The 144,179-nt window shown below is 38.5% G+C and overlaps 2 protein-coding genes and 1 non-coding gene across 4 annotated transcripts; 1 reads left to right on the top strand and 2 right to left on the bottom strand.

The window, feature by feature from the left end:
- Nucleotides 1–35,683: 35,683 nt before the first annotated feature.
- On the bottom strand, nucleotides 35,684–35,745 carry LOC119528327. Its single transcript, XR_005215635.1, has one exon. It is a non-coding gene; the product is annotated as a U7 small nuclear RNA (small nuclear RNA).
- Nucleotides 35,746–49,459: 13,714 nt separating this feature from the next.
- Nucleotides 49,460–133,876, top strand: SMAP2 (small ArfGAP2). 2 transcript variants are annotated; one of them, XM_037827581.1, is made up of 10 exons: nucleotides 49,460–49,981; nucleotides 105,800–105,933; nucleotides 107,154–107,239; nucleotides 108,232–108,310; nucleotides 122,686–122,772; nucleotides 123,835–123,916; nucleotides 124,507–124,616; nucleotides 125,359–125,452; nucleotides 125,969–126,285; nucleotides 132,493–132,628. In XM_037827581.1, exons 1-10 carry the CDS (start codon nucleotides 49,879–49,881, stop codon nucleotides 132,616–132,618), a joined length of 1,218 nt encoding a protein of 405 aa, XP_037683509.1. In that variant the 5' UTR covers nucleotides 49,460–49,878; the 3' UTR covers nucleotides 132,619–132,628. The 2 variants fall into 2 exon arrangements, with proteins under 2 accessions (XP_037683509.1, XP_037683508.1); XM_037827580.1 differs by having other exon boundaries at nucleotides 49,464–49,981; nucleotides 125,359–125,524; nucleotides 132,493–133,876.
- LOC119528192 (cerebellin-2) lies at nucleotides 83,329–87,354 on the bottom strand. The gene is made up of 2 exons (XM_037828843.1): nucleotides 87,327–87,354; nucleotides 83,329–85,355 (listed from the first exon to the last, which is right to left on the bottom strand). The coding sequence occupies exons 1-2, from the start codon at nucleotides 87,352–87,354 to the stop codon at nucleotides 84,811–84,813; spliced, it is 573 nt and encodes a 190-aa protein (XP_037684771.1). The 3' UTR covers nucleotides 83,329–84,810.
- Nucleotides 133,877–144,179: the final 10,303 nt, after the last annotated feature.

Genomic DNA, 144,179 nt, shown 5'->3' with positions numbered 1-144,179 from the left:
TATATTCTATTGAATTGTCATTGTCTCTTTAGTCTCTCTCTATTTTTAAAAAATTGTGGTAACCTATACACAACATAAAATATCCTACCTCAACCACTGCCAAGTATTCAGTTCAGTGGTATTAATTACATTCACAGTGTTGTTTTACCCTCACCACCATCCATTACCAAAACTTTTCCATCATCCCAAGCATAAACCTTATACCCATTAAGAATTAACACCCCGTTCCCACTCCCCCTCTCTCCCTGGGAGCCTGTACTCTACTTTCCATCTCTATGAATTTGCATATTCTAGTTATTTCATATAAGTGGAATTATACAATAGCTATCCTTTTATGTCTGTCTTATTTCACTCAACATGATGTCTTCAAGGTTCACCCATGTAGTAGCATATGTCAGAACTTCATCCCTTTCTACAGCTGAGTAATATTCCATTGTATGTGTATACCTCATTTTATAATTCCATTCATCTGCTGATGGACATTTGGATTGCTTCCACTTTTTGGTTATTGTAAATAATCCTGCCATGAACACAGTTGTGCAGATATCTGTTTGAGTCCCTGCTTTCAGTTCTTTTGGCTATCTACCTAGAAATGGAATTGCTGAGACATATGGTAATTCTATGTTTTAACTTTCTGAGGAAATGCCAACTTGTTTTCCACAGTGGCTGCACCATTTTATATCCCCACCAACAATGTACGAAGGTTCCTACTTCCCCTCATCCTTGCCATCACTTGTTATTTTCTGTTTTTTTAAATTTGTTTGTGTGTCCTTAACAAGTATATTATTTGTAACTATTTTCTTCCATTCTGTAGGTTTTCTTTTCACTTTCTTGGTAATGTCTTTGATGCACATGGTTTTTTAATTTGATGAAATCTAATTAATCTAATTTTTGTTTTGATGTTCCTGCATTTGGTGTAGAATAGAAGAATCCATTGCCTAATGTAAGGTCCTGAAGTATAAGAGCTTTATAGTTTTCACTCTTGTATTTAGATCTTTGATTCATTCTGAGTTAACTTTTGTATATGATATGAGGTAGAGACCCACTTTCATTCTTTTTCATGTGAATATCCAGTTGAAGAGACTATTCTTTCCCTGTTAAGTGGACTAGGCACCCTTTTCAAAAACCAACTGGCATTAGATATGTAGGTTTATTTTTGAACTCTCAATTCCACTCCATTGGTCTGTATGTTTGTCCTTATGTCAGTACCACATTGCTTTAATCCCCTTCATTCTTGAAGGATATTTTGTTGAATATAGGATTCTGATTTGACAGTTCTTTTCTTTCAGCACTTGAAAAATGTTGCGCTACTTCCTGCTGGCCTTCATGGTTTCTGATGAGAAATCAGCTGTCATTTGAAAATTTTCCCCTAAATATAAAGTGGTAGTTTTTCTTGCTGCTTTCAAGGTTTTTTCTTTGTCTTTGATTTTCAGATGTGTGACTATGATGTGTCTTGGTATGGATTTCTTTGGGTTTATATGTTTTGGGTTTGCTCAGCGTCTTAAATCTGTACTTTTAGTCAAATTTGGGATGTTTTCAACCATTATTTCTTTGAGTACATTTTCAGCCTTACCTTCTTCTTCTTTCCTTCCAGGACTGTAATAACACAAATTTTAGACCTTTTGTTATACTCCCACAGTTTTTCAAGGCTATGTTAAATTTTTTTCCATTTGTTGCTCTCTCTTGTTTGATTGGGTAATTTATATTCTTCTATATTCAAGCTCACCGATTCTTTCCTTTGTATGTTCAGCTCTTACTGCTGTTGAGCCATCCATTGAATTTTTTTTGTTGTATTTTTCAGTTTTTAAATTTCAATTTGGTTCTTTATAACTTCCATTTCTTTGCTAAGACTTTCTGTTTTCTCATTTGTTTCAAGTGTGTTCATAATTTCTGATTTTGCCAATTTAAAATCTTTGTCAGATAAATCTAGCTTCTCGGTCATCTTGGTGTTGGCATGTATTGATTGTCCTTTTTATTCATTTTGAGATCTTCCTGGTTCTTGGTATGGCACATGATTTTCAATTGAAACTGGACATTTTGAGTGTTGTGTCCTGAGTCTCTGGATCTCATCTAAACCTCCTACTTTAGCTGGCTTCTCTGGCACTACTTTAGTAGGGGGATCTGTGACCTTGCCTTTAACAAGGAGATAGAAATCAAGTTTCCCCCTCCTTACTGTTTTTTGTTTGTTTGTTTGTTTCTTCTATCAATTATTTAAATAGAGGTATTAAAGTCTCCAAATATGATTGCAGATTTTTCTACTTTTTCATTCCATTTTGCTAATTTTTGATTCATGTATTTTGAAAGCTCTGATTCTAGGTGCATAAACATTTAGAATTGCTATGTCTTCTTGATGAGGTAGCCCATTTATCATTACAAAATGACCCTCTTTATCTTTGGTGATATTTCTTGCCTTGAAGTGTATTTTGCTTTATGTTTAGTGTTTGCAAGGTGTATTTTCTTTCATCATTTTACTGTTAACTTATTTTGACTTTATAAAGTTCAACTCTTATTCACAGCATTGAGTTGAGTCTTTTTTTTTCAGTTCAGCTTTACTGAGATATATTTACATACCCTATGCTACCATTAGAAAACATAGTCCTAAATAGTCAGGCCTGCCTGATCCCACATCAAAGAGAGAGACAAGTCTCTTTGTTTTGGTGAGAAAGTGAGTTTATAAAAGATGCATCAACAAGGAACTGGAGGAAAACAAAACTTTCCAAGACCAGTTCAGAGTGAGAAGAGTGGTTTGGGCTTTCATTACTTGAACAGACAAAGAAATGGCTATGATTCAGAAGAAAGCAGATGGGAATAAAAATAGAAGAGGAAAAGCTGTTTGGTCATATCTCCTGTTATCTTGGAGTCCTCCCCTCATTTAGGGTTGCTTTTTAAGGAGAAGAAGGCACCAGTTATCAGACTTTATGGTGATATGCCTTGCATTCTCCTGCAGGCAATGCTGGGAGACTTCCTGGGAACAGAGAGTAAGTTTTTTGTTGTTGTTGTTGAGATTAGAGCAAGAGTAAGTTATTCTAACAAGGGCTTTTTATGCTTAGAATAACCCAAGGCTGCTTGAATGAAAAGTGATAGCTTTTATTTTAATCTTTTTTATTGTAGAATATAACATATATACATAGAAGTGATAACTTTCCAAGTGCAATTTAACAAGTAGTTAGAGAGCAAATTTCAAAGAAAGTTATGTGCCACAATTCCAAAGTTTCAGTTATTTCCTTATTGTGAAATATAACATATATGCAAAAAGGTAAAATCTTTCAAAGTATGATTTAACAAGTAGTTATATAGAAAATTTCCAAAAATGTTATGAGTTACAATACCATAGTTTCAGTTATTTCCTTATTGTGAAGTGTAACATATATACAAAAAGTTGATGACTTTCAAATTACAATTTAACAAGTAGCTATAGAACAAATTTCAAAGGATGCTACTGAAGACTATACAAAGCATTTTCCAGCTAAAGAATTATATTATTTTTTCTACTTATCCACCTATTACCTATGGTCATCCACAGTGTACAATCAATTGTTCACAGTACCATCATATAGTTGTATATTCATCACCCAAATCAATTTCTGAACATTTTTATTACTCCAAAAAATAAAAATAAAAATAAAACCAAGAATAAAAATACAAGTAAATAAAAGCACCCAAAACATACCACCCCTCTATTATTCATTTAATTTTTGTTCCCATTTTTCTACTCATCTGTCCATACATTGAAGAGAGGAAGTGTGAGCCACAAGGTTTTCACAATCACACAGTCACATCGTGCTAGCTACATAGTTATACAGTCATTTTCAAGAATCAAGGCTATTGGGTTGATTCCTTCTAGCTATTCCAATACATGAAAAAATAATAATTAAAAACTAATTCTATATAATGCATAAGAATAACCTCCAGAATGACCTCTTGACTTCATTTGAAATCTCTCAGTCACTAATACTTTATTTTATTTCATTTTGCTTCCCCCTTTTGGTCAAGAAAATTTTCTCAATCCCACAATGCTGGGTCCAGGCTCATCCCCAGGAGTCATGTCCCAAGCTGCTAGGGAGATTTACACCCCCTGGGGTCATGTCCCACATAGAGGAAAGGACAGTGAGTCCACCTGCCAAGTTGGCTTAGAGAGAGAGGGGCCACATCTGAGCAAAAACCGAGATTCTCTGGGGGGTATTCTTAGCCTCTCCTTTGAAGTAACAAGCTTCATAAGGACAAGCTCCAAGATCAAGGTCTCAGCCTTCTAAACTGGTAGTCTCCAATGCTTGTGAGAATATCAATAATTCCCAAGGTGGGGAAGTTTAATATTTCTGCATTTTCCCCCAGTCCCTTATGTGGGCCTTGCAAATACATTTTTATTCCCTGCCCAAATTACTTTGGGATGCATTGGGGTTTCACACTAACCTGTACAAACCAACTAGATCTCACTTCCTATTCAAATTTCTATGTAATTATGGTGTTTGAATAAACTGACCATAAAAGATCCAAAGTGCACAATCAATTGCTCATGGTACCATCATACAGCTGTGCATCCATTACCACAATAATTTTTTTTTTCAATTTTTAGAACACTTTCATTACTCCAGAAAAGAAGTAAAGACAAAAAAGAAAACACAAATCCTTCCTTACCCCTAACCAGCCACCCTCCATTATTGACTCATAGTATTGGTATAGTACATATGGTACTGTTGATGAAAGAATGTTAAAATACTACTAACTGTAGTACATAGTTTGCAATAGGTATATTTTCCCCTATATACCCCTCTATTATTAACTTCTAGTTACAGTGCCATACATTTGTTTTGGTTCATGAAAGAGATTTCTAATATTTGTACAGTTAATCACAGACATTGTCCACCACAAGATTCACTGTTTTATACATTCCCATCTTTTAACCTCCAACTTTTCTTCTGGTGACATACATGACTCTAAGCATCCCCCTTCCACCACATTCACACATCATTCTGCACTGTTAGTTATTCTCACAATAATGTGCTACTGTCACCTCTGTCCATTTCCAAACACTTAAATTCAACCTAGTTAAACATTCTGCTCACAATAAGCAACCACTTCCCAGTCTTCAGCCCTGTTCTATATCCTGATAAACTATATTTCATGTCTATGAGTTTACATATTATAATTAGTTCATATCAGTGAGACCATACAATATTTGTCCCTATGTGTCTGACTTATTTCACTCAGTATAGTGCCCTCAAGCTTTCTTCATCAGCCACCCTTTTTTTAAAGATGGTTTCGTTCACCCACCATACATTCCATCGTAAGTAAACAATCAATGGTTCCCTGTATAGTCATACATTTATGTATTCACCACCATCACCACTATCTATATAAGGACATCTGCATTTCTTCTACAAAGAAGGAGGAAGAATCAAAGAAGGTAAAGAGACAAAAGTAAAAGAAAAAGAAAAAGAAAGAAAACATGACAGCTAAAAAGCAACAAAAGGAAACATAGAATTAAACCAGAGTACAGTAAAAGAGTCAGCCAACATTACCAATGCCAAGAGTCCCATACCCCTCCCTTATGTCCCCCTCTTATAGGCATTTAGCTTTGGTATATTGCCTTTGTTACATTAGAGGAAGCATAATACAATGTTTCTGTTAACTTTAGTTGCTAATTTGCATTGGTTGTGTTTTTTCCCTCAATACTATCCCATTTTTAACACCTTGCAAGGTTGACATTCATTTGTTCTCCCTCATGTAAAAACATATTTGTTCCTTTTATCACAGTTGTTGAGCACTCCAGGTTTCATTGAGTTATACAGTCCCAGTCTTTGTTTTTCCTCTTTCCTTCTGGCATTCCACATGCCCCTCACCTCTCTCTTTCAACCATACTCAGTCATCTTTGTTCAGTGTACTTACATTGCTGTGCTGCCATCACCCAAAATTGTGTTCCAAACCTCTCACTCCTGTCTTTTCCTATCTGTCTGTAGTGCTCCCTTTAGTATTCCCTATAGAGCAGGTATCTTGTTCACAAGCTCTCTCATTGTCTGTTTGTCAGAGAATATTTTAAACTCTCCCTCATTTTGAAGGACAGTGTTGCCGGATATAGGATTTTTGGTTGGCAGTTTTTCTCTTTCAGTATCTTAAATATATCACCCACTTCCTTCTTGCCTCCATGGTTTCTACTGAGAAATTCACACATAGTCTTATCAAGCTTCCTTTGTATGTGATGGATCGCTTTTCTCTTGCAGCTTTCAGGATTCTCTCTTTATCTTTGATGTTTGATACTCTGATTATTAAGTGTCTTGACATAGATCTATTCAGATCTATTCTGTTTGGGGTATGCTGCACTTCTTGGATCTGTAATTTTATGTCTTTCATTGATTTTTTTCCTCCTTATTGCTTCTGCCCTTTTTCCCTTCTCTTCTTCTGGGGCACCCATGATGCAAACATTCATGCACTTCATGTTGTCATTCAATTTCCTGAAATGTTGCTCATATTTTTCCATTCTTTTCCCTATCTGTTTTTTTTTTTTGTGTGTGTAGGATTTCAGGTGTCTCATTCTCCAGTTCCTGAGTGTTTTCTTCTGCTTCTTCAGATCTGCTGTTTTAGGTCTCCATTGTGTTTTTCATCTCTTGTGTTGTGCCTTTCATTTCCATAGATTCTGCCAGTAGTTTCTTCAAACTTTCGATTTCTACCTTATGTTTGCCCAGTGATTTCTTTATATCCTTCATCTCTTTTGCTATATCTTCATGAACTTGTTGATTTGGTTTTTGATATGTTTTAGCATATTTCTTTGAAAATCTTTCATTCATTGTTTCATTAAAGTGAAACAATATCTCAATTGTATCTTAATTGAGGTATAAGTTTGTTTCTTTTACTGGACCATATTTTCATTTTTCCCTGCACAATTTGTATTTTTCTGTTGTCTAGACATCTGTTTCCTTGGTTAACCAAATCAGATTTTCCCAGACCAGAACAAGTTCAGGTCTCAGAATGGGGTTATATTCAGTTTCGAGTTTCCCTGAGGGTGTGTCTTAGAAGAATGGCAGACTTTCCTGTGAGGCCTCTAGCCACTGTGCTTTTCCTAACCTGCCCAGCAGGTGGTGCCTGGCAGCCTGTTGCTCCTGACTGGTGTAAGGAGGTGTGGCCCCTTTAGTTTCTGTTTTGGCTGTTTCCCCCCAGGCTCTGGGGTCTGAATTCTGAAGGGAGAGTGGCACTAGAGCTGGTCCCCACCACCTTCCCCTTAGGGAAGATAGACCCTCTAGGGAGTTATCTTCTGCATTTGAATTGCTTCTTTGTCTGACTCTGTTATCTCCATCCTGTCTGGGTCAGAGTGCTGTGAACTGAAGATGGCTCAGGCTCTCTCCACTGAGCCACTCAGGTTGAGATAAAGGAAAAGGGAAAGAAAGCCCTTTTTCAGAGCCAGTCCATGCCCCCCCCCCCACCCGGTCTTCTGGGTTCCCTTTCCCAGGGCACAGGAGTTTTCTGTCTCTTTAAGGTCAGTCATATCTAAAAGTCTCTGCTTATTAGGGGTTAGTCTATGTTTGTAGCTTGTATTCAGCAGTACACATTTGTTAATTGAAACCCCAGTTGGAGCTGAGCTGAGCTTTATTTGCTTCCTCCAAGAATGCTGCTTTCTCCCACAGTGAGGTCCTGCAACTCAGCCTGCCATGGGGGGAGGGGGGTCCTGGTGGGGTCTGCAGTTTTTACTTACAGATTTTATGCTGCAATCTCAGCCATTCCACCGAATCCAGGTTGGTGTACTATGTGTGGACTGTCATGGCTGTCCCTCAGCAGTTGCTCCAGATTATTTACCAGTTGTTCCTGGTTGTCTATTAGTTGCTCCAGGGGACTAATTAAATTCCACACCTCTCTATGCTGCCTTCTTGCCCCTCCTCAGAAGTTGAAATTTTAAAACACAGTCAATATAGTCCTTTATTTTAAAATTCAGTTTTATTGAGGTATATTCACATACCATACAATCATCCATGGTGTGCAATCACCTGTTCACAGTACCATCTTAGTGTTGTGTATTCATCACCCCCATCTAATTTTTAACATTTTCCTTACACCAGAAAGAATCAGAATAAGAATAAAAAACAAAAATAAAAAAAGAACAACCAAATCACCCCCCCATCTCACCCTATTTTTCATTTAGGTTTTATTCCCATTTTTCTACTCATCCATCCATACACTGGATAAAGGGAGTGCGAGCCACAGGGTTTTCACAATCACACTGTCACCCCTTGTAAGCTACATTGTTATACAGTTGTCTTCAAGAGTCAAGGCTACTGGGTTGGAGTTTGGTAGTTTCAGGTATTTACTTCTAGCTATTCCAATATATTAAAACCTAAAAAGTGTTATCTATATAGTGCATAAGAATGTCCACCAGAGTGACCTCTTGACTTCATTTGAAATCTCTCAGTCACTGAAGTTTTATTTCATTTCATTTTGCATCCCTCTTTTGGTCAAGAAGATGTTTTCAAGCCCATGATGCCAGGACCAGATTCATCCCTGGGAGTCATCTTCTGCACTGCCAGGGATATTTACACCGCTGGGAGTCAGGTTCTATGTAGGGGGGAGGGCAGTGAGATCATCTGCCAAGGTGGCTTAGTTAGAGAGAGAGGGCCACATCTGAGCAACACAGAGGTACTCAGGGGGAGACTCTTAGGCACAATTATAAGCAGGCTTAGCCTCTCCTTTGCAGTAACAAGCTTCATAGGTGCAAGCCCCAAGACAGAAGGCTCAGCATGTCAAGCTGTCAGTCCCCAATATTTGTGAGAACATCAGCAACAATCCAGGTGAGGAAGTCCAACACCTCCACATCCTCCTCCAACTCCTCAGGGGGGCCCCCGAGTATATATTTTTATTCTCTGCCCAAATTACTTTGGGATGTGTTGCTATTTCACTCTAACCTATACAGATCTACCATAAAATTCCATGTAATTTTGGTGTTTGAACAAACTGATTGTAGAAGTTATATTGTTTAGAAAATATAGATCCTACACCAAATAAACATTTCTTCCCTTGGTCTCACATGGAAGTTGAAGTTTTAATACACAGTCAGTTTCAACCTTTACCTTTGGCTTGATTTGCCCTAGTTTTAAACAGATCTGCTTCATTCATATCTCTAATTGAAGTCTGGGCTCTTTTTCAGCTTTTTTTTTTTTTTTTTTTTTTTTAACAGTTGCTGTATGTGCTAATACTGACATCCATGTCTGCCGAGCTCTAGCTCTGAGTTTCCGGTGTCAAACAGATACCCAATGTTCCAGAGAGCAATCAAGTTATACACCAAGGGATCAACATCTCAGAGTTTGGAGAGAGCCATACAATTCAGAAATAGATTTGACTCCAGTAAGAGCTTACAATCTAGGGACCATTACAATAACCATTTTCCTGTTAGGCTGTGCCCTAAGATTCAATTCTGAGTTTACTCACTGTAGTTAGTCTGTATCGGTGAGGGATTACAGTGTTTGCCTTTGTTTCTGGTGTACTTCACTCAAAATGCTGTCTACAGGATCTATTCACCTCCTTGCATGTTTCACAACTTCTCTCCTTCTCATTGTCACTCAATATTCCATTGCATGTATACACCACAGTTCACCATTTTGTTCCTCAGTCAGTGTACCCTTAGGCCACCTCCACCCATCAATATAGTACTTTTACCTATCTTCATTCATATCTCTAATTGAAGTCTGAACTCTTTTTTAGCTTTTTTTTTTTAACAGTGCTGCATGGGATGGTACTGACTTTCATAGCTGCCAAACTCTAGCTCTGAGTCTCGGTTGTCACAAGGACACTTGAAGTTCCAGGGACTGACCAGGTTAAACACAAAGAGCTCAGCATCTCAGAATTTAGAGATAACCATTACAACTCAGGATAGATGTGACTGCTGTAGAGCTTACAATCTAGGGATCTTTACAATAAGCCTTCCCCTGAAGACCTGTGCTCTAAGATTGAATTCTCAGAGTTTGCACATTATAGTTAGTCTGTACTAGTGAGGCATTATAATGTTTGTCTTTTTGTTTCTGGCTTATTTCACTCAAAATGCTGTCCTCAAGATCCATTCACCTAGTTGCGTGTCTCACAACTTCATTCATTCTTGCAGCTGCTCAATATTCTATTGAATGTATACACCACACTTCACCATTCTATTCATCAGTTAATGTGACCTTAGGACACCACCATCTGTTGCAAATTGTGAATACTGCTGCCATAAACACCAGTGTGCAAATATCCATTCATATCCCTCCTCTCAGTTCTTCCAAGTATATACCCAATAATGATGTTGAAGGACCTTATGGCAGCTACATACTTAACTTCTTATGGAAATACCACACTTCCCTCCAGATGGGCTGCACCATTCTACTTCCCCACCAACAATGAATAGGTACATCTTTCTCTCCATATTTTCTCCAGCACTCGTATCTCTCTGTTCATTTTCCCCCTGCAATTTTATAAATATATATTCACATACCACACAATCATCCATGGTGTACAATCAATTGTTCAGAGAATCATCATATAGTTGTGCATTCACAACCACAATCAGCCCTTGAACACATTCATTACTCAAAAATATTAAGATGAGAATAATAAAAAAGATAAAATAAAAAATAAAATAAAATACAATAAAAAGGTCAGACAACACCACCACCATCAAGAATCCCATACCCCTCCCTTATATCCCCCTCTCATAGACATTTAGCTTTGGTATATTGCCTTTGTTACAATTAATGGAATCATATTACAATGTTATTATTAACTATAGACTCTGGTTTGCATTGATTATATTTTTCCCCAATACCATTCCATTCTCAACTCCTTGCAAAGTTGACATTCTTTTGTTCTCCCACATGTAACAATGTTTTTATATTTGTACATTTAATCACCACCATTGACCATCTAGGTTTCACTAAGTTATACAGTCCCAGTCTTTACTTCTATGTTTCCTTCTGGTGTCATATATGGCCCTCTCCTTCCTCTTTTGACTTTACTCACAGTCATCTTTCTTCATTGTTCTTACAATATTGTGCTACCATTACACAGTATTGTGCTACCCATTTCTGGATCTATACAATCAATCCTGTTGAACATTCTATAATCCTTCAGCATCAAATAACCAATCTCTACCCTCTTTCTATCTCCTGATAACCTGTGTTCTCAGGTTTAACTCTCAAAGTTTGCTCATTGATGATAGTTCATATTAATGATACCATAAAGTATTTGTCCTTTTGTCTCTGGCTAATTTCACTCAGAATAATGTCCTCAAGGTTCATCCATGTTGTTATACTCTGTGACTATTCTGTCTTACAGTTGTGTAATATTTCTTCATTTGTATATACCACAGGTTGTTTATCCACTCACCCATTGATGGACACTTGGGCTGTTTCCATCTCTTGGCAATTGTGAATAATGCTGCTATAAACATTGGTTTACAAATGTCCATTCATGTCCTATCTTTCAATTCCTCTGAGTATATGCCTAGTAATGGAATTGCTGGATCATATGGCAATTCTATACTTAGCTTCATGCCTTCCACAGTGGCTGCACCATTCTACATTCCCACCAACAATGAATAAATGTGCTTCTTTCTTCATATCATCTCCAGCACTTGTAATTTTGTGTTTCTTGCTAATGGTCATTCTACTAGGAGTGAGAAATCTCATTGTGGGTTTGCTTTGCATTTCCCTAATAGCCAGTGAAGTTGAACATCTTTCCATATGTTTTTGAGCCTTTTGTATTTCCTCTTCAGGAAAGTGTCTGTCCTTGTCTTTTGCCCATTTTTAAATTGGGTTGTTTGTCTTTTTGCTGTTGTGTTGTAGGATCTCTTTATATATTTTGGATATTAAACTCTTATCTGATATGTGGTTTCCAAATATTGTCTTCCATTGTGTAGGCTACCTTTTTACTTTTCAGACAGAGTCCTTTGATGTACAAAAGTGTTTAATTTTGAGGAGATCCCATTTATCTATTTCTTTTTTCATTGATCATGCTTTGGATGTAAGTTCTAGGAAACCACCTCCTATCACAAGTTTTTTAAGATATTTCTCTACCTTTTCTTCTAAAAGTTTTATGGTCTTAGTTCTAAAGTTTAGGTGTTTGATCCATTTTGAGTTAATTGCTATATAAGGTGTGAGATAGGGGTCCTCTTTCATTCTGTTGGAAACGGATATCCAGTTCTCCAAACACCATTTATTGAAGAGGCTGCTCTGTCCCAGTTGCATTGGCTTGACTGCCTTTTCAAAGATCAGTTGACAATAGATGATAGAGTCTATTTTTGAATACATAACTCAATGCCACTGGTTGGTATACTATCTTTATACCAGTACCACGCTGTTTTAACTACCATAGCTTTGTAATAGTCTTCAAAGTAAACTAGTGTGAGACCTCCCACTTCATTCCTCTTTCTCAAGATACTTTTGACTATTCAGGACACTCTGCCCTTCCAAATAAATTTGGTTATTGGTTTTTCTATTTCTGTAAAGTAAGTTTTTGGTATTTTAACTGATATTGCATTGAATCTATAAATCAGCTTAAGTAGAATTGACATCTTAACTATATTTAGTCTTCCAATGCATGAACACAGTATGTTCTTCCATTTTTTTTAGGTCCTGTTTGTTTATTTATTTAATTTTTAGCAATTTCTTGTAGTTTTCTGTGTATAGGTCTTTTGTGGCCTTGGTTAAGTTTATTCCTAAATACTTGATTCTTCTGGTTGCTATTGTGAATGGGATTTTTTTCTTGATTTCCTCCTCCTGTTGCTCATTACTGATATATAGGAACACTACTGATTTTTGCATGTTGATCTTGTACCCTGTCACTTTGCTGTATTCATTTATTAGCTCAAGTAGCTTTGCTATAGACTTTTCCAGATTTTCTACATATAGGTTTGTCATCTGCAAACAGTGAAAGTTTTACTTCTTTCTCTCCAATTTGGATGCCTTTTCTTTCTTTTTCTTGCCTAATTGCTCCAGCTAGAACTTCCAGCACATCGAGTTGAGTCTCAATACTTTTTCCAGTCTGCCTTTTAATCTGAGTATTTGCCCATTTACATTTATTGTAGCTACTGATATGGTCAGGTTTGGGTCTATCATCTTACTATTTGTATCCTATTTGTCACTTCTCTTCTTTGTTTCTTTGTTCCTCCTTTCTTGACTTCTTTTGGGTTGAATACATTTAGTATTTTACTTTTTCTCCTCTATTGACAGTTTAACCATATCCGTTTGTACTTTTTCTTTTAATGGTCACTCTGGGGATTAAAATATGCACCCTTAACTTATCAACATCTACTTAGAAGAAATATTATATCACTTTATGTTTTATGTAAGAAACTTACATCTCTAATTCATTGACTTTTATTATTCATTGTGCTATTTTCATCAAATATTTTATTTCTGCATATTTGCTTTAAAGATTCCAGTCATTCTTTTCCCTCTTTTAAAATTAATTAATTTTTAAAATTGTGGTAAAATATATATATATATATACACACACACACATACATACATACATAACATAAAAATCATTTAAACATTTTTAAGTGAACAATTCTGTGACATTAAATTCATTGACAATATTGTGCAACTTTCATCTCTACCTATTTCTGGAATATTTTCATCATCCCAAACAGAAACTCATACCCATTAAGTGATAACTCCTGTTCTTCACTCCCCCCACTCCTGCTAACCACTATTCTGCTTTATGTCTTTATGAATATTCTTTTGCTGAGTATTTCATATAAGAGAAATCATACAGTATTTGTTCTTTTGTGTCTGCCTTATTTCACTCAACATGAAGTCTTCAAGGTTCATCCATATTGTATCATTTATCAGTACTTCATTTCCTTTTATGGCTAAATAATAATCCTTGTATAGATATACCATATTTTGCATATCCATGCATATGTAGATGTCTATTTGAATCATTTCCACCTGTTGGCTGTTGTGAATAATGCTGTGATGAGCACTGGTGTACAAATATCTGTCCAAGTCCCTGCTTTCAATTCTTTTGGGTGTCTACAAAGTAGTGGAGTTGCTGGGTCATATGATAATTCTATGTTTTAACTTTCTGATGAAACACTAAATCATTTGCCACAGAAACTGCACTATTTTACATTCCAACAATATATGAGGTTTCCTATTTCTCCTCACCCTTGTCAACACTTATTATTTTCTGATTTTTTAATAATAGCCATACTAGTGGGTGTGAAATGGTATGTCATTCTAGTTTTAATTTGAATTTCTGTAATGAATAATGATACTGAGAATGTTTCCATATGCTTATTGGCCATTTGTGTATCTTTGGAGAAATATCTATTCAATTCCTTGGCTCAAATTTTAAATTGGGATGTATTTCCTTTTGTTGTTGAGTTGTAGGAGTTCTTTACATACTGTGACTATTAAACCCTTATCAGATATATGGTTTCCAAATATTTTTCTTCTCATTCTCTATGTTTTTTCACTTTCTTGATAATGTCCTTTGGTGCAGAAAAGTTTTTAATTTTGTTCATGTTGATTTTATCCAATTTTTCTTTTGTTGCTTGTGGTTTTGGTGCAAAATATAAAAATACATTGCGTAATATAAGGACCTAAATATATTTCCCTATATTCTCTTATAAAATTGTATGATATTAGCTCTTATATTTAGGTCATTAATACATTTGGAATTAATTTTTGTTTATGGTGAGAGGTAGGTGTCCAAATTCATTCTTTTGCATGTGGATTTCCAGCTGTATCAGTACTATTTATTGAAGAGACTATTCTTTCCCCATTGAATGGACATGGTGCCCTGGTTGAAAATCGACTGATCATAGATGTGCAGGTTTATTTCTGGACAAAGAGTCATATTTGCCAACATGTTTACCATTTCTAGTGTTTTTCCCTTTTTCCTGTAAATCCAAAGTATCATTTGCTATAATTTTCCTTCAAGCTGAAGAGTGCCCGTCATCATTTTTTGATTTGGGGTCTGCTGGTGACAAATTCTGCTTTAATTTATCTCAGATGGCTTCATCTTGTCTTTATTTTAAAATTTATTTTTCACTGGATATTGAATTCTAGGTTTACAGTTTGTTTTTCTTTCAGCACTTTAAAAATGTTGTTCCAATGTTGACTGACCACCATTGTTTCTAATGAAAACTCATTGTATATATTATATCCCCTCAAAAGACATATTTTTTTAATGCAGTCTTGTGAGGGCAGACATTAATCTTTTGATAGTGTGTTTCCATGGAGATGTGAATCAATCAGCTGGGGTGAGACCTTTGATTAAATTATCTCCATGGAGATATGGACCCCACCCACTCAGGGTGGGTCTTAATTAAATCACTGGAGTCCTATAAAAGAGCTCACAAACAGAAGGAGCTCAGAGCAGCTGAGAAGGACATTTTGGAGAGAAGTTAGGAGCTGACACTTGGAGATGCTTGGAGATGCAGACAGAAGGACGTTTGGAGATGTTAAGCTAAGAGATGAAGCCTAGATTTTGCCCTGGAGAAGCTAAGAGAGTACCTCCAGATGCTTAGAGAGAAATGTCTGGGGAGAAAGAACTGAGAATGCACAGGAGCCGTCTGGGGAGAAAGAACCGAGAATGCACAGGAGCTGACAGAGGAGTTGAAATGCAACCTGGAAGCAAAGGAACAGCAAATGCCAGCCACCTGCCTTCCCAGCTGACAGAGATGTTCCAAACACCATTGGCCATTCTTCAGTGAGGGGTGTTTTCTTGTTGATGTCTTGATTTGGATACTTTTATGGACTTAGGACTGTAAACTTGTAACCAAATAAGCCCCCTTTATAAAAGCCAATCCATTTCTGGTATTTTGCATAACAGCAGCATTAGCAAACCGGAACACTCATCTATCATTTTATTTTTTTATTTCTAGGATTTCCATTTGGTTCTTTTCTGCTGTTCCCAATCTCTCTTGAATTTTTTCATTTTTTTCACCGAATGTAACCACCCTTTCCTGTGGTTATTTAAATTTATCACAGTTTAAAAAATGTTTTTTATGTTAATTTCATTATCTGGGTTATCTATGACTCTGTTTCTATTGGCTTCCCCTCCCCCTTATCTATGGGTCATATTTTCCTGTTTTGCATGTCTAGTAGTTTCTATTGTATACTAGACATGTGTGATATATTATAGAGACACTGAATTTTGTTATCTTCCTCTAAAGAGTGTTGATGTATTATTTTTTTAGCCAGCAGTTAAATTATTGGTGAATCATCTTGAACTTATCAATGCTCAGTTTTATCTTTGTTATGATAAGTATTTTTGGTTTTGTTTCCAGTCCTAGGATATATCTCTCAATTTCTTGATATAGTTTTTACTCCTAAGGCTTTGTTCTTCTAGTATTTTAATGGAAAATTTTAGGCGTTTACCAAGCGCTTCTAATGTGGCAGAATTTGAACTCCAATATGTCTTCTATGCCATGGTCAGGGGCAAAAATTTTGGCTCAGTTCTTTCATCCTACCATCTATTGGTTTCTTTCTGAGCTACTGCGAATCTTGTCTTCACATTCAGTTCAGAATTTAGCCAAAGTTTTGAGGGAAGTTTATATGCAGACTTTGGGCTATCCCTCTTTAGGTTCTTTTCTCTCTGGTGTTTTCTCTGTTAATTTTCAACAGCCCTGAACTCTGTCCTTGATTAATCAGACTAGTGAGACTCTGGATTTCTGACTGAATTTTAGTTGTTCTGCATTGCAAAGCCTAAGGCATACCCTCAGCAGAAAAGCAAGATGCATTTCCCTTATTTAAATGCTGAATCTCCCTCCAGTTTATGCCTGCTTTGGGTCACTGTCCTATACCTTCATTAAGTTTTTTGTTAAATATTTTGATCAGAGTTTATATTTGTTATCTATGGGAGAGTTTGTCAGATATAATACATTCTATCACTGGAACTCTGCCAGAATTGGAACCCAGTCCAATTTTAGGATTTTAACAAATATTTAGTAAACCCTTCTTTGTACCAGTGTCTCAGTTTGCTTGAGCTGCTATCATAAACACCATACAATGGGTTGGCTTAAACAACAGGAATTTATTGGATCACAGCTTTGAGGCTAGAATAATTCCAAAATCAACATATTGGCAAGGCTTTCTTTTCCCCTTAAGACTGAGGTGTTCTGCTGCTGAATGCCAGCAATCCTTAGGTTTCCTTGTCTTTATATGTGCTCCCTTGTCCTTTCCTTTCTTGCTTCTGTGACTTCCAGGTTCTTTTTATAAGGCCTCTGGTAATCCAGATTAAAACCTACCCTCATTCAATTTGGCCACACCTTAACAACATTTTCCAAAGGTTGTATTTACAACAGGTTCACATCCACTGGGACTTGGATTGAGATTAAGAACATGTGTTGGTTGGGATGCATAATTTAACCTACCACAACTAGGTATATATTTGGGGGACTATGCGGACCTAGAGAATATCAATATCAACTTTCTCAGAAACATTTTGGAAAGGACCATATTGCAGCCCCTGACTCAGAGATCCTTACTTCAACTAAAAACCATCTTGAGTTTTTCCTCCATTCTTCTCTTCTTTCTTTCTTTTCCTTTTCTTCTTTCTGTTCTTGCTTTTTCTCTTTAGTCTTTCTTTCCTTCCTTCTTTTCCCCCTTCTTCCCTTCCTTTTTTTCCAAAATATTTACTGAAGCATTTTTTTTTCTCTTCCCAGGCACTGTTCTACAGATGATGCAGCTATGCCTAGCTAACTCCTATTAGTCCTTAAAGATTCCACTTCTGGAAAATCTTTTCAGGTTTAACAAGCAGATTAGTCCAGAGAATATGACTTAAGTCTATTTCACAAATAGTTGTTGAAGAACTACTATGTGTCAGGCCCATAACTAGGAACTACCTTTTGTTAACGATGATAGTTAATATTTTTGAACCACTTGCTAGAGACAGAAATTGTACCAAGTGCTTTATGTGCATCATGTCATTAAATCTTCACAACTACTTAATGAGGTGGGTCCTATGATTATTCCCATCTTATAAACAAGAAGACAGAGGCTTAGGGAAATGAGGTGATTTTCCCGATTTTCTATTTCCACTGTTTCTGGTGCATAGCTGGTACCAGTGATGAGACCTTCCTTCCTTTTCCAATAAGGCCACAGCATAGAATTGCGCAGTTTGGGCTCTGTGCAAAAACGGATGACAGAGATGGCGGCGTGGGGCTGAAAGCCAGCCCCAGCTCTGCCACAGGCGTTTGCTGATCCTTCTTAGAGAAGATTCTTAGATTCTTCTGCTTGACTCGAGGCCCTAGGGTCTCCAGCTTACACTTCACAGACCTCTAAGTTTTGGTTTCCAAACTCCTGATCCTTTCTTCCCAATTTTGATAGAAATGACGGGTGGGCGTGGATTCTCTACGGAAACCTCAATCCATCTCCTCCTGGTTAGCCCTAAACCAGGCTGTCTGGTGCTCTGGTGCCACCTAGTGGGCATCTGCCGCAGTACACCATGTGGACAACTGACAGATGTCAAAACAGCTACCTCTCTAGCTGACTTTTTTTCCAGGCTCCTTTGTGGGATTGTTTTCTCTGCACATCCTTATTTAGCACTTTACAAGGTCCAGACTCTTCCAGGGCCATCTTATTAACTCCAGGTGACTTTAACTATCATCTGTATGCTTTCCTCATAGCTCAGACCTGCTTATCCATCTGCCTCTAGGATGTTTCACAGATGCCACCAACTTGACATGTCTAAAATGAACTTGTCTTCTGGCCCAAATCTGCTCCTTTTCCTGCATGACGTTGCAGTCAATGGCGTCACCCTCCCTATTGCTTAAGCCACAAATGTGGCTGTCAGCCTCGACTCTTCCCTCTTTCCTCTCCCAGAACTATTATCACCATGTCACAGTGACTATACCTCAGACACATTTATCTAACCTGACCACTTCTCTCAATCCCTGCTGCATCCACCTCCCTGAGGACACCAACTTTTTTTCCCTTGTATTTTTGCAACTTCTAATTGTTTCCTTGCTTCCAGCTTTCCCCTCTTGTTTGTACCCTGCATTCCTTTCTGGATGCTCTAGGGGCCAATCCATTTCCTTGCTCTTTCCAGCTTCTAGAGGCTTCCAATTCCTTGGCTGTGGCACATGCTCACCCTCCTCCATCTTCAAGGCCAGAAAAGCTGCATCACTCTGACATTTCTTCCATAGTAAAATCTCCCTCTATCTCTCTCTTCTGCCTCCCTCTTTCATGTTTAAGGCCCTCTGTGATTACATTGGCCCCATCAATTAATCTAGGTTAATCTCCCCATTTCAAGAACTTTAATTTAATCACGTCTGTAATGTAACATATTCACAGGTTTGGGGGATTGGGACACGGGCATCTATGGGGTGGGAGCATTATTCTTCTCTACCTTATAGCCAGAGTGGTCCCTCTAAACAAACTCAGTCATGTCAGTCCCCTGCGTAAAACTCTTAAATGGCTCCCCACAGACTGCAGGGTACAGATCAGATTTCTACCATGGCTGTTATAAAGCAGTCTTTGGGCTCTGTCCCTTCTTACCTGTTGAGCACTGTTTCTCACCTTTCCCCCTCCCTCCTGCCCCGAGGACCCTGCAATGCAACAATTCTTCACTGCTTGCAGCCTCACAATTTCCATGTTGCCATCAGGGTCATACCCATCACTTACCATTTCCTATTTGCTTCCCACTTGCCCTTCATCTAGTTCACTCTTACTTGTTCTTTGGGTCTAGTTTAGATATCATCTTCTTCTGGAACCTTCCCTTTTACCACCATCCCTCCCTCCAATGTGCTCCAGTGCATCTTCCAAGTTGAGGTATGTCATACGGTGTTGGAATGACCCTTTTATTTCAGATCTACTCTGCTAGATTGTAAACTCCATGAGGGCAGGGATTGCTTGTGTCTGCTTCACTGCTGTGTCATCAGTGCCTGGCAAGGGTCCAACATGGAATAGACTTGCAGTAAGCATCTGCTGAGAATAAATATGCAAGATCCCTTCTAGCTCACACATTCTGTTCTGTGAACTCCCGTTGCATGATTTGCTGGAGAATGTTGGCAGAAGTGTCCAATGCAATAATCACTGATGTTCAACAACCAAAATTGAGAGTCAGTAAAAAAAGAATTCCAATCTTCACCTGTCTCTCTCCAAGAGCACTGAAGGATAGCCAGTTCCTAAGCCACAGCTGCACTTTCTGCCTCACTCTCCAGGCCTCTGCCAGTCCTCTCCCTGGCCAAACCTCCAAACACAAAGCTGTATCTAAATTGTTCCCTTCCCTTTCCCCCTGTTCTGCTTCTCCTTCCCCTGCACCCCAACCTCCATTCCTGATTCTGAATCACAAAGCCTGGGAAAGGACAGAATTTAATTAGAAGACAGAAGAGTGGTAGAGTGAGGGGAGAGGCTGGGCAAAAACAAACTTGAATATGGTTAGGGACAGATTGATGCTAAGGTTTTGGATCAGGGAACAAATACATTGATAACTACAAGAAATGGGAAACAATGTAAATGTCCTTTATAACTGGGATGTGATTTTATCATTATACTATACTACGTAATCGATTTAGATATTAAAAAGAGTGAGGGTAATTGCCAAGAGATGGAAACAACTCAAATGTCCTTCAACAGATGAGTGAATAAATAAAATGTGGTATATACACACAGTAGAATACCATGTGGCAGTAAGAAGGAACGATGTCGTGAAACATATGACAACATGGATGAACCTTGAAGACATAATGCTGAGCAAAATAAGCCAGGCACAAAAAGAGAAATATTATATGCTACCACTAACATGAACATTGAAAAATGTAAAACAAATGGTTTATAATGTAGAATGTAGGGGAACTAGTGATAGAGACCAATTAAGGAAGGGGGAACGATAATTCAATAAGAACAGATAAGCTATCGTGGGTAAATTTAATGTTCTGGGAATGCCCAGGAATGACTATGGTCTGTTAATTTCTGATGGGTATAGTAGGAACAAGTTCACAGAAATGCTGCTATATTAAGTTACTTTCTTGGGGTAGAGCAGGAACATGTTGGAAGTAAAGTAGTTATCTTAGGCTGGTTGTCTTTTCCTTACTCCCTTGTTACAGTCTCTTTGAAATGTTTTTTTTTATTGTATGTTTTTTTAAATTTTTTAAATTTATTTTTATTTTTTATATAGTTGATTTAAAAAAAAAAAGAGTTAATTAAAAAAAAATATGCAGAGCCCCCTTGAGGAGCCTGTGGAGAATGCAGGGGTATTGGCCTGCCCCACCTCGATGGTTGCTAATGTGCTCACAGACATAGGGGACTGGTGGTTTGATGAGTTGAGCCCTCTACCACAGAACTTGCCCTTGGGAAGGCTGTTGCTGCAAAGGAGAGGCTAGGCCTCCCTATAATTGTGCCTAAGAGCCTCCCCCCGAATGCCTCTTTGTTGCTCAGTTGTGGGGCTCTCTCTCTAGCTAAGCCAACTTGGCAGGTGAAATCACTGCCCTCCCCCCTACATGGGATCAGACACCCAGGGGAGTGAATCTCCCTGGCAACGTGGAATATGACTCTCAGGGAGGAATCTAGACCCAGCATCATGGGATGGAGAACATCTTGTTGACCAAAAGGGGGATGTAAAAGGAAATGAAATAAGCTTCAGAGGCAGAGAGATTCCAAAAGGAGCCTAGAGGTCACTCTGGTGGGCACTCTAACGCACAATATAGACAACCCTTTTTACGTTCTAGTGAATTGTAGTAGCTAGCAGTAAATACCTGAAACTATCAAGCTACAACCCAGAACCCATGAATCTTGAAGATGATTGTATAAAAATGTAGCTTATGAGGGGTGACAATGTGATTGGGAAAGCCATATGGACCACACTCCCCTTTGTCTAGTTTATGGATGGTTGAGTAGAAAAATGGGGGAAGGAAAATAAACAAACAAACAAACAAACAAAGGCACCCACTGTTCTTTTTTACTTTAATTGCCCTTTTTCACTTCAATTATTATTATTGTTATTTTTGTGTGTGTGGTAATGAAGGTGTCAGGGATTGATTTTGGTGATGAACGCACAACTATGTAATGGTACTGCGAACAATCAAATGTACGCTTTGTTTTGTATGACTGCATGGTATGTGACTATATCTTAATAAAATGAATTTTAAAAAAAGAGTGAGGGAGATCTTTATGTACTGATCAGAAAAAAGTCCATGATATGTTGAAGAAAAACAAATTGTGGTTATATAGAAAGGTCCATCTTTAAGATGCAGGAGTGTTTATGCTATTAACTATTTTGTATCTTACAAACAATAACAACAAATAAAAACAAATGAATGTTAACCTTTAGAGTTGAGAGGTCTCTTTTCCATCAGTGGAAAATAAACTACATATGGTTGCTTTCTGAACTGGGAGTCAGCTGGAGTCACCACATTCATTAGCAAAGTTCTGCCTGCTCACCTCTCTCCCCTCTGCCACTACCATCCACAGCTCAGAATCACTCCCAAACAGTGCTACAGAGAACATGACTGAATATATATCCTAACATGCCACTGTTATTATTTCTGTTGAGTAGATTCCCAGAAGTGGAGTTCCTTGACCCAATAGCATGTGCATTTAAATACCACTCAAAAAATGTACTGAAATCACTTTCTAAAAAGTTTGTACCAACTTTACTTCTATGTTCAGTTTATGAGACTGGTCCTTTTTCTACACCATCACCAACAACATGTTATCCATCCTTTACATTTTTGGTATTCAGATAGATAAAAATATCCAACAGCCAAGAAATCTAATTTCCTTTCATTAGGGAAGTTTGCAAGACTTTGTGATGACACCATTTTGCTTAGGTTGACATTTGCACTCTGTGTTTATTAATACAAATGTTTTAGTCAGAATTATACTGTGTTTTTTTAAATTCAATTTTATTGAGATTGTTCACATACCATACAATCATCCAAAGTGCACAATCAATTGCCCATGGTACCATCATACAGCTGTGCATCCATTATTCCAGAAAAGAAATAAAAGAAAACTCAAATCCTCCCATACCCCTTACCACACCCCTCTCCATTATTGACTCATAGTACTGGTATAGTATGTTTGTTACTGTTGATAAAAGAATGTTAAAATACTAACTGTAGAACATAGTTTGCAATAGGTATATTTTTCCCTATATACCTCTGTATTCTTAACTTCTAGTTATAGTGTCATACATTTGTTCTAGTTCATGAAAGAGATTTCTAATATTTGTACAGTTAATCACAGACATTGTCCACCACAAGATTCACTGTTTTATACATTCCCATCTTTTAACCTCCAACTTTCCTTCTGGTGACATATGTGACTCTGAGCTTCCCCTTTCCACCACATTCACACATCATTCTGCACTGTTAGTTATTCTCACAATTATGTGCTACTGTCACCTCTGTCCATTTCCAAACACTTAAATTCAACCTACTTAAACATTCTGCTCATAATAAGCAACCACTCCCCATTATTCAGCCCTGTTCTATATCCTGGTAAACTATATTTCATGTCTATGAGTTTACATATTATAATTAGTTCATATCAGTGAGACCATACAATATTTGTCCCTATGTGTCTGACTTATTTCACTCAATGTAATGCCCTCAAGGTTTCTTCATTAACCCTTTTATTGTTGTTGTTTTTTAAGATGATTTTGTTCACTCACCATACATTCCATACTAAGTAAACAATTGTTGGTTCCCTGTATAATCATGTATTTATGCATTCACCACCATCACCACTGCCTCTATAAGGACATCTCCATTCCTTCTACAAAGAAGAAGGAAGAATCAAAGAAGGTAGAGAGACAAAAGAAAAAGAAAGAAAAAAATGACAGCTAAAAAGCAACAACAGAAAAGATAGAATTAAACTAAAGTACAATAGAAGAGTCAGACAACATCACCAATGCCAAGAGTCCCATATCCCTCCCTTATATCCCCCTCTTATAGGCATTTAGCTTTGGTATATTGCCTTTGTTACATTAAAGGAAGCATAATACAATGTTTCTGTTTAACTATAGTCTCTAGTTTGCATTGATTGTATTTTTTCCCCAATACCACCCATTTTTCACACCTTGCAAGGTTGACATTCATTTGTTCTTCCTCATATAAAAACATATTTGTACATTTTATCACAATAGTTGAGCACTCTAGGTTTCAATGAGTTATACAGTCCCAGTCTTTGTCTTTCCTCTTTCCTTCTAGTGTCCCACATGCTCCTCACCTTCCTCTTTCAATCTTACTCACAGTCATCTTTGTTCAGTGTATTTACATTGCTGTGCTACCATAACCCAAAATTGTGTTCCGAACATCTCACTCCTGTCTTTTCCTAGCTGTCTGTAGTGCTCCCTTTAGTATTTCCTGTAGAGCAGGAATCTTCTTCACAAACTCTCTCATTGTCTGTTTGTCAGAGAATATTTTAAACTCCCTCATATTTGAAGGATAGTTTTGCCACATATAGGATTCTTGGTTGGTAGTTTTTCTCTTTCAGTATCTTAAATATATCACACCACTTCCTTCTTGCCTCCATGGTTTCTACTGAGAAATCTGCAAATAGTTTATCAAGCTTTCTTTGTATGTGATAGATCGCTTTTCTCTTGCTGCTTTCAGGATTCTCTCTTTATCTTTGATGTTTGATAATCTGATTATTAAGTGTCTTGGAGTAGGTCTATTCAGATCTATTTTTTTTAATCTTCATTTTATTGAGATATATTCACATACCATGTAGTCATACAAAACAAATCGTACTTTCGATTGTTCACAGTACCATTACATAGTTGTACATTCATCATCTAAATCAATCCCTGACACCTTCATTAGCACACACACAAAAATAACAAGAATAATAATTAGAGTGAAAAAGAGCAATTGAAGTAAAAAAGAACACTGGGTACCTTTGTCTGTTTGTTTCCTTCCCCTATTTTTCTACTCATCCATCCATAAACTAGACAAAGTGGAGTGTGGTCCTTATGGCTTTCCCAATCCCATTGTCACCCCTCATAAGCTACATTTTTATACAACTGTCTTCGAGATTCATGGGTTCTGGGTTGTAGTTTGATAGTTTCAGGTATCCACCACTAGCTACCCCAATTCTTTAGAACCTAAAAAGGGTTGTCTAAAGTGTGCGTAAGAGTGCCCACCAGAGTGACCTCTCGGCTCCTTTTGGAATCTCTCTGCCACCGAAGCTTATTTCATTTTCTTTCACATCCCCCTTTTGGTCAAGAAGATGTTCTCCGTCCCACGATGCCGGGTCTACATTCCTCCCCAGGAGTCGTATTCCACGTTGCCAGGGAGATTCACTCCCCTGGGTGTCTGATCCCACGTAGGGGGGAGGGCAGTGATTTCACCTTTCAAGTTGGCTTAGCCAGAGAGAGAGGGCCACATCTGAGCAACAAAGAGACATTCGGGAGGAGGCTCTTAGGCACAACCATAGGGAGGCCTAGCCTCTCCTTTGCAGCAACCGTCTTCCCAAGGGTAAAACCTATGGTAGAGGGCTCAACCCATCAAACCACCAGTCCCCTATGTCTGTGGTCATGTTAGCAACCATTGAGGTGGGGTAGGCGAATACCCCTACATTCTCCACAGGCTCCTCAAGGGGGCACTACATCGTTTTTTTTCCATGTTTTTTTTTTTTTTTTAACTTTCCCTTCTTTTTTAAATCAACTGTATGAAAAAAAGTTAAAAAGAAAACAAACATACAATGAAAGAACATTTCAAAGAGACCATAACAAGGGAGTAAGAAAAAGACAACTAACCTAAGATAACTGCTTAACTTCCAACATGTTCCTACTTTACCCCAAGAAAGTTACATAATATAGCAACATTTCTGTGAACTTGTTCCTACTATATCCATCAGAAATTAACAGACCATAGTCATTCCTGGGCATCCCCAGAACGTTAAATAGCTTATCTGTTCTTCTTGGATTATTGTTCCCCCTTCCTTAATTGCTCTCTATTGCTAGTTCCCCTACATTCTACATTATAAACCATTTGTTTTACATTTTTCAAAGTTCACATTAGTGGTAGCATATAATATTTCTCTTTTTGTGCCTGGCTTATTTCGCTCAGCATTATGTCTTCAAGGTTCATCCATGTTGTCATATGTTTCACCAGATCGTTCCTTCTTACTGCCGCGTAGTATTCCATCGTGTGTATATACCACATTTTATTTATCCACTCATCTGTTGAAGGACATTTGGGTTGTTTCCGTCTCTTGGCAATTGTGAATAATGCTGCTATGAACATTGGCATGCAGATATCTGTTCGTGTCACTGCTTTCCGATCTTCCGGGTATATACCGAGAAGTGCAATCGCTGGATCGAATGGTAACTCTATATCTAGTTTTCTAAGGAACTGCCAGACTGACTTCCAGAGTGGCTGAACCATTATACAGTCCCACCAACAATGAATAAGAGTTCCAATTTCTCCACATCCCCTCCAGCATTTGTAGTTTCCTGTTTGTTTAATGGCAGCCATTCTAACCGGTGTTAGATGGTATCTCATTGTGGTCTTAATTTGCATCTCTCTAATAGCTAGTGAAGCTGAACATTTTTTCATGTGTTTCTTGGCCATTTGTATTTCCTCTTCAGAGAACTGTCTTTTCATATCTTTTGCTGATTTTATAATTGGGCCGACTGTACTATTGTCATTGAGTTGTAGGATTTCTTTATATATGCAAGATATCAGTCTTTTGTCAGATACATGGTTTCCAAAAATTTTTTCCCATTGAGTTGGCTGCCTCTTTACCTTTTTGAGAAATTCCTTTGAGGTGCAGAAACTTCTAAGCTTGAGGAGTTCCCATTTATCTATTTTCTCTTTTGTTGCTTGTGCTTTGGGTGTAAAGTCTAGGAAGTGGCCGCCTAATACAAGGTCTTGAAGATGTTTTCCTACATTATCTTCTAGGAGTTTTATGGTACTTTCTTTTATATTGAGATCTTTGGTCCATTTTGAGTTAATTTTTGTGTAGGGGGTGAGGTAGGGGTCCTCTTTCATTCTTTTGGATATGGATATCCAACTCTCCCAGCCCCATTTGTTGAAAAGACCATTATGACTCAGTTCAGTGACTTTGGGGGCCTTATCAAAGATCAGTTGGCCATAGATCTGAGGGTCTATCTCTGAATTCTCAATTCGATTCCATTGATCTATATGTCTATCTTTGTGCCAGAACCACGCTGTTTTGGCAACTGTGGCTTTATAATAAGCTTCAAAGTCAGGGAGTGTAAGTCCTCCAACTTCATTTTTCTTTTTTAGACTGTCTTTAGCAATTCCAGGCATCTTCCCTTTCCAAATAAATTTGATAACTAGCTTTTCCAAGTCTGCAAAGTAGGTTGTTGGAATTTTGATTGCGATTGCATTGAATCTGTAGATGAGTTTAGGTAGAATTGACACCTTAATGACATTTAGTCTTCCTATCCATGAACATGGAATATTTTTCCATCTTTTAAGGTCCCCTTCTATTTCTTTTAGTAGAGTTATGTAGTTTTCTTTGTATAGGTCTTTTACATCTTTGGTTAAGTTTATTCCTAGGTACTTGATTTTTTCAGTTGCTATTGAAAATGGTATCTTTTTCTTGAGTGTCTCTTCAGCTTGTTCATTTCTAGCATATAGAAACATTACTGACTTATGTGCATTAATCTTGTATCCCGCTACTTTGCTAAATTTGTTTATTAGCTCTAGTAGCTGTATCGTCGATTTCTCAGGGTTTTCTAGATATAAGATCATATCATCTGCAAACAATGACAGTTTTACTTCTTCTTTTCCAATTTGGATGCCTTTTATTTCTTTGTCTTGCCGGATTGCCCTGGCTAGCACTTCCAGCACAATGTTGAATAACAGTGGTGACAGCGGGCATCCTTGTCTTGTTCCTGATCTTAGAGGGAAGGCTTTCAGTCTCTCACCATTGAGTACTATGCTGGCTGTGGGTTTTTCATATATGCTCTTTATCATGTTGAGGAAGTTTCCTTCAATTCCTACCTTTTGAAGTGTTTTTATCAAAAAGGGATGTTGGATTTTGTCAAATGCTTTTTCAGCATCTATTGAGATGATCAATTGATTTTTCCCTTTTGACTTGTTAATGTGTTGTAATACATTGATTGATTTTCTTATGTTGAACCATCCTTGCATGCCTGGAATGAACCCCACTTGGTCATGGTGTATGATTTTTTTAATGTGTCTTTGGATTCGATTTGCAAGTATTTTGTTGAGGATTTTTGCATCTATATTCATTAGGGAGATTGGCCGGTAGTTTTCCTTTTTTGTAGCATCTTTGCCTGGTTTTGGTATTAGATTGATGTTAGCTTCATAAAATGAGTTAGGTAGTGTTCCATTTTCTTCAGTGTTTTGAAAGAGTTTGAGTAATATTGCTGTCAGTTCTTTCTGGAAAGTTTGGTAGAATTCCCCTGTGAAGCCATCTGGCCCTGGGCATTTATTTGTGGGAAGATTTTTGATGACTGATTGGATCTCTTTGCTTGTGATGGGTTGGTTGAGGTCTTCTATTTCTTCTCTGGTCAGTCTAGGTTGTTCATATGTTTCCAGGAAATTGTCCATTTCCTCTACATTATCCAGTTTGTTGCCATACAGTTGTTCATAGTATCCTCTTATAATTTTTTTAATTTCTTCAGGATCTGCAGTTATGTCACCTTTTTCATTCATTATTTTGTTTATATGGGTCTTCTCTCTTTTTGATTTTGTCATTCTAGATAGGGGCTTGTCAATCTTGTTGATCTTCTCAAAGAACCAACTTTTGGTGATATTTATCCTCTCTATTGTTTTTTTGTTCTCTATGTCATTTATTTCTGCTTTAATCCTTGTTATTTCTTTTCTTCTACTTGGTTTAGGATTGGTTTGCTGTTCATTTTCTAGCTTCTTCAGTTGATCCATTAGTTCTTTGATTTTGGCTCTTTCTTCCTTTTTAATATATGCGTTTAGTGCTATAAATTTCCCCCTTAGCACTGCTTTTGCTGCATCCCATAGGTTTTGGTATGTTGTGTTCTCATTTTCATTCGTCTCTATATATTTAGCAATTTCTCTTGCTATTTCTTCTTTAACCCACTGATTGTTTAGGAGTGTGTTGTTTAACCTCCAGGTATTTGTGAATTTTCTAAGTCTCCGATGGTTATTGACTTCTAATTGTATTCCATTGTGGTCAGAGAATGTGCTTTGAATAATTTCAATCTTTTTAAATTTATTGAGGCTTGTTTTATGTCCCAGCATATGATCTATTCTGGAGAAAGTTCCATGAGCACTAGAAAAGTATGTGTATCCTGGTGATTTGGGATGTAATGTCCTGTATATGTCTGTTAAATCTAATTCATTTATCAGATTGTTTAGGTTTTCAATTTCCTTATTGGTCTTCTGTCTGGTTGATCTATCTATAGGAGATAGTGATGTGTTGAAGTCTCCCACAATTATTGTGGAAACATCAATTGCTTCCTTTAGTTTTGCCAGTGTTTCTCTCATGTATTTTGTGGCACCTTGATTGGGTGCATAGACATTTACGATTGTTATTTCTTCTTGCTGAATTGCCCCTTTTATTAGTATGTAGTGGCCTTCTTTGTCTCTCAAAACATCCCTGCATTTGAAGTCTATTTTATCTGAGATTAATATTGCTACACCTGCTTTCTTTTGGCTGTGGCTTGCATGAAATATTTTTTTCCATCCTTTCACTTTCAGTTTCTTTGTGTCCCTGTGTCTAAGATGAGTCTCTTGTATGCAACATATTGATGGTTCATTTTTTTTTGATCCATTCTGCGAATCTATATCTTTTAATTGGGGAGTTTAATCCATTTACATTCAATGTTATAACCGTGAAGGCATTTCTTGAATCAGCCATCTTATCCTTTGGTTTATGTTTGTCATATTTTTCCCCTCTGTCTATTAATATCCTTTATTGTACCCATACCGAATCTCTTTAGTACTGAACCTTTCTCCAAGCCTCTCTGTCCTTTCTTTGTTTCTCTGTCTGTAGGGCTCCCTTTAGTATCTGCAGTAGGGCAGGTCTCTTGTTAGCAAATTCTCTCAGCATTTGTTTGTCTGTGAAAAATTTAAGCTCTCCCTCAAATTTGAAGGAGAGCTTTGCTGGATAAAGTACTCTTGGCTGGAAATTTTTCTCACTCAGAATTTTAAATATATCGTGCCACTGCCTTCTTGCCTCCATGGTGGCTGCTGAGTAGTCACTACTTAGTCTTATGCTGTTTCCTTTGTATGTGGTGAGTTGCTTTTCTCTTGCTGCTTTCAGAACTTGCTCCCTCTCTTCCATGTTTGACAGTGTGATCAGAATATGTCTCGGAGTGGGTTTATTTGGATTTATTCTATTTGGAGTTCGCTGAGCATTTATGATTTGTGTATTTATGTTGTTTAGAAGATTTGGGAAGTTTTCCCCAACAATTTCTTTGAATACTCTTCCTAGACCTTTACCCTTTTCTTCCACTTCTGGGACACCAATGACTCTTATATTCAGACGTTTCATATTATCTGTCATATCCCTGAGGTCCATTTTGATTTTTTCAATTTTTTCCCCATTCTTTCTTTTATGCTTTCATTTTCCATTCTGTCATCTTCCAGGTCACTGATTCATTGTTCAACTTCCTCTAGTCTTGTACTATGAGTGTCCAGAATCTTTTTAATTTGGTCAACAGTTTCTTTAATTTCCATAAGATCATCCATTTTTTTATTTAGTCTTGCAATGTTTTCTTTATGCTCTTCTAGGGTCTTCTTGATTTCCTTTGTATCCCGTACTATGGTCTCATTGTTCATCTTTAGTTCTTTGAGTAGCTGCTCTAGGTGCTGTGTCTCTTCTGATCTTTTGATTTGGGTGCTTGGGCTTGGGTTATCCATATCGTCTGTTTTTTCATATGCTTTATAATTTTCTGTTGTTTTTGGCCTCGTGGCATTTGCTGAACTTGATAGGGTTCTTTTAGGATTTGTAGACCAATTGAAGTCCTTATCTCTAATTTATCAGATCTACAGCTTCGTGGAGTACACTTTCTCTAACTAACCAGCAGGTGGTGTCCACGAGCCACCTGTTCTCCACAAGCCAGTTCTCCCCTGCTTTGCCTTTTTGGTGAGTGGGGGAGTGAGTCTTGTGGGGTCCAATTGGTGTACCAAGTTTGCGTGTGTAGTTGGTGTTGCCTGCCCTGTATATGGGGCGTGTTTCTGGGCAGTCAGGGAGGGGGTTGGCCCTAACAATCAAATCTCCCTGGTGATCCTAGAGTTGTAAAGCTGCTGGAATAGTCTAATCCTTCAGTTCAGTCCTGCCACAGTTTGTCTCTGCCACTGACCCACAAGTCCTTGGTATTGGCGTATGGCTCCTGAGACTTGCAAGTGGGCCCCTCTTCCAGGCTGTGCACCCTGGGTCCTCTGTTGAGGGATGACTGTGCTATGTCACAGGTGAGTGCCGTCCCCCCAGGGCAGTTCTGGGCTGCTTGGCTGTGTAGGGAGGCTCCCAGTCTGCTGAAATGATGGCTGAATGGGGCTTTGTTAATTCACACTGCTCCACCTTCCCAACTCTGGGACAATCAGCTGAGGTTGCAGGGAAGGCTAATGTCCATGCCCAGTTTTGTGGAGTGTGCCTGTTATTTGAAGCACTTCCATCACACTGGGTTGTCTGGGGCAGCTCTGGGCTATGGGGCTGGCGATGGGCAGGAGTGTTTCCTGTCCACCAGGATGACGGCTGTGAGCGGACACCCCCCTTTTCTTCGGAAGTTGTGGTGTTTAGTGAATTTTCTCAGCCACTGGATTATTGTCTTTTGTCTCAGAGCTCTCTTAGTTCTGCTCTTGTCTTGACCTGCCCAAATTGCAAGTCTTTGAAGCTTTCTGTATTGGGCTTCTTAGAGTAATTGTTTTAGAAAAAGAAAAAAGGATTAAAAAAAAAAAAAGGGCCCTCCTCAGAGATCTAATGGGTTATTGAAATGCTAAGAGACAAAGCAACCAGGGCCATTAAGGAAAGGTCCACAGGGCAGAGAGATCAGCTTTTCTTCGGGATTTGCACATGCGCCTCAGGGCCTGAGCTCTGCCCTTCCCCTTTCTATGTTCACCAGAACTCCAAAAATCCTCTGCTTTTATTTTGGAGATTTTTGTGTTGTTTTTTTTTCTATGCCTGTCTCCTCTCTGCTGGGCTGGCTGCTCTCAGATTCTCTGGTGTCTGGTCTCAGTCTACCTATGGTTGGAGTTTGGATCAGTAGAATGAGTTTCCGATAAGGGCTGCCACTGCAGTTCTCCCTTCTCCTTCCCAGAGCTGACAGCCCCTCCTCCCACGGGACTGAGCCTGGCAGGGAGGGGCGCGGGTCCCCTGGCCACAGAAACTTACAGATTTCGCTGATCTCAGGAGTTCCACGTTTTCATGAGTGTTGTATGAAGTATGCCCAAAGTCAGATTGCTCTGTGGTGTCCAGTCCACGCAGTTCCTGGCTTTCTACCTTCTTTCCTGGAGGAGTAACTAAAACATACAGCTCACCAGTCCGCCATCTTGCCCCGCCTCCCTATTCAGATCTATTTTGTTTGGGGTATGCTGTGCTTCTTGGATTTGTAATTTTATGTCTTTCATAAGAGATGGGAAATTTTCGTAGATTATTTCCTCTGTTATTGCTTCTGCCCCTTTTCTCTTCTCTTCCCCTTCTGGGACACCCATGATATATACATTCATGCACTTTATGTTGTCATTCTATTTCCTGAGACATTGCTCATATCTTTCCAGCCTTTTCCCTATCTGTTCTTTTGTGTGTAGGATTTCAGGTGTCTTGTTCTCCAGATCCTGAGTGTTTTCTTCTGCCTCTTGAGATCTGCTATTGTATGTCTCCATTGTGTTTTTCATCTCTTGTGTTGTGCTTTTCATTTCCATAGATTCTGCCATTGTTTTTTCAAACTTTCTATTTCTACCTTATGTTCACCCAGTGTTTTCTTTATATCCTTCATCTCTTTTGCCATGTTTTCCCTGAACTCATTGACTTGCTTTTTGATATGATTTAGTATATTTCTTTGAAAATCTTTAACTGATTGTTTCATTAAAGTGAAACAATATCTCAACTGTATCTTAACTGAGGTGTTAGTTTGTTCCTTTGACTGGGCCATATCTTCATTTTTCCTAATGTAATTTGTAGTTTTCTATTGTCTAGGCATCTGGTTTCCTTGGTTACCCCAATCAGATTTTCCCAGACCAGATCAGGTTCAGGTCTCAGAGTGGGGTTATATTCAGAGTCATGTTTCCCTGAGGGTGTGTCTTAGAAGATTGACAGGCTTTCCTGTGAGGCCTCTAGCTGCTGTGCTTTTCCTAATCTTCCCAGCAGGTGGTGCCTGTCAGCCTGTCACTCCCCGCTGGTGTAAGGAGGTGTGGCCCCCTTAATTCTTAGCTTAATTTGTTTCTGTTTTGAGTTTTCCCCCAGACTCTGGGGTCTGAGTTCTGAAGGGTAGGCTGGCCCTAGAGCTGGGCCCCGCCTTCTTCCTCTTAGGGAAGATACACCCCCTAGGGAGTTATCTTCTGCATTTGAATAGTGTTCTGGTTTGCTAATGCTGCCAGAACACAAAACACCAGAAATGGATTGGCTTTTATAAAAGGGGGTTTATTTGGTTACACAGTTACAGCCTTAAGGCTATAAAGTGTCCAAGGTAAAGGCATCAACAATCAGGTACCTTCACTGGAGGATGGCCATTGGCATCCAGAAAACCTGTGTTAGCTGGGAAGGCATGTGGCTGGTGTCCGCTTGCTTCCAGGTGGTGTTTCAAAATGGCGTTCTCCAAAATGTTGTTCTTGGGGCATTTTGTCCTCTCCTAGTTGCAGCTCCTCTTCAAAATGTCACTCTCAGTTGCTCTAAACTCTTTCTGTTTGTCAGCTCATTTATATGGCTCCAGGGATTTAATTCAGACCCACTCCAAATGGGTTGGGTAACATCTCCATGGAAATTATCCAATCAAAGTTTTGCCCACAGTTGATTGAGTTGCATCTCCATGGAAACACTCAATAAGTGCCAGCCTAATCAACACAATACAGTCTTCCTCCACAAGATTGCATCAAAGATAATGGCATTTTGGGGGTCACAATACCTCCAAACCAGCACAAATACCTCCTTTGTCTCTCTGACTCTGTTATCTCCACCCTTGTCTGGGTCAGAGGGCTGTGAACAGAAAATGGCTGGGGCTTTCTCCACTGAGCAACTCAAGTTGACAGAGAGAGAAAAAGGGAACGAAAGCCCCCTTTCAGAGCCATTCCATGGCCCCCAGTTTCACCCATTGGTCAGATAGAGTTCCTGGTCTTCTGGGCTCCCTTTCTTGGGATACAGGTGTTTTCTGGCTCCCTAAGGTCAGTGTCTAAAAGCATCTGTATTTTTCCTTTTTTTTTTTAATTAGGTTTTTTTTTTTATGTCACACCACCTCCTTTCCACTGGGGTTTGTCTATGTTTGTAGTTTGTATTCAGCAGTCCACATTTGTTAATTAAAACCCCAGTTGGAGCTGGGCTGAGCTATATTCACTTGCTCCAAGAATGCTGCTTTCTCCCACAGCGAGGTCCTGCAGCTCAGCCTGCCATGAGGGGAGGAGGCTCCTGGCATGTGTCCGCAGTTTTTACTTATGGATTTCATGATGCGATCTCAGCCATTCCACCCAATCCAGGTTGGTATACAATGTGTGGACAGTCATGGTTGCCCCAGCCATTGTTCCAGATTATTTACTAGTTGTTCCTGGTTATTTATGAGTTGTTCCAGGGGGCTAACTAAATTCCACACCTCTCTATGCTGCCATCTTGCCCCTATATACCAAGTGTTTTAAGGACCTTGTTTTGGTTTCTCAGCTGCTAAAACAAATACCATACAACAGGTTGGCTTAATAATAGGAGTTTGTTTGCTCATGATTTCAGAGGCTAGAGGCTTGCTTCCTCCTGGTGTTGGCATCTTCTGGTTGGCTGGCAATCTCTGCAGTTCCTTTCTGTCACACGTTACTGCACAGAACAGTGTCTTCTCCTTTCTCCTCCAGGTTCAGTTGAGTTCTGGCTTCCAGCTGCAATCTGTGGCTTCTCTCTCTGTGGTCTTCTCTAGAAGGCCTCCAGTAATAGGTTTAAGAACCATCCCGATTCAGTTGGGCCACACCTTAACTGAAATAACCTCATCAAGAAGTCCTATTTACAATGGGCTCATGTTCACAGAATGGATTAAGATTAAGAACATGTTTTTCCGGAGTATATAACTTCAAGCCTTCACAGACCTAATGCCTCAAACACCTCCAGTGTTCAAATGAGTTGCTCAAAACCAAACCATGGGTGGCTGAGCCAGGTTTAGAAATCAGCTGTGATTGCAGTTCCAAATTATTCCACTAGGTCATGCTGGGCCACCACTGAAGGAAGCTGCTGGTGAGGCCTCTGGCTGCAAACAAGGGCTTATGTCATGTTCTTTTGTTGGCTCTGAGTTTCCTATTAAACCTATCTGTAACAAATAGCCCCATGTGACAATTCCAATTCATTCCATTATTTATTCATTCTATAAATATTTTTTGAGTGCTCACTACTGAGCACTCCTGCCCCTGGGGAGTGCAAAATCTGGTGGTGGAGAAGACAGGTAAGTAAAAAGGCAGCTATGATGGGGAATGACACAGTGCTGGGGATCACAGAGAGGTTCCCTTTACCTGACAGGAGACCAAGGGGCCAGGGAAAGTAGAAGGAGAAATGACATGCAGGCTTCAATCTGTAGATTAGCAAAAATATGCTGGACTAATTTCCATGTGTGTTTCAGGCAGGTCATAATTTGGCATCCTCTTAAGCCAGTAGTCTTTATTTATTTATTTATTTTTAAGGGTTTTCCAGCTAAAGCCAGAAAACCTGCTAGACAAATTCTAAAAGAGCTGTAACACTCCAATAGTCTTTAAATATTTATTCAACATTTATTTAGAAGAGAGGATGAATACTACATAAGGGAAGGTTGGAGAGGGAGGCCCACTGGGGGCAGTATTCTCTTTCTCCTCTGTTATCCTAAGCAATTCAGCTCTAGCTCCAAACTTGCAAAAGTAAAGCTTTGCTATTAAACTAGACTCACCTGTCCTCTTTAGACGGCAGTTGTGTAACCATCAGTGTTTACTTGAGCAAGCCCTTGGAGGTCTCATACCCTCAATCCCCATGTGAGTTATATGCAGTATTCTTTTTTTTAAGAAATATATTTTTAAGAAAAATATATTTTTTAAGAAAAAATATTAAAATATCACAAAATTTGCCATTTTAACCATTTTAAGTGTACAATTCAGTGGCATTAATTACATTCACAATGTTGTGCCACCACCATCGCCGCCATCCATTACTTTTTCATCACCCCAAGGTGATGAACTTATTTAGTAATAACTCCCCATTTCCCGTTCCCCTCAGTCCCTGGTAACTTTCCTGTCTCTACTTTCTGTCTATGAATCTGCCTGTTCTAAATATTTGATGTAAGTGGAATCATACACTTTTGGCCCCTTTGCTTCCGGCTTATTTCACTCTGCATAATGTTTTTGAGGTTCATCCATGTTGTTGCATGTATCAGAACTTCCTTCTTTTTTTATGGCTGAATATACCCCATTTTGTTTATCCATTCTCCTGGTAATGGGCATTTAGGTTGTTCAAGTACGGAATTCTTGAGAGGAGTTTTTGAGATTTTTAATATAAACAACCTTCACATTTCCAGGATTTCCTCTTGTGAGTTGGGCTCGGGATCAGGGTGGAAGCCAGCCAGGTGGAGAGGCAGGATGACTGGGCGTGACGGGAGGAAAGGGGCCGTCTTCCAGGTAGGGGGAGAGCACACACAGGTCCCGGCGGGTGGAGAATACTGACCCTTGGAAGAACTGAAGTTGAGTCTGGCTGAAGGGTCAAGGGGGAAAGGGTCCATGCTGGAGTTCTTGTCTTTTCTCTTGTACATTTCATAAGAAAAATAATCCTCCGATCTGCTATTTCTATCACATGCCATGCATTTCCAGTCATGTATACCTGTTATTATCTGGGGCATCTACAGGAATATGCATGAGGAGTAGATGATGCCAGTGCAATTGATCTCCTGCCTGCACTGGCCACCCCTATATAAACACTTTATTTAACCAGTTTTCTCTGTGTGCAAAGTATGAATAACACATGGAGAAAATTACTTTCCTTAATTCTTTGTGGATTTATTGGATTGTTTCTTTTGAGAATGGGATCTCAAAAACCAAAGATATGATCTTTATAAGGCATTTAATATTCCTACCAGGTGGTTTTCCAGAAAAAAATGTTTAAATCAATTTATACATCCAACGACAGTAAAGGAAAACGCAAAGTTCCCTACAACCTCAACAACACTGGGTATTACAATTAAACTTCTTTTGTTGATTTGATAAGTTTTTTTAAAAATCTCATTTAAATATGCATTTCTTTCATTACTGAGGTTAAATATTTTCTTACGTTTATTAGTCATTTATACTTTTTCTATGAATTATCTCCAGGTAATTCTTTGTCCATTTTTCTATGGGTGAGTATTTTTATATATTTGTATGAATTCTTCATATAGTCAGGATATTAACACAAATTTGTCATATTTGTGGTACATATTTTTCCAGCTTGTTTTCTTTTAAATAGATTTTCTTTTCTCTTTTTTTTTGTACATTGATTTAATTTTCCTGTTTGTGTTTTTTTTTTCCCTATGGCTGTATGTTTAGAAAACTCTGTGGTGATACCCTCTAGAGTTTTTTTTTTTTTTTTCCCAAATTTATTTTGGTGTGTTTTCAATTTTTCAGTATTATAAAATAGAGTGCTTAAAGAATATCCTTGTATTCAACTATACTTACAACCCTAGGCAATTCCTGAAAGTGGAATCATCGTGACAGATTATGCAATATTTTAAGGCATTTAATATATATTGCTGAATTGTTCTCCAGAATTGGGTTAGTGAGTTAGATGCCCACTACCCCCAACAATACACAAGATTACTTGTTTTCCAGCTCCTAGTCCAAATGTGGACTTTTTTAGATCTTTGCCAAAATGATTGGTAAAAAATAGTATTTTATTTTTCTATTAATTTGTATGTCCTTGAGTTTTTGGTGAAGCAAATTTTTATTGTTTATTGACCATTTTTGTCTTCTTTAGTTAAAATGCCTGCTCACACCGTCTTCCCTATTTTTCTATCAGGATATTTAGTTTATTAAATTCTCCCACAATTGCATTCCTGTGAATTTTTCTTAGATTAATGTTTTCACTTTTTGTTGTTGACTTTGTTAGGTTATTTAATGCAGAAATTGTTGTGAATTTCAGTGATAAAGCTGGTGTCAAAATATAGTAATATATCACTATGTCATATAACTATATATCAAATATATTATAAAAATAGTGGTAGATGTCACTTTTTGAGCACCTACAATGTGCCAGATATTTCTCATATGTTACCACTAATTTTCATAACTACCCTTTTATCCTCATTTTACAGATGAGGAAGCTGAGGCATATAGAGATTAAAAATCTTACCCGGCTTGCCTTTATGAAGCCTGTTACTGCAAAGGAGAGGCTAAGCCTATTTATAATTGTTCCTAAGAGTCACCCCCAGAGAACCTCTTTTGTTGCTCAGATGTGGCCTCTCTCTAAACCCACTCAGCAGGTGAATTCAGTGCCCTCCTCCCTACATGGGATGTGACTCCCAGGGGTGTAAATCTCCCTGGCAATGTGAGACATGACTCCCAGAGATGAGCCTGGATCTGGCATTGTGGGATTGAGAAAATCTTTTTGACCAGAAGGGGGAAAAGAAATATCAGGAAATAAAGTTTCAGTGGCTGAGCGATGCCAAATGGAGTTGAGAGGTCATTCTGGAGGTTATTCTTACGCATTATATAGATAACGCTTTTTAGTTTTTAGTGTATTAGAGTAGCTAGAACGAAATACCTGAAATGGTTAGACTGCATTCCAGTAGCCTTGATTCGTGAAGACAAGTGTATAACTATATAGCTTATACAGTGTGACCATGTGTATGGACAGATGAGTAGAAAAATAGGGACAAAAAAGTAAATGAATAATGGGGGGAGGATGGGTTGTTTGGGGTGTTCTCTTTTACTGTTATTTTAATTCCTATTATTATTTTTTTTTTTTTTTGGAGTAAAGAAAATGCTCAAAAATTGACTGTGGTGATAAATATACAACCATATGATGATACTGTGAATAATGGGCTGTACACTTCAGATGATTGTATTATATGTGACTATATCTCAATAAAATTGCAAGGAAAAAGAAAAGAATCTTGCCTGAGGTTGCACAGCTAGGAAGTAGCAGAACTTGTATTATTTCTAAATCTTGTGACAATTTGTAGAACGTTATTTTCTCTGCAAGCCAAGCATCAGTTTTCTATCCTTTGTAAGATCTCTTCCTTTTAGTATATTTGGGAAAGAAGGGTTGTTTTCTCCTGTTTTCTTCCAACCCCCCTAGAAAGTTGCTCCTCAGCATCTTGGGTCCCTTTATGATGTTCCTAGAGCCTATGACCTCTCTCACGATTGGCCACCACCGGATTCCTGCACATTTCTTTGGGGATGATGTTGCTCCCTCCCTACGGGCTCCAGCAGCACTAAATACCAAGCCCTGAGCAAAGTATGCTCCCAGCACCAAATGTTTGGATCAAAGCATCTCTAGTTGCTCGTCTGAGGGGCTTTACTTTTCAAACCAATCAGTCAAATGGGGATTGAGTCAAATGGGGCATAGGCAGGCTTCACTCTAGTGGGTGTATTGGTGCCTCCTGCTGTCAAGGGCAGGCAGTCACTGGACGCCAATAGGAAGGACAATGAACAGCCAAAGCTGCTGGTGCCGGTGACATGTGATGCTCACTTGATGGAGGCCAGACACCTTGTAGATGCGGACTCCACTGGCATGGCTTCCGGGTCCTGGGTGGGTTGCGCTCACTGCAGGGAAAGCTGAGGAGTCTCTAAATGGAGATTTGAACCCATCCACTTGGTCCTTCAAAGCTCAGGCACTTGACTCAGATCCCAACGACTTCTCTCCTTTTCTCACATTGCTCCCATCCCTCCCACATCCTAACCCCCCCACCCGGGTCATCCCCTTCAGTCTCCAGGGGCAGGAAGCTGTATTCGAGTCTTCATGCTTCCTCTTAAATATACTGACTATGCTTGTTAGAGAACTCACCTCTATACTTCCCTGATGCCGCTGAAGCTAATGATCTTGACTACAAACCAGAATGAATGAGAGGGTGGGCCAGGAGTGAAAAGCATATTGAGGATTAAATACTACCTCAGGAAAGGGGTCTGAAAGAGAAAGAAGGAAGAGAAAAGGGCTCATGCACAGATATTCTGCTTACTGCCAAGTTTGGAGGATCCCAGAGCTGTGGGACACAGCCTGGGAACATATTAAGACCCTTTAGAGAAGGACCTTGTCCAACATGCCAGCTCCTGGGCAGTTGGCTGGAAATGGCAGAGAGGGGCTGGTGAGTCCAGCAGAAGGCAAGGATTGTCTCCTGCCTTTCCACAGAGTCAAGGTTGATGGGGTTTACAGTGCAAATCTCTTTGTGGGCCTAGAGAAGTCCATGGAAGTTGGCTGGGTATAGGTCCACTTTCCAGTACTCCCCAGCTCTCTCAGAGGCTGAGAGGTGAACCTCCCACCAATGAGGGGGAATAGGTGTGTGGCCATGGGATTCCCAGTCTCAAAAAGCCACAGAGTGGCTGCTTAACTGGGTGAGCTGAGTTCACTGAATGGGCCACATGATGAAACAGCGATACATCACCAGTGCCAGAACCCAGGCTAAGTGAGCAGAGAAGAGTCCACTGGTTTCCCCAGCCATGGCCTTCTACAGGGCTTAGCAAGGTACCCAAACAGGACCAGCCACACCTCAGGGTTTGCTAAGACCAGATGCATAGGAACCAGGTTAGACCCACCATACTTTGTTTTAGATCAGCAAAGAATGCAAACCTGAGGTTCCCCCATGTCACCATAAGAACATTTCCAGAAGAGGTCCAGGAATCAAGACATCAAGAACAGAAGAAAGTGAGCTGGCAAGGATGGGTGACTTACCTGTTTCCTGTCTGGTAAGAGACAAAATTAAGAGGAAGCCTTTATTTGTGCAAAACTGAATTTGTGTGGCAATATGCAAATCTGGGCCATTTCCTGTTCAGGCACCAGTTGTGTAATGTATTTGGGTAAATAGAGCCTCAACCAGTTGAATCAAGAGAAATTCTTGCCTTAACCAAATGCCTTAACAATGTTATCTGGAGGTCTGTTGAGTTCACCTGGAAGAACATTTCAGATATGTGGCATTTAAAGGGCTTCTTATACTCAGAAATTCATTGTAAAGAAACAGAACACCACCACGAGTGAACAGGTTTAGTTATGTGAAGAAAATTTCTGCAACTTCTAATACGACCATTTAAAAATTCTGTTGTTTGGTGTAATTTTTATACAGTAATTTCTCTTTGAATTAAAAACATAAGTAACAATATTCTGCCCCACTATGCTTGCTCACTAATTAAAAATAGTGATTGCAAACTCCCTAGTTGAGACTTCTTCTGAAAACCCAAAAGTTGGGAGCAGATCCAAGTTGTCTTACTCTTCACTAGGAATTATAGGGGCAAGTCATAGACAAGAATTTCCCTTTCAGGTCCCACTCTCCTTGGGAAAATTCACTCTTGCTCCATTTTTTTCATGCCTTTCTGGGGGTGCCATTCTCGGGTGCCCGAACTCTGATGGAGAGCTGGTGGATATCTCTTCAAAGATGTCCCATCCCCTCCTTTTTCATCATTTAGGGTAGTGATGAAGAGCAGGACTGAGAGATTATTGGAGACAGGAGGGACTCAGTGGCCTGATGAATGTTTCTTATATTCTGAAGGAGTACAGTACATTGCTCTCTCTTGGCACTTGTTGGGAGATTGTCTACTGCAGCAATTTTACAACAAAGAGCACAGAACAGGGAGATGAAATCCTGGTTGCAGTCTGAGCTCTCCTTTTCTAGAGTTTGGTCTGAGTCTGATTTTATCTTGATAAATGAATACAAAAGGTAGTGACCAACTCCTCGACTCTTTAATGAAGTGATTCTTGAACTTTTTTGGTTTGCAAACACTTGAATATCTGGAGGACCTGTCCCCAGAAAAGTGCACATTTCTCCTACAATTTCAGAGGGTTGACAAGACCCTGAAGTCCATCTGTGGACCCCAATAAAGGCTCCCTCCAAGCTTTAATAGTATCAGAAGTGTGGGATGTAATCTCCTCAGCACAGCACACAAGATCCTTCGTGATCTGGCCCTTTGCTCCTTCTCCTAATGCTTGCTACACATATTCTCCCTAACAACTTCTCCTTTCTCACTTCTGTAGTTTCATAAATAATAATCTCTCTGCCTGGAATGTTCTCCTTGATTGCCTGGAAACTGACTCAACTATATTAAGGCAGAGTTAAGCACGTCTTTCTTAGTGTCATTGGTGCCAAAACTGGGAATTTTTATGGGCTAACTAATGGTATCAAAGCAGCCACAATGTCAGATCTCCATGTCAAAATGTAAAAACATTTTTCCCTTTAAGCCAAAGTGACAGAATTGGATTTTCTGTTCTATCTTCCCACTTGTCCCTTCCCCTGCTCATTCCTGATGAAAATAGATTCTTTTAGCATAACAAAATATTATCAGAACCATTCCACGGGAGGCAGATAATATTAATAAGAATGCCTTAAATGTCTTGTAGATTTTCCCATCTGAAGACTCTGAAAGTTCTAAGGCTACTTTTTCCCCCGGTATTCTTTTTTTTCCTTCCATTTTTTAAATTGTGAACTTTAACATATATACATAACAGTGATAACTTTCAATGTACGATTTCACAAGTAGTTAGAGAGCAAATCTCACAGAATATCATGAGTCGCAGTTCCACAACTTCAGCTAAGGTTAATTTTGCAAATGAATGTCAAGATCTTCTGTTGCTCTCCCAGGAAGGAGTCAGGAATGATGTTATCTATGGCTCTGACTACCATGGAGCCCATGGCAGACATTGACTGCTGCCTGCTACAGTAATTCACAGCTTTCTCAACTCCTGCCTTTTGTCTTATGGTCTGGGAAGCCACATAAATGATTTCCTGGTCTCCTTTGTGGGTAGGAGTTGGGTCATATGACCCAGTCTTGAGAACGAGTTGTAAGGGGTAGTCTGCTGTAAGCTTCTGGGAAAACTTTTGCTCTCCTGATAAAAGGCACTCCTTTTCCCCTCTTCCTGCCTTGAGAGAGGATGTGATGTTGGGAGCCGTGGCAACCACCTGTGACCATGAGGTGATTACCATGAGCAGTGGTCCTCAGACATTAGTGCACATCAGTATCACACAGAAGTTGTCTTAAAACTCAGATTGCTGGCCTTACCCCCAGAGTTTCTGATTAAGTAGGTCTGGGGTGGGCCTGAGAATTTTCACTTTAAACAAGTTTCGAGGTGATGTTGCTGCTGCTGGTCTGGGCATCGCACTTTGAGAACCAATGAACATGAGGAAATCCCATAGGCAGAGGATGGCAAAGCAGAATGATAGAAAGAATCTGGGTGCTGATGACTATGTCAGGTAGCTGAATCAATGTCAGCAACTGCCCTATTACTATTTGTCTAAGCAGTTATTTGGGTTTCTTATGACTTGCAGTCAAAAACATCTGAATTTACAGAGAAGAGGACTCTAGAGGGAGGGAAGAAGGAGAAAAAAGATCAGAAGGATGCTTATCCAAGACTGACTCAGTCGGGAGTGAACACTGCCTGGACAGGGAAGGTTTTGAACCATCTTCCAGAATTCCTAGGTGTTGATAAGAGTAAGACTATGTTTTAAAAATACATTAATTTTTTACTTTTACCAAAATAAGACATGTACGTAGTTTAAAAAGTCACATAGCTGTACAAGACTTATAAGGACAAACAGTAATGACCTGTCCCACCCCTCCCTGTATTTCCTCGCTTTCAAATCTTTTGGCTGTTTCTTCTGGAATTTACAAATTTACCTCTGTATTTCTAAATAGCATGCTTAAACTACCTTTATTTACCTTTTCAGCTTTGTTTATTCACTTCCTTCTGAGGAAGCTGAGGATTTAGATTTCTTTGCATATACGCTACACATGTTCTTCTCCCATGTTTTCCCAGTATAGTTCAATAACATTTTTTGGTTAAGTTAATATCCAATGTTGATAATATTGTGATGTAAATATTATTCACAGTTGAGCCTGTGTTCACTGATTACTTGTTTTTTTCTGGTTAAACTTTTTGTTTTTTCTAGAGTCAATAATTATTCCATTTTTTATTTGCTTAATTTTCTACTCATCTATGATTAACTCATCCCCCAATTCACTAATAGAAGAGAATTTCCACTTAATAAGTTCAAATACATCAGCAAACCTATACATTTTATTTTTTTGAGGGGGGGGCATGGACTATTCTAAAGCTTCTGTCCTATTGGAGTAGGCATCCTGTGGTATAATAGTCACCCTGGAACTTCCCTTCAACATCATATCTTTCTCCTCTGTTGAATGCTCTGTTTTCTGCATTCTGTGTTTTCCTCTTTCTTGATTCACTCTCATTTTTAGCACAGGAGGTAAATTGGTCAGTGTTCTAATAGGAAGCATACAGTCAGTGCAAAAGAGGCCATTGAAGAGTGTTCAGTGAAGAGACCATTTACAAAGTATGGGCAGGATTGAAGAAAACCAACAAGGGACATGAAGTACCTTGGGGCTAGCAACAGCAGAGAGCTGTGATCCCTAAAGTCTGAAGAGGCACAGGGATACAGTATTATGGGACCTGGTAAGAGCCGTAGCGATAGGAGGTAGCCAACAGGCACTTGGGCTGTCACTGGAGAACACAGTGGCTCAGTTGGCAGGAGAGAACAAAGGAAGTAAATGACTCAATCTCTTTCTCCTCCTGCCCTCGGATTTCTTGTCCATGCCTCCCCTTGGCTGAATCCAACCAGGGGAGCTGGGTTTCTGCAGTCCATTGAGGTTCACTCTTGGAGGACAGAGCAGGGAGGAGAAGGATAGAGAATAGATCTGGAGGGAATGTGGAGCACAGCCTTCACAGGAGGTAAATTTTTGAAATTGGATATATCTGAAAATATCTTTATTTAACTCTTCCTCTTGAATGGTGGTCCCCCAAAACATGTTCACCTGGAAACTCAGAATGTGACTTGATTTGGAATAAGGGCCTTTTTAGACATAATTAAGGTAAGGATCTTGACATGAGATCATCATGGATTAGGGTGGGCCCTAAATCCAATGAGAGTGTCCTTATAGGAGACAGAAAAGAAGACACAGGCATACATACAGGAGAGAAGGCAATGTGAAGACAGAGATGGAGATTGGAGTTATGCAGCCCCAAGCCAAGGAACCCCGGAGCTACTGAGAGCTGAAGGTGCAAGGAAGGACCCTCCCTTTTAGTCTTGGGAGGGAGCTTGGCCCTTCTGACATCTTGAATTTGGATTTCTAGCCTCCAGACATGAGAGAATAAATTTCTGTTGTTTTAAGCCATCAAATTTGTGGTAATTTGTTATGGTAGCCCTAGGAAACGAATATAGCTGGTATAGAATTCCACGTTGGCAATTCTTTTTCCTCAGAATTTTGGAAGCAACGTTCCACCGTTTTCTGGCTTCCTAAGACACTCAGTACTCACTGAGACAGATAAGAAACTCTTCTCTCTCTGGTAGTGACTAATGTGAAACAGTTTTATAATAAAGTAACACAGTTTGATTATGGAATAGAGTAAAATTTTTTGCAAGAGTTGTCAAGATAAAATTAAAAAATTCCAAACATTCAAAAAATATTTTTTTGAAGAGAAGTTTGCTTTGGCTGTGTCCTCAGACCATGAGATGTGCATGTGACATAGGTATTCACTTTCCTCTATCATTAATAATGATAAGAGCTAATACCTAGTGTATCAGTTAGGATACATTATGCTGAAGTAAAAAGACAAACAAAACTCAGTGCCATGACACAAAGAGGGCTTATTTCTTGCTCATGTTACTTAGACTGGCAGACAGTTCTTTCTTATCAGCTACCCAGGAGCCCAGGCTAATGGAGCAATGACCACCTTGGACGTTGGTAGTTGCCATGCCAAAGGGAAAGAGGATCAGAAGAGTCTCAAAGCAGCAATTAAATGCTGCAGCCTGGCAGTGACACATATCTTTCTGCTCAAACTCATTGGCTACACCCAACCATAAGAAGACCAGAAGGTATAATCTGACCATATGCCCAGAAGGCCAAGACCAAGAAATACTTGGTGAAGAGTCTTGTTTACCACCGTGTGCCAAGAACTGTTTTAAATATATTAGACATTATCCTGTTTAAGCCTCAGAACAATCCTATGAAATAGGTTCAATTAATATCATCATTATTCTCATTTTGTAGATGAAATAGCTGAGGCACAGAGAGGTTAAGTGATCTGCTCAGTCACGCAGACAGTAAATGGTGGAGCTGAGGATCTAAATCCAGTCATTCCTGGGTTTTAAAACTACAACTTTTGTGTGAGACCAAGGGAGGAGATGTTTATTTGGCGCAGGATCTATATTTTCTGTAGCACACTAGATAATTTAACTTCTACAGTCAATTTGATTGAATGCCACAGGTGCATGGAGCGGTGAATAGGAAGTGGGATTTGGTGAGTTTGTACAGGCTGGGGTGAAATCCCGACACATCCCAGAGTGATATGGGCGGAGAGTAAAAGTGTTTTTCTGCCCCTACTCCCCCCGAGGAACTGGGGAGACAGGCAGAAATGTTGGACTTTCCCACCTGGGCTATTGCTGATTTTCCTGCAAACATTGAGGACTGCCAATTCAGTGGGTTGAGCCCTCCATCTGGGGGTTTCCCCTGTGAGGCTAGTTGCTGCAAGGGAGAGGTTAAGCCTACTTACAGTTGTGCCTAGGAGTCCCCAGAGAGCCTCTTTGTTGCTCAGATATGGCCCCTCTCTCTCTAAGCCCACTTGGCAGATGAACTCATTACCTTCCCCCACTACGTGGGACTTGATACTCAGGGGTGTGAATTCCCCTGGCAACGTGGGAAATGACTCCTGGAGATGAGCCTGGACATCAATTACATCTGGGATTGAGAGGATCTTCTTGACCAAAAGAGGGGAGAGAGATGAAACAAAGGAAGGTTTCAGTGGCTGAAAGATTTCAAATAAAGTCGAGAGGTCACTCTGGAGGGTATTCTTATGTGCTATATAGATATCACTTTTTAGTTTTTAGTGTGTTGGAATGGCTAGAGGCAAATATCTGAAGTTGTCAAACTGCAACTCAATGACATTGATTCTTGAAGACGATTGTATAACTATGTAGCTTGCAGTGTGACTGTGTGATTATGAAAACCTTATGGCTGCACTCCCTTTATCCAGTGTATGGACAGATGAGTGGAAAAATGGGGACAAAAATTAGATGAAGAATAGGGTGGAATGGAGGGGATGGGAAGTTTTGGGTGACCTTTTTTCCTTTTATTTTTATTTTGGAGTAAGGAAAAGGTTCAAAAATTGATTCTGGTGAACCACAAATGTATGGTGGTGCCATGAATAATTGATTGTACACTGTGGATGACTGTAGGATGTGTGAATATATCTTAAATAAACTGTATTAAAAAAAAGTAAATGAACAACAGGGGGAAAGAAGGGAATGGGATGTTTTGGGTGTTCTTTTTTAATTTTAATTTTATTTTTTGGAGTAATGAAAATGTTTGTGTTGATGAATGCATAACTATATGATGATACTGTGAACAACTGATTGTACACTTTGAATAATTGTATGTTATGTGATTATAACTCAGTAAAATTGCATAAAAAATAAAGCACTTAGAACAAGTTCTGGTCCATAATAGTGGTTGAATAAATGCTAATTATTGGTAAAAAAAATAAATCCAGTCATTCTGGCCCCATAGTCTGTGTGCTTGACCACTAGTCTCTCACTAGATAGAAAAATTTGAGAAGCACTGCCTTAGGTGATGGAGGGCCCCTGAAGGATTTTTAAACAGAGTGTGATTCAATTACATCTGCCATTTAGAAAGCTCTCTATTAAAGACAGTGTGAGGGATCAATTTAACTGGGCTTAGACTAAGGCAGGAAGGCTATCTGAATAATGAAGGGATAAAGATGAGGAGGGCTTGAACTAAGGCAAAATCACCACAGTTAACTGGGTAATCTTCAGTCTCTGTTTGATCTTCAACCATAAGAAGACCAGAAAGTATGGTTATGGTAATAGCTATCTTGATGGGTTATTCTGAAGATTATAGGAGATAAGCAAAACCCTGACAATAAGACTCTGTAATCACAGAAATCTAGGTCCAAATCCTTTGCTAGATGAGGAAGTTGTTTATTAATCTCTCTAAGTCTCAGTTTGCTCATCTTAAAGTAAGAAAAGTTAGGTAAGTTAAAGTAAGAAAAATTATTGCAAACTGGTTGCAAGGTTGAGACAACTGGTTTAGGAGGAAGGCAGAATTCCTTTCAGAGAAAGAACTGAAATTTTGTTTAGGAAAAACACATAAATGAACTTGTGTGTTTATCAAAGTCAAGATTCCCTAGACATAACTAGAAGGGAAGAAGTTTAGCTGGAGAAAGATTAACTTGTTCTTCTTAATAAAGTAATAGAAATGTTTAGTGTTCTTTTGATGAGATGAAACTTTGAGAGAGACTTGAAAAAAACTAAAGGGATGGAAGAGAGGGTTTCACTAGAGATAAAATAAGATTACTCTAACTATCTGTTCTTGCTAGCTTCCCTGATCCTTTTCTTCCAAAACCATAAATTTGATCACATTTTTCCTCCTTCCGAAGTACAGTGCCTGATATTTAAAACTTTTTCAGTAACAATTTGCTGAGTAAATGAATGAATAAATGAATGCATGAGCACATGGCAGGTGGATCCCTAAAGAAAAGGACAACCACCAAGTAATTCTGTAGCAAGGATGGCTTTGGGCAGTGACGTTTAATATTCATGTTTAAGTAGTTGCCTATTTTGTGCTATGCCATAACCACCCCTCCTCCCCCTCACCTCCCCAAAATAACCTTCAGTGAAAGCCTGCCACGCAAAACTGCACTGTTTGGGGAGCATTTAAGGAATGAGAGAAGAAAGGAAGTGTCTAAGGCTGGCAATATCTAAGATGGCAATAGCAACAAGATGAAAGCTAGTGAACAGTGGGATCCGGAATTGAGCGGGAGGAGGCATTCCAAGTGAGAGGCGAACAGAATTCTCTGAAATTTTGGGTAGGGTGTGATGTCCAGCCCTTCTCTCTGATTGTTAAAGGAAACAATAAGCTGGAGGACTTTGGGACAGCTACAACCTCTCAGATTACATAAGGATGGTAAGTACTTAACTCACAGAGTTGTTGTGAGGGTATTGGGGTAATTCATGAAAGCGGTAAAGCGCTTAGAACAGTGACTGGCACACAGTAAGAGCTCAATAAATGTTAGTTGTTTTCCTTCACTTTCTTCCACTCCCTCTGCCAGGTTCCATTCATTCTTTTCCAAGGACATGCAGGGGGCGTGTCCACTCCCCCGTTCCCACCCAAGCTCCGCCCCTCGGCCCTCCCAGGTTGGTTCCTGAGAGGCGGGGCCTAGCGGGGAGCCAAGTACTAAGCGATAGGGGCGGGGCGCATGCGCGGGCTGGGCTGGGTGGAGGTGGGAAGGAAGAGCTGCCGGAAGTAGGCGGTGGTGGTGGTGTTGAAGCCCGCAGCAGCTGCCCGGGAAACCGAGGCGCGGGACGCACAGCTAGCAGACAGGCAGGCCGGGCGGATCGTCTCTGTGTCCGGCACCCACGAGGCCCGATAGCCCCTCTGCCTGCCGGAGGATCCCTGACCAGCAGCCTCCTCTGACTCGGGCCCTTCCCTAAGCCCGCCAGGGGGCGTCGCACTGAGGGGCTGCAAAGTGGAGGGCGGGCAGCGTTGACTGGAGAAGGGGCTTCGGGCCAGGAGGAGGAAGAGAGCTCTGCTTCGCACAGGAGGTGCCCCTGGGCAGAGGACTGGGAGTCGTCATCCCAGGACTGAGGCAAGGGGCTTTTGGGGGCGAGGAGGGCGCATCGCCCTCTGCCCCCGCCGGCACCCTGGCCATGACGGGCAAGTCGGTGAAGGACGTGGATCGGTACCAGGCGGTCCTGGCCAACCTGCTGCTGGAGGAGGATAACAAGTTTTGTGCGGACTGCCAGTCTAAAGGTAGCGCATCCCTCGTGGCGGGCGAGGGGTCCGGCCTCTGGCTGGCGCGTGGAGGTGTTCTGAGTGAGGAGGGGGCTTCTGGAGCTTAGGCCTCCCAAGTCATCTTTGAATAGTTGGGCGTGCTGCACTTGCTGATGAGCCTGCTAGGTTGACTGCAGTCGGGGACCGGTGTGGGGAGAGGTTGCAAGGACGGGGGTGGGTGTGGGTGGGGGGAAGGGTGATGGTGGAAGGTGCCTGATGTGTGTAGGTGAGAACGTCTGTAATTTCAGGGCTCTGAATGAGTTCTGGGCCGACTGTGGGTCCAAAGGCAGCACAGAGCCCTTAGCCTCTCACTTGCAAACCTGAGGATAAACTATAATGTGTGTGTGTATGTGTGTGTGTGTGTGTGTGTGTGAGAGAGAGAGAGAGAGAGAGAGAGAGAGAGAGAGAGAGAGAGAGAGAGAGAGAACAGAGCGCGCGAGTGCGAGCGCGAGCGAGCAGGAAAGGGGGGAAGGGAAGTGAGATGACGGGGGCGAAAACTGCTTAGATAAATTTTAAAGGTGGTGATTGTAGCTGCCCACTATTTGGTTAGCAACTGCTTCTGTCATTTATAGCCTGGCTGAGATCTGACAGTACTTAGATGGTTTTCTTCTTCCTGGATGTGTGCAGTGGGAAAATGCCTTATGCAGTGCGGATTTCTAGACAGCCTACCCTGGCTTGTGGAGTGCGCTGGAGGCCTAATGTGACCGAAACTAGCACATTTTGGCTGTAGTGCAGGATCCATTTAATCAATCAGTGGCGAGCAGGAAGCAAGGGATGCACTGAATTTGTTGCTTCCACGGCAATTACCCTTCTTAAGGTGAAACATGATCATTGCAAATTGGCAAAACCGTTTAGCTTTGTTTTCTGTGCCGTCAAAGATCCATGGTTTGATACAATTAAAAATCGATATAATGGAAAGCTTGATTATGAGTGAAATGTTTGCACTAGAAATTTATAGATACAAGCTTCTATAAATATTTACTTATATATATATACTTATTTTTTTCTGGTTTATTTGGTATATAATTGTAAGAATTGGGAAAATTCTTTTTCCTTTGGTTGGGGAGAAAAGACAGTTATATTTTGAAGGGCATTGTTATTTTTGCTTTTGTTCATAATGCAGTGGATTTGTCATTGTTATTTTTACTTTTGTTCATAATGCAGTGGATTTGCTAGATAGCATTTGAGCATATATCATAAGACAGATTCAAATGTATTTGCATTTATCAGGAGGTTCAAGCTTAACTGGAGCTTTCACTTAACTACATTTTAGAAAAATAAGATTATGTAAGGAAATCAGGGGAATGATACATTGATTTAGACATCCAGTAGTATATTTTAGGGACTTTTCCTACAGATAAATTGCATGTGCTTCAGTAGGATAGCAGGTCCCTAAACTTCTTTCCTGAATGTTTACATTAACAAGAATTCATTTTAAAAAATACTTTAGAGTCATTTGTGTTGACTTATAGTTGTTTCTTGTTAGACCTTGTTCTAGATCTATTGGAAGATTCAGTTTTAAAGTTAGGGATGCATCTTGGATTTATTCAAATTCCCTTATGTCCTTGGTTGACAGATCTTGAGTCATGGTGAAGCAACTCACTGGAGTGAACATTGCTACATTTGAGGAGTCAGATGCCATTTTGATGATTAGCACTACCACCCCCCCCCCCATTTCTCTTTCTACTCTTATACTTACTCATATTCCAGTAAAATGCAGCATATGCAAGTTGTTGATTCACCACTTCCTCCAAATTTTCCGTTGCTCTTTATCAATTGCTTTACTAGGGATCAGGTAATGAAACAGTAACTGTTGGCTTGTAAATTTTATTAACTGCTGTTGGTGGTAGAATCCTGGCTCCTTGAAACAATTTATTTGCAAAAGTTAGTTCTAAACTTTGACTTGGCTTCAGTGACTTTGGCCATTGTATTAAAAATGAGATGACAATGTGTCAATCATCTTTCAATTCAGTTAAATAAGATATTTGTTGAGGCCTTGGTTTATTCAGTTTGTAAATTATCTAGCCCCCTCTTCCACTCTTTCAACCCCTCTCACTCATTTTCCCCCTCCTTTTCTCTAATTTTGGTTGTGCAGTGATCCTGCGAGCAGCTGTCAGATCATGGAAGGAAGAGATGCTAGTATCAATAGATTAAGTTACCTGTCAGCTCGTTTATTTTTTTTTTATTTTTTTTTTAATTCAGTTTTATTGAAATATATTCACAAACCATACAGTCATCCATGGTATACAATCAACTGTTCACAGTATGATCATATAGTTACTGTCAGCTCTTTTAAAAAATACATTTAGTTGGAAGAGGAATTTACAAATTGTTGGCTAAAATGAGATTTGGGTTTGAGTTTATTTATCTTTACTCCTCATGTCCTTTATTAACTGTACAAGACCTGGTGAGTAATTGCTAATCCATTAATTTTAAATTTGATAATGTAGCCCTGGGCTACAGACCTATGAGCAGGTATTTCAATCATGTTCCAAAAGAACTTTCTGGCAATGACTCTTCTTTTTAAAATCTTATACTTATTTAATAATGATATTTCTTGATTAATTGACTTTTAAATTTATTTTTTAGAGCAGTTGTAGGTTTACAGAATTATGCAGAAAGTAGAGTTCCCATGTATTAATTGACTCTTTAGATATGCTATTTGGACATCAGAGTAGAGAACAAGCATGTTTTCTCTTTACATAGTTAGAAGTTTTATTTTGTTTGTTTGTTTGTTCATTTTGTTTGTTTGCTTTTTTTGGGGTCCTGGGGCTTTTAACTCTTTTGAGCACAAGGTTCACCAGTTCTGAGACCTCTAAGCCATTGGGATGATTGCCATGTGGGAAAGGAAAATGCTTTTGTTCAGCCTCTTTTTTTTTTTTAATTTAATTTATTTTATTATTTTATTTTAGAAAAGTTGTGGGTTTACAGAACAGTCATGCATGAAATACAGGATTCCCATATACCACTCCACACCAACACCTTACATTGGTGTGGAGCATTTGTTACAATTGATGATCACACATTTTTATAATTGTACTATTAATTAAAATGCATGGTTTAACTTAGGGTTCACTGTGTAGTGTACTTCCATGGACTGAAAAAAATTTTTTTTAATTTTACCGTATATGTAATCTAACATTTTCCCTTTAAATCATATTCAGATATTTCAGTGCTGTTAATTGCATTCACAACGTTGTGTCGTCATCACCACCATCCATTCCCAAACATTTCTATCATTCCAGATAGGAACCCTGTACATTTTAAGCCTTAACTTCCCATTCCCTGTTCCCACCCTGGTAACCTATATTCTAGATTCTGACTCTATGATTTTGCTTATTCTAATTTTTCACATCAGTGAGATCATACAGTATTTGTCCTTTTTGTATCTGGCTTATTTCACTCAACATGATGCCTTCAGGGTTCACCCATGTTGTCACCTGTATCAGAATTTCATTCCTTTTTATGGCTGAATAATATTTCATTGTATGTATATACCACATTTTATTTATCCATTCATTGGTTGACAGACACTTGGGTTCTTCCATCTTTTGGCAATTGTGAATGATGATGCTGTGAACATCGGTGTGTGAATATCTGTTCAAGTCCCTGCTTTCAATTCTTTTGGGTATATACCTAGTAGTGGTATTGCTGGGTCATATGGTAGTTGTATATTAGCTTTCTGAGAAACTGCCAAACTGTCTTCCACAGTGGCAGTTCAGCCTTTTTTAAAATGCTAGGACTTGCTCAAGGCCCAAAGATATTTCCTCATTATCCAAAGCCCTCAAGTTAATGTGTCCTTTTTTTTTTAAATTCATTTTGTTGAGATATATTCACATACCATGCAGTCATACAAAACAAATCGTACATTCGATTGTTCACAGTACCATTACATAGTTATGCATTTATCCCCAAAATCAATCCCTGACACCTTCATTACCACACACACAAAAATAATGAGAATAATAATTAAAGTGAAAAAGGGCAATTAAAATAAAAAAGAACACTGGGTGCCTTTGTTTGTTTTTTTCCTTCCCCCAGTTTTCTACTCATCCATCCATAAACTAGACAAAGGGGAGTGTGGTCCATATGGCTTTCCCAATCACATTGTCACCCCTCATAAGCTACATTTTTATACAATCTTCTTCAAGATTCATGGGTTCTGGGTTGGAGTTTGATAGTTTCAGGTATCTCCTGCCAGCTACCTCAATTCATTAGAACCTAAAAAGGGTTGTCTATATTATGCATAAGAGTGCCCACCAGAGTGACCTCTCGGCTCCTTTTGGAATCTCTCTGCTACTGAAGCTTATTTCATTTCCTTTCACTTCCCCCTTTTGGTCAAGTAGATGTTCTCCATTCCATGATGCCGGGTCTATATTCCTCCCCAGGAGTCATATTCCACGTTGCCAGGGAGATTCATTCCCCTGGGTGTCTGATCCCATGTAAGGGGGAGGGCAGTGATTTCACCTGCCAAGTTGGGTTAGCCAGAGAGAGAGGGCCACAACTGAGCAACAAAGAGGCATTCGGGGGGAGGCTCTCAGGCACAATTATAGGGAGGCTGAGCCTCTCCTTTGCAGCAACAGTCTTCCCAAGGGCAAGTCCTGTGGTAGAGGGCTCAACCCATCAAACCACCAGTCCCCTATGTCTGTGAGCACATTAGCAACCATCGAGGTGGGGAAGCCCAATACCCCTGCATTCTCCACCAGTTAATGTGTTCTTTAAGGTAAATTTTTCAGCTGATTTAAGTAGTGATAGAACAGAGGACAAACATACTAAAAATTCCATATATGCCAATGGCAACCCTGGCTAGTTGAGGTCAGGCTCCATTACTGAGTAGACCCTTGGTGGGGTCACACGGGTCCATGGCTTCATCTTTAACTCCACAGTTCCAGATTTTACCAGTGTGCCTGGAATAACTTCTAAGCAATCTCCTCAGAGATTATGGTTTAAACTAGACACTGTTTTATCTTCCATGAATGACCTTTCTAATGACCTAAGTACTTACTTGTGTCCACTCCTGGGACTCTTCCTTTTAAGCATCAAGGTATGAGAAATTGAAAGCTGTTTGATGAGCAATGGATTAGAATGGAAGAAAATTTGTACTTGAGGAATACTCATTCTAGACTGCGAAATACCTTGGAATTCTTGAGTCTGACAGAAACCTTGAATAATTAAAAAATTTTCCGTTACTCTGCTACATCTTGTCTCTGAAATGTTTCACTTCAAATCACTTAACCATTGCCTTTTTTCAAACTCCCATCATATATTTTTTAATTTAAGGTTATTTTTTGAAAAGATTGTACTTTCATGTAATTCCAAATTCAAAATGCTCAAATCTTGAGAATATGTACAGTGAAGAGTTGTGTTCCTATCCCTGATCCCTTAGGCACCATTTTCCCTCCCTGGAGGTAACCAATGTTAGGAGTTTCTTATGTTTTAAGAAATAATCTATTTATAGACAAACAGCTATATTTAAATATATTCTTTTGCAGCTCTTTTATGCAGATAGTAGCATACTACCCACAATTCTTGACACCTTGCATTTTTCAATCAACAATCAACAGATACTCTCTCCGTGTACCCTGAAGAGCTGCTTTATTCCTTCAAGGCATTTTCTCCATCTGGGTTTCTATACCCAGGTATAATGGTATACCGAGGTTATCTTGATTAAGTTGAGAGATATTCTTAAGTGATTTGGAAGACATCTGCTCTTTTAAGGGCATTTTAGAAAGTGTCCTATACTCATCTATAGCATATATAAGCCCCCCTTTCAGGTGGCAGAGAAGCAGAGTAATGGAAGGGGCTGTGGACTTCATGTTGAAACACCTGATTCACTCTTCTTCTCCACTTAGTAAAGCCTTGTGAGCTTCAGCATATGATCCAGCTTTCTCAGTTTAATTTTCCTTGTTTGAAAAATGAAAATGTCTTGTAAACTGTAACTTAAGCATGTTACTGTTGCTGACCTCATTTATTTTATCTTGATTTTATTAGTTTTACTTTATTTAGGTTCTAATTTGATTCAGAGTAACTCTCTGAAGGTAACAAATAGCTTCAGTGCTGTGAGGTTTTCATATATCCTTTCAGCATGACCATAATTGCTTATGTAGTATATGAAGACCAAAATGGTTGAGAGGCCAGATTGACAGGGTTGGGAGACTGGCATTGTTACTGTTGTGGTAAATTTTTTTTAACCAGTTTGTTCTTTTATGGAAAGCCAGTACTGATAAAATTAATTGGCTCAACATTTCAGAGCCTTGCTTTCCAAATGAATTTCAAGTCAGCTTAAGTTTTTAAAAATGCTTTATTCCTTGGGAATATATGAAAAACCCACAGCTAACATCCTACTTAATGGTGAAAGACTGAACACTTTCCCTGGAAGATCAGTAACAAGACAAGGATGCCCACTGTCACCACTGTTATTCAACATTCATTGGAAGTTCTTGCCAGAGGAGTTAGGTAAGAGAAAGAAATAAAAGGCATCCAAATTGGAAAGGAAGGAATAAAACTCTCCCTGTTTGCAGATGACATGAGACTAAATACAGAAAATCCTGAAAAATCCACAACAAAGCCCCTAGAGCTAATAAATGAATTCAGCAAAGTGGTGCAAGATCAAGATCCAGAAATCAGTACTGTTTCTCTACAAAAGCAATGAATATCCGGAAGAAGAAATCAAGGTAAAACATTCCATTTACAATAGCGACTAAAAGAATCAAATATCTATGAATAAATATAACCGAGGATGTAAAGGTCTCATACATGGAAAACTGCAAAACATTGCTAAAAGAAATCAAAGAAGACCTAAATAAATGGAAGGACATTCTGTGTTCATGGATTGGAAGACTAAATATTGTAAAGATGTCAATTCTACCCAAGGCAATTTATAGATTCAATGCAACTCCTATCAAAATTCCAATAACCTTTTTCACAGAAATGGAAAAGCCAATCAAATTTATTTGGAAGGGCAATGGGCTGTGACTGGCCTAAGCCAACTTGAAAAAGAAGAATGAAGTTGGAGGACTCAATCTTTCCAATTTTAAATCTTACCACGAAGCCACAGTAATCAAAATAGCATGGTACTGGCACAAGGGCAGACATATAGGTCATTGGAATCTAGTTGGGAGCTCAGAAATCAACACTCACATTTATGGACAACTGATTTTTGACAAGGTGGCAAAGACCACTCAATTGGGAATGAATAGTTTCATCAACCAGTGTTGTTGGAAATACTGGATCTCCATTTGCAAAAGAAAGAAGGAGGATCCCTACCTCATATCTTATAAAAAAATCAACTCAAAATGGGTCAAAGACCTAAATATAAGAGCCAAGAACTATAAAATTCCTAGAAGAAAATGTAAATAAATACATAAATGTAAATAAATAAATAAGCATCATCAGGATCTTGTGTTAGGTAGAACTTTTGTAGAGTTTATACCCAAAGCACAAGCAACAAAAGAAAAAGTAGATAAATGAGACCTCCTCAAAATTAAAAAATTTTGTGCCTCAAAGGATTTAAATGAAAATAAAAAGGCTACTTACATACTGGGAGAAAATATTTGGAAACTACATATCTGAAAAAGGTTTAATACCCACAATATGTAAAGAAATCCTTCAACTTAACAACAGAAAGACAAACAACCCAATTAAAAAATTGTCAAAAGACTTGAATAGACATCTCTCCAGAGAAGATATACAAATGGCCAGAATGCACATGAAAAGATGTTCAGCATCATTAGCTATCAGGGAAATGCAAATCAAAACCACAACGAGATACTATTTCACACCCACTAGAATGGCCACTATTAAAAAAACAGAAAATTACAAGTGTTGGAGACGATGTGGAGAAATAGGAACTCTCATTCATTGTTGATGGCAATGTAAAAACGATGTAGCCACTGTAGAAGACAGTTTAGCAGTACCTCAGAAAGTTAATGTTCTAGTTTGCTAATGCTGCTGGAATGCAAAATACCAGAAATGGATTGGCTTTTATAAAGGGGGTTTATTTGGTTACACGGTTACAGTTTTAAGGCCATAAAGTGGCCAAGGTAATGCATCAATAGAGTACCTTCACTAAAGGATGGCCAATGGCATCTGGAAAACCTCTGTTAGCTGGGAAGGCATGTAGCTGATGTCTGCTCCAAGTGCTGGTTTCAAAATGGCTTTCTCCTAGGATGTTCCTCTCTAGGCCTCAGCTCCTCTTCAAAATGTCACTCTCAGTTGCTCTTGGGGCGTTTGTCCTTTCTTAGCTTCTCTGGAGCAAGAGTCTGCTTTCAATGGCCATCTTCAACTGTCTCTCATCTGCAGCTCCTCTGTCAGCTCATGTGCATTCTTCAAAGTGTCCCTCTTGGCAAGCTTGCTCCTTCTGTCTGAGCTTATATAGTGCTCCAGTAAACTAATCAAGACCCAAGCCAGTGGGCAGGGCCACACCTCCATAGAAATTATCCAATCAGAGTCATCACCCACAGTTGGGTGGGTCACATCTCCAAGGAATTACAGTCTAATCAACACCAATATGTCTGCCCACACAAGAATGCATCAAAGATAATGGTGTTTTGGGGGACATAATACATTCAAACCAGCACAGTTAAGTATAGAGTTACCATATGACCTGGCAATCCTACTGCTAGGTATGTACCCAAAAGATTTGAAAGCAGGGACTGGAACAGATATTTTCACACTGATATTCATAGCAGCATTATTCACAGTTGCCAAAAGATGGAAGCAAACCCAAGTGCCCATCAACTGATGAATGGGTAAACAAAATGTGGTATATACACACAGTGGAAAATTATTCAGTCATAAAAAGGAATGAAGTTCTGATACATGCAACAACATGGATGAACCTTGAAGACGTCATGTTGAATGAAATAAGCCAGACAGAAAAGGACAAATAATATATGATCTCACTGATATGAAGCAATTAGAATAAGCAAACTCAGAATCTAAAATATAGGTTACCAGGGGATGAGGTGTGGATAGGGAATGGGAAGTTAAGGCTGAAAATGTACAGGGTTCCTATCTGGAATGATGGAAATGTTTTGAAAATGGGTGGTGGTGATGGCAGCACAACATTGTGAAAGTAATTAACAGCACTGAAATATATCTGAATGTGGTAAAAGGGGGAAATATTAGATTGTATATATGGTAATAGAATAAACATTTAAAAAAAGAATCTATAGGACTGTACTACACAGTGAACCCTAAGTTAAACCATGGACTATAGTTAATAGTACAATTATAAAAATGTGCTATCATCAGTGGTAATTAATGGACCACACAAATGGAAGGTGTTAATAATAGGATGGAATATAGGAATTCTGTATTTTATGCATGTTTGTTCTGTAAACCCACCACATCTCTAATAAAAAAAAGCTTTATTCCCTTAAAATACTCTGGTTACTGGAAGCCACAGTTAGGATGACTCACCCAATAATTCCCTAGTCTTTAAGCCAAAACCATTTCCTATTTATGGGTGTTCTGACTTTTTTGCAGATGTACTTTGTGTTACCCATGAGGATGGTCTCTGAGTGTTTCCTGACTTTTCAAACTTGTATGAAAGATTGGACCAGGAAGTTTCTTTGTGTAAAAATTTTGTAATAGTAGTACTACATTTTAACCCTTATAAATTAATTTCTAGCTTTGTTTTACATGTGTTTTCCTTTGTTAGGTAGATTATTACTTGTTAAATATCATTCCTTTGAACATGAACTTTACTATCAATTTTAAATTATTTTATCTGTATCTGTGGCACTTTTTGAGAGGTAAAAAAATTCCATCGGATGTAGATAATGTAAGGAGTTCTTCTTCTGTTTGTAGTAGTTAAAACACCTTTCTCCAGCCAAGATCAGTAAATTTCTGGGTTTTTATAGCTAATGTACCTTAACTTTGACAGTCTTGGTGAGGTTGACACAGTTTTACTGAAATTAATTTGTCCAAGTCCCCATTAGATTGCTTTTTATTGTCAAATGTTAAACCTGTTCCCTGGGAGATACTTTCCTATTCATTCTCCTTGTCCTTTGAATATCATTTTGTGGCAGTGGGATAGAGTACAAAATGCACATCCATAGGGGGATCTCTTTGCAAGCTCAGGACGTATTTCTTGAGCACCTATTTTGTGTCAGACATTGCTCCAGGATATATAAATGAAAAGATGGGGTTTTTGGTCTTGAGGATTTTACAGCCTAATAGGAAAGCAAATGTGTCAACTGATAAATGATGCAGCCTACTAATTATCATTATGGCATTGTGCACATGGAGAAAAGAAAGCATTGAAGAAGGCAAATAAGTCTGCCACAGGAAGCCATATCTTCAAAGAGACAGGCTGTGTCTTGAAGGATGAGTAAGACTTTGTTAGGTGAATTTAGAGGATTTTGCCTTCTAGGCAAAGAAAATAATATGTGGAGAGGCTCCAAGAAGTGCTGTATTTTGGGGGACGGAGGAGAGGGATTCTTTAGTATCTTTTGACTATGTGTTTGGGAGTGGTGAGAGGTAAGGTTTGACAAAGTTTTTATTAACCAATATGGTTAAAATCCTAGCCCTGCGGTTGATTAGCTCTGTGGCATGGAGATTAGGAATATGCATTAAGCCTCAGATTCCCTGTTGTGTATGAAGCCCATAGTATTGGAGGTCCACCTGCCATTCAAATGGAGTTATAAGTATTGAGGACATGAAATGCTTTCTAAATGCTGGACATTGAGAAAAGTCTGAGTACCATGCCTACTAGATCTCCATGGAAGTATATTAAAAACCTTCATGGGTGCATTGTCTTAGAAAAGCCTAGTGAAATGCCAGTTGTAGATATTATGTCATTTCTGGAGATGATAGCATTGATTTTAGACTGAACATGTTCTTATGCCCCAGTAGACCATCATTTTGAATATTGAATATTTGATGTCTGTTCTTGGTTGCTCAGTGCTAAGGATTCATAGACAGTAGCTTCAACAGCATCTTTCAATACACTTTTCAGCAAATCTGTTCCTTCCAAATTATCTGATGTCACTATGGTATGTAGGTGGCAGCTTTTTCTGGCACAGTTGTCTATTATCTATTTGCCATATGAGTCATTGTCTATTTCTCCTCTTCTGCCTGAAAATTCCATCTTGGAAATAGTGTCGTGCAATTGGTGACTGCAACACTACTCATTATATACATTGCAGCTGGCTTCTTTTGTATGTTGATAGAATCTACCTGTGCCATAGAGAAGGGATAAAATAATCTATTAAATTGAGCCAGACTCAATTAACACACATGTTCTACATTCCAATCATGCAATGCCTAATTTTTGTTACTGTGACTGCTTAAATCCTTATCACAGTTGTGGTTCTGTTTGAGCAAGTGACCAGTTTAAGTAGATAATTAATGTGGAAGAAGTTCTGTATTGGCCCCTGGAATGTGACAGTTCAGTATAGCACATTGAAAAGATAGGAACCAAGTCTATATAGAGTAGAATACCTTCAAGTTCATCCACTTTTACCAAATTCTTCTATTATTAAAGCATTATTCCTGTATTGGTTAATTTTTTTTAACTTTATCAAAAAATTTAAACAAACAAGAGAAAAAACCCACAACATTTCAAATAAAACAAAGCAAAGGATTAAGATAAACAACCTAAAATAACTACTTTGCTTCCAACATGTTCCTGTCATATCTCAAGATTAACAAACCATAACCAAACAATGGATAAGAAAAACAAATAATCTAAAATAATTACAATACTTCCAACAAGTTGCTACCATACCCCAAGAAAATTAACAAACTGTAATCAAAGGCATTAGAAAAACCAGATAACCTAAAATAACTACATTGAAGCTAATTTAAAAAAATGCAATAGCCTTTTTTTACTTTATAAAAAAATTTAAAAAAATTCAAACCAAAGCAATGAGAATAACAAATAACCTAAAATAACTGCTTTGCTACCATACCCCAAGAAAATTAACAAACCCTGACAAAACAAAGGAATAAAAAAACCAAATAATCTAAAATAACTACATTGCTTCCAACATGTTCCTACCATACCCCAAGAAAATTAACAAACCATAATCAAACAAAGGCATAAGAAAAACTGGATGTTGGTTAATTTTTTAAATCATAATTTACCACAATTGACATGTCCACCAGAATGTAAACTCTATGAGGGCAGGGGTCTGTGCCTGTTTTGTTCAGTCTTTTATCACCAAGACCTAGAACAGTGCTGGTACTCCTCAGGCTCTCCATAAATATTTGTTTGAACAAATGAACTGATTTTGTCATCTATAAATCTTTTATTTTCTGATTAGAAGAAATCTTTTATAGGATACCTGAATAATTATTTAATTCTTAGGAAAGCTACTTTCTGGAAAAATGATTTTTTTTAATGCAGTTTTATTGAGATATATTCACACACCATACAATCCATCCAAAGTATACAATCAGTGGCTCACAGTATCATCATATAGCTGTGTATTCACCACCACAATCAATTTTAGAACATTTGGAAAAATAAGTTTTAAACTCCATCTTGAAGGATGTTATCAGTCAAGTTTTAAAAGCAGAGGGAATTCAATATAGGGAGTGTGTTACACAGATAATGTAAGAGCTAAGAAGCTAAATGGGCTGGTGAGGCAACCCAGAGATTAGCTCTTATGCCCTTAGGGACAATAGAAGGTGTTTATGTTACCAGGGGACAGGAGCCTGAGCTCTCTGGTGTGAGCCAGAAGCAAGGATAGAGAGGAGCTATCTGGTGGAGCCCAGGCAGCATAAGGGAGGTAGTATTACCCTGACTTCTCCCTTCTTCCAACCTTTTATCCCTGCCAGTGCCTCCCATTGAGAGAACCTACACAGAAGTCAGTTGGCAAGGGAGCCTGAGAAATGAGTTCCCTCCCAGTGGTGCAGAGTGAAGCAAGGGTATGATTTGACAGCAAACAGGCAAAGGCTCAAAGACACTTAACAAATCTCCAAGATGTAATTCTTTCTCCTTGTAAGCAGACAGTTGAATTATTTTGGACAAAGAGATAAGAAGGTTTTTTCAGGCAAATACAGCCTCATATGGTGCTGAAGGAGTTTAACTATTGCTGAAACAATAATTAGTCCCAAGAAGTAATGTAACAACTTTGTCGTAGACTGTAGTTAGAGTATATGACTAGGCAAATTGGCTTCTGTTGAATCTACATTAGACTGTTGGCTGCTGCCTGGAGCTATTTATCTTTTGGTTACTCAGAAAATAACTTCTTACCCTGTCAATTCTGAGAAGCCTTAGGCATGATGTATATACCTTGTCCCCTCTACATCTGGATGACTTGAGTTAGTAACACTAAGATGTACAAAGAGCATTTGAAGGTTGCAGCCTTAAAACATGGTGCAGTTAGTCTTTCCTTGATTGTTCACATAATTATGGTGGGTGGGGCCAATTTTTCTTGTGCCACATACCGTTTCAACTAGTCTTAATTGTTTTTTTCCCCATAACTTCAGATAGGTTTCCACTGGGCGAGGGAGGTAAGATCATTGATCTATTTTCTTCTACACTGGACCTGACAAGTATTAGGTACTGTAAGGAGTGTTGCTGCTACGCTGTTTAAAAGCAAATCCTCCCACATTATTGCTACTAGTTTTTTTTCTTGATTATGAAAGTGTTTAATGAGTAACATGATAACAAGTTCAGCCCTTTCTGGGAGTGCTTTTTTTGTCAATCAGGTCACCTGAATTTGGGTCCTTGCTACATTAATGGAATTGGTAGAACTAGGCCAGCAAAGGTTTTCAGTGAAGTGTATTTTGCTTTTAGTATGTTATTTTCTGTGGAAGCATAGATGAGAGATCATCATTGTTTGAGCAGTTACAAACTGTAAAAATTGCAGAGGTTGCATTGTGTTTCTCTTTTCTATAAAAATTAATTTCCTCTTGGCCGGTGCTACTATATTCCATAGATATTATTAAAATGTAATTTGGTGTTTTAAAAGACATGTCAAACTGCTTTCCAGAGTACCAGGTTTCTTTTCAGCCAGTCCATTTCAACTTAAGAGGTACATCTAGGCATTTTTAAAGCCTGATGTTTAATAAGTCTGATACTATGTTACTGTATTTGACTCTTCCCTTTCCCAAACTTTCTCCTTCCCTACCCTACTCTTCTGGATCCTGTATTTCCCCACAGGCTTTGTGGATGCGGGTCTACTGATGGCTGAACTGCAGGTCCCTCCCCAGTGGAAAATCCCAGAGATGAGCCAAATCTACCTTCAGCTGTGGCCATCCTTCAGCGTAAGGCTGCCCTGGTGGTTGTCTCCAGTTTGTCCAACTTTCTCCCTGCCCCTCATGCTCCCTCACGTGTGGCTGAAACTTGCCCTGGAATTCTGCCCTTGTAACATGTCTCTGGGTAGTAATAGGATTTTATTATTTTTGCTTTTCATTTTCAATTAATGTTAATTCTCTGATGATTTTTGTTGACCATAGCCCTCTTTTCCTCTAATTTGTATATTTCCTATGGGTATTCTGGTTTTCCTTTTAATGACATGTGGAATACAGTTTATTTAGAAAGTGCTGATTTATTTTTCACTTCAAGTCACAGCTTTCAAAAAGAAATTTCTTAATCTGAAACAATGAGAACCAGGTCTGCTGAGACGTCATGTCATCTCTTCTCACCCAGAAAACAAATGCATAAACATTCTCATTTTATGATGTATTGAAAATAGTTAAGCAAATGTAGAAGGGTAAAAGGACCTACTGTATGTAGCTGATAAGCCTGTCCTAGCATAGTGATTTGAGCAAATAGAGCACCTTTTCTTTTCCTTTTTTCAAATAGCCATGCTGTCTTTTGCAGTGGTTGCTAGTGATGGGAAGACCATAAATCCCCAGACTTCTGCCACACAGCTTGTGTATTTGGATGTGGTTTACATGTTAACCCTGCAACATTACTTCACTTTATTTGCCTGAAGTGCACAGAGTAAATTTCAACTTCCTCTTTTCTTGCTTCATTGGAAGTCCCCTAATGTGTGGATTTAGAAATGAATTCTCTAGTGTTTCTAGCTTTGAATTTAAAAATCTGTCTTAAGATGTATTGTTTAGATGGTTGTTTTTGTTCTTATGTCTTAGAAAAGTAACTTCTTAAAGACCTTTCTCTGTCAGCTGGTAACAGCTCATGCTGCAATATAAGGCCTGGTAGGTGTGTCTTCTTTCTTCCTTCCTTCCTTCCTTCCTTCCTTCCTTCCTTCCTTCCTTCCTTCCTTCCTTCCTTCCTTTCTTTCTTTCTTTCTTTCTTTCTTTCTTTCTTTCTTTCTTTCTTTCTTTCTTTCTTTCTTTCTATATGTATTTTACCACTCCCCTTTAACTGACACAAAGCCCTTGGATGAGAAATAGGAAGAGAAGTCTATGTTTTCACCATGATTTTTTTTTTTTTATTTTCAAAATAACTGTAAACAACAGAGCTAATGGAAACCAATTTAAGAGTGACAGCTGATTTGAAAAAGAAAGAACTATAAGATTCAGGCTATCCTGAAAGAATAGCTGTTTGGAACTGGGGATGAATGTCTCTCTGAAGGTAGGCATACGAAGTTTGGTTAGAGTAACTGTTTTAGTTTGAGGAAAACTTCAAGAAAAGTACTTTCCTACCGTGTGACTGATAATGTTAATATTCACTGCTTGTACATGACAGAAAGGAAGCTTCATTAAACGCAGCATAGGAATCAGGAAGACTGCAAGTGACCTCTTCTGAACACTCTGACTTGGTTCTGTGAACCAAAGTGGCCCAATACAAGTGACTCAAATCATGGATCTGATATTATGGTCAGAGTAAAAATAGGACCCAGTTTCATTAGACTTCTCATGCATTTAAGAGAGAGAAAAAAAAGACTTGTTGCCATGGGAACAGACTCTCAGACCAGTTCTTTTTTATCTTGTGGGATTTGGGGGTGTGGGGTGTGGGGAGAGTAGTCCTTATGCTTCTTATCTAAACAAAAAACTTGATTTTTTTCTGATTATAAAAGTTAACCATATTCATGATAAAAACCATTGGAAACTATGAATAAGCATAATGATGCAGAAGCTATTTCCCCATAATCCTTATCACTCATTTTTTCAGTTGAGCTTATGCTATATAATAACTGTATATCATTATTGCTTTGCTTAACATTTATCATAAACATTCACATTAAAAACATTTAATACTTTTATTGTATTTCACCATTTGAATATATTGTTATTTACTTAACTTTTGCCCAATTGTTGGACATTTTGGGTTTTAGTTTTGCAGTATTATAATGTTGCAATATGAACTTTTGTGTTGCTGTTACACTGATAGGTTGTGTGCTCAGATTTGAGTAGTTACATGGACCCTCTGATTTTAAAAAGTTGTCAAGAGGGTCCTGTGGGATAAGCCCATGTAGAGATGGCCTTGCTATAGGGCTGTCACTCTGAACTGCTTTATTGCAGCAGATGTCTGTTCGGGCAAGGAGTGGAGAGTTGACGAGAGTCTGGTTTGACCATAAAATAAAGGACAGCTTTACGGAACATATCACAGCAAGACGGGCCAGTGCTCCCGTATCATATACCTTATGTGTAGAAATATTGTGCCATTGATTAGCATCTTGTATTGTTTATACAGCCTCCTTCAGTCCACTGAGAAGGTGGATTAGAGGCCCTACATAGGCTTTTTAATTATATATATATAATATTATATATATATATATATATATATATATATATTATATATATATATATGGGCTTTCCTTAGTAAAGTCCATGAGGACAGGGACCTTGTCTCATGTATCTCTGTATATCCAATGCACAGTGTCTGACATATTGTCTATGTCCTCATAATGGTCAGTATTATTCTGTTAATGTATGTTCAGATCACATTCTTTATTTTGTTTTTTTTTTTGACAGTCACTTCATACTATTAATTCATATATTAGAAGATTTGTGACATTCCAGGAAGTTGGACAGGAGAATCTCATGGTTGCTTTGTGGTAATTGTTCCTTTATGCCATTTCATTTATCTGTTTCTGGCATCTGGGATGTGTTGAAAGCTAGAGCCAATCACAAGCTAGTGCTATGCCCTCTTGGTAGAAGGTTTTGGTGTAACACATCATTGTGGGAAAAATCTAGCATGGGGTGTGAAACAGGAGGCTGAAATAGCAGTCCTTTAGCCCTTTTGTGGGATAGGAGTAAATATTTAGACACTGTTCTCAGGTGCCATAGAAATTAATAGTAACCTTGCTGCAATTGCAGAAGCTTTCCTTGTACCCACTGGAACAGGTTTGTTGAATTTGAGGAAACTTACTTTGGCTCTTTCAGAAGCTGTGATTTTTTTCCTAGAGACCTGCCTTGGGTTCCTCTGCATAATACTCCCTTTGCAGGATCTTACTATCCATCTGGCTAGTATCTCCACCAATCTCCCTTGCTCCCACCTCAGTGTAGCTAATTCTGAAATAGATCCCTCATAGAGCAGGAAGCACCTAGGTTTTGAAACATGATGGAGAATTTCTTTCCCTTTCTCTTTCTCTCTCTCTCTCTCTCTCTCTCTCTCTCTCTCTCTCTCTTTCTTTCTCCCTCCCTCCCCCCTCCCTTTCTCTCCTTCCTTCCTTCCTTCCTTCTTTCCTTCTTTCCTTCTTTTCACAAATCTCTACCTTTTGCGTTACTCTCTCATGCCAGGGCTGTTTTGATGACTAGCATTCAGGGTGCCACTTGGCTTACTATCCTGTACTTTGATCCCAGAATTCATTTGTGTTCCGCGATTTGTTTAGAGATGAAAGGTCTAGCTTGTTTGGATACAGTTGTGATTTGATTAAACTGGCACTGATTTTTCAGTCTGTTTGCCATGGGTTGGGACTCCTCAGATGTGTCAGGAAAGCTGCTGCAATCACTTTGGGGAGAAGTTCACGTTTGTGGTCTTGCACAAAGTCTCATTTGTTGACTCAGGAGGTTTTGTGTAAAGCCTCTGCCTGAGTAAAATGCGTGAGTTTTCTTGGAAGAAGTTGAAGAACATTTTTTGCCTGGTCGCTTGTTCTTGAGCTGTAGTGTATTACACTCTTCTCCCCTTCTGGGCTTCCTTTGAGGAAGGGGAGTGGAGGTGAGTAGCAGAGAATGAAACAAACGTAATGCAAAAGAACTCCTGAAGAGTAGGATCACAGTTTAGTCACCATTTATTGAGCATCTACTAAATGTAGTACACATTTGGGAGTTGTAAAGATGATTCTAATTCCAGTCTGGTTGATGATTTCCTCTATAAACTGTTTAACCTAACCTCCTTATGGGTCTTCGTTTCTTCAAATGAGCTTTGACTAGATAATGCCTGAGTTGGGTCTTAGTATTCTGTACTCACAATGTTTACCTATTTGTTACAGAATAAGAGAAGAAGCTTTACCACAAAATTGGCATATTCGTATATCTCACATGCTTCCAATTAAATGACTTAAAAATGGTTCCTCTAGAAAAACGTCCCTCAACCTCAGCACTATTGACATTTTGGATACTTCTTTGCTGTGGGGAACTGTCCGGTGCATTATAGGATATTTAGCAGCATCTCTGGCCTTGGCCCACTAGATGCAAGTGGCACCCTCCCCTCCAGATGTAACAAACAAAAATGTCTCTAGACATTGCCATTGCCCTAGAGGGGTGGGAGTAGGCAAAATTGCCCCGGTTGAGACCACTGCTCTAATGGTAGTGTTTGAATGTGGACTTTTTTTAAAGTCCACTTTTATATTATTCCTCTGTTGTTTCTTACCTTTTTAATCAACCAACATGTATTAAGTGCTTACTGTATGTGGATGAATGTCAATACTTGATTATGAGGGAGTTTAATTATAACATCGAATTTTGAAGTATCAGGTCCACGTAGCAGACTTTGAAAGGATTGCCTAACTGTTAGCTCAACAGCCCTTGCCTACAGACAGACTCCCTCAACCTGCTGTTAGCTGTTGAGGTTATGGCTGAAATGCATAAAAGCATCTACTTGTAAAGGCTGCCAGGTCAGCAACCTAGGAAGGCCTGGCTGTGAGTTATCGATTGGGTCTAGGCCTTCTGTTTCCAGAATCCAGTATCATGGTGCTATTCCTTCACCTACCCAGGCAAAGAAATTAATCTTGTAGTCAACGTGATTGGGGAGGAAGGGGGTTACCCAGAGATGGAGGATGAAGAGCAATCTCATTAGTTAATGACCATATTAATTTCTTTAGTAGCTTCTTCTAAATATATGTGCCCCCTCCCCCAGGGAGCAGGTTCACTTTTCATCTTCAGTGTTTTTTCAGAATATGAGTGGATGGTGACTGTTGCAAGAGGAAGTAAGACTTCAACTTGAAATAATCTAAAAGGGTAAAGAACTAAATGTCCCCAGGTGGTGAAGAGAGTAACTTCTAGTGGACTAAGTTAGTATCTGTTAGCAGAAGTGAGGTCAAGAATGACTGACAGGAAATCAGTTTAATTATAATGTCAAGTTTTGAAATATTTGAGCCACCCAGCAGACTTTGAAATGATTTCCTGTTAGCTCAGGAGTCCCTCCCTACACACCTACTCTTCCCCACCCCCACCCCCCCAATTTGCTGTTAGCTTTTGAGGTAGTCATTGAAATGTATTAGCTCTCATATGAGATCTACTTTTTGTACTTGTTACATTTGCTATAAATGTCAGTTTTAGGGAGAATAACTTTGAATTTGCCCCATTGCCATCTTTTCCACATGTCTTTTAAATACTCATTCTTCACTGGATCAGGTGCAGAATGGTGCTGTTTGCTGACTGGGGTAGAGTGTGTTCTGTGAGCATCCTTGTCGGAATGCTCTGGGGTCCAAAGCCATGATACAGACACTTAAGCCTGTGTCAGTCCCTAGCCCTGGGTCCTGGCAAGCTCTGTGTCCCATTCCAGCTGAGCCTTTACTGGAGTAATTGCCCACATGGAGCCTTCAAGCCAAACAATTGTTTGTGCTGAGATAGTCTCACTGTTTAGCTACTAATGAAATAATCTCCTTCCTGCCCCCCATGAAAGCAGCTATTTTTTGTTTCTCCCTCCCAGAAAAGCTGGGTCTCAGCCACCACTCTTCTAGCTTATTCATAAATGCTTTAAGCAGGGTCTTTGTGTAGAGGAAATTGGCTAGAGCCAAAATATCATGGGCTAATCCGGGGACAGGGAACATTAAGGATACCCTTTTTCCTAATTTTCTATGTAGGATGTTTAAATTAGATTTTTAATTTTCTAAGTAATAAGTGATTTAAACCTCAAATCCATATAAGAAAAACACTTATGCTAGGTTTTTAAAAATTATATTAAATTAGGCAGTTATCACCTAAGGGAGCTCACAAAAAAACAATAACAACAAAAAGAAAATGCAACAACAGCAACAATGAAACAACCATAGATGAATGCCACAAGGCAGGTAACAAAGTGCTGTGGCAGTCAGAATAAGAAGGAGAAAGTGGATGGGGCAACATTTTCACCAAAAGGTATCCTGCAAATAGATGGAATAGCCCACAAAAGCTCTTTGTGGGGATTTTAAGTTGATCAGGAAAGTGGAAGTAGTCCAGTTTTCCTTTCTGGTCAAGACTTAGAATCTCTGAAGTATGAATTCAAGAAGGAAAATCTAGAAGTGGTGACCTGGTAGCCCCAAGCCTGTCCCGCTTCTCTCTCCTGCTTTGGGTTGCTTCATCCGGCTCATCGATACTTTCTGCACATTGCTGCTACCTCTGCTTAAAGCTTTAGCTCATATATGGACACACATCACTTCCTTTGTTTCTTTCCCCTTAGACCCTGTTGAGAACTTTAAGAACTTTGAGTACAAAGGGGAACAAAAAAAAGAGGAAGTTTCATATATCACAGTAATATAAGAAACTAAAAAATAGGCACCCTTTCATGATTTAGGTTGCTGATCCTACCTCAGCTTGTTCCTAGTTCCTATGCCATTTCATGACCCTGAGGTCTCTGTGCCCTAGCTTTTTAGGGACAATTTAGCTTCTTAGTCACCTTCCCTGATGTCTTTTTTTCTCAGTACCAGGCTCTTCTCCATGGAAAGGTGCCATTTAATGACCCACCATCCTGGAACTTACTCCTTAGAGAACTAGATCTGTAGAGCTAAAAGCTAAACCCACTTTCTTATCCTGCTGCCCACTTAGGGTTCTTTACTCATTTCTAAGAGGAGTACAAGCCTCTTCCCAGGGTTTCTGGCCTCAGGGACCTCATCCTCCTGGGTCTCTTCATTGGTAACATTTTTTAACAACTATATACACACTATTTATTTTTTTTAATGGTGTTTATTGAGATATATTCACACAGCAGATTATCCATCTGAAGTATATAATCAGTGGCTCACAGTATCATCATATAGTTGTGCATTCAACACCACAGTCAATTTTAGAACATTTTCATTACTCCAAGAAAAAAATAAAAAAATAAAAATAAAAAAGAACACCCAAAACATTCTGTGTGAGTCTATACTGTTTATTTTAAGGGAAAATATTTATTTTGACAGCATAAGTTTTAGAAATGTTTAAAAGCAAAGCATAATCTTAAAGTAACAAAGGTTAAAAAGACATTAAAAATCAAGAAAGAAATAGCTGCAAAATGTCAGTTCCCCTGAACTATGAATTTAGGGGAAAACTTATAGAAATATTACCAGGTTTAGCTATATTTAGTTACTATATTTAGTTTTTGTTTTGTGTTGTTTTAAAAACCAATCAAAATTTACTGAGGTCAATTTTAAGTTACTTTTATAGCAACAGCTAATCGGTTTATAATATGCAACTCATTGCTCTAACAATGCCTCATTGCATATACAAATAGTCTTTATAGTTTCAAATATCTCCACCTGGTCATGTCAAACTTTGTTTAATGTCTTAAGTAATGGTAGAGCTTTTATTTCAGTCAAAATACAGTGTTAATACTGCCCAATTCTGGAGATCCAATGAGTGGAAATCATGAATTCATAAGAATTATATTAAGCACTATCTTAGGGATTTATAAGGGCAAATAGTAATAAGGGCAAATGTAGCATCAATTAAATAACAGCAGTTAAACTAAGAAGAGACAAAATTACTTTTTAAGGGAGAAAACATAGGCAAACACCCTGTTTTGGTTGTAGATGTTCAGGGGTCAGCTGCTTTGAAATTTGAATCAAACCTGAAAATGACCCTGGACCCTTCAGCCCTCATAGCTTAACCCCTCCCCCTTCCCTGGGAACCTGGAGATCAAGGGGATAGCCTGACCATCTCCAGCCCCTCCTTGTTGAACAGCAAGGGCAAAAGAGATACCTGGAGAAAGCTGGGATTTAAACTCTAGTCAATCTTTGTCTGTTGCGACCATTTTCTTTTAGCTCATTGAGCTTTCTCTCAGTCAAAAGAGACACCAACCAACTTCCGCTTTTTTCTCATGGAACATAATCTGGCTTTGATAGAAGGAAGTGGTTTTTTTCCAATTCTTTCTACAGATCTTTGGCCATCTTTTTATAGGAGTCACACTTCTGGTGTATGCTGCTGATGTTTACATACGCTTTGGGACATTTCTTCATTTCTAAGCAGTAAATTCTCTCCTTGTTTAATTTTCTGCAAAGTTTCATTACATGTTCTTGTCGTAAATTCAGTCAGTATTAGAAATTTCAGCTGAAGCTTTTGAATCTCACTTTTAAGCTGTGAATTTTCAGACTGCAAAGATGCTTGCTCAGTTTAGAGATTTTTCATTTGACCATAAGCTCTTCTTTCATTTGATTCTCTTAACATAATTTTTCAAACATTCCTGTTTTTCTCCTTCAAGCTTTTTTTAATTCATTTTATTGAGATATATTCACATGCCATGCAGTCATACAAAACAAAGCGTAATTCAGTTGTCCACAGTACCATCACATAGTTGTGCATTCATCAGCAAAATCAATCCCTGACACCTTCATTACCACACACACAAAAGTAACAAGAATAATAATTAAAGTGAAAAAGAGCAATTAAAGTAAAAGAATACTGGGTGCATTTTTTTGTTTGTTTGTTTTTTTCCTTCCCCCATTTTTCTACCCATCCATCCATAAACTAGACAAAGGGGAGTGTGGTCCATATGGTTTTTCCAATCACATTGTCACCCCTCATAAGCTACATTTTTTTAAATTATTTTTTTATCTTCATTTTATTGAGATATATTCACATACCACGCAGTCATACAAAACAAATCGTACTTTCGATTGTTCATAGTACCATTACATAGTTGTACATTCATCACCTAAATCAATCCCTGACACCTTCATTAGCACACACACAAAAATAACAAGAATAATAATTAGAGTGAAAAAGAGCAATTGAATTAAAAAAAAACACTGGGTACCTTTGTCTGTTTGTTTCCTTCCCCTATTTTTCTACTCATCCATCCATAAACTAGACATAGTGGAGTGTGGTCCTTATGGCTTTCCCAATCCCATTGTCACCCCTCATAAGCTACATTTTTTTTTTAATTCAGTTTTATTGATATATATTCACAAACCATACAGTCATCCATGGTATACAATCAACTGTTCACAGTATGATCATATAGTTATGCGTTCATCACCACAATCTATTTCTGAACATTTTCCTTACATCAGAAAGAATCAGAATAAGAATAAAAAATAAAAGTGAAAAGAGAATACCCAAACCATCCCCCCATCCCACCCTATTTGTCATTTAGTTTTTACTCCCATTTTTCTACTGATTTTTTTTTCAATTTTTTAACTTTTGTTTATCAAAAAATTAAAAACAAACAGGCAAACAACAACCAAAAAACCCCCACAACATTTCAAACAAAGCAATGGATTAAGGAAAACAAATAACCTAAAATAACTACTTTGCTTCCAATATGTTCCTACCATACCCCAAGAAAATTAATAAACCATGTCCAAACAGAGGAGTAAGAAAAACAAATAATCTAAAATAACTACATTGCTTCCAACATGTTCCTACCATACCCCAAGAAAATTAACAACCCCTAAGAAAACAAAGGAATAAGAGAAAAAAAAAACCTAAAATAACTCTATTGCTTCCAACATGATCTTCCTATATCCAAGAAAGTTTACAAACCATAATCATTCCTGAGCATTCCCATAACATTGAGATTACCCTCCATAGTTTATCTGTTCTTATTAGATTATCATTCCCCCTCCACTAATTGGTATCTCTAGGTCCCCTACATTCTACAGTATAAAACATTGTACATTTTTCACAGAATTCACATTAGTGGTAACATACAATATCTCTCTTTTTGTGCCTGGCTTATTTTGCTCAGCATTATGTCTTTTTTTTTTTTTTTTTTTAATCTTCATTTTATTGAGATATATTCATATACCACGCAGTCATACAAAACAAATCGTACTTTCGATTGTTCACAGTACCATTACATAGTTGTACATTCATCACCCAAATCAATCCCTGACACCTTCATTAGCACACACACAAGAATAACAAGAATAATAATTAGAGTGAAAAAGAGCAATTGAAGTAAAAAAGAACACTGGGTACCTTTGTCTGTTTGTTTCCTTCCCCTATTTTTCTACTCATCCATCCATAAACTAGACAAAGTGGAGTGTGGTCCTTATGGCTTTCCCAATCCCCTTGTCACCCCTCATAAGCTACATTTTTATACAACTGTCTTCGAGATTCATGGGTTCTGGGTTGTAGTTTGATAGTTTCAGGTATCCACCACCAGCTACCCCAATTCTTTAGAACCTAAAAAGGGTTGTCTAAAGTGTGCGTAAGAGTGCCCACCAGAGTGACCTCTCGGCTCCTTTTGGATTCTCTCTGCCACTGAAGCTTATTTCATTTCCTTTCACATCCCCCTTTTGGTCAAGAAGATGTTCTCCGTCCCACGATGCCAGGTCTACATTCCTCCCCGGGAGTCGTATTCCACGTTGCCAGGGAGATTCACTCCCCTGGGTGTCTGATCCCATGTAGGGGGGAGGGCAGTGATTTCACCTTTCAAGTTGGCTTAGCTAGAGAGACAGGGCCACATCTGAGCAACAAAGAGGCATTCGGGAGGAGGCTCTTAGGCACAACCATAGGGAGGCCTAGCCTCTCCTTTGCATAAGCTACATTTTTATACAATCGTCTTCAAGATTCATGGGTTCTGGGTTGTAGTTTGATAGTTTCAGATATCCACCACCAGCTACCCCAATTCTTTAGAACCTAAAAAGGGTTGTCTATATTGTGCGTAAGAGTGCCCACCAGAGTGACCTCTCGGCTCCTTTTGGAATCTCTCTGCCACTGAAGTTCAAGCTTTTTTAAGAGAACATTTAAGTTAACAGCATTAATGAGTGTCTTCAAATTAACTTCTGGCCGATAGTCTAGGTTGTCTCCATTTTCTGATTCACTTTTCATCTGATTTCAAACTGTCCATACCCATGTAATATTCTCTAAAGAGAGGAGGCAAATGTATCATCTTCAGCACACAGTTTCACTCATTTATTTTCAGTTGTCTCTCTTTTTCATTTACATTCTGTTTCATTTGTGTGTTCAAGTTTTCAAGAATTTTTTTGTCTTCTTCAGTTCCCATACTCTTTGCTTCCATCCCACAGCTTCTTGGGAAAGCAGTTTTAAGCTTTCCTGAAGATAAGTGTTTTTAACCAAACTATCCATGTTACCCTCTGAAGTTGTTCTACATTCTTCTGAGAGTAACTTGGGATTAGAGGGATCTTGTGCCAATTTGAGTGAGCATGTCTGTCCTTGGAGGCAAGCCATCATCATTCTATGAAATGAAAGCATAGGGGTCTCACTTTTCTGTTCTTTTTCAAGAAGGTCTACTGTGTCCTCAAGTGAAGAGGTGGACCTCTTCCGATTTTTATTGTGTTGCCATACTCAATATTTGTAACGTTGGAGAACTGGCCTCCACTGGAGGTGATGTGAAGACTTTATTGGCTTGTATAATCAGTCTAATCTTTTCACTGACTTTACAGTATTCTTTCATCCAGACAGATACTCTTTGACTAGCTCTTTTTTCCTCCTTAAAGCATGTCAGTTCTTTACTATAAAAACAATCATATGGTAGTGTGAACAGTTGATTGTACACAGTGGATGATTGTATGGTATGTGAATATATCTCAATAAAACTGAATTAAAAAAACAAAAACAAAAATAATCATAGCAGCACATACCAGCATCTTCCAGGGAAACCCCAAGAGACTTGGGCCTTGACTCAGACTTTCAGACAGCACCACCAGAGCACTGCACAGCTTCTCCAGGACCACTTGGAAAGACATTTTTGTGGCAGTCAGAAAGTCCTCCATGGCTCCAAAGAGCACTGCAGCTCTGTCTCTGATTCTCAGTATCTCATGCTCCTTACCCCTCCCTATTATTCATTTACTTTTTGTCCCCCTTTTTTGTACTCATCTGTCCATACACGGGGTAAAGGGAGTGTGAGCCACTATGTTTTCACAATCACACAGTCACACCGTATAAGCCATGTAGTTGTACAGTCATCTTCAAGAATCAAGTAAGGTTTCTCCAGAGCCTACAAGTCCAAACTAGGACCCTGTCCTTTCCCTCCTGAAGTCTTCTGAGGAGTAGAGTTGAGCAATAATGGTATAGGTTGGTTGATTTGATAGTTCTTTGTTCCCAGAAATATCACCTAAGTACACACTAGTTAGCGTTCACTACTGGGGTTGACAAAAAGGAAGAGTTACAGACTAACTTAGAGTCAATCCCTTCCGATTAATAATAAACTAGGGAAATAAGATTGGTGATGAGCTAAATTTATTGAAGTTAATTGTACTTCCTTCAATCATTTCAGAGTAGTTTAATGAATTTTAGAGGTAGAGTTACTGTCTTTTAGAAGTGGAGTAGATTTTAGAGATAATCTAATCCTGGTAAGGAAATTGACTCAGAGAAGTGAATTGACTTGCCTAAAGTCACACAGCTATTAGTGGTACATCTTAGATAACCCATATCTTTAGCTCCATGGATAGCAAGGACCAGGCAAATGACATGATACATGTAAAAGCATGTTACTGGACAAGTTCAGAGCAAGTATTGGTTTTTCCAGGACTTAAAGGAAATGAATAGCCAATAAATAGAGGAACTGAGCAAAGCTGCTGCACCCAGCTGTGAACAGGTGCTCTATTTTGGCCTCTGGCCCTTTTGCTATTTTATTGCTTTGGATTTTTATTCCTTCCTGTAGGCTCTTTTTCAGTTGTATTTAATTTTGTGGTCCTCCCTGGCCCAGGACTGAGCAAAGTCAAGGAAGACCCATTGTCTGCAAATATTGCTAACAACTAGAAAAAGATGAAGAATGTTTCCTTTTATTCCACTAGACCCCAGTCTGTTTCCGTGTTGATTTCAAAGTGTTTCAGGCTTAATGTTTTTAGAGAAAAGCCATTTTTTAAAAAAATACAATTTTATTGAGATATATTCACATACCATACAATCATCCAAAGTGTAAAATCATCACATAGTTGTGCATTCATCACCACAATCAATTTTTTGAACATTTTCATTACTCCAAGAAATAAAAGTGAAAATAAGAGTTAAAATAAAAAGTAAGAAAAAACACCCAAAACATCTCATGCTCCTTCCCCCCCTATTATTCATTTACTTTTTGTCCCCCTTTTTTCTACTCATCTGTGCATACACTGGATAAATGGAGTGTGAGCCACTATGTTTTCACAATCACACAGTCACACCATATAAGGCATATATTTATACCGTCATCTTCAAGAATCAAGGATACTGGATTGCATTTCAAGTTTCAGGTATTTCTTCTAGTATTCTAATACACTAATAACTAAAAAGGGATGTCTTTCAAATGCATAAGAATAACCTCCAGAATGACCTATCGACTTTATTTGAAATCTCTCAGCCACTGAAACTTTATTTTGTTTCATTGTTTCATTTCTCTTCCCCCTTTTGGTCAAGAAGGCTTTCTCAGTCCTGTGATCCTGGGTCCAGGCTCATTCCTGGGAGCCATGTCCCATGTTGCCAGGGAGATTTACACCCCTGGGAGTCATGTCCCACATGGGGGGAGGGCAGTGGGTTTACCTGCAGTGCTGGCTTAGAGAGAGTGAGGCCGCATCTGAGCAATGAAAGAGGTTCTCTGCGGGGTGACTCATAGGCATAATTATAAGTAGGCTTAGCCTCTCCTTTGCGGTAACAAGCTTCGTAAGAGCAAGCCCCAAGAACAAGGGCTTGGCCTACTACAATGGTAGTCCCCAGTGCTTGTGAGGGTATCAGGAATTCCCCATGTGGGGAAGTTTACTATTTCCAACTTCCCCTCAGTCCCTCTAGGGGACTTTGCAAATACATTTTTATTCTCTGCCCAAATTACTCTGGGGTGTATTGGGGCTTCATGCTAACCTGTAAGAACCAATCAGAGCTCACCCCTTATTCAAGGTTTCATGTAATTATGATGTTTGAATAAACTGACCATACAAATTAAATTATATAGCATGCTACAGAAAATATAGATTTTTCACCAAGTAAACATCAAGTCATTTGGTCTCACAAAGAAGTTAAAGTTTTAAAACAGTCAATATCATCCTTTTCCATTTAGTCTCATTTACCTTAGTCTTAACCAAGTCCATTTTGTTCATATCTCTAATTAAAATGTGATCTCTTTTTCAGCATTTTTAACATTTGCTGTATGGGGTAACACTGACATTCATAGCTGCCAAACTGGCTCTGAGTCTCAGGTGTTACACAGATACCCAAAGTTCCAGGGACTGACCAGGTTATACACAAACAGTTCATCATCTCAGAATTTGGAAATAACCATTACAACTCATGAATAAATGTGACTGCTTTAAGAGCTTACAATCTAGGAACCTTTACCATAAGCCTTCCCTTGATAACCTGTGTTTTCAGATTCAATTCTCAGAGTTTGCACATTATAGTTAGTCCGTATTAGTGAGGAATTATAATGATTATCTTTTTGATTCTGGCTTATTTCACTCAACATACTGTCCTCAAGGTCCATTCACCTAGTTGCATACCTCACAACTTCATTTCCTCTTGCTGCTGCTCAATATTAAATTGAATGTATACACCACAGTTCACCATTCCATTTGTTGGTCATTGTACCCTTAGGTCACCTTTATCTGTTGCGAATCGTGAATACTGCCACCATAAACACCAGTGTGCAGTGTCTATTCATGTCCCTGCTCTCAGTTCTTCCAAGTATATACCCAATTATGGGGTTGCAGGATCATATGGCAACCCCATAGTTAACTTCCTGTGGAAGCACCACACTGCGCCCCCAGACGGGCTGCACCATTCTATTTCCCTACCAACAATGACTAGATACAGCCTTCTCTCCACATTTTCTCCAGCACTGGTATCTCTCTGTTTATTTTTTAAACAGTTTTATTCACACACCATATAATCCATTCTAAGTAAACAATCAGTGATTCCCGGTATAGTCACATAGTTACCCATTCCCCTCTACAACCTATATGAGGACATTTGCATTTCTTCTGCAAATGAAGAGGGAAAGGAGAAAGAAAATGAAGAATAAAAATAAAAAAGATTGAAGAAAAATAAAAATAAAGTAAAATACAATGAAAAGGTCAGGCAACACCACCATCATCAAGAATCCTGTATCACTCCATTATAAACCCCTCTTATAGACATTTGGCTTTAGTATATGGTCTTTTTTATACAATTAATGGACGCATCTTACAATGTTACCATTAACTGTAGACTCTAGTTTGCATTGATTGTATTTTTTTCCCATGTACCATCCAATTTTCAACACCTTTGACAATGTTGACATTCATTTGTTCTTATATTTGTACATTTAATCACCATCGTTGACCACTCTAGGTTTCACTGTTATACAATCCCAGTCTTTATCTTCTTTCTTTCTGGTGTTATACATGCCCCTAGCCTTCCTCTTTCAGCCATACTCACACTCATCTTTGTTTAGAGTACTTACAATACTGTGCTACTATTGCACAGTATTATGCTATCCATTTCTGGATCTAACAATCAATCCTGTTTACCTTTATGTACTCCTTCAGCATCAAATACCCAATTTCTAGCCTCTGTCTCCTGATAGCTCATGTTCTCAACTTTAGCTCTCAAATTTTGCTCCTCAATGTTAGTTCATATTAGTGAGTCCATAGAATACCTGTCCTTTTGTTTCTGGCTAATTTCACTCAATGTAATGTCTACTGTCTACCATTTTGACTTTTGGAATTTATATGTCATATTTTATTTTATTTTATTTCCCTTTCTCTCTCTTTTTACCCTCACTGATAGTCTTCATTTCTACTCTCTTCTCCAAACCTCTCTCTCCTGTCTTTTCCTATCTGCCTGTAGTGCTCCCTTTAGTATTTCTAGTAGAGCAGGTCTCTTGTTCACAAACTCTCTCAGTGTCTATTTGTCTGAAAATATTTTAAACTCTCCCTCATTTTGAAGGACAGTTTTGCCAGATATAGAATTCTTGGTTGGCAGTTTTTCTCTTTTAATATCTTAAATATATCATAATGCTGCCTTTTTGCTTCCATGGTTTCTACTGAGAAATCTGCACATAGTCTTATTGTGCTTACTTTGTAAGCAATGGGTTGCTTTTCTTTTGCTGCTTTCAGAATTCTCTCTTTATCTTTGACATCTAATAATCTGATTATTAAGTGTCTTGGAGTAGGTCTATTTGGATCTATTCTGTTTGGGGTACGCTGTACTTGTTGGATCTGCAATTTTATGTCTTTCGTACGAGATGGGAAATTTTCAGTGATTATTTTCTTCATTATTCTTTCTGCCCTTTTCCCCTCTCTTCTACTCCTGGGACACCCAAGACACATATATTGTTGTGCTTGTCATTAAATTCCTTGAGACCCTGCTCATATCTTTCCATTCTTTTCTCTATCTGTTCTTTTGTGTGTAGGATTTCAGATGCCTTGTCCTCTAGTTCCTGAAACCTTTCTTTTGCCCCTTCAAATCTGCTGTTGTATGTCTCCATTGTGTTTTTCATCTCTTCTGTTGTGCCTTTCATTCCCTTAAGTTCTGCCAATTGTTTTTTTTTTTTTTTTTTTTTTTTTTTACAAATCCATATATTTTATTTTATATCACTATATTAAAAAAATCAAGTGCATATGTTCATATGTTTACATCAAAAATAATACATACATAAGTTACTAGATATGTGACCATTGTAACGTCCTCGGTAAGTTATCCAGAAAATATTACAAATAAAATCAAAGTTTCAGCAAAGGTTTTTGTTTTGCTTTGTATATATTTTTCTAATTCTTCTGATGCTTAATATAACTAGATTTAGCTAAAGAAAAAAATTGTTTTTTAAATAAGTAAATCTATGAGCTTGCATGCTACTATTCAATAGGCTTTAATTATCCTTACTCAGAGCAGGCCATAATAAGTACAAAGTTCAAAAATTCAGATAATTTCATTTAGACATGAATACATAAATCAAAAATAAAGGGATGCAAAAAGGCTCAGGAATTACAGATGATAAACACAATTTCTTAGGACTTTAGAGTTGGAACTATCAGGGTTGTGTTTCAAATTATAATATATTTTAAATTTTTAAAAAGGTACCATTTTAAAAGCATTTACAATGGTTGTGCATTGTAGAATGTAATGATATTAGGATTAACATGTATCAAATCCAGCAACTTAATATTATAATGCCAAAATACCTGTACTTCATTTTTCACTTGGGTTAAAAATGTTACAGTTGTGTATTTAATTATAAATTTTGATACTGCATACTGTAACAGAGAGGTGGGTTTAAACCATATAGGGTAGACTAATAACATAATTGAGAATTCAGTTAATATTAAAATTTATAGGTTGTGATGTGCTCGTATTATCATCACTCCTAAAAATCGAACTAAAGAAAACTTAAAATATAGAGTTACAGTTTTAATAGGCTCTTCAGAAATATGGAACTTTACTTTCACATAAAATCGTCCTCCTATCAATATTCACTTTCAATATTTTTCAAAATCTGCATGTTGAAAAACTAGTTTATCCAGAAACATTTTCCTACCATACGAATGCCCCATATTACTTTCGTGCTTACAGTGCTCAAAACTCACATTTGATCCTCACTGCATCCCTGAGAGCTGGGCAGTCACAGGACCTTATCCTCAGTTCATAGATGAGAAAACCGAGGCTCCAAGACGGGGCTGCTGAGTCTTGGACTTGAAATGTCAACAGATGTTTTCCCCAATTTTGGAATTGTGCTCTGACATATATATTTATTGTAGACTATGCACAGGTGCATGCTCCTTCTCAAAGACTAACACCCTTAGCTAAATAGAACATTGTCAGGTGCCGCAGTGGCTGGTAAAAACTTCAGAGACGCTACCTTCGTGGATTTTTCCTAATGTAGTTTTTGACATCCATCTCAAATTAAAAAAAAAAAAAAAAAAAGATGATTTGAGTGGTATAATTAGGACAAAGCTATTGCATAATACAAAATAAACTCCTATGAATTATACTTATTTTTAGATTAGTCAATTTAATAACTGATTTTTATTAGACAGTATAACCACATGACAATTTGTCAAAGTTGTAAGACAATCAAATATGCATCTTATCTATAGTTAAGCAATAAAAATAACCAGTACTCATATATCTTTCAATCTCTGAAATACTATTGTCCTCCAAGGAGGTTTGCTGTTTGTTTTAAATTGGACGTGAGGGTTCGGGAAATGAGGGAAAGAGGGCTAAGAGAGAACCCCTGTTAGTTAGGATCCTTCTGTATCTGCCACTAGAATTAAACAGTGCTCCTGTTCAGAAGTATGTCTCCTCAACACAGAGCCAAAATACCTCAAATGCTTTTTGGTTGATGTCTCTTGATTTATCTCCCCTTACAACATGTAACAGGTATTTTAATTCAAATTAATTTCTGTGTCCTAATATTATACTCTTCAGCCAAGGATGGTGAAAGCAGATCTTGAGTTAAACTGTCAACCTGTATGCATGCACATGTGTGCATGTGTGTTTTTGTAATCCTACTGCATTTCTCATTTGAGAAAAATGAAATCCAATGCCTTGCCATCCTCATGCTCATTTTGGGAAACACCTGATGCTGTCTGTCCTCAAACTCTGTTGCTTTTATATCTGTGTTCTCTGATTGAAATACTGGATTGGAACATATACCACACCAAAGATTACATGATATCAAAACAGATCACCTGTCCACAAAACCTTCCTGATGCTGTCTTTTTCACATACTCTCTCCCTTAAAAACTTGCTGTGTGGAAAATATACATGTACGAGTTGAAATGTACGTAAATGTGCAATATCCATCTAGAGCCACTGTTAGGTCTGCACGTTTGGAAGTGCTTGTCTGCACGTGTGTGCCTGCATGTGGATTTTTTTAAAGAGGAACACTAAGGATTTACTTTTCCTAAATCCTTGATCTTTGGCCCTCCCTTACACGTATATTGAATCAGGAGATGAGGAGGAGGGAGAAGAGCAAGCCAGACATCAAACCCATTTATTCCGAATCTGAAATTAGGATTTTTATCATCAATATTTTGGTTACATTGTTACACAAAGGACAAATGAACACCCAGTTTGAGGTCTCATCTTGAATTGCTTTGGGATTGAGTGACATTTCCTTGGCGTATGAATCCTGCACCCGTTAACTCTGAGCTGTAACTTGGTAACATCATAGAAGGTTGTCAAATCAAGTTGTAAAGCTGCTCCTAGGGTACCTGTAACGGCTGTGACTTCCGAGCGGCTTCCCGCCAGGACATGCGGGGCAGTGTGAAGGCACCCCTTTCCTTGGCTCTTTCCTTGGCACATCAAAAGAGGACTCCACAGAGAGAGGAGCCAGTCCAACCCCTTTTGAAGGACCTGATCAATGTGCTCACTCGGAGGTGGGTCCCCACAAATGGAAACAAACTGCTCAGAAGTCACCAGGCACCTTCAGCAAAGAAACAGGGTGATTAGGGGGTTGGGCATTGGGGCATTAGAGCTTCCAAGCCCACGTTACATGATTCAGGCCCACTCAGAAATGCCAGACTCTTAAAGTATTCTGGATTGTAAATAGAAAAAAATTCCAGGCTGCTAGTTCTAAATACTCATTTGAAGAGAATCATTTTGAAAGAATAAACAGGTCCATCTGTTATTTTTGTCTTGATATACAGGTATTTTTTGTTTGTTTGGTTTGGTCTCACCCAAAACAAAATATACAGGTATGTTTTGTTGGGTTGGGTTTAGTCGCATCCATGAATTTGACATACGTTTTTCTACCCTCAGCACAAAAAGTAACAGTGGGGGCTTAGGGGGAGAGCTGAGTTTGGAAAGGAAAGTAAAGCTTTTTGAGAAAAAAAGAAAACACAAACAATACAAAACAAAAGTCGCAGTCCAATCGTGCAAAATCTGCTTCTCTGGATAAAGCACTTCTTGACAAGTTCACAATGTTCCCAGCCCCCTCCTGAGTCCTCCCATCCACCTGTAAAAAATACAGGTTGAAAGTGAAGCCATCCTTTTTCTTAAGGCTCTGCAGACACTCCCGGCACGCACTTGGAGGACAGATCCGGCGGGGGGTTGGTTGCAGCCTGCCGTCCAGCGCATCCTGGGGCAGCCGTGCTCCCGGCTTCAGTACAACACAAAACGCACAAACAAAAGAGGAGAAGGCAGTGGTCCCAACAACAAGATCTGGTATTGACTTCACAATCACAGGTACAAATTGCTCAAATTGATAATTTCATTTCTCCTTAAGACCTTGTCATCTAAAACTAATTAGAGGCCAGGTTCCCGAGGAATTGTCAATATTCAAAGAAAGTACAGGAGATTGAGAAAGAAGTCGTTCTTCTACGGTGACAGTCTGACAGGAGGTCGGGAACAAGTGTCACATTCTGGCAAGTTCAGGGTGTTCTCGCATTGGATTCCTGGGTCCAGAAGCATTGGATTCCTGGGTCCAGAAGCTTCCCCACTGTCCCAGTGGGGCTCTGCGTTTATAGAGGAAAAACCAAGAAGCCAGAGAAGGTGGAGTATTTCCAGCCCCCCATGAGATTGCCCCTCTCCAGTTTGAGATGCACTTTGTCTTCCCTTTCCATGAGAAGCAGAACCCCGTTGCTGGCGGCTTCTCTGGTGACATCCTGGTCTCCTGCAAATGCTGAGATCACTGGGTAGCCGTTCTGCATGAGGCTGACCTGGATGGTTTGTCTGTTGTACACTTTGACCACGTGGAAGCTGAAACTATAAATCCCTTTTCTGGGGGCTACGAAGATACTGGAGGCAAGATCGAAATGGTTGCCAATATTTACTAACACCTGGTCGAAGTAGATGGTCATGGTGCGGTTGCTCATCTCGGACGGCTCGTGGTTGGTGCTCCGCGTGGCGGAGAAGGCCACCTTGGCGCTGCCGGAGCGCACGGAGATGCCCAGGGAGGAGGTGACGGCGCCGTCGGCCGACGGGCTGGAGTCGCACACCACCAGGCACTTGCCCTCCAGCACGATGGGCTCCGTGTCGTTCTGCGCCCGCACGGGGCAGCTGGCCTCTGCCAATTGTTTTTTCAGACTTTTGAGTTCTTCCTTATGTTCTCCCAATGTCTTTATGTCCCTCTTCTCTTTTGCCGTATCTTCCCTCAGCTCGTTAATTTAATTTTTGAATTGATTTATCATATTTGTTTGAAGATCTTTAATTAGTTGTTTCAACTCCTGTATCTCATTTGAAGTGTAAGTTTGTTCCTTTGACTGGGCCATATCTTCACTTTTTTCTAGTGTGATTTGTAATTTTTTTGTTATCTAGGCATCTGGTTTCGTGGATTACCCCAATCAGATTTTCCCAGACCAGATGGGCTGTGGTCTCAGGAGGGTGTAGTCTGTATCAGCTTTCCCTGAGGATGAGACCCAGAAGGTTGTGAGATTTTCCTGTGAGGCCTCTAGACACTGTGCTTTTACTATCCTGCCCAGCAGGTGGCACTTGTCAGCCTGCAGCTTCCCACTGGCATAAAGAGTTATGTTGCTATTAATTCTCAGTAGACTCTGTCCCTGCCAGGGGCTGAGACTGTCAAAAGCCAAGCTAAAGCTCTTTCTGTCTCCCCACCCCAGGCCCTAGGGTCTGAGTTCTCTGAGGGAGGGCAGCCATTTGATCTGGTCCCTGCCTCCCCCTTTTCTTAGGGAATATAAGCCCTTTAGGGATTTATCTCCTACATTTGACTTCTCAAATTTTGTCATAGTTTGTCTCTCTAACTATCTTAACTCTACCCTTGCCTGGGTCAGTGCTGACAGCTGAAAATTCCTGAGGCTGTCTCTAATGAGCTACTTAGAATGAGAGGAAAAAAAAAAGGAAAAAAAGAAAGAAATTCCCTTTTCAGAGCCAGTCTCCAGCCCCCCAATTACCGGTGAAGAACCAGAGTTGGTGCCCATTTCTGTCTGCCCCTTTTCTTGGAAAACAGCCCTTTTTCAGTATTCTGAGCCCAGCTGACTCCAAAAGCCTCTGTTTGTATTTATTTATGTATTTTTTTTTCTGTCAGCCCTGCCTCCTTTCCTCATGTTTCTTTCCTGGTGGCTCTGGGTTTATCTGTGCTCATAGCTTGTATCCAGTAGTCCAAATTCGTTAACTAAAACCCAGTTGGAGCTTGATTGAGCTACCTTGCCTTCCTTCTAGAGGACTGCTGCTTTTTCCCAAAGGGACGTGTTTCAGCTCAGCCTGCTTTGCTGGTTGGGGAGGGACGCCAGCTTTGCAGTTTGGGGAGATTTACTTATAGTTCTCATGCTGCTATCTCAGTCATTCCTCCCAGTCCAGACTAGTATATGATGTGTGACTGGTCACAGATGTCCCCCAGACTGTTTACTAGTTGTTCCTGGCTATTTGCCAGTTGTTCCAGCAGACTAGCTAAATTTCATAACTCTGTATGCTGCCATCTTGCCCCGCCTCCGAGAAAAGCTGTTTTAAGTTAACCGCTGATATGGTATAGATGTTGATTGATTAATCCTTTCACTAGTGAGTGTGTAACAGGGTTCTACTTCACTAACCTCTCGTTTTAGTTTCCCAGATGCTAAAAAATATACCATACAATGGGTTGGTATAAACAATGGGAATTTATTGCCTCAGGGTTTTGAGAGTAGGAGAAGTCCAAAATCCAGGTGTCAGCTGTGATGCCCACCCACCCTGCCACACCCAGGATTGGCATTCTGGGGCTGGCTGCTGGCAATCCTTGGGCCCTTCACTTTTCTGTCACAGGGCAATGTGTATCATGATGTATTCTCTTTTCTTCTCTGGGTTCGGTTGATGTCTGGCTTCTCTCTGTAGCTTTCTTGCTGTGTCTGAATTTTATTCTCCTTATAAAGGACTTTGGTAAACTAGATTAAAGCTCAGCCTGATTCAGTTGGGCACACTTTAATGAAAAATGACATCTTCAAAAGGTCCTATTTACAATGGGTTCACACTCACAGGAATTGATTAAGAGCATATTTTTTTCCTGGGGTAGATAATTCAACCTACCATACCTCCTTTTTTTGGTTACCTGGTAGGATAAGGTTGCTTTGCTTCATCTCCATTGATGTGGTGCAGTCTGATTGCTTTGTCTGTTATATCATTGATCTCCTGGATTAAGTTGGCTCAACTGGCTTATATTTCATTTGAGTATTTGCATAGTTACTCTCTTCTGCTGGAATCTCTAAACCACCATCTTTATCTTGCATACTTTGATATCATGTAGATATGGGAGAAGTTAGAACCAGCACCTGGGAGTAGAAGTGTTAAGAAAACAGATTAATGGGACTCAGTGTAAAGAAGGCATCTCTGATAATTAGTGCCATCTAACAGAAGACCCTTGAAATGACTTAACACTGGAGGGTCCGGCTGGTCACTGTGAAAGGGGTTCTAGCATTCAGCGGGAAGTTGGACTTGACTGACTTTAGATTTAAATTGTTTGGTATAGTATTTACTTTTGTTTTCTAATTAATCTCAGAAATATTTCAATTTGCTTTTCTTCAAATATTTAAAAAGCTTAACTTCTGCCGTGTTTTTAAATATGTAAATGTGGACAGTGCCCTTTTGTGACAAACGGAAACAACATTCTTGCAAGATTGACCGAATGGAAATGGACTTCTCTTGCAAAGCATTCTGAGAGCAGGGGTTGATTGAGTAAGGCCTTATTTTGGTCTCACGGTTCCTCAAAATGTTTGTACTTTCGGAAGTTCAAAGTTTTTGTTTATTATTGTTTTGGAATGGGGAAATGTGTGAATTCTTGCAGCCCTACTGAATTTCCCCAAGATGGCACTGGTGTTTCTATATATTCTTCTCTGTAGTGAATCAAGTGATAGAGGGATGTAAAGAGTGGAATTGAGGTAACTAGACTTAGAATTGTTTTTAAAACAAATACTGCTTCTTTCTCACTTTTACTCCCAAATTTCATGTCTGAGTTAATGAAAGGTTAAGTAAAAGGGAAGTAACCTCTCTTTTAAAATCAGTTTCTTGATTTAGTTTCTTCCCTAGGTGTCTATCACTTTTAAACCAGTTTTTAGTACCAATCAGACTCCATGAACTGAACGTGATTCTGTTTTTTAGATTCATCAAGAACTAGCCTCTTTATAAATTCTTTATCCCTTTTTGAATTTTCAGAACTGTTGAATGTTAAGCTGGAAAGGACTAAAATTACCTGCTAATCATCTAATAGTACTTAGCAGTAGAAGGGACCAGGGTCATCTGTTCACCTTTCTCTAAGTGTAGAACATTTCTCTACCATCCCTGAGAGTTGATCATCCAGCTTCTGCTTGAACACCGGCACTTAGGGATTTTACTATTTCTGGATATAACTGCACTTGTTTTCACACAACCTTAGTTGTGAGAAAATTCTTCCCTAGAGTGTGCTAAAATCAACTTCTACTCATTGGTGCTAGTTCTGCCTTTGGAGCCTCATGAAAATAACCTAATTCATTTTCTGTGTGAGAGCTTAGCCTTTAAATAAGTGTTTAAAAACTTCTCCCTTCATTTTTCAAAGCAGGAAAAATTTGTATGCTGCTTTTATGTTGCTTATTTATTAATTCATTTAAGAAATATTATATATCTATCCTCTATTTGCTAGCATTATGCTAAGTGTTTGGGATAAATGATGAAGAAGCATGGTCCTTGCCTTCTAGAACTCACAGTCTACTTAGAGCAAGAGAGACCTGTAAAAATTGATTATAATAAGATATTAAGTAATAAAGGGCAAAGCATACAGTGGACTATGAGCCATAGAGAAGGTCAGGCTTTATTCCACTGGAGGTCCTCAAAGAAGAGGTGACATTGGACTGGATTTTGAAGGTTGTCAAACAGAGAATGGGGAAGAAAGCTGCTCTAGGTAGGATGCATGGGGTAAGCAAAGTCATGGCGGGGTGAGTGCATGGCACATCTCAGAGTGATGACTTGTGTAGCATATGTATGACACACAGACTTCTAAAGGGCTTTACGAGCCATGTGAAGGAGTTTTAACTTATCCTGCAGCCAGTAGGAGCCATGGAAGGTTGTGTTGTTTTGTTTTTAAATATCTGTACAGTTTTTTTCTCATTACAAAAGTAATACGTGGCTATCTCCAAACTCAGATGTTGATCCCTTGGTATATAACCTGATTGGTCTCTGGAACATTGGGTATCTGTGTTACACCTGAAACTCAGAGCTAGAGCTCAGCAGATATGAATATCAGTATTAATGCATACAGCAACTGTTAAAAAAAAAAAAAAAAAGCTGAAATAGAGCCCAGACTTCAATTAGAGATATGAATAAAGCAGATCTGGTTAAGACTAGGGCAAATCGGGCCAAAGGGTAAAGGTTGAAACTGACTGTGTTAAAACTTCAACTTCCATGTGAGACCAAGTAAGAGATGTTTACTTGGTGCAGGATCTGTATTTTCTAAACAATATAACTTCTACAGTCAGTTTGTTCAAATACTACAATTATATGGAACTTTGAATAGGAATTGAGCTTTGGTAGGTCTGTATGAATTAGAATGAAATAGCAACACATCCTAAAGTAATTTGGGTGGGGAATAAAAATATATATTCAGGGCCCCCCAAAAAAGCTGGGAGAGGATGCAGAGGTGTTGGACTTCCTTACCTGGATTGTTGAAGATGTTCTTACAAACATTGGGGACTGATGGCTTGGCATGCTGAGCCTTCTGTCTTGGGGCTTGCCCTTATGAAGCTTGTTACTGCAAAGGAGAGGCTAAGCCTGCTTATAATTGTGCCTAAGAGTCTCCTCCTGAATGCCTCTTTGTTGCTCAAACGTGGCCCTCTCTCTCTAACTAAGCCACCTTTGCAGGTGATCTCGCTGCCCTCCCCCCTACGTGGGATCTGCCTCCCAGGGGTGTAAATCTCCCTAGCAATGCAGGCTATGACTCCCAGGGATGAATCTTGACCCGGCATCATGGGATTGAGAACATCTTCTTGACCAAAAGGGGGATGCGAAATGAAATGAAATAAAGCTTCAGTGGCTGGGAGATTTCAAATGGAGTTGAGAGGTCACTCTGGTAGACATTGTTATACACTATACAGATAACACTTTTTAGGTTTTAATATATTGGAATAGCTAGAAGTAAATACCTGAAGCTGCCGAACTCCAACCCAGTAGCCTTGATCTTGAGGACGATTGTATAACAATGTAGCTTACAAGGGGTGACAGTCTGACTGTGAAAACCTTGTGGATCACACTCCCTTTATCCAGTGTATAGATGGATGAATAGAAAAATGGGGACAAAACCTAAATGAAAAGTAGAGTGGGATGGGGGAGGTGATTTGGATGTTCTTTTTTTATTTTTATTTTTTATTCTTACTCTGATTCTTTCTGGTGTAAGGAAAATGTTCAAAAATAGACTGAGGGTGATGAATGCACAGCTATAAGGTGGTTCTGTGAACAGTTGATTGTACACCATGGATGACTGTATGGTATGTGAATATATCTCAATAAAACTGAATTTAAAAAAAAGTAATACAAGATCACTGCAAACAATTCAGAGAGTATTTAAAAATACAAAGAAGAAATAGATATTTCATAAGCTAGCTCCCCAGATACACTAGCTTTTAATATTTTAAGCATATTCTAAGTATTTTTCTTTGCTTACATATATGTTTATTCATATTTTTAAACAAAAATGGAACTGTTCCATACTTATTTTTAAAATTAATATATCTTAGAGCTATTTCTCTATAAAATAGAGAGCTACATAATTGTTCACCAGTGTTTGGAGAGATTTCTTTACATAATCTCTTATTGAATTCTTACAAGTGGGGTCTGAGGATTACTTTTTTTTAAAATGCAATTTTATTGAGATTTACTCACACCATATAATCCATCCAAAGTATACAATCAGTGGCTTACAATATCATTGTATAGTTGTGCATTCATTGCCACAATCAATTTTCATTTTCTTTACTCCAAAATAAAGAAAAAAATATATAAAAATATAAAAAAGAAATAAAAAAGAACACCCAAACCATCCCATACCCTTTATCCTCTCTATTATTTATGTATTTTTGTCATTATTTTATTACTCATCTGCCCATACACTGGTTAAAGGGAGTGTCAGTCACCAGGTTTTCACTATCACATGGTCATATGATAAAAGCTATATAGTTATACAGTTATCATCAATAATCAAGTCTACTGGATTACCATTCAACTGATTCAGGTACTTCCTTCTGGCTATTCTAATACACTAGAAACTAAAAAGGAGTATCTATATAATGCATAAGAATAACCTCCAGATTGATCTCTCAACTCTATTTGAGATCTCAGCCACTGAAGCTTTATTTTGTATCATTTCTTTTCACCCTTTTGGTCAAGACAGCATTCTCAATCCCACGATTCCAGGACCAGGCTCATCCCTGGGAGTCCTGTCCCTCATTGCCAGGTAGACTTACACCCCTGGGTGTCATGTCCCACGTAGAGGGGAGGATAGTGAGTTTATTTGCAGAGTTGGCTGAGAGAAAGAGGCCACATCTGAGCAACAAAAGAGGTTCTCTGGGGGTGACTCTTAGGCATAATTATTAGTAGGCTTAGCTTCTCTTGCAGGAATAAGTTTCATAAGGGCAAGCCCCAAGATCGGGTGCTTGACTTGTTAAATTGGGATTCCCTAATGCTTGCAGGAATATCAGGAATTCCCCAGGTGAGGAAGTTTAATATTTCAGAGGATTACTTTTAATTAAGTTTTAAAACAAATTTTGCCTCTCTGCTATATGCTAGTAACTCTTCTGTTCCCTAGGAATATGATAGTTAATGATATGGATCTAGTTTTTGCTTGTTTGGCACTTAGCGTTTAGTGAGAAAATCAATCACACAAATAAATATATAATTACAAAATTTGGTTAGAGTTAGGAGGAAGAAGTAAAGGGTAGTGAAAGTTTATAACTTTAGAAAAGTCCTTATACTTTGGAGATATATACTGAAACATATGCAGATGAAATGGTTTGATGTTTGGGATTTACCTAAAAATAATCCAGGTTGAAGTTGAATGGCTAAACCAAATGTGGTATATACATACAATGGAGGAATGAAGTTCTGATACATGCTACAACATGGATAAACCTTGAAGAGATCATGTGGAGTGAAGTAAGCCAGTAATAAAAGGACAGATATTTTATGATCCCACTTATATGAAATAACTAGTATATGCAAACTCATAGAGATGGAAAGTACAGTACAGGTTACCAGTGAACAGGGGAAGGTGGAGTTAATGCATAATGGGTACAGAGTTTCTGTTTGGGGTGATGGAAAAGTTTTGATGATAGATGGTGGTCATGGTAGCCCAATGTTGTGGATGTGATTAATGTCACTGAATTGTATGCTTGGGAGTAGTTGAGATGGGAAATTTTATGTTGTACAAAGTTACCACAATTAAAAAAAAATAAACTAAAGAGACAATGACACATGTAATACATGATCCTATTCTAATGGAGGCGAAAAGGACAAAAGGACATTATTGGGGCAATTGGAAAAATTGGAATATAGATCTTATATATTTGCATGATTTGTATCAATGTTAAATTTCATAAACTTGATAACTATACTTAATGAGGTTACATAAGAGAATATACTTGTTCTAAGGAAGTATACATGGAAGTATTAAAATGTTGAAGGAGCATGATACGTGCAACTTAATCTCAAATGCTTGGAAAATAGAGAGATGACAGGTAGGTAGGTAGGTAGGTAGAAAGTAAGAAAGCATGATATAATGTGGCAAAATGTTAAAAATTGGTAAGCTTGTGTATCTGGGTATGGGTTATATTGGTGTTTTCTGTATTTTTGGTTTTTGTTTTTGTAATGTTCCTGTAATTTTAATTTTATTTCAAAATTTAAAAAAATTAAAAAAAAACCAATTTGCAAGCATATTTGCAAGTGAGACTTCAAAATAAATTATGGGCCATTAAAATTTACTTAATTTAACATTATAAGTCAATTTTTAAATTCATAAACTTATTTTGAGTTACACTAAAATTTTAGCAAAAGGTAATAATATTATTTTATGTAATGGAATAAAAATGATAGCAAGAGTCTTATTAATAGAATAGAGCTTTAATTTGTCTAAATACAGTACACATTTACCGTGCTGTTTAACTTATTCTAATAATTTCGGATGTTCTCTCTGTTCATATGATTGTAGGGAAGAAACTTAATTTGTGAAACATGTTCACAAAGTTAAATAATTTAAAGATATAGTAGGTCAAAATAGCTCTAACGTTCTGGGAAACAGAATTTCACAGCTTTTCTTATTTTGTTTTTGAATACTTTTGTTTTTGTTGAAGGCATTTTACTTCCATTTGCAGAGACTTTGTTGCTGTTTGTGTGGCCAAAGTCTTCCGGTTCTCAGTTGCCAACTGCCGACTAATGGCTTTACCGTTCAATCTCAGTTGTTTTACCAAGCTTTGAAAATAGATTTCAACTATTCTTAACCAATGTAGTATTATTTTAAAACTCCAATTATAATGGAACTAACCACATTTATGAAAAGTTAAAATTTCAATACAGTTTTAATGACTGGCTTGTATAGGGGGCATTTATTGGTTCAAAGCATAACAACAACAAACGCCAAAAAATCCTGGATCCCAACTTGAGAGAATAAATATCAAATGCTTTGAGCCCAGTGTTTCTTACATGCTCTGGAATTTGATAATTTTTTTTTAACAAATCCTGAAAATCAATAAATATGATTCAATGTCACTTTAAAACTAAACCTAAGCAGTTCTGCCAAAATTAAATAATTCTAACAACAACAACAAAAAAATCCAAGGTTGAGGATGAGGAAAATTGAGTGGGGGTATAGCTAAAACAAGATTGGCCAGGAGTTGATAATTGCTGAACCTGGTGGTTCATTATACTCTACTTTTTGCGTTCGAACTTTACCATAATAAAATGTTAAAACCAAAGAAATGGTGGAAGAGAGATTATAAACTGGTTTAGATTGGGGGTGGGAGTGGGCAAGGGAAGGCTCCTTTGAAGAAGAAACACTTCAGCTGAAACCCTCGTGATATTTAGGAGTTGGCCAGGCTATGAGTGGCTGATAGTTGGAGGAAGAGCTTTTTATGTAGTGGGATCAGCATGTACAAAAGTCCTAAGGAAGGAACATGTTGGTGCCTGGAGGAAATGAAAGAAGACTGGGGTCAAAGGAGTTGAGGCTGGAGAAGTAAGCATGAGCCAAATCATAAAGACCTTGGAGAATATATTGTGTGTTTCATTCCTTATTCCAGCAGTAATAGAATGAGGCTTTCTGTAGAAGGATTGTGACAAGGTCACCTTTTCTTCTTTAAGAGCTCTTTTCTTCTTTAAGCTACATGTTTTGCAGAAAATGGTTTTGGTTGGGGGTTGAGGGAAAAGGGGAGGCAAAAGTATAAATGGAGAGACATTCAGAGGGTATTGCACTAGTTCAATAAAGATTCTGATGACTTTAGGTTAGAAAAAATGATGGTGTAGATGGCAAGAAGAAATACCGATTTGAAAGAGATTTTGATCTCGGTGATTGTATGGACTTGGGGGCGGGTGAAGGAGAGGTAAGTGTCAAAGATGAAGCATAAATTTCTGACTGGTGAGTAGGAAGGATGGAGGTGTAATTTACCAAGGTGGGGGAGAAGAATGGAGGAAGAGCAGATATTGTGGCACGAGATCAAGAGCTCAGCCCTTCAGAACATTTGCACCAATTTACATTTTTACCTCTACATATGAGATTACAGGGAAGGTACAGATTTGTGTTTTAGAAAGATTTTTCTGGTGGGAGTACAGAGAACAATTAATGAATCTGTCAGCTCCTTGAGGCAGGAATTCTCATCTTAATTGTCTCTGCCTTTGTATCCCCAGTACCTGGCTGCAGAGTGCTTGGCAAATAGTAGATAATAAATAATGCTTATAGGTGAGAGTTGAGAACGTCCAGGGTAGAGATGGATGGATTCTGGAAAAGTTTCCAAAGTAGATTCAGTAGGGCTTGGATATAAGATAAAGAGTTTTCTCCCCTTATTGTCTCCCTTCCCACTGAAGAGATTTTCAACAGCTCCATGATGTCAGCAAGTCTAAGTATGGGTTAAACTTCAATTCAATTAGCTTTCAACTAATCAATATTTTTTATTCTTCAACTCCATAAGATGAGTATCAACCCACAAAATGTATTTAATTTTTAAAGGAGCTGTAATTGTTATAATAGTGGCTTCAAGCTGTCTGAAACTGTACTTCTCTTTGCTGAGTTCTCAAACCCAGAACCTTTCTAAGCCTGGCAGCTCTGGTGGTAGGGAAGTTTTAGCAGGAAAGGAAATTTGCAGCAGGGTAGCAATAAGTAGAAGCTGTCTAGAAGTTGAGTGCAAGCATACTTATATGCTTTCCAGTTTACAAATGAAGAAGTGAGCCCTAGAGAAGTAAGCCCATGTGAAAACACATGCAGTCAGTCAGTGTAAACCCATGTTTCCCTGATACCAGCTGGTACTCACAGTCAATATCTTGACTAATAAATCAAATCCATATACTTTCTCCATTTTCACTGATTCCTTATTGCAAGGTGATTATATGTTAATTTGAATATTGTGGTAATGCTCCCTGAGCCCACTCTTTACTGTTGATTACTTTCACGTAGCTGTGACCTTGTTCTCATGTTATGCCTAAACACTACCAGTTTATGTCGCTTGTCTCTCCTCTTTGCTTTCATTGTTCAGAGTATTGCCTCCCAGAATCTCTTACCATTCCCAATTTCAAATTTTATGTTTTCTCCTTGGTTGATATGACCAATGTATACTGAACACTTGCCTTATCTTTGCAAAATATACCAGGTTAATGTAGGCTGGCCCTGTAGCAGCAGTATCAGATTCAGGTACTGTGGAGTCCAAGAATCTGCCACTCAAGCTAACAGCTTTGGGACTACTTCCTTTGTTTTTGTAGGGGAGTATCTGTGAGCATAAGGACAGGGTGGGAAAGTATAGCAGAGATGGGGAGCAGGTAGAAGTGCAGATACCACCTTTTCAAAGAATGTCTTGATGGAGATAAAGAAGCTGCTTAAAATTTCATGTTTTCTAAGACTTTGAAATTGGGTCCAGGGTAGATTTCTTCTGATACTCATTCAATTTTGATTCTGACATTTTAGGACCAGAACTCACATTCCTGTCTAAAGAAAAGTATTCTGTGTTGCTTAGAGTCTTGGGATATGTGTGATTTAATTAATTGGCCCTTACCAGTGGAGATGAATGGGAAATGGGTTATATGTATCTCTCATTTATTACTGTCCTTTTATGTTCTAGGCACTGTGAGGTAGATAATATTCTACACATTTTATAAATGAGGAAACTGAGGCTTAGGAAGTTTAAGTAGCTCACTGAAGGTCACACAGTTGATCATTGATGGAGCTGGCATTCAAACCTTTCTGGTTCCAAAGCCTGTACTTCTGTTAGCTCTGTCATTTGCCCACATTTTCAGCCATATACATAAGTTTTGTCTCTTTTCTCTTTTTGAACTTCAGAATCTTTTATAGAGAATTAAGTTATTGATTAGTAAACCCAGTGGCTCAAATCTAAAGGAGACTAAATGTCTGAGATGGTACTGTCACTGTTTCACTGGGTAAAGGTTGGAGGAGGGATGCCACATGGGGAGCAGAGGAGGATCTCCCTGGCTTTTCCATAAAAACATTGTTGCCTTTATTTCTGTACTGAGGCCTTGTCAGTGGCTTCAGTAATTGGATTATAGTCTTGTATTTCTCAGAGGTAACAGGACCGTAAATATTCTGGAGTGGGATCCAGTGAAATTCCACAGTTGTGACAGTGGTTTAGATAATTTGGAATTACCTTCTCTGGACTTAGGGCCAGGAAGCAAAAAGGGCAATATTCCACCACCAAATTTTTTTTTTTTTAACCTTTTATTTTGAAATACTTTCAAACTTACAGGATAGTTACAGAAATAATACAAACTCCATACAGAGAACTCCAACATATCCCTACCCCTCAGATACCCTAATCTACCAATTTTAACATTTTGCCACATTTGCTGTATCATTCTATCTATCCAACTGTCTGTCTATTTATCAGTCCTTTTTCTAAACACTTGAGTGTAGATGGTACACATCATGATCCTTAAACACTTAACGCTGCCATATACAGTTCCTAAGAAAAATGATAGTCACTTATCTAACCACCTTAAGTGTAGTTATCAAATTCAAGAAAGTTAACATTGACATAAAGCTTATAGTCTGTTTTCCAATTTTTTCATATGGCCTAATATCCCTTTGAGCCTTTTTTCCTCCCTTGCTAAGATCCCAACCAGGATCATGTATTGCATTTAATTGTCATTGTCTCTTTGCTTAGTATTTTCTTTTTTCTTTAATTGTGGGAATACATACACACGTGCACACACACATACACAACACAGACTTTCCCAAGTCAACCACTTCCAAGCATACCATTCGATAGGATTAATCACATTCACAATATTGCAGTATCCTCACCACTATTCATTACTAGAACTTTCCCATCTTCCCAAACAAAAACCCTTCAACCACTATGCATTAACTCCCCAGATTCCCTGTCCCCCACCCCTGGCAACCTATACACTCATTTTTGTTTCTATAAGCTTGAATATTTTCTGGTATTTACTCTGTAGTTACTACAGGGCTTAAACTTATCCCAAATATATGACAATCTCATTTGCTTTTATATCAACTTCAATAGCATACACAAACTATTTTCCTAAACCCCTCCTTCCCCCCCCTTTCTTGTCACAAATTACATGTTTATACATTATGAGTCCAAAACTACAATTTGTCATAACATTTTATGCATTTGCCTTTTAGATCCTGTAAGAACTAAAAAGTGGAATTATAAAAACAAAAATGCAACAATACTGGCATTTATATTTACCCATGTTGTTACCTTCACTGGAGATCTTTATATCTTCTTGTGGCTTCAGTCCACTGTCTATTGTCCTTTCCTTTCAACCTGCCAGAATTCTCTTTAGCATTTCTTGTAAGGCTAATCTAGTAATGATGGACTTCCTCAGCTTTTGTTTATCTGGCTATATCTTTTTTTTTGGGGGGGGGTTAATTTTAAAATTCTTTATTTATTGAAATTATTCACATACCGTACAATTATCCAAAGATCCAAAGTGTACAATCAAACAATCAGTTGCCCCCGGTACCATCATACAGCTGTGCATCCATCACCACAATTAAGTTTTTTTTCAATTTTTAGAACATTTTCATTACTCCAGAAAAGAAATACAGACAAAAAAAGGAAACTCAAATCCTCCCATACCCCAACTACCCCCCCTCCATTGTTGACTCATTTGTTACTGTTGATGAAAGAACGTTAAAATACTACTAACCATAATTAGTTTGCAATAGGTATATTTTTTCCCTGCATGCCCCTCTATTATTTTTTAAAGTTTCAGAATAGTATTTAGTTTTCAGATATTTATAGTCATCTTATTTGATATCACAAAATAGTGGCCATGTTATAAATTTTGCGGATGAGGATATTGTTGCACTATTCTCACCATACGTAGGTTGTAGAATAAATCTGAATACAGATCAATACTTCCCCTTCTTCCTCATTTGTATATTTACAAACATGCCTACACATAACCCTTGCTATTCAAATTATTTTTATCTGAACCAAGGAACTAAATGCATTGAGATAATTTTGTTTTATTTATAGAAATTCTCACTGTAAACTATACAAGCTTAGGGATCAGAGACTAAATAGATTTTTTTTTTTTTGCCAAACCCTCTATCTGAGCTCAGAAGCTAAAATGGTTCAGTATTTTCCATTAACTATGCAATAAATAGCAAATCTTGGGTCCACAATTAACGTTCTTTTGTTTCAGTGTATGAAATAGAAGTTAATAATTGCCACTTAAATTTAGTGGTTCAGTGAATACAATAACAGATGTCTCTCCATATATAAATAGACATTTTCACCAACACTGCTCCCTATATGCCTTTGCTGTATATATCCCATGCCTGTCTCCAGACAATGGCATCTGATCTACACCAACCAATAAAACATAAATGAGAATACACATTTTTCAATGGTCTCAAAAAGTATAAGGGTATTCCTTTGGATTTTCAAAAGAAGTCTATATTTTCAGACTTAAATTTAATAGTTTTTAATTATTCTTAGTCTAATTCTTGTTTTATCAATTAGGAAACTAAGAGTCATCTTACAAGTTAAGTGAGATGACCATATTTACAATCAGCAAGTCAGAAAAGTGAGGCAAGTATCTTCATCTTCTGAATTCTAGTGTTTCAAAAGAACGCCATACCATAAACCTGAGTTATACATTTGAAATAGAGTGAAAAAAATGGTAGCATGGAATAGGATGTGATACCAAGTATGTTTCCTCCTTCATAATGTCACCATTCTGCAATGTCTGTTTATTCCTCTGAAATATGGAATTAAAAATAATTTAATAATATAGGGTCGTGTCTTATGATGACTATGATGATAATAAAGCCAAACTTACATTCAGTGGTTACTATATGGCTTAAAAAATGCATCTTCATCTAATGTTATGGAACCTTTCTCTCTCCTTTCTTTGTTTCTCTGTCAGTAGGGCTCCCTTTAGTATCTCAAGTAGGGCAGGTCTTTTATTAGCAAAATCTCTCAGCATTTGTTTGTCTGTGAAAAATTTAAGCTCTCCTTCAAATTTGAAGGAGAGCTTTGCTGGTAAAGAGTTCTTGGTTGGCAATTTTTCTCTCTCAGAATTTTAAATATGTCGTGCCACTGTGTTCTTGTCTCCATGGTGGCTGCAGAGTAGTCACTACTTAGTCTTATGTTTTTTCCTTTGTATGTGGTGAATTGCTTTTCTCTTGCTGCTTTCAGAACTTGTGCCTTCTCTTCAGTATTTGACAGTCTGATCAGAATATGTCTTGGAGTGGGTTTATTTGGATTTATTCTATTTGGAGTTCGCTGGGCATTTATGCTTTGTGTAGAAGGTTTGGGAAATTTTCCCCAACAATTTTTTTGAAAACTCTTTCTAGACCATTACCCTTCTCTTCCCCTTCTGGGACACCAATGAGTCTTAAATTTGGACGTTTTATTTTATCTATCATATCCCTGAGGTCCGTTTTGATTTTTTCGATTTTTTCCCCATTCTTTCTTTTGTTCTTTCATTTTCTGTTTTGTCATACTCCAGGTCGCTGATTTATTGTTCAGCTTCCTCTAGTCTTGTACTGTGAGTATCCAGAATCTTTTTAATTTGGTCGACAGTTTCTTTTATTTCCATAAGAGCATCTATTTTTTTAATTTACTCTTGCAATTTCTTCTTTATGCTCTTGTAGGCTCTTCTTCATGTCTTTTACATCCTGTGCCATGCTCTTCTTCATGTCCTTTATATTCTGTGCCATGGTCTTATTGTTTGTCTTTAGTTCTTTGATTAATTGCTCTAAGTACTGTGTCTCCTCTGATATTCTGATTTGGGTGTTTGGGCTTGGGTTATCCATATCGTCTGTTTTTTTTCATATGCTTTAAAATTTTCTGTTGTTTTGGCCTCTTGGCATTTGCTTAACTTGATAGGGTTCTTTCAGGATATGTAGAATTATTCAAAGACTAATCTCTAATTTGTCAGAGCTACAGCTTGGTGGTGTACACCTTCTCTAACTAACCAGCAGGTGGCGTCTGTGAGCCACCTATTCCCCTCAAGCCAGTTCTCCCCAACTTTGTCTTTATGGTCTGTGGGGGTCTGATTCTTGTGGGGTGCAATTGGCACACCAGTTTTGCATGTGTAGTTGGTGCTGTCTGCTCTGAATGTGGGGTCTGTGTCTGAGTGGTTAGGGAGTGAGGGCGGCTTTAACAACCAAGCCTCTCAGGTGTTCCTGGAGATTTAAGGCTGTTCCAAGAGTCTAAACCTTCAGTTCAGTCTCGCCACAGATTGTCTCTACCGCTGACCCACAAGTCCTTGGTATTGGCGTATGGTCCCTGGGATTTCCGAGTGGGTCTGTCTTCCAAGCCATGCCCTTCTAGGGCCTCTGCTGAGGGAAGTCTGTGCTACGTCACAAAGTGCATGCTGACCCTCAAGGGAAGTTCTGGGCTGCAGGGCCATGTAGGGGCGTTCCCAGCATGCTGAAAGAATGGCTGAATGGGGTGTGTTAATTTCCCCCTTTTCACACCGCTCTGCCTTCCTAGCTCCAGGACAATTAGCTGCCGGTGCACGAAAGGTCATTGTCCATGCCAGATACTGTAGCGTGTGCACGCATTGCTGGAAACACTTCCCATCGCACTGGGTTTTTTGGCACAGCTCTGGGCTGTGGCGCAGGTGCCGGGCAGGAGCGTTCCCAGCCCGCCGGGTAGATGGCTGTAAGGGGTGTGGTTTTTTTCCCTTTTGGCTAACTTCTGCCTGCCTCGCTGTGAGACAATTAGCAGCAGGTGCGCGAAAGGCTATCGTCCACGCCAGATACTGAGGCGTACTCACAGGTTGTGGAGACACCATTCCTGCTGTGCTTCCCTGTGCGATTCTTGCTGCCATATCTGCAGCCACTTTTGGGTTTTTAAAAAGAACTAGTCTGGCACCAAATGCCAACCCATGGTTTCCGCACACCGCAGTGTGGTTGCTGGGTATACAGCAGGCTTCTCACTCGCTTCAGAATGCAGACTCCCAGTTTCACCAAGTGCACTGTCCCTGTGGATTTAGCAGACCTTGTCCAACTGGTGCATTTGCTGGAACTGATTTTCTGGGTGACTTTCTGGCTTTTATCTAGTATTTTTCATGGAGGTATTTTTTTGCCCTGTCTCTCCTAACTGCCATCTTCCGGAGGTCTGGATCCACAGTTTTTTTATGCTGTGTTCTCGGGCATTCCTCCCAATTCAGGTTGGTGTATGATGAGTGGATGGTCACGTTTGTCCCCCCGCAGTTATTCTGGCTTATTTACTAGTTGTTTCCGGTTTTTTTAGTTGTTCCAGGGGGACTACTTGGCTTCCACTCTTCTCTATGCCACCATCTTAGATGCCCTGGCTATATCTTATTCTCACCCTCATTTTTAAAAAATAGTTATGCTGGGTATAGAATTCTTGGTTGGCCTTTTTTTGCTTTCATCACTTTAAATGTCATCTCACTACCTTCTTGCCTTCATGGTTTCTGGTGAGAAACTGGCATTTAATATTATTGAGGCTCCCCTGTATATGACACATTGCTTCTCTCTTGCAGTTCTCATAATTATCTATCTGTGACATTTGATGGTTTGATTGTAATATGCTATGGTGTGGATCTATTTGGGTTTATCCTTTTGGACTGTGTCAAAGCATCTTGGATGTGTATATTCATGTCTTCTTTTAAATTTTGGAAGTCTTCAACCAGTTTTTCTTTGACTATTCTCTCTGCCCCTTTTTTCCTTCTTCTGGGACTCCTACAATGCGTGTATTGGTGTGTTTGATGTTGTCCCATGGGTTTATCAGGCTCTGTTTACTTTTCTTCATTCTACTCCTCAGACTGAATGATTTTAATTATCTTATTTTCAAATTCACTGATTCTTTTTCCTGCCATCTCCAGCCTGCTATTGAACCCCTCTAGGGAAATTAAAATTTCTGTTACTATTTTCTTCAGTTCTGTTTGGTTCCTTTTCATAATTTCCATCTTTCTACTGATGTTCTCTTTGTGTTCATCTATAAGTTTCCTGATTTCCTTTAGTTCTTGATTAATGTTTTCCTTTAGCTCTTTGAGCATATTTAGGTCCATTTGTTTTAGAAGTCTTTGTCTGGTACGTCCCAGGTTTGGTCCTCCTCATTGATGGTTTCTAATGTTTTAATCGTCTCCTTTGTTTCCTGGTTGTTGTTGTTGTTTTGTTGTTGTTGTTGTTTATCTATCTTGTAACCTTTGGTTGATAACCAGACATTTTGATATTTTAATGTGTTATTGCTGGAATTTAGATTCTGAGGCATCTGTTCCTAAAGCTTGTACCCAGCAAATGTTATGACAGAATTTTCCTTGAGTGCCAGGAACAAAAAAAGAAGAAGAAGCAACAGCAGCAGAATGAAAAGGAAAAAAAAAAATGAAAACACCTTTGCAGATTGACTTGATTGCTGCTGGTCTCCTTCAGTATTTATCCATACAGTGAGTTTTGGGAGTGACTCCAGGCCAAAGCTTAGGGGCCTCCATGACCCTTTCTGCTCATGTGTCTTGTCTTGGACATGTGTGTGTTGTCCCAGGGAATTCCCCCTTTTACACAGTTACAAGTGTCTCCTCTTCTCCAGGAAACAGTTTCCTCACACTCCTGTGCACTGAACAGTGTGTCCTGCAGCCAGCAACCCCTTGTCCCAGGCAGCATTACTTGACTGCTCTCCCATAGTGTTCTGTAGAGAGCTCTAGGAACTGCCTTCTAGTTCTGGGATGTCAGGCTCCTCAGGCCGCCATCAGAGAGCAGCCATACAGGCTCCCAGTGTGTACACAAGGGTTGCTCTGCTCCTTCCACAACCAGGATCGAGGATATGCACTGGGAGTGTAGTCCAGCTCCTGCTGAGCTTTTGATTTGGTGCTTGCCCTGTTACTACAATTCCTAACTTTTCTGGAGCTTTGAGAAAGATGTTTCAACTGTTTTTTGCGGGTTGCTCAAAGCTTATGTGGCCGGGGTGGGGGGGAGACAGAGCTCTGAAGCATCTCACTCCACTATCTTGATTGGGGTGGGGCTCCACGGCTAACTATTAAGTTGCATTTTTGCTTTTGACTTTGTTAGCAAACAAATATAGTTTAACTTTCTTGTTATGAGTTCTTGACTTTAGAATCTAGAGCAAAGGAAAAATGGTAAAGAAACCTGAAATGCTATCTTTTGGTCCTATTTTTAATCCCTTATAACTTAAATCTTATGATAGTTCCTTTATGAAAATTGTAACTTAAGAGCATTATACAGCACTCTAAGAAAGCTCATTCACATCTGTTTAGGTTTTTCATTTTGTGTTTGTAAAACTCCCCACCACCCAAAACAAATGTGCATAATGTACGTGTTTATTAGGTATGTGGCAGACCTACTGTGCAAGTCCATCTAAGGATTTGAAGGGACTGAAGGTGTTTTAGAAGATAAATCTGATTCTAGCAAGATAGTAGCAGTTAAGATATTGGGATAAAATTTCAGGCAAAGATCACCACCTGGTGGTTATAATGAGGATTTGAGAATTCTTTGTAGTATTTGCTGTAGAATAAGAATATCTTTGTCAGAAAATTACATTCTCATTTATGATAATCATGGCACCAAATTTCTAAGAATAATTTTCTGCCATATGATTCCAACATTTCTTCTTTAAAACTACTGTTAAAACCTGCAAGCTAACCAGATAATTGTCTTTGTCCTTTATAGCTGGAGTCTTGTGCCCTTTGCTGTTCCAAACACAGCTCTTGTTTATTTCTGTAGAACAGTGCCTTTTTACCTCTTTATGACAACCTTTAACTCTGACACCGGAATTAAAATGTTTATTTTATATGGTAAATTTCTACTAACTAAAATGCTGGAGAAGAAAATGTTTCTGATTTTTCTGTAAGTCTTTGGCAGGTGTCATATAAAAGATACTTTTTTCTTCTTAAAAGAATTATGAAGAGAAGTTTGATAATATTCTGGAGTGATTATTAGGGTAAGTGAGGCTCGTAGCAGGGGATGGGAGATTCAGTAACAGTTTTTTTTTTAATTAACATACTTATCTGAGATTTCTTTTTTATTGCAATAGGCATCTTTATTATTTGGCATTCTTGAATCTAGATAATTCTGTAGTTGGTTAAGGTAGGGACATAGGCCAAGGGGAAAGGATCCTCTTCAGTTAAATGCATGCATATTTTATAGGCCTGAGTGGAGGGTAAGGGAGGATAAAGTTTTAAATTTCAGGTTGAGCCTTGGGCTGGCAAGGCATGTCTGTATCTTTTTTCTTAGTAAGAAAACTGAATCCAGGTCACTATCATTAAAAAGTTTCTTGGGGTTGGAGTGTTTGTGGTAAGGTATTAGAATAAATAGAATGTGATATGGCTTTGCACTGTTCTTTTGGGATTTTTCTTTACGTAAGTAACAGAGTATTATAATATCTGGGTGTCAATACTCATCAGATACTGTAAAAAAATACTTTGGACATAAAAACCCACCTATCATTTGATTCCATTTATATGAAATGGCCAAAATCATCAAATCTATAGAGATAGTAATTTCATGCTTGCCAGGGGCTAGGAGAGTTGGGAAGAAATGAGAAGTGCCTGCTAATGTTTACATGGTTTCTTTTTGGAGTGATGAAAATGTTCTGGAATCAGATAATGGTGATGATTGCACAGCTGTGTGAATATACTAAAAAATCTGTTGCATTGTATACTTAAAAAATTAAAACTAAATTTTAAAAAAAGCTGCTCTATGGGGGAATGAATAAAACCAATAAAAAGGAGATTGTGGAAAAAATTCTATGACTTACATTCTAACAGAAATGTTGTCTGATAATCTCTCTAGGTGCTCCCTGCTATGCAGCTTGAGAAGGTAATATGACAGCTTGGGTCTTGAATATTGTTAATATTTGTATGTTATTGCCCTGTGCTTGACCTTCACAGGACCAAGATGGGCCTCCTGGAACATTGGAGTCTTCATCTGCATTCGATGCGCTGGAATCCACAGGAATCTGGGGGTGCACATATCCAGAGTAAAATCAGTTAACCTCGACCAGTGGACTCAAGAACAGATTCAGGTACTTGTACAGTCCAGAAATGTGTCAGCTGCTCCCGTATTTCTATGTAAAAGTAGTTTCAGATGAATTTCAGCCAAACAGGGGACAAGGGTGGAGATAAAGGACAGTTAGTTGTTGGAACTTATGTCAGATTCTCATAGTTTAATAGAGAACTTTTAAAACTTTATTGTTTAAGATATTTTACAATGTATGGTCTAGGTTCCCATGAGTCCATGAAGGTATTAAGGGGGATTTTTGGATTATTTTCTAAGACCCTTAGTATTTGCAGACCTAACATTTATAGTTTTATATTGTCACTAAAAACAAAAACCAAAATCATGTACTTATGTAATATTTTATTGCTAAAATGAATATACAAATTTTGCTTGCTGTTAGGTTAGTAGGTTGGGAATGAGTAACTTAAGCTAGTGAGTGGGTCTGGCTGGCTTAAGGTCTGAACCTTGTTGTAATTTCATTTGTTCTCTGCTCAGTTCCTGTACTGATACTGTTCAAAGTGATTTTAAAAACAAACAACTTTCTTTTTTGCGGGGGAGGCGGCAGGAGGGAATGAGCCCCAAAGAAAACCAATAGCTGATATTGGTGGTGGAATGAGAGGCTATTGTTAGCCAGAGAATGGCTTTAGAAATTACTTTACACTGTATTTATAGATTCATTAAAGGTTTAAAAAGGTGGGTTGCATTTCGGTTATACTTGACTGTTTCCATATCATGGAGGTATTAGAGAATTTGAAGATTTAAAAAGATCTTGGCATTTATCCTTCACAAGTGTTAAGGGCTCTACTGTATTTCAAAAGCCTATTGGGAAACATACATTTATTGGTAATAAAGTCAAATAGTTAATTAGTAATATAAACTCAAAATTGTAACACTGATTATTGCCTGCCATCAGACATTTTGATTGCTAACTATGTGTCTTAGATTTTCAAATGAGATCTTGAATTATTATGGAGTAAATGTACCTTGGGAGGCAAATCTTTCAATACAAGGGACTCAGGGAGAAAAAACAAAACATAATAAAAAAACAGCTGTAAGGCAGATGATGGGAACTTCTAGTAGAATAGAGAGAGTCATGGATTGGAAATCAGAATGCATGGGTTTACATCTTGGTTTGGCTACTCTCTGGGTTGGTTCTCCATCTATAAAATGATGGAATTGGGTGAGGATTTTTTCAGTTCTTTCCTGATCTGACATTCCATGTTTTCACATTTTCTTTGATTGCAGTGCATGCAAGAGATGGGGAATGGAAAGGCAAACCGACTTTATGAAGCTTACCTTCCTGAGACCTTCCGGCGACCTCAGATAGACCCGTATCTTTTCTGGAGCAACCTAGAATGAGCTGAAGGCTGAGTGCTCTTTTGGTGTTTGGGGAGAGTTACACAAAACCTGAGGCCTATGATCTGACTAGGCCATCTCAAAGAACTTGCTTTTCCTCTCTCTTGCAACCAAGACACACAAAAAAAGCACATGTATACTTCCTAATGTCTCAAGTGTCATGTTGTGTCACATGGGGAATCAACTCATTCAGGAATTAAGACTGCAATGGTTTCACTGCATTCTTTCATAAAGTGACATATCCAATAGTTTTTGGATCTCTGAAACTTTTGTTTTTTAGAAAGAATAGCTTACTGTGCTCTTTTGAACCCTGGCAGTCAGCAAAACTGCCATTCCCATTTTTCTTAGCTTTTTATGTCCTGTGTGAAAGAATTAACAGTTGTTGACTAGTTTATCGTAACTTTCTTCTGCCACTATCTCAACAGGAGATAGCATCTAGCACACAAAACCAAATCCCCTAAGGCAGTGTTTCTCAAAATGTGGTTGGTTGTTCATTTTGTCAGAGTTTTCTTTTTGGTGGGTGCAAGAAGAACTTGTTAAAATGCAGATTTGGGGGCCTTGCAGAAGACTTACTGATCAGTCAGGTACAAGAGTTGATGTTTTTAAGGGACACTTAGGTATCTTTGTTTGAGAACCACTGATCTAGAGGCTTTGAAATAGATAATTGACTGTTTTCCCTGTATTCTACAACAGCCACAGCTACCTCCAGATATCAATATGAAGGTCAGTCCCATTTGCTGCTGTCATCACTCTGAGGGAAAATCATGGGAAGTAGTGATTCTCTGCAGTAACTGTGAAGGATGCACTTCAAGATTTTGGTCAGAGAAACTGAATAAAGAGACAGGCGCCATATGGGGAAACCAGGCAGGAGGGAGGGAGAACAAAGCTCCATGGGATACAAGTTGATGTTTTATATTCATACTGTTGGCATAACTTGTTTAATTCATCCTTAATAAGCTTTTTGTAGAGCTGTTGAGGGATTTATCCGAGATAAATATGAGAAGAAGAAATATATGGACCGAAGTCTGGACATCAATGCCTTTAGGGTTGGTTGTAAATCTTTCAAGTTTTGTTCATAATAAGTAGTTTGTTTATAAATCAGTTCAGGAAACAATTTGAAGAACAGCTACCAAAGTACTCCAAAATCATCATTTAAAAACTGCAGAAGTGGAAAGGGATCAGTTCTTCAATCAAGATCATGATATATCATGGAACAAAGTTTTGCTTCAGAGACAAGCATGAGTAAATTCTTTGCTTGGTCTTTAGGAGGTGTTAGTGATTCTCAGTTTCAAATTATCTCTTGAAATCGACATATTGGGCATACTAGATCAAATAGGATATATGTATATGTTTACATGTGTGTGTATATACATATACTTTTTTCTGTAAATGATGTCAACAAGATTAGATATAGTTAAATCACCAGAGCTTCTTCAGTTTAACCAAAGTTTATTTCCAGCATTACCTGCCCAAAACCAATGTATAGATGGACTGATTGCCAATGGAACCTTGTTCCCAAAAAGGGTTTCAGAGGGGAACCACCAGATGCCAAGTACACTTTCCATCTCAGGCATGTGGGAATCTGAAATGTAATATATGATAACTTGAACAAGTATAATGCACAGGAGGACATACAATGTGGTTTCTAGAAGAAGAAAATATGCCTTTCTAATGACAGCTAAAGGAGAGCAAATAAATATGACAGTTATTTGATAGTTATTATGACTATCAAAGCACCTTTGAAAAGATTCTACAGTAAATTCTCCTAGGAATGACTGTCTACTTCTCCAGCCACTGAAGTACATAGAGTATGGTTGTCTCCAGTTCTAGTAAAAGTCCTGCCTTTCTGTGTATCTATCTATTGATTCATCTATCTGTCTGTCTGTCTGTCTATCTATCTATCTATCTATCTATCTACCTAACTACCTACCTACCTACCTACCTATTTTAATGGATGATATACCAGCCAATGAAATTCCCAAGTTTTCAGGGGCATCTAGCCCTTCCAGGCAATGAAAAGTCAAGGTAGTCGGAATCAACTCCAGACTGATCTTTTGAGGTTCCTTGAAAAGGGGCATTAAATGGTTGATGAGTTTCAATATAGGTAGATAAGTGCAAGGTAATACATAAGTTAGACCAAAAGAATTCCTTCTCAACTTAGTATGAAGGACTCTTAACCTCTTCATCATCCAGAAAAGAGAAGTTATAGGTGTTCCAAGAAGGAATTAACCCAGTGTACCCTGTGTCTCAGGTGGTATCATCAAAAAGGGTTTGGAACCAAAACACACATTTCCTACTATTTGTAGAGAACTATGGTCTGTCTGCCTAGCTCTGTTCATTGTACTTGAAGATATGAAATCAAATGGAGTCCAGAAAAGGGTATCTGAGGTAATCCAGAAGATGGGCAGTGGGGGGAGTTGCTGTCATCATTAAGTTGCTAATGGATCATACTCATGAAGACAAGCTTGTTTTACCTACTGGATGTTTTCAGTTAGGAAGGAAACACATCCCATTTACCAAAAAGCTATTTCAAAAATTTTATTTGATGTTCTTAGATTTTTAAAAATATTATTGGACAGATTTTTATACCAAGAATTAATACTTGCTAAGCAAAGACATTTAATATAAATGGAAAAGAAACGGCTATGTTAATTAAGAATATCCTTTTTTTAATGGACAGATAAAACATTTTTAACTTCAACATTGGGAATTTTAATGAGTTTATGTTAAAATGAAATGTTTATAGCTGCATGTGTTCTTTGTGATTATAAAATTATTTTACAGAAAATATGAAAAATAAAAAGAAAATACATGCATAATCTCATCATCTTTACCAAATGATTATCATTTTGGTGTGTTCCTTCTTTTTTTCCTATATAGTTACTTTTGGGGGGGTACATAGACTGTCTTCTGCTTTTATTCCAGTTAATATGTCATGTGTTTTCTTGTTACTTATATGGTTTTCATAATTTTTAATTGTTGCATTGCTTTTCAGTGAGTGGTTAAATCACAGTTTATTTTACCATTCTGCTTCTGTGGCATGTAGATTGTTTTTTAAGTTATTCTTTAGCGTAAATAATTCTATAGTGAATTTCTTGGTGCATATAACTTTTTCAATATTTTGGATTATTTTCTTAAGATCTGTGTATCCAGATATGGTAATATTGAGGTCAGAAAGTTTCAATATTTGTTTCTTCACACCTTTGCCAACTTTCCAGAAGTTGTACCACTTTAAACTGCCTTTTCCAGCATCGTATAAAAGCATGTTTCACTTCATCCCTACCAGTGTTAGGTGAGGGTGATATTATTATTGTTTTTTTTTTATATCTCTCACCCCCCAGAAAGGCATTTGAAATTGCATGTAAAAATTTTTTATATTAGGGAAGTTTTATTAGAGAAGTTTACAGAATAATCATGTATAAAATACAGGATTTGCATACACCATCCCTCCACCAACACTTTGCATTGGTGTTGACATTTGTTACAACTGATGATAGCACTTTTTAATAAGTGTACCATTTTTTTTAACAGTAGAAGCCAGTATTTATTGACAGATTCTATGTTCTAAGCACTGTGTGAAGCAATTTACATGGATTACCTCATTTAAAACACCAGCGCATAAGCCTGTGAAATATTTCCTATTGTTATTATTATTTAATTAGAGAAGTTGCAAGTTTACGGAAAAATCATGTAAAAAATACAGCGTTCCCATATACCCCCCTATTGTTGACACTTTGCATTAGTGTGGTACTTTTACAATTGATGGAAAAATATTAAAATAGTACTGTTAGCTATAGTCCATAGTTTACATTAGGTATATTTTTGCATTATACCCTAGTTACATGAGGTATATTTTCCTCCCATATACTACCCTATTGTTATCACCTTGTATTTGTGTCATACATTCATTATAATTCAGGAAAGAACATTCTTATACTTGTATTATTAACCCCAGTCCAGTGTCTACAGCAGGGTTTACAGTCCCGTGCTTTATCCTCTAGTTTTTCTTCAAGTAACATACACAACCCAAAACTTCAACCTTTAACCACATTCACATACCTAATTCAGCACTGTCAATTATAGTCACAATAATGTGCTACCATCACCACCATCCATTTCCAAACATTTAAAATCAACCTAAATAGAAAGTTGAGCATCAACTCCCCATTCTCTATCCCCAATCTATCCCCTGGTAACTTGTATTCTAGATTCTAACTCCATGAGTTTGCTTGTTATAATTAGTTCATATCAGTGAGATCATACAATATTTGTCCCTTTATGTCTGGCTTATTTAACTCAGCTTAATGGGAAATGATATATCATTGTGGTTTTGATTTCCATTTCCCTAATCACTAGTGACGATGAGCATCTTTTCACGTGCTTTTTGGCCATTCGTATATCATCTTTGGAGAAATGTCTATTCAAGTCTTTTACCCATTTTTTAAATTGAGTTGTTTGTCTTCTTATTGTTGAGTTGTAGGATATTTTGTGTATTCTGGATGTTAAACCCTTATTGGATATGTGGTTTCCAAATACTTTCTCCCATTGAGTATGCTTTTTTTTCACTTTTGTGACAAATTCCTTTGATGCACAAAACTTTTTAATTTTGAGGCGGTCTCATGTATCAGTTTTTTCTTTCATTGCTTGTGCTTTCGATGTCAAGTCTAAGAAACCATGGCCTACTATAAGATCTTGAAGATGTTTCCCTACATTTTCTTCTAGGAGTTGTATAGTCCTAGTTCTTATATTTAGGTATTCGATCCATTTTGAGTTAATTTTTGTATGTGGCATGAGATAGGGGTCAGGGGTCTTTTGCATATGGATATCTAATTCTATCAACATCACTTGGAGAGACTATTCTCACCAACTTGAGTGGACTTGGCAGCTGTGTCAAAAATTAATTGGCCTTGGATGTGAGAGTATTTCTGAACTCTATTCAATTCTATTGGTCAGTGTATTTACCCGTATGCCAGTACCATGCTGTTTTAGCCAATGTAGCTTTGTAATATGCTTTAAAGTCAGGAAATGTGAGTCTTCCAACATCATTTTTCTTTTTCAAAATGTTTTTGGCTATTTGGGGCCCCTTACTCTTCCAAATAAATTTTATAATTGACTTTTCTATTTCTGCAAAGTAGGCTGTTGGAATTTTGGTTGGGATTGCATTGAATCTGTAAATCAATTTTGGTAGAATTGACATCTTAATGATACTTAGTGTTCCAATCCATGGACATCGAATGTCCTTCCATTTATTTCGATATTTGATTTCTTTTAGCAATGTTTTATAGTTTTCTGTGTGTAAGTCCTTTACCTCCTTGGTCAAATTTATTCCTAGGTATTTGATTCTTTTAGTTGCTATTGTAAATGGATTTTTTCCCCTTGATTTCCTCCTCAGATTTCTCATTATAGAGATAGAAACACTACTGATTTTTGCATGTTGATAATGTATCCCGCCAGTTTGTTGAGCTCGTTTATTTGCTCTGGTATCTTTGTTGTAGAGTTTTCAGGACTGTCTCTATATAGAATCATGTCATCTGTAAATAGTTAAAGTTTTACTTCTTCCTTTCCAATTTGGATGCCTTTTATTTCTTTTCCTTGACTAACTTCTTGGGCCAGAACTTCCAGCACAGTGCTGAGTAACGGTGGTGACAGTGGGCATCTTCTTTTCTTGTTGCTAATCTTAGAGGGAAAGCTTTCACTCTTTCACTATTGAGTATGATACTAGCTGTGGGTTTTCCACATATGGTCTTAATCATGTTGATGAAGCTTTCTTTTATTTCTGTCTTTCAAGATGTTTTAACAGGAAAGGATGCTGGATTTTGTCAGATACTTCTCTGCATCCATGGAGATGGTCATGTGGTTTTCTCCTTCAATTTGTTAATGTAATATATTACAATAATTGATTTTCTTGTGTTGAACCATCCTTGTCTACCTGGAGTAAAACTCACTTGATCATGGTTATAATTCTTTAAATGTGCTGTTGGATTTGATTTGCAAGTATTTTGTTGAGGATTTTTGCATCTATATTCATTAGAGAAATTAGTCAGTAATTTTTTTTTCTTGTAGTAAGTATCTTTATCTGGCTTTGGTATTAGGGTGATATTGGACTCAGAATGAGTTGGGTGGGGTTTCCTCCTCTTCAATTTTTTGGAAGAGTTTTAGCATGATTGGTATTAATTCTTCTTGGAATGATTGGTAGAACTCACCTTCTAAGCCATCTAGTCCTGGGCTTTTCTTTGTGAGGTTTTCGATGACTGATTCAATCTCTTTACTTGTGATTGGTCTGCTGAGGTTTTCAATTTCTTCTTGAGTCAGTGTAGGTTGTTTGTGTGTTTCCAGGAATTTCTCCATTTCATCTAAGTTGTCTAATTTGTTGGCATACAGTTGTTCATAATATCCTCTTGTGATCTTTTTAATTTCTGATGTGTCAGTGAGGTCTCCCCTCTCATTTCTGATTTTATTTGCATCTTTGACAGTCTAGCTAAAGGTTGGTCAAGTTTATTGATCTTCTCAAAAGACCAACTTTTGGTTTTGTTAATTCTCTCTATTTTTTTTAAATTCTCAATTTCATTTATTTCTGCTGTAATCTTTGTTTTTTGCTTCCTTCTGCTTGCCTTGGGTTTAGTTTCCTGTTCTTTTTCTAGTTCCTCCAGATGTGCAATTAGGTCTTTGATTTTAGCTCTTTCTTCTTTTTTAATGTGGGAATTTAGGGCTATAAATTTCCCTCTCAGTACTGCCTTCACTGCATCCCATAAGTTTTGATACGTTGTGTTCTTGTTTTCATTCATCTCGAAGTATTTACTCATTTCTCTTGCAGTTTCTTCTTTGACCCACTGATTATTTGAGTGTGTTGTTTACCCTCCATGTATTTGTGAATGTTCCTGTTCTCCAGCTGTTATTGATTTCCAGCTTCATTCCATTATGGTCAGAGAAATTACTTTGTATTATTTCAGTCTTTTTAAATTTATTGAGACTTGTTTTGTGACCCAATATGTGTTCTATTCTGGAGAATGTTCCATGAGCACTGGAGAAGAATGTATATCCTGCTCTTTTGGGGTGCAGTGTACTGTATATGTCTGTTAGGTCTAGTTCATTTATATTATTCAAGTTCTCTGTTTCCTTATTAATCCTCTGTCTAGATGTTCTATCTTTTGATGAGGGTGGTGTATTGAAGTCTCCAACTGTTATTGTAGAGACGTCTATTTCTCCCTTCAGTTTTGCCACTGTTTACTGCATGTATTTTGGGGCCCCCTGGTTAGGTGCAGAAATATTTGATTGTTATTTCTGCAAGATTTCCTCTGGTATTAATATATAATGTCCTTCTTTGTATCCTATAACAATTTTGCATTTAAAGCCTATTTTGTCTGATGCTAGTATCACTACCCCATCTCTTTTTTTGTAAACTGTTTGTATTGAGTATCTTTTTCAGTTCTTTCACTTTCAGCCCATTTGTGTCTTTAGGTTTAAGGTGAGTCTCTTGTAGACAGTATACAGATGGATCTTATGTTTTTTTAATCCATTCTGCCAATCTTTTCCTTTGATTGGGGAGTTTAATCCATTAATTTTCAAGGTTATTACTGTAAAGGCAGTACTTACCCTTTTTATCCTTTGGTTTTTATATGTCATATCTTATTTTTGTCTCTGTTTTTACCCTTCTAGTTACCCTTACTGATAATCTTCATTTCTACACTCTCCTCCAAGCCTTTCTCTCCTGTCCTTTCATTTCAGCCTATGGAACTCCCTTTAATATTTCTTGTAGGGCAGGTCTCTTGTTGATGAATTCTCTCTGTTTATTTGTGAATATTTTAAACTCTCCCTCATTTTTGAATGATGATTTTGCCAGATAAAGAATTCTTGGCTGGCTGTTTTTCTCCTCTAGTACCTTAAATACATCATATTACTGCTTCCTCACCTCCAGCGGTTTCTGATGAGAAACAGGCACTTGGTCTTATTACAGTTCCCTTGTGTGGGATTCATCACTTTTCTCTTGCTGCCTTTCAAATTCTCTCTTTATCTTTGGCATTTGACATTCTGTCACAGAGTAGGTCTATTAGGATTTATTCTGTTTGGAGTACATTGCACTTGTTGTACATGTATATCTTTCATAAGAGTTGGGAAGTTTTCAGCCATTATTTCCTTGATTATTCTTTTTGCCCCTTTCCCCTTTTCTTCTCCTTTTACGACACCCATAACCATGTATGTTTGTGTGCTTCATGCTGTCATTCAAAACCTGAGACCCTGCTCAATTTTTTCCATTCTTTTCTTTATCTGTTCTTCTGGTTGTAAGATTTCGATTGTCCTGTCTTCTAGTTCACAAATTCTTTCTTCTGCCTGTTCAGATCTGCTGTTGTATGCCTCTAGTATATTTTTCATTTCTTCTATTGTGCCTTTCATTCCCATAATTTAGTGTTTTCTTTTTTCAGAGACAGCTCGCTATTTAGAAGATTGGAGAGTTAATTGCTTACCTCACACCATGTATAACAAGAACTACCACAGGGAGATACAGGAATAATTCAGTTTAATGTCATGTCTACTTCATATGTGTCAAAGGAGAGATAGACCTCCACAGTGCTTGGTTCCAATAGTGATTTACTTATGCAGATACAAAAGCACAGTGAAGTAGAAACACTTAACTTGCAACCAGTAGAATAACTCTATTTCTAATACTTAGTCTTTTACATAAGAATTTACAGGAATAAAAAACATTGGGTTGCTTATTTTCTATTGTTCCACCCAGACCCTTTCTCTATCCTTCGCTGTGCCTACTTGGGCTCCCCTGCAGGTGGCATCTGTGTAGATTTTTCAAAGGGAGGCACCAGTAGTTTGGTGCCACTACTGTGGTATTGATGCTATCTCCACTAGGTGACCCTTCCTCTATGACACAGTGGGCTCTGATAACCCAGTTTTTATCCTTTGTTCCCGTAGGCTTAAGAATGGTAATGTCTTTCTGCTGATGCTAGTTTCTAGGTGCTTCGATATCCCGTGTTTCTTGGCCACACATTTCTAATAAGTTTGCCATTAAAATCTTCTTGGTTGGAATGGAATTATGCAAACTGCCATCCTTATATCCATTTGTCAGAAGAAATATTTTTTCCCCAAATTGCTGTATAGAACATTAACACTTAGAAAAATTATTCCTCTGTGTTAAGTGGAATGTCTTCAGGTCTAAGTAACAGTCAGCCCTAAGAGAAAATAAGAAACAATTATTATCACAGATGCTACAAAGTCCCATTAGAGAGTAGAATCAGAATGAACAAGTTGAGCAGCTTATTCCTGTCACTGATTTTCCCACTTTGTACATTGACATCTTCAGTATACTGCCCATAGGGTCACAAGCTACAATCTAGTATCACATACAGACATGAAAAAGTCCGGAAAGGGAACAATCTCTTCTTATGTCTCCTTTTATCACTGAGATCTTTTTCAGAAGTATGGCATATCTAATCCAAACCAATCATTAGAGTGGAATTTCCATGATTATCTTAGACTAATCTGGATTTACCCCTAAATCATCTGGGGGAAGGACCAACAGAGACAAAACATAGAGCACAGCAAGGAAAAAATAAGGAATGCTGTTGGGTAGGCAGTGTCTCTTAGGACTGCTTACCAATGTGTTCCAAGAAAATGTAGGAAATAGAAGGACACTCCACAATATTAAACACAAATACATAGTTCCTGGGTTGTGTAAAACTCAAGTTACACATATCATACTTACATAGATACTGCAGTGAAATACCAAGAGTATGAAAAAGGCACCCATTAATACCTTTTATTAATAGTTTATTAATTTATTGATACCTTTTATTTATAGAGAGCAGTTAGCTTTAATATTTATAACTGATGTTAACTGATGTTAACCTTTGCAAAACTTCTGCAAATTCTGTTCTTATTAACAGCATTTATATGATTTCTGACTCAGGGACAGCTAGAAAACTTCAGAAAAATATTTAGTTCTTTATTGAAGTTATAGTTCAGTAATAATAGCCATAACCATTTATGCCAGGAAACAGACAGAAAAGGTAGGCAGTGTGGTTCTTTGTGAAATAATACTTCATTTAAAATATATACTGGCCACACTATAAAGAGACACTGGTATTATTTAGAACAAGACTGATCAAGAGGCAAAAACCTCAACAAAACATTGTTTGGTTTCTTTACTGAAGAGGCAGTTTCAGCAATAATCACCATAGCCATTTATGTCAGGAAATTGGAAAAGAAAGGATATGTGGTTTATACTTTAAATTTGCCAAATATATTTTCATAAATACACAGTGCTGTGCTGGTGAATGTCTGACATCAGGTATTCTGGGAAAATATAACCCCTGATTTGTAGAGTTTGCCAATTTCCAAGGTGTAAATGCTCCCATTATGGCCAATTTCAAGCTACAAATATTATAACACTAAATGTGGAATTGGTAAGAGATGTGCAGTAGTATACTAGTATTTAGGATTTGTATAGTATATTGAACCCTCCAGATTCAGTAGTATAAGTAATCTAAAGAGCATAGACAATAGTAAAATGCAGTAAAATTAAATTCAGGAAGTGATGAGTGTTGAGTATTTATTACCGTTATTTTTAGTATAATTTTTGAGTTTACATAATTTGGCTTTTAAAAATGGCTGTAACAAGTAGCTCAGAAAATCCTGAAAATTTAAGTTAAAACTTGCAAGCCAGTATGAGTTGACTCTAGCACACCACACACACATACGTACACACACATACAAATAATTATGACAAGCTATAAAGACATTGGTGGTATTTAGTGTAGGAAATATTAATATATATCATAATGGTTACTAAACTAAAGGTTCATATTTTCTCCTTATATCCATGTTGGGCTCCATTAGCATATCCCGAATTTGTTATATTAGCATACTACATAATGCCTTCAAATATCAGGGACTTGTCATTTGTTTGATACTGTTGTCATTCAACATTTTTTAAGCTTGGGATTCTGCTGTGAATCTGGGTATAAATGTATATTGTCCATTACATTTACAGTAAGATTTTGGTATCACACCTGAAACATGACACTATATAATATAAATTCTAGATAAAGATTTTTACTGCATTTCTTAAATGATTTATTTCCCCTCAGGACAGATTTTCTCATGAAAAGTTTTAATTTTTCTTGAAAGCTTTCACATATTCAAGACATTTGTATAGTTTTATCCTAATAACAGTTATCTGAAATACAATAAGAAGTCGTTTCTTAGTAACTTGTGGCATTCTTTGGATTTCTCTAATCTCATTTGTTAAACTGTGCAGCAAATTTGACAGGTGGTGAGCATTCAGCATGTTGAAATGGATTTAATGCTTGTGCAAATTCTCTGGTGTTAATTCTGACCTCTGGCTAAAGGTTTTCCCACATACATTACATTCATTAGATTTCTTCCCTGTGTAAGTTCTTTGGGATACAATGAGGTTTGACTTTACACAGAGTGTTTTTCCACATTGTTTACATTCGTAGGGTTTTCCTCCTGTATGTGTTTGCTGATGTTTGGTAAGGTGTGATTTCTGGCTAAAGGATTTCCCACATTCAGTACATTTATAGGGTTTCTCTCCTGTGTGTGTTCTTTGATGTTGAGTGAGGTTTGACTTCTCCCAAAATGTTTTCCCACATTCACCACATTTGAAGTTTTTTTTCTCCTGAGTGACCTCTCTGAAGTTGGGTGAGATGTGATTTCTTTCTCATATTATTCCCATTTTCATTGTACTCCTAGGGTTTCCCCCAATGTGTACTATCTCATGCTTAAAGTAGGTTGACTTTTCCCAAGTTTTGTCACTTAGTTTATATTTATGATGAATCTTCCTTGTGAAAGCTCCCTGGTAGATAAAGAAAGTTGAATTTTCGCAGTAGCTTTTCCCATATTCATTATATTCATAAGGATTAGCTCCTGTAAGAGGTCTCTGATATCTATATCTTAAATCCATACAGAAGGACTTCCCACAAATATTGAATTCATATTGCTCCATTTCTAAGTGAGTTTTCTGAGATATACTCAACTTTAAATTTGAAATGAGGCTGTTCCTCATTCAATATATTTAGAGAGTGTCTTTCCTATCTGAGATCTCTTATTTGTAAAACAGGCTGCCTCTTCATGGAAGCCTTTCCCATTTTCATTATACTCAAAAGGAGTAAAAAATGGGCTGAGTGAGACCCTTGCTGTGATTGAGGACGTGTCTTTTGTGATTATATTTGAGGGAGTCATGACTAGTCCAAGCTAGGCTGGTCTTCCTGAGCCCCTCCCACAGTATTATGTATTGTGTACATAGTAAATAAATACAATAACAGCTCACAAAACGTAATGGTCTGAAAACCCAATGCAGCAAGGATTATAGTGGCCCCAATTTTCCAAGAGTCCCACATTGGTCATCTTGCCCAGGCAATTCATTTATAGCTGGCTCCCCTGGCACCCCTGCCCCACAGTGCTGCCCCCTACCTGCAGGCCCCTATGCTTCTTTTTATACTTTCAAATTCTTTATGCTCACACGTTGTCTTCTTAATATCCTTTAGCTCTTTACCTGTATTTTCCTTCATCTCCTTGAATTGATTTAGATTTGTTTCAACATATTTGATTAGTTGTTCCAACTTCTGAGTCTCCTCTGAAGTTTTAATTTGTGCCCCTGAGTGAGCCATATCTTCCTGTTTCTTCGTATGGCTTGGTAATTTTTTAGGCATCTGATTAGCTTGATGAGTTAACTCTGAAGATCCATTTCTCCCTCTTGTCTAGGGTTTTATTGTTGGTTGGTTTTATGTTAAAGCTCTTCTTTGATGCTTGGTCCAACTTATTCTAGACCTTTATAATAGCCCGTGTTTAACTGTTCAGATTTTCTCAGCTCTTCTTCATCTGCTTCTAGTCCTGGATATGCAGTACAATTTTTAAGATTGTACTTTTTGTGTAATTGTTTCACCTCCAGAAGAAAGCTTCCTTTCTTCTGTTCCATCTGTGGGAATCTTGATCTGTTCTGTTTGTTTTTGTGCAGAATTTCCCTTCAGTTCCTATGATTTAAATTCTTTCTCTCATTCAGTGCCCCATTTTCCTTACACTTTGCAGTTCTGGGACCCATCCTATCTTACAGCAGTTCAGTTTAAACTCTCCCCCCTCTTTTTTTTTTCCGTGAGGTTTGCTGCATCTGGTTTCTTCCCTATTAGGATATCCCACCCCAGGGAGCCAGATGGGGTCAATCGAGAAAGATGGGTCACTTCAGAAAAGTCTGTTTTGCTTTTAGGTGGTCTAGCCAACAGGAACTGGATTGAGTGAGGCACAACTGTTCTTGCCAGCAGTTCTATCGTGGTCTCTCTTTTTCCCCCGTGGTACTCCTCAGTGGCTTGTTTTCCACCCTGGGTCTCTGCAGACTTGGGTCCCTATGCCTGGATATGCATGGGGTTCTAACCTCGCTGCTGTCAGTGTCTCTACAGTCTCTGTCTGTGGTGGGAGGGACCCAGGCCCAGCTGCCTCTGAGGGACTGCCAAGCTGCCGAGTGTGGGGGACGGGGAACGGACCAATGGTCTCGGTTGGAAATTTCCTACCTGATTATTTTTGTTTTTTTTCCAATTCAGCATTTGTGGAGTCCTTCTCCAGTCTCTACCATCCTCCAGAGATCTAAGCAAGTGGATTTGGTTCTTTTATTGACTAAATCTCTGGGCAAGCTTTTTCAGGAGATGTCTTACATTACCACGTGGATGACATCACCCTCTATTGACTTTTGTCTCTTTGAAATTTTGGTTTCTGAGGCTAGAAGGCTTGCTTCCTCCCAGGGTTGCTAGCGTCTGGTGCTGGAGAGCTGCAATCCCTGGGGTTACTTGCCTTGTCTCATATCTCAGTGTACTGCCCTCTCCTTTCTAGTCCCTGCATTTTTTTAAATACTAGTAAGGTGGAACATTTTTTCATTTGTGTGTTATACTTTCTTTTACATGCCTGCATTTTTTAGTTACCTTTGTGATTCTGTTTTGCATTTACTTGTTTACTTGATGTTTGAAATGTGATTAGCATTATAATCTATGAAAGTATTATGAGACTGCCTCTGAAAGTCACAAAAGCTGAGAAAGACTTTCTAATAATTTATTTTTTGATGTGTTTTTTTGTTTTTATACAAGCAGCTCATGCAGGATACCCTTAGAAGGGTACTTTAATCCTTTTCCTTTTTTAAGTTTTGTTTTTCTAATAATTAACAAGCTTGAAATGAAGGTTTATGAACTGATTCACTGAAATACCCATAAGGGAAGATCCCTCAAAGGATGAACAAGTTAATTTGGTGGCAAAAATAGGCAGCAAGTTGATGAGACTGTTTAGCCTCAGAAGATAGCCTACACTGAAAATGTCCAGAGTCATAAGTAGGTTTGACAGAACCAGGATGACAGGGTTATTATGGGTTGCTTCACATGTTTGGAAGGTGTCTCTGATAACACGAGGCTAATGTAGAAGAGGTCAATACTCACACCCTCACACCATGAACCACCTCCCTCCAGATTTGTCAGATTCCGACATCAGAATCAGTTGGTTTTTCTTCTTCTTCTCCTTCTCCTCCTTCTCCTTCTCCTCCTCCTCCTTCTCCTCCTCCTCCTTCTCCTCCTCCTTCTTCTTCTCCTTCTCCTTCTTCTCCTTCTCCTTCTTCTCCTCCTTCTCCTCCTTCTCCTCCTCCTCCTTCTCCTCCTCCTCCTTCTCCTCCTCCTCCTCCTTCTCCTCCTCCTTCTTCTTCTCCTTCTCCTTCTTCTCCTCCTTCTCCTCCTTCTCCTCCTTCTCCTTCTCCTTCTCCTTCTTCTTCTGCTTTAAACAATGGGAATTTATTAGCTTACAGATTGGAGGCTAAAAGAAAGTCCAAATCATGGCATCATCAAGGCGATGCTTTCTCCCCAAAGATTGTAGTGTTCTGTGGCTGGCTACTGGCAATCCTTGGCTCCTCTGTCACGTGGCAATGCATATGGCAATATCTCCTGGTCTCTCTCCTCTCTTCCAGGTTGTGTTGATGTAGCTTCTTTCTTTCTATGGCTTTTTCTTTCCATTTCTGAATTTCATTCTCTTATAAAGGACTCCAGTAATAAGAATAAGACCCATCCTGACTGAGCTGGGACATACTATAACTGAAGTAACCTCATCAAAAGGTCCTACTTACAATGGATTTACACCCACAAGAATAGATTACATTTAAGAACATGTTTTTCTGGGGTAAATACAGCTTCAAGCCACCACAGTCTGCAAATATTCTATTAAAACTCCTTTGTTTACAAAACATGTATATGTGTCAGGATGGTCTAGACTTATGTTGATCTTAGTCTTAGTGGCATAATACATATAGTGTAGCAGTAGGGTTTTTGTTTTATTTATTTTATTTTTTTTGGGTGTCCTTTTGGACACTTGAATCAAAGTATTACTCACCATGGTGCTTGTTCTTTGTCTTGTTTTGTTAAATCATTAACAGAAAGAAAAAGATGACAAATGGAAAAAAGGGAATGAACCAGCTCCAGAGAAAAAGATGGAACCTGTTGTTTTTGAAAAAGTCAAAATGGTAAGTAGGAAAGTATTTGTACGATATGGACAGCTTTAGATATGTTTACATATACGGAGGGGATGCTTGTGAGGCCTTATGAGGGGTAGCGTGGGGTTGATTTCCTCCTTCACCATTGCACCTGGTACAAAGGGTTGTTAGATTAAATCACCTGCTGCCATTTCTGCTGCTTTTCATTGTCTCGATACTGCCTAATCTACTCTGTAACACCTCTTTGGGGCCAGATGGAAGCTTTGGAACTGCATCTGTTCTTTCAAAGTAAGAGGCACATTCCATGCCAGAATGTCCATGCTGTGTGACACCTTCTGAGCATATGCTACCCCCACATTAGTCCTTCTCTGTGTCAGACATTCTGTACCTCATTTTCCTGTTGCAGTTAAGAATACCAGAAGCCAGGCCATACTAATCTATTTTAAATGATCCTTTCTTGTATTCTTGCTTGTCATATTGAAGTGGACACCTTTCTTTTTCCACAGGAGATACTGTGGCTGTAGTGGTAGATGCTCTTATATAAGAGCTTGGAGTCTTGGAGGGAGGACTTTTTACTATTACTTAAAGAAGATTCTTTTATCATCATTCTGAATTGCATTTTATGTGGAACATGGTCATTATGATGTTGGCAGAGTGGATTAGGTAATCTTTAAACTGGTCTCCCTTTTGGTGTTAAAGTAAAAGATTTTATAACCACTGAGAGATTTGTTGGCTCTTGGCTCTTGTACTAACAAATAATTGCTTTTCTTCTTGGCTTTTCCTGGAAGCAAAAGCTGCTACTTTGGTTGGATCACCGAATCTGTGGCTGTCTTGGTTTCAGAAAGATCTGTCTCTTCAGAAAGCCAAACAAGCACAGATGATATCTTTGCTTTTCATTTTAGGTTTGGTTTATGCACTTGTGCCTCCTGAGTTGATTCTTTCACCTGATAATTCCTGAGTTTTGTTTCTTTGGTGCCCTTTTTGAATAGCTGCAATCATAGCACAAGAATACTGTGGCTTTGCAGAGGAGAAGGGGAGGAAAGAGTTCAAAATCACCTGCTTATTTCTTTCTGTAACGTATTTTCACTGTAGCCACAGAAAAAAGAAGATCCACAGCTACCTCGGAAAAGCTCCCCAAAATCCACAGCACCTGTCATGGATTTGTTGGGCCTTGGTAAGAGTTAGACTTTTCAGCCCCCATATTCTTACACATTGTGATGAATTCTCAATGACTCTAAGATGATAGATAGAAATGGGATTCTCTAGTGGTTATTTTTCTCCAAACCTTTGGAACCTGAACTAGAGGTTCTCTCCTTTTCAGAAAGAGTTTAGCCTTTACCATTCACAATACTGATGGTTGTGCTTTGTTTCAGTCAGTTTCTTATGATTAGGTTTTTGGCTAAACTTCTATTTTCTGCACCTTTCATTTCTCTCTGAAAATGAGTCTTATACAGCTTTAGCCCTCAATTAGCCAGTAGGGAGCCAGCAATGCTCCCTGCTATGGTGCTGATTTGGCCTTCAGGCCTGGGTTTCTGCTACCCAGGGCCTGATAGCTGGGCTGCAGGCTTCCCACAGACTGCTCTGGGAAATGTGGGATGAAGCCTCTTTTGAGAAACTCCATCCAAGTGAGATTGTTTCAGAAGTCTAGATTTCCAGGTCCACAGTGGAGTATGATGGGCCTTTTCTGTCTGCTTTTTGTCTAGAATAGAAGGAAGGTATGCACTTAATGAGAGTGCTACATTTTAACTTAGATCTCTTTTTTAGATGCTCCTGTGACCTGCTCCATTGCAAATAGTAAGACCAGCAATACTCTAGAGAAGGATTTAGATCTTTTGGCTTCTGTTCCATCGCCCTCTTCTTTGGTTTCCAGAAAGGTGAGTCTTGAAGGCCACCCAAGATTAAAAAGCACTCTGGAATGGATGATTTTGATTATTTAATCATGGAACCAAGTCATGAACCCTTGGTGGAATTGGACTTTGCTTTTCTTGATTCTTATTTTAACAGTCATCTCTGTTACAACCTAGGATTACTGTCCATTCCATTTTGTCTCCTGTCCAAAAATGTGGTCCCTTAGATTGGGCTTCTGTCAAAGGTGTGTCAAACTATAGAGACTGTTGCTTTAGATCAGCAACTCAGCTTCAGTCACTGCCAGAGAATTTGTAGGTATGAAAGACTTTAAACTTCTAATGGCTACCATTTGTGGTATGGTACTGCTGTGTACCAGGCACAGTGCTAGGTGTTTTTTATATCATTTTGTATATATGCATCCTCACCACAATCCTGCTATATTGATCCTGAACATTGGTTCATAAAAGTTATGTGACTAGCCTATGGTTATACTAGCTAGTAAATGGCTGCACTGGAATTTAACTCAGTTTTCTCTGGCTACATCACTTGTGGGGTTTTCCCCCATCAAATCACATTGCCTTAAAAAGAGCAAAAACTTGTATGAGAACTTGACTATCGGGTATTTTCAGATAGTTTGATGGTAAAAATGTCAGGAAGTTATTAAGTTGAGCCATGATTTTTTATTGCAAGTGTTAGAGCAGGAGAGAGGTCCTTACAGAGACCCCATGTAGACCATTTCATTTCTCCTTTTGCCCTCTTTGCCCCAAGGTTGTAGGTTCCATGCCAACTGCAGGGAGTGCCGGCTCTGTTCCTGAAAACCTGAACCTGTTTCCTGAGCCAGGGAGCAAATCAGAAGAAACAGGCAAGAAACAGCTCTCTAAAGACTCCATCCTTTCCCTGTATGGATCCCAGACACCTCAAATGCCTGCCCAAGGTAGATTTTGTGGGGAAATGAGTCATGGCAATGTGCTAAGTAGACACTTGAGGACTGAAATGCAGGGATTATTTGTTTTAATAGGGGGCATTGCTTTGGGACATCATACTCCAGACAAACCTGAACATAACATTTCTTGTGAAGTCACAACATCTCCACAGATAGATATTAGCATAACTCAGAGCTGTACTTCTGTGGCGTCTGATGTCACACCTCTGTGAAGTCTGACTCAAGGTCTGGATTCTGGACCCTAAAAGGGAAGTTTCTGGGCCAGCAGTCCACTGGTAAGCCGTAGCAGGTCTTGTAGGGAATCTGATTGCTTGCAAAGAGTGTTCTGAGTTGAGTAGTCCTGAGAAATTCTAGCTGGAAAGGAGTAGCCAGTGAGGGTTTGGGCTGATTTTGTGTCCTTTCTTTAACAGGTCTGTATGTATGTTTTCTTGGCAGCAATGTTCATGGCTCCTGCTCAGATGGCATATCCCACAGCTTACCCCAGCTTCCCAGGGGTTACATCTCCTAGCAGCATAATGGGGAGCATGATGCCCCAGCCAGTAGGCATGGTAGCTCAGCCAGGAGCTTCTGGAATGGTTGCCCCCATGGCCATGCCTGCAGGCTATATGGGTGGCATGCAGGCATCGATGATGGGTGTGCCAAATGGAATGATGACCACCCAGCAGGCTGGCTACATGGCTGGCATGGCAGCTTTGCCCCAGACTATGTATGGGGTTCAGCCAGCTCAGCAGCTGCAGTGGAACCTTACTCAGGTAAGCTACCCCACGTTACCCAGAACAGAGTTTTGAGACTTCCTTAAGGCCATCTCGCTTCTGAGAGCATTTGTGCCTCTCCCTTTTCCTTTGAGTCCTTTCAATGTGAATGAGATATTGTCAGGGATATTCTTAGATTTGCATTATTCCTCTAGGTTTATCTAAAGTTAGATTTTCTGAGTTCTGGGTTCCTATAGAATTATGGTAGCTCTCTAAATCTGAATCTCTCCACATATTCTCCAAAAACAAAACAAAACTATACAGCTTAACAAGGAAAGTAAATAAAACCACTCATAACCCACAACGACTGCACCTAGTAGGCAGAATACTACAAATTTCAAATTTCATGGCAGCAGGCATGTATACACCCAAATCCAGCACTTACCATCAGAATAGAGAGTTCAGAGGAGACTGTGAAAAGAGGAGAGAGAGCAAAGATTTAGAGTTAACAGAAATCATAAAAGAGAGAGAAAGACCTACCCTAAGTGAAAACATTCTGAGAACATGTCTGAGACCTGGTAGAGAAAAACTCTAGTTACTTGGGGGATCAAAAATAAGAGACTTGAAATATGCAGGAATAGAGGTAGGAGCCTTGGAAAAGCATTGCTTCTCAGGAGACAGGTGTGGCTTAGGAGGAAGAAAGGTGCTCTTTGGAGACCTGGTAGTGAAGTGAAAGAAAGAAAAAGAGCTAGAAAAAAGAATCACAAAATCAGAAGATACACCATCCTCTTCCCCCTAGGTAATCATTTCACTGTACTAACAGAAGAAGGTGCTCTTGAACTATGAAATCTAGTAAGCCTCCCATAACCCTCACACCTTTCTGTATTATTGCTGATCCAGAAAAATAATGTATTATCAAATGAACAGAAAGTGGCATGTGACATTCTTACAAAACTACTTTGAGAAGAAAATAGAAAATCAAACTCAAAACATGGATAGTGAAAATCCTCCTCCTCCCCCTCAAAACAGTAACGAAGCAGAAGAAAACTGTTACACAATCCACTCACCTGAATTCAATGCTTTTAAACAAGCATTTGCAGATGAGACAGAACTGTTTGAATCAGAAATTCAAAAACTTAGAATCAAAATGGACAACAACTGGAAGGTGTGAAATGAAAGTTAACTGAACTCAGGAAAGAAATTGAAGAAAAGGACAAAATTATCTTAGAAATAAAGACTGAGTTACAAGTTATCCAAGGGAGAGTAGATTCCACCAGTGATATATTTGACATTGAGAAAAGGCATGAAAACAGCTAAAGGAATGAAAATTAAATACAGAAAGCAGTAAAAAGGATCAATGAGAAAGTGATATAGAAGATTGTTGAAGAAGGCCTAACATACATATATTCAGAGACCAAAAAAGAAAAAGCAAATAGTGGGACAGAACTAACATACTTAAAACCATAATACAAGAAAAATTTGTAGAAATAGAAGACCTGGATCAAATATTGAAAGGTCCTCTATGTATCTTGGAAAACTGACTCAAAATGATCAACTCTTAATATATATCCCAGTAAACTTTTAGATCTTAGGAAGATCTTCAGGGCTCCAGCCCTCTCCTCACCTGTCACCCACTCCCCAAAATCCAAGTTATTTACTAGGGGGTGTGGGCGGGAAACCCAGGTTTCCATCAGACTTATCCACAGCAACATACAAAGCAAGAGAATAGCAGTAGCATTTTCAAGACACTCAAATACATGGGAGGCAAGGCTTTTATAGACGACCAAGCTTTCCTTTAGGTATTAGGGCTGTAAGAAAACAACTTAAAAAAATTTTTTTAAGTTTATAAACACTCTATAATCACCAAGTAAGTACTCCTCCTTTCTCCCTTCCCTTGGTAACCTCTAATCTACTTTCTGTCTCTGTGAATTTGTTAAAGAAAACAATTTTAAACATTCAGGAACTCAGAGAATAGCATAATTACAAGTCCTTCCTGAGGACTCTAGTGGAAGATAAGCTTCATCTATCAAAGAGATGACTGGGAACATTTTGGCAAAAGGACTGATGGTGAACGTTGTATGCTTACTTGAGAATCTAAATCAAAAACAAAGGTGGTGATAAGGGTGGAAGAATGTGTGTCATATTCTGACAAAGAGAAATAATACAACTAAATAAAAAAAATGTGAGGAAATGGAAGAAGAAAAGAGGAACATAGAAAAAGTTGATTGTTGCAGAGAAAATAGGGTGAAGGCAAAGGATTTAATAAACTGACAAACCAAATAAAAACTTGGGTAAGGGAAAAGGAGCCCAACAGCATAAAAAATATTAGTTTAAAAGTAGCAACTAAAACAAATATATGAATTTTTTAAAATACAAAATTAATTTTTTTAATTAAATTCAGTTTTATTGAAATACATTCACACACCATACAATCATCCATGATATACAATCCACCGTCCACAGTATGATAACATAGTTATGCGTTCATCACCACGATCTCTCTCTGAACATTTTCCTTACATCAGAAAGAACCAGAACAAGAATAAAAAATAAAAGTGAAAAAAAAACACCCAAATCATCCCCCCATCCCACCCCATTTGTCCTTTAGTTTTTGTCCCCATTCCTCCACTCATCCATACACTAGATAAAGGGGGTGTGATCCACAAGGTCTTCACAATCACACTGTCACCCCTTGTAATCTACATTATTATATAATTGTCTTCAGGAGTCCAGACTGCTGGGCTGGAGCTCGGCAGTCTCAGGTATCCACTTCTAGCCATTCCAATACATCAAAGCCTAAGAGGTGTTATCTATACAGCGCATAAGAATGTCCACCAGAGTGACCTCTCGACTCCATTTGGAATCTCTCAGCCACTGAAACTATTTCGTCTCATTTTGCATCCCCCTTTTGGTCAAGAAGATACTCTCAGTCCCACGATGCCGGGTCCACATTCATCCCCGGGAGTCATACTCTGCATTGCCAGGGAGATTTACACCCCTGGGAGTCGGGTCCCACGTAGGGGGGAGGGCAGCGAGTTCACCTGTTGAGATGGCTCAGTTAGAGAGAGAGAGGGCCACATCCGAGCAACAAAGAGGTACTCAGGGGGAGACTCTTAGGCACCATCACATACAACTCTAGACTCTCCCTTGTGGCAATGAGCTTCATAAGGGCAAGTCCCTTACTCGAGGGCTCAGCACATCAAAGTGCCAGTCCCAATGTTTGTAACAACATATGCTAGGGGATCAGCATCTCAAATTTTAGAGATAGGCCTTACAATTCAGGGATAGAGTTAACTGCTGTAAGAGCTTACAATCTAGGGACTATTACAATTATTGTGTCCACGTTAGGCTATGTTCTAAGATTCAATTCTGAGTTTACACATTGTAGTTAGTCCACATTGGTGAGGCATCATCGCTCTCACCATGTTTTCTCCAACACTTTTACTCCTATATATATATTTTCCTACAATTTTATAGACTTATATTCGCATACCATACATTTATCCACAGTGCACAATCAGCTGTTCATGGCATCATCACAGAGTTGTACATTTATCACTACAATCAGCATCCGAACATACTGATTACCACAAGAAAAATTGTTTTCTTTCTTTTCAGCAATAAGAAAAAATGTTAAAAAGAAAAACAACATGTCATACAATACAATACACTACCAAGGACAGCAAACAACACCACTACCAAGAATCCCACATTACTCCCCTATATCCCCCTCTCATATACAACAAAATTAATTTTTAATAAAATATAATAGACTATATAGATGAAGTACAGCAGATATGGTAAACAATAAAAATATTATATGATGAAATCAAGACCAAATATATCAGTCATGTCAATAGGTTTAACTCTGCTATTAAAACAAAAAGATGTTCACATAGCCATACAAAGCTATGCCTAATTTTATACTCGATGCAAAGGATATAGCTGAAACAAAGTGACTCAAAGTCTGAAAAGAGAGGGATGGGCAGAGGAATACCATGCAAATGGTTTGTTTATGTGTGCATGCATGCGACCATGCAAGCATGCATGCATGCACACGCTATTTTTATCAAGTTTAGAAAGCAATGCTATAATTGTTTTTTAAAATGTATTTTTATATTTTCCTTTTTTCTATGGTCTGGAATAATTTATGTAGTATTGGTCTGTGGAGATTTTAAGAATTTCAAATGTGAAATTGTGTCAGCCTGTTGCTTTTTTGTGTAATAATTCTTTGATAACTTTCTCTTTCTTCTATGGAAGTCAGTTTTGGAAAATTATTTACCTAGATTATCCATTTCACTTAGGTTTTCAAATTTATTTATCAAAAGTTGTGCCAGGTAGTCTCAAGATTTTTTTAAATTTCCTGTTTCAATATTTATTTCTTCCTTGTCATTTCTTATGTTGTATGTTTGTGCTCTTCTCCCCTTCTCCCACCTTTTTTTTTTATTAGGTTAGCTAGTGGTTTGTCTATTTTATTAATTTTTTCCGAGAACCAGGATTTTGATTTATCAGTTCTATATTTTTCTGTTTTCTACCTCTATTTCTGGTTTATCTTTACTTTTTCCTTCCATATGCTTTCTTTTGGTTTATTTTTTGTTCTTTTTTCTAAATTTCAGATTTGGGTTTTTAATTCACTTAATTAAATGCATAATTAATGAAGTGCTATAACACTGTCAGGAATGTATCAAAAGGATACATGAGTCCATTTCTAGAGGCTTCCACTGGCCAAATATAGGACAATTTGAACATCAAAAAGAGTACTGACAGTAATAGATTAAAACATACTGAATTTTAAAAAACGGATCTATAGTGATACTTAAAAAAATTTGGTATGGGACTAAGGAGGGGAAAGCCTTCTTTACAGAAGAATGCTAATTAATAAGTAAAGAAGGAACAGGACATTCACACATTCTCAAAGAAATACTCCTCATATTACTTATTAATTACAGTAAAAAAAAAAAATCATGGTTTCTACTTGAACCAAGAGATCAAACTTAACATCACCAGTAATGGGACAAATTGATACCATGTGCCTCCTGATATCTTGTACTAAGGAGGACACAATATCATCCTGTTTACAATTCTTGCCAAAAGTATTTAACCTGAATCCAATCATGAGGAAACCATGAGATAAATCCATATCGAGGGACAGTCAGCAAAACAACTGGCCTGGATTCAAAAATGTCAGTCAGGAAAGAAAGAAAAAAGTGGGGATGTGGGGGAGGGACTGTTCTAGATTAAAGGAGACTAAAGAGATATGATAAAGAAATGTAATGTGTATTAGAGTATTTTATTAATGTTAAATTTCTTGAGTTTGTTGATTATATTGTGATTCTAGGAAAGTGTTCATTCTTGTGAGATATCTCCTGACTTATTAAGGAGTGAAATATGACATCTGCAGCTTACTGTCAGTGCTCATCAAAAGCTTTTTGACATATACAAAGAGAGAGAGAGAATATGACAAAATGTTAACAATTGGTGACTTTAAGGAAGGGATACAACGGTTGCATTCTACTATTTTTTTTTTAACTCTTCTATAAGTTGGAAATTTTCTTAAAAAGTTGGTAGAAGAAAATAGTCCTCCTAGAGAAAAAGAACTTAATGCAGAAAGATACCAGGCTCAGGAAATTTAAGCCATTTTTCTTTGAAAAATTGGTTCTTCTGTTCACTGCCAGGGGCCAGTTTTTCAACTGAATTCAGAAAGAGGCCCCCATCTCCACCTAGGCTTTATCCCACTGACTTTTCTCCCAACCTTTTCCCTTCTCATACACTGAAGACACTTTGGTCTTTGTTTGCCTTCCTTTATTTGTTCTGAACAGTCTAGTTTCTTATTTTCCTTCTTCTCTCTGCAGAAGCATGCATAAATACTTTCACTGACACTGACAGTAATCACAGCCAGAGATGAGATAGGAGCACTGGACTGGGGGCTTTTCTTTATATTCTCAGGCTTGGCTGTGGCAAGTTATCAATAGACCCCTTCTATTTAGGACTAGGGGCTGGAAAAAGAAAAAGAGATTAACTTCTCATGCTGTTTTATGTGGCCTAGATCCAGGATTCCTTTCTTATCCTAAAAAGTACCCCATTTACAGGGTCTCATTGCCTTGAAATGATCTGCTATTATGGTCCAGAGCAGTTATATACTATGACAAAGTTTTCCTTTGTCTCATTCTCCCCCTCCCTACAGTCAGAAGGACTCTTATCCTGCCTTTTGCACTAATTGGCCGAGTGCCCACTGCCTAGTCTGAACATCTCCTCTCTCCCTTTCAGATGACCCAGCAGATGGCTGGGATAAACTTCTATGGAGCCAACGGCATGATGAACTATGGACAGTCAATGAGCGGCGGAAATGGACAGGCAGCAAATCAGACTCTCAGTCCTCAGATGTGGAAATAAAAACAAAACACCTGTATGGTTACCACTCTCCTTAGCCCCCTCTCTCCCCTTTCTCCCTTTCCTTAACTCCTGCCACCCCCCCCTCCTTACTCTCTCTGGTTTAGAAATTGCTCAGTAAGTCATTTGGAGTTTGGCATTCTGCCCAGCTGCCCCTCTACCCAACACACAGACCTCTCTGTGGCTTTATGTTGTACATTCCCCTTGCCATCCTTACTTCTCTCCCAGCCTCAGCTCGTAGTCCTCTCCTGGAACCAGCACCTTAGAAATTGTTAGCAGAAGGCACTTAAACCGTGGGAGAAACGTGCATACCACTGAGTTTCTTTCCCTCAAACTCTGAAAAAGATGTGTTGGTATTGTTTTAGGCAAAGAGAAGAGGGTTTAGAGGTCCTTCTATACGTGTCAATAAGCTATTTCTAAGTGTTTAAATTTTGGGTTGAGGAAGGAGGCATCATGCTCCCGTGATTTATAGGAATTAAGAAAGTACTGAAATCAAATTTAATACTCCATGGGTGTTGGATCAAGTTGTCACCAACCCTGGGGTGAAGCAAGCGCCCTCAGAAGGGTGAGCAGAAGTATCACTCTACTTTGTCCTAAGTTGCTTTCTGGATATGAGACGTCAGGATTTGCTGCTTCAGCCAGCTTCTTTTCGCACCAAAGACTTTATGAAGGTCCCACACACAAACACACACACATTCCCTGCCTCCTACCTGCCTTCAGTAGGAAATGGCTCCATGACTGGAGGACCAACCCCTACAGAGGGAATGCAGAGTTTAGAGTGTGTACTTCTTGTGTGTGCGTATGTGTGGATTCCACCTCCCGCCCGCTCCCCATCTTCTCTGGGTATTTTTGTTTTTTGTGTGTGTGTTTTTTGTTTTTTGGGTTTTTTTTTTTTACTTTTCAATTTACAACAGAGAGGAGTTAATTTATCAACAGCTTAAAACTGTTGCCAGTTTTTCTGATAGTTTGAAAAACTGAAAACTCATTTATAGCGCTTTACCACCTTTTCCCTTGCCCAACCTTCTAATCACTCTTTCATGCCCACGTGTCCTAGAGTGCTCTATTTCCCCACCTTTTCCCAGGTGTACGAGGCAGAGAGCCTGGACAGCTTTCCTCTCAGTCACTATTCACCCCACTTGAAAATTAAAACAAGAAAACTGCTTAAAAGATCTCATCTGTGACTGTGACAACCACAATTCCTGGTTGCCTTTCTCCTGTGTATGTGTAAATTCCTTAATAAATATTGCAGGGAAGGACTGTTTGCTTGGGTCTTACTGTGTCATTCTTGGAAGAGGGTGAGTTGCACCCAGGTTTTCTGCTTTTCAGGGGCGGTTCCTTCACTTCGTATATTTAAAAAGGCTCTGTACTGGGTATACTGAAGGGTCAGACCCAGGCTTAGGCAGTCGGAAAGGGGGTCTCTCTCTCTCTAGTGGTCTGTAGAATTGGGGCAGAGGGAACTATGGAGAGCTGCACCTTCCAGAGTTACAGAACATCGAAACTAGTAGCACGTTGTGTTTTTTGTTTGTTTGTTTGTTTTTTGTTTTCCCTTTCCTGGATAGATGGAGAAGGCTGAGATCCAGAGAAAGGAATTGGCTGGACAGGGCTCTCCTAGAAAACCCTTGATGGAGGCAGCAGTAGACTCCAAGTGTCTGGACTTCCAGCCCTGTTCTTTCCCTATACCATGGCAATTAAATAGTGAGTTTAAATTGCTCCCTGCCAAGAGAGCAATACTTTTACTTGGTAAAGGTAATTAAGTCCTTTCTGAGCTATCAGAACATGATAGGAGCTGGGCCTTCTGAATCAGTGTCAAGAATTAGAGACAGAACTCTCATCCTTGGGACAGTGTAAATACAAAAGGCAGATGTCTTTAGTCTATTTCCTCCTCCATCTCCTTTCTGCTTTCAACAAAAGGGATTTTCACTGGCCTTTCTTTCCTTCCTCCCTCTTTTCCTTCCTTTCTTTTTCCTTCCTGCCTTTTATCATGCCTTTGAGTACTTGCAGATGTAAGGGGGAGAATAGCACAGTGGTTTAGGAACTGATCTCTGGATCATGCTGCTCGTATTCATATCCCATCTTACTTTGTGGCCTGGGCAAGTTCCTAAAGTTCTGTGTCTCAGTGTAAAATGGGCCTAATAGTAATACTTAAGGTAAAATGAAGCAATTCCTATGATGCACTAAGCACAGTAATGAGCATTTAGTAAACACTCAAATGTTAGCAAGTATTATGTGCCAGGCCTATGTTAGGCATTAATTCATTCAACAAATATTTTTAAGTGTATACTTGTGCCAAGCACTGTCTTAGGATTTGGAGATAAAGAAATGAGTAAACTACCCCCCACCCGTCCCAATCTTATGGGATACTCTGGTAGGAGAGATGGACAATAAACAAGTAAATAAATTATTTAATTTCAGGTAGTAGTAACAGCTATGAAGGAAATAGACAAGGTAAGCAGAAAGAATGGGTATGGGGCCATTTGGATGGAGGAGTCAGGAGGAGGTTACATTTGAACTGAGATCCAAGTAATGACCAGTCACGTGGAGGTCTGGAGAAAGAGCAGAACAAATATAAAGGTCTGCAATTATTTGCCTGGAGGTATCAGGTTAGAAGTCATCATTATATGGATCGCATATAAAACCATGAGACCAGGTAAAATCACCTGAGAAGAAAGCATAAAGACCAGAGGACTGAGCCTTGGGACCCATCAGCTTTTAGAATTTGGGACAAATAGGTAAGGAAAATAAAAAGATGAATCTGACATAGTTAGTACTTGCTCTTTAGAAGAAGCTCACTCATAGGGTGACAGAATTTTAATTTCTTACACAGTATATTATGGAAGCCAAGGAGGGGTACCTGCTGGTCCTGAAACCCTTCCTAAGGGAGGTGGCACTTGAGCTGCGTCTTAAAGGAGAGGTGTAGGAGTTACCCAGCAGGTGGGGCAGGGTGGGGCAAAGAGTAATCCCAACAGATAGTACACGTAAACAGATACAGGGACTGGCAAGAGCACAGAATATTTCGGGAAGCACAAGCAGTTCAGTCTTCTAAAATATGATGCGAGTCGCAGTGTGGCAGGAGGTGAAACTAGAGAGGGGTCAGGGGCCAGATCATGGGAAGTTTCTTATGCCCTATGAAGGAGTTCAGCCCAAAGTGTCATAAACAGTGGAGGAACATGGTCAGATACAAGTTTTAGGTAGCCCACTTGTGCATTGCTGTGAAAAAATGTGTTTGAAGAAATAAGACCAGAACTAGGGGACCAGAGAGATGGTAAGAGCTGAGCTAGGGCTGTGGTAGTAGGATAGGGGAGAATGGAATGGCAGAGCAGCAATTCATGAATTGTTTATGTGTTCCACAAAAATGCTAAAATAAGTTTGGGGAAGACTGCATATTTTATTACCTCTAATATATCCAGAATATATCCACATAGTAATGACTGAAAAGTCCTACAGTAAATTTTTTTTAATGAGGTTTGCTAGTTTTTATCAACACATTTTACCTAGAATCCATTTTTCTGGAATATCTAATAATCACAGACTACTATTTGGGAAAAGCAACCAGAATATTATTGTAGGAGATAGAGTTGGAAGGTCTTAGTACCGAATAAGATGTAGAGACGGAGAGAGAGGAAGGAGTCAAAGAAGTCTCTCATGTTTCTAGCTTGTGTGAGAGAATTGAAAGGAATAGAAGCTGGCTTTTCTCTCTAAGAGGGGAAAGAAGTAGATATTTAGGACCTCAGTTTTAGGTCTGTTGAGTTGTGATGCCTGTGATATATTCAGGTGTGGTTGAGTGGCTGAAAATTGGATTTAAGAGTCCAGGGTTCAAGAAGGAGGTTGGGGTGGAAAAATGAATTTGGAATGGAGCAGTGGGTTGGACAAAGAAACTTTGGAAAAAATTAATTTTTTTTTTTGAGTAAGCAGTCAGAAAATTTATTAGGTACGCATGTAACATTAATTTTTAATAGCAGTTAAGGGGGAAAAGCCCAGGAAGGAGAGGTGGTAGAGTTAGGGATGAGAAGGAAGAGTTTGGGGAGGAAACCAGCAAAGTGCAATATCAAGGAATCCTAGGGACTGGAATATTAAAGCAGGAGGGGATGATCATAAATGTCAAACATAGCAGGTAAATTCAGCAAGGTGGGGACCGATAAAAAGACTACTGAATTCAGCCCTCGAAAACAATTGCAAATGCAGTTTCAGTGGGTAGTGGAGCCAGAAGCTAAATTATGGTGGGTTGAGGAATGAATGGGAGTTGAAAAACAGAGAAGCAAGCTCTGTTAAATTAAATATATATAATAAGATTTTAGAGATTACTCTAAAAAATAGAAATAGAGTGTACAAATTCCAAACCAATAAATAGGAAAAAACTGGAATAAGAAAATGCAAATGAACATAAAAATTTCAATTAGCCAAGAAAAAGAATTTGTGGACACCAGATTCTGTGCCCACAACACAATTAACTTAGGAACAAATGATATTTTAAAAAATAGAAAATCTCCGTGTATTTGGAAATTTTTAAAACACAGTAATAAGTAATGCAAGAGTTCAAAAAGAAATCATACTGGGAAAAAAAGGACTAGATAATAATGAAAAACTACATATCAGATCTTGTGGCATGCAGTGAAAGTGATACTTTAAGTTAAGTGTGGAGCCATAAATGTTTATATTAGGAAAGAAGAAAGACAAAATTAATGATTGGAATGTCAAACACAAAAGAATTTATCCAAAGTAAAAGGTAAAAGGCTTTATAGAAGATCAATAAAGCCACAAGTTTTTTTTTTTGTTTTTTTTTTTTTAATGTTCATCTAATAAAATAGGCAAATCTTTAGAAAGACTGATCACGAAAGATTTCTGTTTCTGGCAAATATCTGGAATAAGTCTCTTTTGAAAACAACTAAAAATTTCGGATAAAAACTTCAAGTTCTCTTCAAATGAATCTCTAAGCTGGCAAAAATATAAGGAATACTCAAGCTGAAAAGTTAGGCAAAATCCCAGAGAGTGAATGTAATAGTGAAGACTGCTTTGCTTTGAGCTTATTTACCAAACTGGGTGAATTTAAGCATTTGCTTTTTTGTTTTGTTTGTTTGGTTTGGTTTCGATTCAAGCAGTTTTACTGAGTTTTATTCACATACCAAACAGTCCATCTAAGGTGTACAATCATTGGCTCTTGTATAATCACATAGTTGTGCATTCATCACCACAATCAATTTTAGAATATTTTCATTATTCCACAGAGAAAAACCCCATACCCCTTAGCAGTCACTTCTCAATCACTCTATCCTTCCCCAGCCTTACATAACCTCTGATCTAATTCTGTCCCTATAGATTTATTTATGTTTAAAGAATATTAAAATAATACTAACTATAGCCCATAGTTTGCATTAGGTGTATTTTCCCCATATATATATTCCTATTATTAACACCTTGTAATAGAGACATTTGTTATGGTTCATGAAAGAACATTCTCCTATTCTTACTATTCACCACAAACATCATCCACCACAGGGTGTATTATGTTGTAGTCTCATGTTTTATCCTCCAGCTTTCCTTCTAGTAACATACACGACCTTAAACTTCCCCTTCCAACCTCATTTACACCCATAATTCAGTGCTGTTATTATACTCACAGTAGTGTGCTGCCATCACCTCTATTCATTTCTAAACATTTACAATCAACCCAAATAGAAATTCTGCACAAATTAAGCTTCAGCTCCCCATTCTCGAACCCCATTCTATCTCCTAGTAACCTATATTCTAGATTCTAACTCTATTGAGTTTGCTTATTATAATTAGTTCATATCAGTGAGATCATACAATATTTGTCCTTCTGTATCTGGCTTATTTCATTCAACATAATGTCCTCAAGGTTCATCCATGTTGTTGCATGTATCAGAACTTCATTCCTTCTTATGGCTGAATAACATTCTACGATATGTATATACCATGTTTTGCTCAGCTGTTCATCGGTTGATGGTCACTTGGTCTGCTTCTGTCTTTTGGCAATTGTAAATAATGCTGCTATGAACATCAGTTTGCAAATGTCTGTTGGCATCCCTGCTTTCAGATCTTCTGGGTGCATACCTTGTAGGGGATTGCCTGGTCATATGACAATTCTACACTTAACTTCCTGAGGAACTGCCAAACTGTCTTCCACAGTGGCTGCACCATATTACATTATTACCAGCAGTGAATAAGTGTTCCTTTTTCTCTACATCCTCTCCAACACTTGCAGTTTTCTGGTTTTTTAATAGTGGCCATTCTAGTGGGTATGAAATGACATCTCATTGTAGCTTTGATTTGCATTTCCATAATAGCTAGTGATGTTGAGCATCTTTTCATGTGCTTGTTAACCACTCATATTTCCTCTTTGTAAAAACATCTATTCAAACCTTTTGCCCATTTTTAAGTTGGGTTGTTTGTTGAATTGTAGGATTTCTTTATATATTCTGGATCTTAAACCCTTATCGGATATGTGGTTTCCAAATATTTTCTTTCATTGTATAGGCTGCCTTTTCACTTTCTTGACAAAATCATTTGAAGCACAGAAGTTTTTTAATTTTGAGGAGGTACCATTTATCTATTTTTTTTCTTTCATTGCTTGTGCTTTGAGTGTAAAGTCTAAGAAACCACTGCTTACCACAAGATCTTGAAGATGCTTCCCTACTTTTTTTATAGAAATTTTATGGTCCTGGTTCTTATATTTAGAACTTTGATCCATTTTGGGTTAATTTTTGTATAAAGTGTGAGGTAGAAGGTCCTCTTTCATTCTTTTGGATATGGATATCCAGTTTTCCCATTACCATTTGTTGAAGAGACTATTCATCCCAGTTTGGGTGGACTTGGCAGCCTTGTCAAATATCAGTTGGCTGTAGATGTGCATTCTATCTCTCAATTCTATTCCATTGGTCAATATATCCATCTTTATGCCAGTACCACGCTGTTTTAACCACTGTAGCTTTGTAATATGCTTTAAAGTCAGGAAGTGTGAGTCCTTCAACTTGTCCTTCTTTTTCAAGATGTTTTTGGCTATTCAGAACTGCTTACCCTTCCAAATAAATTTGATAATTTGCTTTTCCCATTCTGTGAAGTAGGCTGTTTGAATTTTGATTGCAATTGTGTTGCATCTATAAATCAATTTGGGTATAATTGATATCTTAATGATATTTAATCTTTAGATCAGTGAACACAGAATGTCCTTACATTCATTTAGGTTTTCTTTAATTTCTTTTAGCAATGTTTTGTAGTTTTCTGTGTACAAGTCCTTTATATTCTTGGTTAATTTATTCCTAGATAATTTGATTCTTTTAGTTGCTATTGTAAATGGATTTTTTTTCTTGATTTGCTTCTCAGATTGCTCTTTACTGGTATAAAGAAATATGAATAATTTTTGCATGTTAATCAGGTATCCCAACACTTTGCTGAACTTGTTTATTGGCTCTGGTAGCTTAGTTGTAGATTTTTAGTACTTTCTACATAGATCATATCATCTGCAAATAGTGAAAGTTTTACTTCTTCCTCTCCAATATGGATGCCTTTTATTTCTTTTTCTTGCCTAACTTCTCTGGCCAGAACTTCCAACACGATGTTGAATAACAGTGGTGACAGTGGGCATCCTTGTCTTGTTCCAGAGCTTAGAGGGAAAGCTTCAGTCTTTCATCATTGAGTACAATGTTAACTGTGAGTTTTTCGTATATGCCTAATCATGTTGAGGAAGTTACCTTCTATTCCTATCTTTTGAAGTGTTTTTAATCAAGAAAGGATGCTGGACTTTGTCAAATGCCTTTTCTGCATCAGCAGAGATGATCATGTGGTTTTTCCCTTCAATTTGTTAATGGATGTATTACATTAATTGATTTTATTGTGTCGAACCACCCTTGCATGCCTGGGATAAAACCTACTTGATCATGGTTTATAATTCTTTTGATGTGCTGTTAGATTTGATTTGGAAGTATTTGGTTGAGGATTTTTGCATCTATATTCATTAGAGAAATTTTTTGCATCTATATTCATTAGAGAAATTGGTCTGTAATTTTCTTTTCTTGTAATATCTGTATTTGGCCTCATAGAACAAGTTAGGTAGTGTTCCCTCCTCTTCAATTTGTTGGAAGAGTTTGGGAAGGATTGGTATTAACTCTTCTTGAATGATGGGTAGAATTCACCTGTTAAGTCATCTGGTTCTGGGATTTCTTTGCTGGGAGGTTTTTGATGGCTGATTGAATTTCTTTACTTGTAATTGGTCTATTGAGGTCTTCTATTTCTTATAGAATCAGTGTAAGTTGTCTGTGTTTTTCATCGAAGTTGTCTAGTTTGTTGGCATATGGTTGTTCATAGTATCCTCTTAGGATCTTTTTCATTTCTGTGGGATCTGTAGTAATGTCCCCACTCTTTTTTCTGATTTTATTTATTTGCATCTTCTCTTTGTTTTATCTTTGTCATTCTAGCTAAGGGTTTGTCAATTTTATTGACCTCAAAGAAACAACTTTTTTGTTTTATTGATTTTTCTCTATTTTTTTAATACTCAATTTCATTTTTTTCTGCTCTTTATTATTTCTTTCCTTCTGCTTTCTTTGGGATTAATTTGCTGTTACTTTTCTAGTTCCTCCAGGTGTGTGGTTAGGTATTTGATTTAAGCTTTTTCTTCTTTTTTAATGTAGATGTTTAGAGCTATAAATTTCCCTCTCAGCACTACCTTTGCTGTACCCCGTAAGTTTTGATATGTTGTATTCTTGTTTTTGCTTGTCTTTAGATATGTACTGATTTCTCTTGCAATTTCTTCTTTGACCCACTGATTGTTCGAGAGTGTGTTGTTTACCCTCCATGTATTTGTGAATTTTCCAGTTCTCTGCCTGTTATTGATTTCCAGATTTATTCCATTATGGTCAGAGAAAGTGCTTTGTATAATTTCAATCTTTTCAAATTTATTGGGACTCGTTTTTTGTCCCAACATGTGGTCTATCCTTGAGAATGATCCAGGAGCACTTGAGAAGAATGTATATCCTGCTGTTTTGAAGTGCAATGTACTGTATCTGTCTGTTAGTCTAGTTCATTTATATTATTCAAGTTCAAGTTCTTCCCCTGTCCAGATGTCCTATCTAATGATGAGAGTGGTGTATTGGTCTACAAGTATTATTGTAGACATGTGTATTTCTCCCTTTAGTTTTGCCAGTGTATGCCTCATGTATTTTGGGGCACCCTGGATAGGTACGTAAATATTTATGATTGTTATTTCTCCTTGATGGGTTGCCCCTTTTAATTAATATATAGTGTCCTTCTTTGCCTCTTAAAACAGTTTTGTATTTAAAGTTTTTTTTGCCTGATATTAGCTACTCCAGCTCTTTTTTGGTTACTGTTTATGTGAAATATCTTTTTTCAACCTTTCACTTTCAACTTGTTTGTATCCTTTTCTAAGCTGGGTCTCTTGTAGACAGCATATAGATGGATTGTATTTTTTTTTAATCCATTTTTCCAATCTGTGTCTTTTGATTGGGGAGTTTAATCCATTAACGTTCAATGTTATTAGTGTAAAGGCAGTACTTACTTCAACCATTTTATCCTTTGGTTTTTATATGTCATATCTTGGTTGTTGTCTCTCTCTTTTACCCTTTTATTTACACTTACTGATGACCTTAATTTCTATACTCTTCTCCAAGCTTCTCTCTCCTGTCATTTATTTTTCAACTTGCAGAACGCCCTTCAGTATTTCTTATAGGGCAGATATCTTTTTGAAAAACTCTGTTTCTGTTTATCTGTCAGTATTTTAAACTCTCTCTCATTTTTTTTTTTTTTAATTAAAATGAGTTTTATTGTCCGGCCATGTGCAGGTGGGCTGAAGCCTAAGAAAATGGTGACAGCCTGGAGCCAAGGGACAGTAAGGCTTATAAAGTATGGTTGGTGGGAAGTTCTTTGTCCAGGGAAGGGGAAGCTGGCAGGTCTAGGTATGGCAGTTTCTCAGTGGCTACTTTGGGGATAGGAGGTAATTGGCAGGTTTCCATTGACTGGTTTGAAAATGGGGGCTTGGGAGTGGAAAGTTTAATATTTTTACATTCAGGATGCCTAAGGGAGGGGGTGGTGGCTTATTGCAGACCAGCAGGGTTCCTAGGGCAGGGTGGTGGCTTATTGCAGATCTGCAGGGTTTCTAGGACAGGGTGAGGGGTGGTGGCTCTATGGAAAATTCCTAAGGGCAGGAGTGGGGTGAGGGCCCAGTACCTAAATCTGACATTCCAGGCTTTTTCTTTTATTTTTCTAGGGATGTGGAGGGACACAGGTCTGTTCTTTACCTGCCTCAGGCTGGTGGGGGGCAAAGAGTTGTCCCTACAGTCCATTGTGGGGTAGTAGTTGGTAAGGGTGTTTTCTTTGAAGGAGTAGCTGATTTGTCACAGCTGGAAAAGTTCTGCAACTAAGAGTATTACCCGTGGTTCCGCCAGCGTGATGGTGGTGACTGGCGACTTTAAGGTACCAGGGCATTTTCAGTTGTCCGTGGTGAACCCGAGGAGATCGGGGAGCTGGGGCTGTGGATTGGATTGGCTTTGGGAGTTTGATGTTCTCTGGCTGGGAGGGGCCTGAGAGTGGTTTCGCTGTTTGCAAAGTTGACAGGACTTGAGGGTTTTTTTTTCTTTAAGCTTAGTGATTGACATGCCTGCTTTTTAGAGTTAGCCTCGGCTTTTGTTTTTTCCTGCTCCTGCTGAGAGTGCTCCAGGTTTCTATTATTAAATATCTTGAAGGCTAGGTTTTCGGAGTTGGGGATTAGGTTTTAGTTTTTGGAGTTTGCGGGGTATATCAGAAGTGGCTTGAGAAATAAAGTGCATAGTAGGGTAGCCTTAAGCTTGTGAGGCTAGAGATTAGCATAGTGTGGGAGGGTGTTTCTGAGACAGGAGAGAAAAAAAAAAAGGGCAGAGTTTTTAGAGTATGAGTCTAGATGCTGTTTAATTTGGGAAAGGTGAAACAGAGAGAGAGAAGGGAGCATGGGCGCAGATGGGCCCCTCCAGTCCAGACACTTTTCGCAAGGTGAGGATAGACTGAGGTCCAGAGGAGCAGGTCCTTCACAGGGAAGAAAAGGAGGGTTGAGACTCTGAGGGGAAATCTGTAGATGGGGGAAGGTTGTTTACTGGCCATGGTTTAACAGCAGTTTCAGCTTGGCCAGGAGCGGCTGCGTAAGGAGAAGGAGGAGGGGAATTGAAGCGGCTGCGGCTACCGCCCTGGCGGTAGGGGTGGGGCACGGCAGCAGCAGCTGCATGGAGCCCGGGCAGGTCTGGGCGGCTGCTGAGCATAGCGAAGGCTGGGGGATGGGGCTAGGTGAGGAGCTGGAAGAGAATTGAGGAGAAAGTTCTGGAAGGAAGAGTTGGGAGAAGGAGGAGAAGGATTTGATGAGTAGAACAAGTTTAGCAGAGAAAGAGAAAGAGAGAGAGAGAGAGAGAGAGAGAGAGCGCGAGCGTGCAAGCGAGCTGGGGCACCTGCACAGGTTGTAAAAGGCCTGGACATGTGGGACTTCACTCCACTTGCCAAGATGCTGACAGTAATTGTCAAGGTTAAAAGAATTTGGGGATCCCAGTCAAGCCCCAGATAAGAACATAGCCTGG

This window comes from Choloepus didactylus, chromosome 2 (assembly GCF_015220235.1).
Source record: "Choloepus didactylus isolate mChoDid1 chromosome 2, mChoDid1.pri, whole genome shotgun sequence".
Lineage (NCBI taxonomy): Eukaryota > Metazoa > Chordata > Mammalia > Pilosa > Megalonychidae > Choloepus > Choloepus didactylus.
The sequence above is the reverse complement of the archived record's forward strand: the minus strand, read 5'-3'. Positions and strand labels throughout refer to the sequence as shown.

Coding starts and splice junctions, on each gene's coding strand:
- SMAP2 (XM_037827580.1), top strand. CDS start 49,879: ATGACGGGCAAGTCGGTGAAGGACGTGGATCGGTACCAGGCGGTCCTG. Junction 49,982..105,799: donor TGCGGACTGCCAGTCTAAAG/GTAGCGCATCCC, acceptor TGACCTTCACAG/GACCAAGATGGGCCTCCTGG. Junction 107,240..108,231: donor CGGCGACCTCAGATAGACCC/GTATCTTTTCTG, acceptor AGCTTTTTGTAG/AGCTGTTGAGGGATTTATCC.
- LOC119528192 (XM_037828843.1), bottom strand. CDS start 87,354: ATGAAGCAAAGCAACCTTATCCTACCAG. Junction 85,356..87,326: donor AAGCAACCTTATCCTACCAG/GTAACCAAAAAA, acceptor AACAATTGGCAG/AGGCCAGCTGCCCCGTGCGG.